Genomic DNA, 144,179 nt, shown 5'->3' with positions numbered 1-144,179 from the left:
AAAAAAAACATGTCACTCATCCATACCGCCTTCCTGATCGCTACTGCACATGTGCAAATTAGAACCACTCACCCTGTGGTTAAACACTCGAGCACCCTATTTTTATCTGCACAGCGACAGCCATGGCCGGAGGTATGTCCGTACCCACCTACATACGCACGTCTGTACCAACGTCCATACCCATGACCGCACCCACATCCATAACCACTCCGGTACTCACGTACGTACCCTGTCCATGGAATGTGTTGTTTATTTGTCCGATTGATAAATTAATCTATTAAATGGCAGAACATTGTAAATATCCCACAGTTCCCAAAGTCCTAGGAGAAGTCAATACATTTTTTGTTTTGTTCGACCAACAGTCCAAAGATGAAACCAAAGGAAAGCATCAAATGTAACATTGGAGAAGCTGGCATTCTGCGTAGGTTTTAATCAGGCTTTTAAAGATGTAAAAGTTAGATTATTTATATAGACCTAAATAACAATACTTTCCCCCTGTCAGATGCATTCTTTTGAACTCTGGTGTAAAGAGTTGTCATACTGTGGCCCTGTGAGGAGCCCAGCTGAGGAGCTGGTGGTCTGTCAGCTGGAATGAAGCCTCTCTCTTTGCTGCTCTTTTAGAGCTGTCAGCTTTAACAGCAGAGCTCTGTTTAGTTTGCTTTGTGTTGTTTTTGGCAGCTAGTGTTTAGCATTTTTAGCACTTCTGTGAGCTGAGCTGCAAATTGTCAGCACAAGGGTGTAATCAATGTCTGACAGATTCAAAAATACTATTCATTTGTTCAAAAACCACATTAGCTTAGCCTGTGGAACAAAGCAATGGAATATAATATTTTTTTTACCACATGTTCATTTAAATCACCTAAAACTAGGGATAGTGAGATAGCGTCGGTGAGCTTAGAAAATATCACAGGTTTGGACTTGCGGGTCAAAAAGTTAAAAGGCAGTGTTCCAAATATGTTAATGATAACTTACAGAAACATTGTGTGGAAAAGCCCCCTTCTCTTCCCATCTTTCTCTCTCTCTCTCTCTCTCTCTCTCTCTCTCTCTCTCTCTCTCTCTCTCTCAGTCCTTGTCTCAGTCCTCTCCTCAGACCTCAGTCCTGATAATTGTTCTTCTAATGCAGAAAGATGTCTGTTTGTCGGTCAGGTCGGGTTCAGGTAGTTATTTATTTTGCGTGTTGGATGGATAAGCCCTCATCCGCCATGTTGCACCACCATGTTTTCTACAGTAGCCCAGATGGACAAACCCAACACTGGCTCTAGAGAGCCTTTTCATGTTTAAAAAATAGCAGCTTGAAATTGGGGCTCCAATTCACCAGAAGGCCACCATAAGTTCTTCTACACGCTTAGAAAAAGGAGAGGTGAGGCGGGGGTGGGGGACGGACCCTCACCGCTACAGTAGACCCCTCTAAATCCTTCACAGTGGTCCTTCAGGTGAAATTAATACCAATCACAAAGTCTCATTGTATAAAAAGCATGTTATGACTGAGGCATCCTAGGACTAATGGTTGTTCGATTCATTAATTTCAGTTCAAACATTAAGGGACATTCTGCAATACAAATGTAGCGTTAGAGTTGGCCTTAAAACACGAGATTAAAACTTCAAAACAAACTAAAATACGTCTGTGGATGTACCACATATACATATATGTATATGGTCTGTAGAAAAGAATACCAACTGACCCATTTAAAACTATAAAGCACTACTTCCAACTAAAGCTGTGCAATCCTCAAAATGCCTTGTGTGTGTTCATAACACTGTTCTGGAATGAGGGCTGACACCTGCATGTGTTGCTCCTTAGGTGACTCTCTGCTGTGTCTCAGAGCCTCTCCACCTCACACCAGGCGTGTCTTGGAACCTCTGATCTCTGTAACAAACACTATTCAGTCCTACTAACAACAGTTCTATTGTCAGAAATGTTAAGTATGAATTTAGGAAAAAAACGAAACCCTTGAGTTTCTGTTTAAACTAAGCTGCACAAGGAAGATAGAGCGCTGTGTACAACATGTCATGCTCTAGGTCAGATTCTGCTCTGTTAGCCTTCATCCCAGCATGTCTTCCTCCTCCATCTCCATCCTCACCTCCAGGAATCTGGAGCAGTGGATCTCCACTGAGAGAGCTGTTATGAAAGCGACTGAAGGGGTGTTGGCTCATTGATATATGATCAGTTATTTTATTATTCCAAATATGGAATATTTCTCAAACATGATGCTGTAAGTGAATTTTTTCGTAGCAATGATGAACTCTGCAATCAATTTGGAAGTGATATTATAATAATAGATTAGGGCCCTGGTTTGTGCCATTGTGAGGCAGTGTGTGTGTGTGTGTGTGTGTGTGTGTGTGTGTGTGTGTGTGTGTGTGTGTGTGTGTGTGTGTGTGTGTGTGTGTGTGTGTGTGTGTGTGTGTGTGTGTGTGTGTGTGTGTGTGTGTGCCATGTAATGTTTCATTTGAAATAAGTGTGTGTGTTTAAACGGAGCGTGAATAATGAATGGTGTGTAGGTTAAACCAGCCCTACTTACATTACTACACTAAATGGTGATCTCAGGTTCAAAGCTTGCTTCAGTGCTTCATACTGCAGAATCACAAATATTATGAAATATGTTCACATGTTTTTACAGATTCCAATTTCCCAAATTCTTCTTTTTTCCCAAAAAAAACAACAAATTTTGCCAGATTAACTTGACTGACGTAGCATTTTACCTGCCCCATGCTAACCTTATTGTTGAGCCCTGATAGTATTATATGAACTGTTTTCATGTATCCATGTAAATGAATCCTGCATGAGCAGATGTAGCACCATCGGTCACATGGAGAGAGTGGACAAACACAACATACACACTATAGGCTTTTATGATGCTCATTGTTCTTTGTGTTTTTAAAGGGCACCTTCACCTGAAGTGAGGTGGTCAGATGATCGGTCACGATTTGGGTGAACGGGTGAGGACAAACAGCGGGATGGTGTGTGTGTGTGTGTGCGCGTATATGTGTGTGTGGGTGTGGGAGTCTTCCAGATGGCTGCCCCATCAGATTAGAGATTTTAAACCTCTCTGCTCCGCCACCCTGAAAACAAAGGGTGGTGTTCTACACAGTGCTGAAGTGGGGCACCAAATGGTTCCAACAGTTCTCCTTCCTTGAGATTAATTGATGAAGAAATGCTGCAAACAGTTGTTGTTAGAGGGTGAGAAAAGCCCCCCCCCCAGTGCTCAAGGCCACTGGCCTACATTACAACAACAGTAGCTCTGCTTGTGTGATGAGAGGGGGATTTAAGGGACAGTTCACCCTAAAATCAGAAATACATATTCTTACTTGTTTTCACCCAAAGACTCACCCATTGGTTTGACTGCGGTTCTAAAGCTGTAACTCCGGCATTTCGACCGTTGCCATCTTTTTTTTTTGCAACCACTGAATGGAACAGACCATATTTGGACTGCGAGGGAGGGACTTAGAGACGCTGTATACAGCTCTGGTAGCCACCTGACAATCACAGTAGCCCCGCCCTAAAGCATACTCTGCTTTATGGTCTATTTGACTTTAAATGGACCATAATTTACTAAATGAACATCATGCTGTATTGAAGAAGACTTGAAACTAGAGATTGAGACCATAAACTCATGTTTACAATGTTTACTGAGGGAATAAATCAAGAGAGAAGTAGGGTCATTTTCTCATAGACTTCTATACAACCAGAGGAGTCGCCCCTTGATGGTCAGTAGAGAATTTACAGGTTTAAGGTGGTTCAGCGTTGGATTCACTTTTCTCTGCTCCACTAAGGGTCAGTTAGTGTTCATATGTTTGGCAGATAAAATCATCATGTGTGGCGTTTCGAATTTTAGCCTCCAGTTTGTGCTCAATAAAATGAATCAGCTGATCATCTACGATCCACATTCGATACAGTACATTTACAGCTATGAGCCAACACCTACCAAGCTCTCACTACTACTCAGCCACTTCTTGTGTGCTTCACAATAAATGCATTTGAATGTGAAGGCATTAGCAGGAGGCGACAGCTTGTAAATAAGCTCTGAGAAGCCGTTTCTCCGTGGACATGTTGGACAGTGAACGCAGCTCTGTGTTTTAGCCTCGATGGATCATCCACACAAGCTGTGACGTCCAGACAGGGATCACTGAGATGTATGAGTTCATCGGAGCGCGTTGGTGCCATTCATGTGGCGGGTTAATGACGTTACATAAGAGCCATTTTTTTTAATTCAGTGACATCTGCTGTACGGTGCGGGTAACATCCGGCTCTTCCAACATCTGCCATCGTCTATTCAAGCAGCTACATTGCTCTATGCTTGTCTCTAGTAGGTTGAATTTCTTCTAATCAACACTGTACTGCTACACTGGCTGATATCTTTCAGGTTAAGGTTTAAGTACACATCTGATCAGTGAGAGAAATATTGGGGCCCCTTGATTGACCATTGAGACCCCCTGAAAGCCTCACCAGCAAAACCTTTGGGGGGGTCTCCAGAAAAGAAACTTTGAAAAATTGTTTGTCATTTTCAATCATCACAGAAATGTCTTTTAAAGCTCACTGTGTCCGGCACTACTCATTATTCAAAATGCCAAACATGAGAGGGGCGAGTGTTCTGTGTGGATCCAGCTGCAGGGCTTCGTTGTGCGGCTGTGTTGTTGTTGTGTGAGTGGCCTTATTATTAACCATATAATCCTTGGTGATATGTAGGTTATAACTTAATGGATTGCCTCTGCTTGCATCCATGAAATCTTGAATATTGCATATTAAGTCTGTATTTCTTAAGCATAACACTGGAGCATTAGGTAGGATGGACCCCCTATTACCACCGAGTATTTTGCACACTGACGAATCTTAATTTACAAAGTTACAAATCCGACTAAATATGCTGGCACAATTCGGACAGACCATACATTCTACCTATAAGGCAAGAAAAGAAAACACATTATTTCTAAAAAATGAAATCAAGCATTTGTTTAAAAAATAATTGAATAAAGCCTTATCTCCTATGATATTAGCTGCCAAGCTATAGTTACAATGACATCAGTGAAATTTCACTTTATTTTATCAGTGTTTTCATGAATGCCAATTATGTATGATAACATGAAAATATCATCAGAATTCATGTCGGATAGGTCTGTGTGATATGACTATATATGGTATGGCAGTGATACAATATCAATGTGTCTAATGTCAGAGATCCTGCCTCATCATTTAGTGTATTTGGTCATTGTGGGATTTTTTACAAATCAAAGAGCAAGACTTCCTTATGAAGTTCAGGTTTATCATTTGCTGCATTATTGTGGTTATGGTCATTTAAAAGTATAGATTACATCCAAATATTGGTTGCAGACAGTGGCTCAGATCGCACAAGAACTGGTGCTGTGATGTTGAATGTTACATAGAATGTGATCCCACTGTTCTGACTGCATCAACAAAGTAAAGCTCAACTCGTCTTATTCGGTTTTTAGGCTTTTTCTCAGGATTATATTCTATATATCGCCTTGCTTACAGTATCACAATATATCGCATTATATTGAATGGTAACCCCTGTATCATGGCGAGTATTGATATCGCCAGATTCTTTCCAATACACAGCCCTGTTTACAAGCAAGGTTTGTGAACGTTTGCTCCAGCAAAGCAGGATGTGTTGTCTGTTTGGTTTGTCTGTTTGACAATAGTCATGATATGAATGTCACATGAAGGAAAATGCAGTTAATCACTTTGATCAAATAAACTACAAACGCAAAGCTTTGCCAGCAGTCTCTCATTTGTATAATCCACCTCTGAAGAGGTTCAGTTAAATGAATAACATTTATTGGACACTTAATTATTGCCACACAGATTCTGTCAATTGAAAATGACAACTATTTGCAAACATGTCAAAATTTTCTGAAATTAAATTTGATTTAATTTTTATACAACCCATTTTGGAAAGGAGCTGAATTTGGTCTACCTTCCATCCACGTTGTTGCAGTGGATATGAGTCACAAAATATTGACCGTACAAGGGGAAGGGAACATGTCCAGTCAATAGGAAGTCCTCACAACTTGGTGACTAGATTGAGGTCACCATATCCACAGGGTTCAGCTGGGCTCACCGTCTATCTGTGGCACTCCAAACCTGGTCTGGATTAACCTCAGTGTCCCCTCTGATCTGGTTAGCAGGATTCTGTCTCAGTGCAGCTTGTACTACCAATGACCCCAAAGCAGACTGAACAGCAAATATGACAACAATGTCTCCAAAACATTAAGAACCAGTTACTGTAAAATATGTATTTGACATACAATCATTGTATTACTCACTTTTGTGTTACCCCAACTTTTAGACAGTAATACTCTCTCTAAGGTCAGGGGAAAAACTTGCCTTTATTAAGCAGGATTCTCGCGAGATTGCAAGATCACGCGAGAATTCTCTTCACTGTGCTAGCCTACAGGGCAGTGAAAGGAACAGCTCCTTCCTATCTCCAGGCCATGGTCAAGCCCTACACCCCCGCCCGACCACTTCAAGCCCTACACCCCCGCCCGACCACTTCGCTCTGTTGCCCCGTCGCTCAGAGGTCCCTGCGGCCGATCGACCCGGTCACAGCTTTTTTCTGTCCTGGCCCCTCAGTGGTGGAATGAACACTGACGTCAGGACAGCTGAGTCGCTACCCATCTTTCGGCGCAGGCTGAAAACTCACCTCTTCAAGAAGTACTACCCTGAGCCTTCCTCGTAGCACTTATTGTATTGGTATTAGTTTGTTGCACTTATTGTATTCCTATTACTTTGTTTCAGTACTGTACTTTTGCTCTGGTTTATGCTTTTAGATGCTTGTTTAAGAAAGGAGATGCACTTATGACTTCTGGTGACTAGTAGTTCTCTTGAATACCTATGTTGAATACACTTATTGTAAGTCGCTTTGGATAAAAGCGTCTGCTAAATGACTGTAATGTAATGTAATGTAATCTTGTCAGGCTTCAGGTAATGCGTTTGGGTCTGGACCAATCAGTCTGTCAGTCTGTCCTGTGAGGAAGCTACTGGTTTGGTGTGTTTGATGCAGCCACACAGAGGCGACTGTTTGTCCTAAACAACAATGGCGGCAGTATTTCTTCACTGAGAGCCTTTTTCCAAACAATTTCCAATGGTAGTTCCTCAGATAGTTCTGCATAACAAACCATCTGAGAAGGTCAATTGAGATTCTCAGAGGCAGTACTCTTTCGTTCAAAAAAATAGATTGTCCTGCAAATTAATTAACACAGAATGGCCTTTATTGGATAGTCTGAATGTGGTTTCATGTGAACAATACATTTTTAATCTTTTACTCACTAGAACATATTATTATTTTCATCATTGTAATAATTCTTTATTTTAATTTGAATTAAATAATTTGTCCATACAATGTCTGAAGATAATGAAAAATTATAACTTAAAAGATGAATTGATTATTAAACAGTTTTTTGGGTGATTCATTTTCAATCGGCTAGCTGACCATTCACTGTTATTACTGTTTATTACTGAAAAGAAGGGCTCTTTGTTAATTTCAATGAGACCACTCTGTTTGAACAGCAGGTGTTATGATGCTGTAGGACCCGGAAAATAAGCGCTACGTCATCCTACCAAACTTATGCTGCAAAGCAATGAAACAATTTTTCATTTTGCAAGCCGGTGATGTGAAGGTCTAACAAAGACATGAAAGGGCACATTCCTGGTAGTAGACTCAAACATAATCTCTCCTGTTCGCTTGCAATCATTGTGTCAGAAGATAAAATGATCCTTGCTTGCTTTTTTTAGGGATTAGTCTCTGCACGGATCTTGGCACTGCTTCCTCTGGCATTCCAGCAAGCATCCTGTTTCCCTGAAGCAAAGCATAAGCCTAAGCTGCTTCTTCAGGCCTACTCTTCTCTCCTCCTCATCCCTTTTTCTAGAGGTGTCGGTCTTTCCTGGTTAAAAGGACAAGCAGTGCCAAAGGCAGATCAGAAACTAATCCTAAACATGGTAGAGACAATCTTGTCAAAATACCTCCAAAATGGTTTCAGAGATGTCTACTGTGCCTTTTTATTTCTAAACAGTCCTCAACTACTATGGTGATTAAGGCAGTAGAGTAAATCTGTTAGATGTGACCTGCAGCTCTGGGGTAAACTCATTAGCTCGGGCAGACGTCAGCTTCCCTTTTAACCAGGGCTTCAGGGATGCTCCTCAGGGAGTTTGCATTACGAACTTTCTCTGACATTCCGATTCTTATGGAATATTCTTGAAATCCAGCTTTTCTACTATCAGTCTCTTGACATCTGTCCTATGAAGCCCTGCTTGGTTAGTGTGCCGATGTAAGACTTGAACAGTGGACCAACTAAGTATCGCGAGGCAAGGCGGACCTACTGTTGCCATGGGCAACAATGTGCACCGTGATTGTGTGCTTCCTCATTCGCCAAGTTATCAAATGCTTGATAACTGGGTGGAATTCCAGGAACTGCTCGTGTGGTAAGTCTGTGTGTTTTAATGTTGTATGTAGTAGAAGAATGAAGATCTCTATTACCTTTCTAGAAAACACAAGTAGGTGACAGCACAAAAACTAAACTATTAGTATTTAATGAAAGTAAACAGGTCTGAGCAGCTTTCATGTTGGAAGATAGACCGGATGACATCTCTTATTGTACCAGACAGTTTAATTAAGAGCCCAGCTCTACTTACTTATCTTCAGCTGCTGGGGACTGAGCAGGTTAAAGGATTTCCCTGGTGTTGATTTTCCAGATGGAACCCTACGACCTTTTGAAAGGGTCCTCCAGAGACCGTTCAATCCCATTCATCCTATGGACGGTCCAGCCTGGTGTGCTGAAAAGAACGTTCCCATACAAAGAAACTGCATTGTCAATTATGATCCGATTATGGATTACTTTTGGACGCTGGAGGTCGGTGTAGATGGATGGGTCAAGGTCAGGACCCTCACCCAGGAGACTGGTGTTCGTGTCCTGTGTTAAAACCAAAAGCAACTTACTTATTTTAGGCCAAAACATGAAGTTGTAAGCTAAACGTAACACACAAGTGCCACGAGAGGTTAAAACAATATAACGTTGATATACATTTGTACATGTTTGTAGAAAATGAATATTTTTGGTTCAGAAAGGTCAAGATTGAACGTATCCATGGTTTGCAGAAAGGTGCAATGTCAACATTTAACTCTTGCGTCTGGGTTGGTTTTGTCAGTAATGAAATTAAATTCAGACCTCAGTCATATCTATGTATCTCTATATTCAAGTCAGTGACACACATTCTCACTATTGAGAAAAATAAGTGTCAGATGCCTAACCTTAGATACTTTATCTCGCCAAATGCCCTGCATTGATACTTTTGAAGTGGAAATGAATAGCCACCTAGTAGAATTATCTCCCTGTGTGATTTCTCACTTTGTATCAGAATTTGGCTGAATATTCTGAAAGCAATCATATGGCAAAGAGTTTTAACTTTGACCCTTTTTTTAATGGTTTTGGGGTAAGCCAGTGTTTTTTCTCTTTTTCAGTATTTCCTATGGATTCCCAAAGACTTTAAGATTGGAATAGAGGAAAATCTTTCTGTGGGCTGTCTTTAGCATCTAATGGCTAGTGGTAAGGTCTCAGAGAAAGTTGAGCCACTTACTTCTCTTGTTGACCAATCCCATAATCTGAGCAGTTGAAGACTACTTACACTAAAGAACAAAGGAGAAAGTGTGTGTGCAGTACTCAATGCTACAGGCACTGTAAGTGTTATTAATAGAGTACTGAAGATCCACACCCAGTCCTATTGCAGGATCTGTTGCCTTGATGGGTAGAAGACCTGTTGCCAGAGGAACTAATTGAGCGGGCATCTGTTTGAGTGTTTTATGTTTAAAAAAATCAGGCTTAAAAGCTTTATTTTTCAAATTTGTTTTTCCATTTTATTGCAATGGTGTTGTTTGATATAATTCAGGCATACAATGATACATTCATTTTAATTATTTGTGAGAGGCCTATTAAGTCCATGGTTTCACCCACTGTGTTCCAGGGGTTCGGTGATGCACTCCGCTGTGTTATCGCTAGCGGCCCCTATTGGTCAGGGGCCGGTTAAGAGTAGTGAGTGAGAAGTCAGCAGGCAGTTGATGTCTGTATAAAACAGGTAATAAAAGGTGGTTTGAGAAAGAGTCAGTCACAGCAACCACTAGAGGTCCTGGAGCATGCAGCCATAACTGGGCACCCAAAATATTATGCAGTTTAGGGCTGATTAGCTGTGGACAGACACAGAGGTGCACACTCACTCGCTAACTCACTCACTCGCTAACTCCCTCACTCGCTAACTCACTCACTCGCTAACTCCCTCACTCCCTCACTCACTCACTCACTCACTCACTCACTCACTCACTCACTCACTCGCTAACTCACTCACACTTGGGATTCAGACTTTGTGAATTTTGTCAATTGCATGATTTTCCTCCCGGAATAAAATATGATTATCAGTAAACCTAAATATTGTTAATTGTAGTTCAGGTATTGAGTTCAATATTTAGTTGTATTTTTTTGTGTCCACCGTTAATGTACTGTCCTATGATTCCCTTCATTCTCTGCCTCTCTCGCCATTTTATTAAAAGACCGACTTGCTCTACTCTGCCCCAGTGGGGATCTCAGTTATATGAAAATGTAATATAATGCTGATACCACACACACAAACACACACACACACACACGCCCACACACACACAAGCTGAAAGCCTGTAATAGGGTTAGAGAACGGTAGAACAAACTGGGAAAGAGAGAGAGGAACAGGGAGGTGAGAGTGGGGTCATCCATTTTCCATTCACAAGTGGAGCATTCAGTAAGACACCACAGCTAATGGTTATGCAGACACACTATTTGAAGCTTTTTCAAAACTGGCAGGTTATAGAGTTCATTAAGGGGTGTATACTTGATGCATATATAGTCAGGCCTACTTGGCTAAATTGACCCTTCACTAAGTCCCGCTCCCCGCTGCTACTCTGTCAAGCTGTTATAGCTACCATGGAGCCCACACTGTCACTAACTGCATTCCTTAAGGAATGTTCTATAATCTTTGAAGAAGAAAAAAAAGCAGTTTCAAAAAGAAGCAGACAGAAGGTTCTACAATATGTGTTTGAAGGATATATCCAGGAAGACAAACTGATTCAGCAGCAAAAAACACGTTAAAAAGAAAACTATAGAAGCTAAAGCTATATATCACAGTGTAAAATAAATCACCACATCACCCTGTGATCATGTCAGAAGACAATAAAATGAAGGAATAACACCGTTCCTCTATATTCACTGTTACACTATTACACAACGTTAAACCATGACGAGCTCCAAATCCACTTTACCAGCCTGAACATGAAGAAACTCTGAAACTACTGCCTGACAGCATATGGAGGAGAGCCGGATGGTTTTTAGGCTCCTGCTATGCTATGATTAGTCAGTCTATGTTTGAGGGGCGGGACTTAACGAATCGTCAATTGATAACAAAAAACAACATTTATTGAACAATTAGTCAAAAAACTATGATACCATTTGATTTGATAAGTTATTATCACTTAACTGGGCTCTATCACATGCCTCACATGAGTGTGTGTGTGTATATGCGGGTGGTGTAAAAATATGTGTTTGTGTGTGACTCACCCCTCTCTTGCTTACACAATCCCAAAGTACCTTGTACTGGGCGATCTGTTGGAATGGCATGGGTGGACGATGATGTGTGCAGAAACTGTTCTGTGGGACAGATCCAGGACTGGTTACATGATTGGTACATGATAACATGATTCAATTAGTCCTCTGTTTTGCATGTTAAATGTCATACCTCAATACCTTAAAACTTAGAAATATATTAAAAATGAAAAGCCTAGCCCCTATTAGACGTTGAGTTATTTGCCGTTTGGACAAATAAACTCAGGTGTCAATTAGACACTGGGTAACAATTGTCAATATGGAGGTGCTATAAATCATTAGATTGGTTAGATTCCCCACAACTCAATCTTTCAGTTCATTTTATGGAAATCATTAGCACCAAACTGTAATTCATTCAGATTTACCGGTACGATACACAAGTGAAATGAAAAGAAAACGTGGAGACCATTGATGTAGTCATAAATTCCCATCATGTGTCCATCCATCTATTAAAAACTAAAAGTTTTTAAATAAATATGAATTTAAGTTGTAATTTTAGTAAGGCCAATCCATCACTCACTGTCTTTTTCTACTTCCTGCATCTTACTGTTGGGTGTGCTTGTTTTCGTTACCTTGCTGGCAACAAAATCAGAGCATCCCGTCTTTCTCCGTTTAGTTTCCATCCCTTTTCCTTTACGATATGTCCGATAGGCTTGTTGGTGGGCGTTAAAGGGATAAAGAGAGGTGTTAACAATGAGTGTTAACTTTCACGGAGCTATATCAAATGAATGATTCCTTATTCATATGTTATTCCAAAGACTAATATTTGGTTAAGCAGTGTACTGGTATAAAGAAACATTTGACAGTATCTCCCATCTTTGCTGAGCACGAGTTTTGTGCAAAAGGAATGAAAGACCCGTCCCAAATATAGACCGGCTGAGTTCAGTGATTGAAACAAATAAAAGCCTGCATTATTAATAGCAGTTATATGGTATGTTATTTCTTATCAGTGTGGCGCAGTCTGTTGAGATGAACTATATTCTTGTTCTCTTTTTCTAATTTATGCTTTTGAGTTGTCCATTTGTCCAAACCATTGCTGTGAGTGTAATATCTCAGTACCACCTTGAGGGAATTTCTTCAAAATTTTGCTCAAAGGTCCATTTGGACTCGAGGATTAACTGATTCGATTTTGGTGGTCAAAGTCCACTGTGACTTCACAAAACTCACGGGTCTTACAAGTGTGAAATAGTACGTAAGTTGATGAAGTGATGACATTTTGTAGGGATATGGATGGAATGTGTAACTTCACAGGTTGGTGGAGGCATACTACCACTAGAACTACCGTCTAGTGGTAGTATGTTTATATTCTATCTATTTCTGCTTCCTTCTCCTCTATACAAACATGCAGGTCACATTGTCTTCAAAGGAAAAGACACAACAGGATCTGCACATGACTGCTAACATTATCTCTGTATTTCTGTTGTCCTCAGTTGACTCACAACGTTTATAATTAGTAGCTCTAACCTTTACTGTGCTACACCAGGTGGCCCTGGCATCACACACACAAACACATACACACACACCCTGTCAGTCCCAGTAATGCTGTGTATATTAGCAATGCAGGGGGAGGGCTGGACCAATGTAATAGTTATCCCAACAGTTTTGGCACTTAATTCACTTCAGCCTTTGTGGCTCATCTTTTATCCAACCTATACTCCTATGATTGAAGAATTGATCAATACAACAGGAGTTGTTCTGGTTGCTTGTTGAATGCCTGTTACATTCTAGTGGCAAAACTATTATACTAATACTGGTGGAAGAGTAAGAAGTAAAAATAACCGAGGGCTTTTATTGTGAAAAAGTGTGAGAGGAGTAAGTGGAAGTGTAACCTCGGCCTTAGTCAGAAACCTCATGATGATACATGCTCCACTCGATCAGAACATCTTGGAGAGATAGGTTGGTGTCCGTCTCCTGGGTTGAACCATGTTGCTGGTGCCTTCTCTTGGCTGTGGGCCCCTTTGCTCCGGAGCAGCCTGTCCACCTCAGTGCCTGCTGAGAATGTGTGGGAGGAGAAGGGGGGGGGGGGGATTAGCAGAGGAACAGCCGAAGGTAAGATGGGAGGTTAAGAAGGGATAGGAAAAAAGGGGGAAGAGGATGGAGAGAGAAGTGGCAACGATGACTTTGCCATGTTGTCATGGAGGTCAGCATTAATAATTCATCAGCTCTTCTACGAGTGCGTGTGTGTGTGTCTGTGTATTAGAGCTGTTAAAGATGAAAAATGAATTGATGGGGAGCAATGAGCAAAGTTCAGGTGTTACCGCAGTACCGTGGTAACTCAGACAGCAGGGAACCTGGGATTGAACCTGGATAACGAACTTCTTCTCAGTGAACACACCGACGGTTCCTTCTTTACACCATCAGGAGGATTCCCTACTCGCTGCTAGTCTAGAAAGCTGCTTCCTGTCTAGTATTCAATACTCATAAGTTTTTCCCAAACAACTGGCTTCTTGTGATATGGCAACATCAGGCAAAAAAATCTTGACCATCCTGTCAGGCTTCAAGTAATTCGAATGAGTCCTGACCAATCAGCGTCCTGTGAGGAGCTACAAGCAGCTAGGGGCGTGGTTTATGTGTGTGTGGGACCATAGACTGTATATAAGAAGTGGACGTAGTCATCGTGACGTCACCCATTGGTTTGTAGATCGCCGTTTTGAAGCCTCAAGTTCTGTGATTTCGTCATCACCATCTTGGAATACGGCTGTCGCCATGTTATCATATCCAAATCATATTTGGAATGTGGAGGAGTGACGTAGACACGTCGTTTACAGCTCTGGTAGCGGCAGCGACCTGTCAATCACAAGGTAGCCTATTTGACTCTAAATGGACCATCTTTTACTAAATGAACATCATGCTGTATTGAAGAAGACTTGAAACTAGAGATTGAGACCATAAACTCATGTTTACAATGTTTACTGAGGGAATAAATCAAGAGAGAAGTAGAGTCATTCTCTCATAGACTTCTATACAACCAGAGGAGTCGCCCCCTGATGGACATTAGAGATAATGCAAATTTTAAGACACTTCTGCATCACTTTACTTGGCAGAATTGGAGGTTGCCGCCTTTTTGGCAGCACAAAGAGGCAGCGTTGTTCATTCACTGCAGGAGGGTCTGACATTCTGTTCCATTCAGTCCTGGTTCTGGTTCTCCCGTGCCTCCTTTCCCTCCAGCTGGTCCAATGCAATAGGGCCTGGTCCTCCAACATTGTGGTGTCGGTATTGGCTCCCAGCGAAACAGCGAGAAGAGGCTCTGCTCCTGGCCGGAAGAGGAGACGCTGCTGACGAAAGCAGCGTCTCCTCTTCCCGCCGGAGCTCCGACTGCTGTTCCAGACCAGAGCTGGATCGTTCGAAGGTGTCCTGCATGCTGCCGGAGGCTCTGCTGGAGCTGGATGAGTTTCTGGTCAACCCAGGGGCAATTAATCATAGATATTAGGGAACTGGACCCGATGATGAGCATTTAGAATTACTATATAGAAATAGCCTCCTTCTCTCTGATGGTCTCATTTACTGATGTAGGTCATATTGAGGCATCAGATTTAAACTGAGACTGATTCTTTGGAAGAGATGAACTTATTTGAATTGACAACATTTAGTTCTTGTTGCTGTGGACAAAAGTGTTTTATACAAACACCGTCATGAATTTCCTCATATTGCCAATAACTCACCTTCCCTGTTGGTAGTGAAAGAGGCAGACTTCATATACAGTTTCCCTGTAATGAGTCTCTTCTTCTCAGGCATTCCACAATTCCTGTCTCCCTTGGTAGATGAGATCTTAACCCCTATAAATATCATCTCACCTTACAGATACACATGTGAAATAACAAAACCAAACAGTGAGAGAGGATAGAAAAAGAGGAGAACCCAGAGAGCTCTGAGTTATGAAGTCCAAAGAGAGAAAGAGGTTGAATAACAGCAGCCACAAGCTAGTCCAGAACACTGTGTTCTCCAAGACCAGCTTCACTCTCGTGATGTGTGTGTGTGTGTGTGTGTGTGTGTGTGTGTGTGTGTGTGTGTGTGTGTGTGTGTGTGTGTGTTTAATACTGCTGAGTCAGGTTGAAGGAGCTAGACTTCCATTATCACTGATCTGGAAAAGCCCCCTTCACACACACATGCACACACAGACAGTTCTTACATCTGTTTTTTCTCCCCATGTTGTGGTGACACAAACTGTTTTAAAATATGAGCTCCCTCAAGATAAAAATGTGACTCAAAGGGAAACCAAGATATAACCAACACTGTTGGACTGAGCGTAGGGCAGATGTGAGGTATTGAAACATGATCTTTTATTTGGGACCGCTGACGGATGTGTGGAACAGTCTCACTTTTATGAGCATTGCAGTGGGCCAAATATGCTAATGTGCAATATGTTTGGCTCAAGTTTTAGTTCAGTAGAAAAGTCAATAATTAGACTCATTGCTCGGAAAGCCCTTTAGTCCCATTTCTTCATTTTCTTTTGTTTTCTTTTGAGACAGTAACTCAGGAAGTTACAGTAACCGAATCTTACCCAACTACCAAGCCAATAAGAGACTAGTTTCATTTTCATTGGTCTGGAGCTGAGTGCAGTGAAGACGCCTAACCAACCTCCTCTCTACATCCAGAGTGGCTCTGCAGCCGACAGAGCTGAGAGCAGCCAGGCAGGAGGGACGCTGAGGAAGATCAGAAAACTCTCGGTTCGGATCGGATCACGGATCAAAGTCCGCAAAAAGGGGAGCAAATATAGTTTCTTGAGATCCCCCATCACATTTTATTGCGTCTACCCATATGGATCATTGATCATATGGGCATATGCAAAAAAATATATAATGTATAATACAGAACTCTTTGTTGTTAGATTATAGCAGATGTTCTACAAGGTTCCAGACTATCAGGAGGCTCCTCTAGTCCATGTCATGTGTCCTTGGTCGAGACACTTAACCCGAAATTGCCCCATTGGCGTGTGAATGATTAGATAGTCCTGATGGGCAGGTGTTACCTTGCATGGTAGCCCCCTGTCATCAGTGTATGAATGGGTGTGAATGAGTGAATGATGACATGTAGTGTTATAGTACTTTGAGTGGTCCATTTACTATTTACCATCATCCGGATAAACTGTTTTGTGTCTGATCAACCGGCTTGTGACTTTGCAGAAGTGATGTCACATTTTACAGAAATCAGCAATTAACTAGACAGATTTTATGTCATCATAGCTGATTGATATGATGGCCAAAGCCACAAAATGAATCTGTAAAACTATATCCAAGATGTTATGAACTGAAATGATCTTTTCTATCTAATAAACACTTTCCCTTTCGTTTTCCCATTTCCTTAAATCCCGACATTATCACATATAGTAGGTAGTCACCAAAAGTAGTCACCATGGTCACTCTCCTCTCTGGGACAAACCATTGAGTATTGACAGGGGGAGAAAAGCTAATTAGGACGCTGGTGTGCAGCCGACTGCAGAATCAACACATTCAGGAACAAAAATCTGCTGATGACCAAAGAATCTTAAGCACAGTGTTGCTGACATTACGGTTGTGTAGTTTATTTTGTTCATACTCACCAACGTGCAGTAGCGGAACCTGTTTGTGTGTTTCTGCTGTGTAGCTGTAGCACAGCTAGCAGGTCATTTGGTGGGACTCCAATTCCCGCTGAGTGACCATCTGGACCGCTGAGCTCCTGCACACACAGGCACTACAGTGAGTCCTTAATGTAGAACCAATCGGTGCAGGGCCAGGTGATGATGTCATCTGGTAGAAGAAATGGATTTGATGAAGGTTAGAACCAGGAAAAGCTACACAATGAATTCCAATTGAAGGGAAACAATACCGTAGGTATAAAGGAAAGAAGAACCAGTGAGAAGTATAACCAGGTGGCAACCTCAATGAGCCAATGAGGAAGTGCCTTTAACCTGCATTCATTCTACTGCCCATCAGGGGGCGACTCCTCAGGTTGTATAGAAGTCTATGAGAAAATGACTCTACTTCTCTCTTGATTTATTCCCTCAGTAAAATTGTAAACATGAGTTTATGATCTCAATCTCTAGTTTCAAGTCTTCTTCAATACAGCATGATGTTCATTTAGTAAATGATGGTCCACTTAGAGTCAAATGGATCATAAAGCAGGGTATGCTTTAGGGCGGGGCTACCTTGTGATTGACAGGTCTCTATCGCTACCAGAGCCGCATACAGAGTCTCTTTGTCCCTCCGCCGCAGTCCAAATATGGTCACTTCCGGGTGCAAAAAAGGCCAAGATGGAGACGGCCAAACCGGCACAAAAAATGTACTAATTATTTTACTAAAAGCAAGTAAACATTGTATCGGTAAATTACTGCACCCTCGTTGAGAACATGTGAAGTTTGGAGGGATGCCCCCATTTTTCTCTTTCTCTCTCCATGGTTCTGTCTACTGTGTTCTTGGCCAAAAAGCAACATTCATACTTCACCAAAAAACGGCAAATGTCACTCAGCTGCCAAACATCTTGGTCGTGTTTGGGCTGTAACGTCATAGGCACAGTATCTTTTGTGATAGGACCTTGAGATTCATGTTGCTACAAGTAGCAACAATCCATTCTTTGTGAATAGGCCCTTGACTGCAGTGGGCACGTTCACAGATAGTTAGTCCTAGTATGTAATTGGGGAAATATGAATGTTTTGTGCAATGACTACTCATCTAGGATTGCTACCTATGGAACCAGGGTCCACCTCCTGTGACCTCAGTATTGTTTGTTTGCAAGAAGTCTTGAGGTCACCAAGGTTTTAGCACCAATGTCAGTAATGAGCAATCTATTTGCTTTCTCCAACTCTGACTGCCTCTCTGCTGTTGTGTTCACTGGTTTGACTTGGGAATACAAATCATTTCATGGATGACACAGCGCTGCTGGCTCTGTGATAGAACACTGTCAATAATTTGACCAATCTTCCGAGACTTTGGATGATTCGCTCTTAATACTCTGTCATTGGTTTCTTTTATTGACAGCTGTGACCCCCACTGTCGACCTGCAGCACATGGAGGAGAGGGGGGAGGCATCCAGCTCCGACAGCCAATAGCAAAAAGCTTGGAGTGTAGAAGTGGCCCTTGGGCTAGCCAATAGGACAGCCGCAAACTGGTAATAACCTTTATTTTTGTTTATGAAAAAACTGGAGATGCGATTCAATGTTAAATCTAGACACAATTAAGGAAGTGAAAGTAAACAAGACATTGTTAATTACTGTTAGTTTTTTTTAAATATATATTTGTCTTTTTCATTCAGCTTTAGCTTCATAACCATGACAAAACCTCAGCAGATGAATTGTAATCTCTATAATAAATAAAGGGTTAGTTAATAGTTTTTATGCAGCCTGTTTTTTACTCTTACTTGAGGAGAATTTTAGAGAAGAATTATTACTTTTACTTCATTACTATTTGATGCATACATCCAGCTTTTTTGTTTCGTTTATTACTTTATGCATCCATGATCCATTAAGAGGCAGCTAGTCAGCTGGTCCCAGGCCAGCTGATGCTCTGTTATCCTACCTCAGCCACGCCTCCTCATGACTGTCTGTTCACAGCATCACGGCTGGATTCACAGCAGGAGTAACATTAATGTTATGGCTTTTAAACAGCAGCTAATATTTACAGATGAATTAACAGTGCTCTGGGCAGGGGGCTGTGGTTGTGAACGCTGGTCTGAAATCAGTACATCAGAGAACCCAGCTGACAGCCAGTGTGTCTGTTATGTTAATGCTAATAATTTTATAATATATACATCCAGTATATCATGATTCATAACAACTACTACTCCCACTGTCTGTCCAAATGTAAATATTTACACGGCCCTTTCCCGGTTCTACTACCTTCCACCAAGTTTTGTGAAAAAAAAAAGTAGTTTTTACATAATCCTTGATGGAGCTAATTAGATAGATAATTTATCTAAAAGCAATGGTTTATTGCATGCGACAACAATACAGAGTCATTTGGTAGTTTATTATAGTAACTGGGATGTTTGAATAAATGTTGCAATAGAACTCGTTTTCACATTAGTTGGGAAGCCTACTAGAAACAAGTGTTTCATTACTGAATATTAATACTGCTGTGCAGTCGCTGTGTTTATGTTCAGTTCACTGGGATGTAGAGCAGTGATGGGGGCAGTACAGATGTGAATGCCAGATGTGTGTGAGTGAAAAAGAGCATTTCCTCATTGGAAATATTTAGTAGAAGGAGCAGCCAAAGCTTACCAATCACACCACGTGGTGTCCGGACTTTAGGGATGTCGAGTTTGCCCAGCATTCACTTTGCATCAAACAGTATTAGCAACCAGGCTCATAAACTGTAACACATTTTGCTCCTTCAGGGTTAGTATGCTTTGGAGATTTCAGTGTAACTTCACCCCCAGGGTTAGCCTTACCCCTACCTATTGCATCATTTTGAAAATGCAAGAAAGTAACTAAGAGATGAACCCATACCCACTTCCATTTGACGGAAGCATGTGCAGTACAGTGTCGAAAAATATGACAGATACAATAGCTTGGAAAAAAGCGATTTTGCATGGGCATGCAATTCTTTTTTTTTTGTCCCTCAAGCAGAGAAACACTATCCCTGGAATATTTGGAAATGAGTGTTTAAAAGGTACAATCAAAAGTCAGTCAAAATGCATTGGGCATATTCCGAGCAACACTAAATGCAACAATGAGAAAAACGAATAAACCTCTGGGTTCCCGAACTCACTGCTTCAGTGTATTATTTGGTGGTATTAATCGTTATTAAGGTCAACCTTAGAATGAGCCGTGGTGTCCGATGTTTCGACCTGTTTCTCAGCCGGCACCTTGACTTGTCAAAGCAGAAAACTAAAAACGTCAATAATGGCTGCATTCCATTGGAGTGAGTCAGCTCCAGGGTCCTGGTATTGTGTAAGCTAACACATTGTAATGACTCACTAGTACACTGTCATCTGATGGAGATTTATTAATGTTACTTGTAACACTTGAACTGTAGGTCTACAAGCAAAATACTGTAAATATTCATAGTAAAGAAACCACATCACTTAGCTGAATAAAGTATATCAGATAGTTGATGTGTACTTTAATCCTCCGTACCTGTCTTTTTGTGGTAGTATGATGTGATAGTACAAGAGTATTTGTGCCAAACCAGGCGATTATAAATGGAAAGCTCGACCTTTGAAGGGGAACACTGAACTATGATGAATACCGGTGGGAATGTGGAGTGAACTGGCTGCTGGTTTCCCAGCAGTACTCTGCAGCCTCTGCTCAACATGCTGCTTACACAGGAAATAGAAAGAGCTAGAGGGTCTGTTTGTGTATGTGTGTTTGCTATTGATTCTTGGCTCTATGCCCAGGGGTGATACATGGGAGAGAGACCTAAAACAAGAGGAAAGGAGGAGGTGGAGGGTGGAGGAGTGAGACACTACAATGGCATCGTGCACAGTTGTAGATGCTAAATCTGAGATAAACCAAGTCACGTCCATATGTGTGTGTGTGTGTGTAAACGACACAAAGCAACACGATGTGGTTGGTTTCAGCGAAGCTGAACGAAGGCTGCTGCTGGACATGAAAAAATCTGATGAATGCACCAGAAGCAACACATGCTCTGACACAGTTCTCAACTGGTTTGTCCTATATTTCTTATTTCTGTCGATAGATAATGCTACATGCTAACAGAAACACATAGAGGAGACATGGGCCCTGTTCACAACTGGCATTATCGTGCGTATTGGGTGATCTGATCACAAGTGGATTGCTCTTAGGACATCAGTTCACACCTGGTATAAGAATGCGTTTTGGTCGATGAGATAGCCAGGTGGACAGGTCTAAGTACATCCGTTCACACCTGGTATTAGAATGCGTCGCCTCACCTCGCCACTCTACATGCAAATAAACACTTTCCTTTGTAAAGACCAAATGTTTTCTTTTTAACCGGCGGGAGGCAGAAATGTACTTCCTGTTCCTAGTCTGCAGGAAAGAAAAACAAATGAGCAAAGATGTTTGACACATTTATAGTATATCTCTATGTACTTTTTAAAATGTTCAATTGTTGTTGATAGCCAGAGTATGCTATTTTGATGAATTGCCTCTTAGCAAAATTCTTAGAGAGAATTTAAGGTTCCATCTGAAAGCAGTGATGCAGTGAGTGTTTCTCGCTGGATTTAGGGCTTTTATTGTAAAAGGTAGGAAGGGAAAGAGTGAAGCTGTAATGCAATGTGGGACCAATAAAGAGTTTGCCGTCTTGGTTCACAACTCACAACATTCAGCCACAATAGCTTAGTGATTTGAGAACCAACAGGATGCAAACATTTTTAACTACAAAAGTTATGTTGTCAAATGCGTCCCAGACCACATCTGCAAGTTCTTGGAGTGATCGGGTCACAATGTGTCGTGGTGGTCGCGGTCCACCTGTGATCCAATCACTCAGGACACAGAGGTTTGAAGGATTAAACCGTACAGTCTAGATTCAGCCAATGTGAGTACCAGCTTTCCTGACAAACACAATAATAAGACGCTACAGTTCATAAATGCCAGAAAAGAAAAGCCAAGTGTTCTCTGGGAAAGAATAGTCCTGCAGCCATCTAAGGCAAAAACTAACTCTCTCTCTCTCTCTCTCTCTCTCTCTCTCTCTCTCTCTCTCTCTCTCTCTCTCTCTCTCTCTCTCTCTCTCTCTCTCTCTCTCTCTCTCTCTCTCTCTCTCTCTCTCTCTCTCTCTCTCTCTCATGTGTTTACAGAGAGAGAGGGAGTGTGTGTGTGTTGGATATTTTCTTTTCTTTGATATTTGGAATCAAGACAAACGTAGACTAATACACCAGTGTTTCTCTTGTCTGCTAGAGCATGATAAGAGTTGAAGTCAGTATGTGTCACAGGTAAAAAAAGAAGAGAGAAGATGTCTGTAGGATACCGCAAGTAGAATAGATTTACTGTCTTTCCTCCTTTTTCACTCCTTCCTCTATCTGATACTGAGTTCTGCAGGAAATGAGCAAGACACATGTTCCTAATCCAAATGAAATCAGTCCTTCAATGTGTGTGTGTGTGTGTGTGTGTGTGTGTGTGTGTGTGTGTGTGTGTGTGTGTGTGTGTGTGTGTGTGTGTGTGTGTGTGTGTGTGTGTGTTTATCTGTGTTTTGTGTCTGTGGTTAACTAGAAACATATGGCCTTGTTCAGTACATGAATCACAGAGTAATCACATAATACATAGCATTCACAGATCCTTAAAAAGGCAACATTTACAACCCTCAAACTGTAGAAAGTTAATTTCTCCATATATACAAATATTCTTCCAAAATTCTGGATTGGTTCACAAATTACATCAATCCATCATCTTCCTCTTATCTGGGGCCGGGTCTTGGGGGCAGCAGGCTTAGCAGGGTGTTCCAGACATCCCTCTCCCCAGCAATACTTTCCAGCTCTTCCTGGGGTACCCTGAGGCCAGACAAGATATGTAATCCCTCCAGCGTGTTCATGGTCCACCTCAGGGACTCTTACCAGTTGGACATTCCTGGAAAACCTCCAGGAGGCATCCTGATCAGATGCCTGAACCACCTCAGCTGGCCCCTTTTGGCTCAATGGATCAGCGGCTCTACTCGGAACTCCCTCCGGATGTCTGAGCTCCTCACCCTATCTCTAAGGCTGAGCCCAGCAAATAGAGGAAGCTCGTTTTGTTTGCTTGTATCTCCGATCTCATTCTTTGGTGAGGGTCGGGACATAGATGGACTGGTTAACTGAGAGCTTTGCCTTCTGGCTCAGCTCTCTCTTCATCACAACGGTCCGGTACAATGCCTGCTGCACTGCTGCCGCCGATTCGATCCGCCTGTCCATCTCACACTCCGTTTTATCTTCACTCGTAAACAAGACCCTGAGATACCTGAACTCCCTCTCTTGGGGCAGCGAACCACTCCCAAACCAGAGGGTGAAATCCGCCATTTTCTGGTACTGACTCTCATCCCAGCCGCTTCACACTTGGCTGCAAACCCCCTGAAGGTCACGTTCTGAAGGAGCCAACAGAACCACATCATCAGCAAAGACCAGTGACGCAATCCTGAGGACCCCAAACCAAACCCCCTCCCCCCTGCAGGATTTTTTCCCCCATAACAACAAATAAGAGTTATCTTGGAGGTCATCTTTCACAAATGTTTGGCCACATTTTGTCTTTGATAAATTAAAAGGACAGTGTGTAGGATTTGGTGACATCCAGTGGTGAGGTTCTAGATTGCAACAAACTGAATACCCTTAGCTCACTCACTGTGTGTGTGTGTGTGTGTGTGTGTGTGTGTGTGTGTGTGTGTGTGTGTGTGTGTGTGTGTGTGTGTGTGTGTGTGTGTGTGTAAACCATCTCTGTAAGGTACAGATTAGAGGATTTTAATCAGTCCGACACATAAAGAAAATAGATAATACACACAGGCAGCCGCTTTCATATTCATAATTAATATTCCATACAGATTTTTCAATCCAATATGAGCAGCTTCATCAGCCCAGATTGAACAAGACATAATCCCCACTGTGTGTTATCAGATTATAGGAGACTGTTATAAAAATGGGAACTACTAATATTTTGAACAATATGTATTCATACTGTTCATTAAACTCTTCTATTTCATGTGAGCAGAAAAGACAGAAAAGGCTTCACAATAGTGACACCCATCAGGGTGTATAGCTTTACACCAGTTTTACGCAGACACGGTCTGCGTAAAACTGGGAACCATTGGGAACATTATGGCCCAGTTCCAGTCCGCCTCCGCCACCCTCACACTGCGTTTGTAGTCACACTCACAGCTGAATGAAGCACCCTTCTTTGAGGTGTGAAGTATAAATACAGCGGCAAGCTTCGAGACAATTTTCCTTAGACACTAGGACTATATCACGTGTGTATATATATATATATATATATATATATATATATATATACATATATATACATATATACATATATATATATATATATATATATATATACATACATATATATACATATATATATATATATATATATATATATATATATATATATATATATATATATATACAGATAGATAGATAGATAGATAGATAGATAGATAGATAGATAGATAGATGGATAGAGTTCACAAAATTCACGTTTCAGTTCAATACGGTACAGTGGTGCCACGGCCAATACGTTTTCAGGTAGTAATGCCAGAGAAATTTACTTGATTTCAAATGTTTGTATTTATTAAAACTAACTAATGTTCTTTTTGACTTTGAACAATGATATATTCATTTGTGTACAGGAAGCTGCAGCAACATGGCTTTTCATCATCCACTCAGCGTTGAGGTAATGTGCCGTTACAGTCAGGTAGCTCTGTGTGGCCCTTTATCTCCAGCCGTCAGGGCAACAGCCGGACCTGCGGGCTTTTTTTTCCTTGTGCATAACAGGAATTACGGTCTGGCTGAAATAGGCTCGTGAAGGAGGAATGTAACGGGACTCAATAACATTAAGCTTTATCCCTGTTAGAATCGTTATGGAATAGCTCACTAAACGCTGCAGGGATAGTTTGTAGTTTGTAGTGTGTGTGCTGCTCTTGGTTTTCTTGGTCAGATAGTTTAGCGTAGCTGCCTCACTGGAGTAGAATGTTTTTCTTCCGTGGTGGGAGTGTCTGACAGCACGTTGCCGGTTACGTTGTGTGGGTTGCCATGTTGAGCGCAGTGGCTCCACCGAGAACATTATATTTCACACAATTGAAGCTGTATTTATTTTACAAATGCAATAGTTTTATTCAAACGTATTGTTCAGTTTGTCACCCGCACAGAACCGAAAGCCTCGTACCGAACAGTTCGATACAAACACGTGTTTTGTTACACCCCTAAAATATATATATATTATTATATACAGTGTCATATGTTTAGTGTAAATATTGATATATCGCATGGTTTTTAAATATTGGGGGGTTTATTCCAAGGTGGAAAATAAATGGATATTTAGCATTGTTCATCAACAAATAGAAAAGTTGTTTTTCCATCCAGTTTTCTACATTGTTCTTCATCGTTTGAGGTTTGACTGGCGCTCCTTTAATCACAGCCTTTTCCCTTTACCCTCTTCTTCTGCATTGGTAAAATGGTTTTCTGACTGGACAATTGGTGCTTCCCATAGTTTATCTCAATGAACCAACTCCTAATGATCACATAACGATGGAAACAAGCATTCATTTGCAACTTCTACAAATGTTTTTTTAAAACAGGCCTGTTTTTGGTCTGAAGGCCTCATTCGTCTAGGGACCTATGAGAGTCTTCATTTTAGCTATCAGCTAACGTTAGCTAACATTTGCTAATCATCACCACATGTAATGTAGAGCCGAGACTGATTGCACCAGCTCTAAATATTTTCAGAAAAATATCAGAGGTGTGACCAGACGGTAGTCCTTTCGTGTCCAGCACGGTGTCCTTGCTCTCTACGAATAGCCCACTAAAGGTGCCCTTGAGCAAAGCACTAAAGTGACCACGAAGTGATTGAGTGTGCGGCTCTAGTGGGCTCTCTGGAGTTTGACGCTCATGTTTATGTCATCCTGTCCACAGACGGCTTTCTTTACACAGTTGGTACCTTGTAGTGTGTGTGTGTGTGTGTGTGTGTGTGTGTGTGTGTGTGTGTGTGTGTGTGTGTGTGTGTGTGTGTGTGTGTGTGTGTGTGTGTCCTAGCTATTTCTGCTATTGTTGCTAGGTGCATGATGTCACAGTCCAATTCGACCCTCATTGGCTGTTTCTCTCTCTTCTTTCTTTCCTATTTCAGATAGTGTGGCGAGCTGACGGGAGAGCTGAAGCGAGCGGTGAGAGGCGGCGGGGCTTTCCTCTTCCACCGTCCTCTGCTTTTCCTTCGGCCCCCATGAAAGCACTCATCCACACCACTGCACTGGAACACACCCATCGCTGTGTGTCCTCCTTTCCATCCCGTCACTGAGCTTGTTCTCTCTCTTTCTATCAATCTATCTGTCCATCTTGCACCGCAGACCAGTAGAGACCTCTCCGTAAAGACCATCGGAGATCAGTTGTTTAGGTGCTAACAGAGATCATCCTACTCTGGCGATGCAGTGGTGTATGTGACTACAGCACTTCACCAGCCCCCCCAGCCCAGAGTCTGGCTCGGTCCCTCAGGGTCCCACAGGCGATGAGGAGGGCCAGGGGGTTCGTCTCATTCTAGACTTTCTTCGCTCCACCTTGTGTCTTCATGTTTTGGGGGTCCTCTGGTGCCCCCGCCCTCTGTCGACCCCCCCGCACCCGCTGCCACCACGGCCGGCCACCCCAGTCGCCTCGTTGCCATGCCGACAGAGACACTGGCTCCAGCCCTGCCAGATAGCAAGGCCGCTGGCCCTGCAACGGCCTTCAGTTCCGCCGTACCCCTCCGCATCCTCAACAAGGGCCCCGACTACTTCAGGAGACAGGTACTGTTACATCTCTCTGTGGAATCAGCTGTGCGTGTGTGTGTGTGTGTCTGTGTGTCTGTGTGTGTGTTTAAGTGAACCTTGTTACTGAAACAACTTAGACCTTACCCAAAACGGAATGCTTTGAACAATCAAGGACTGAATTGTGTAGAAGTGGCGGGCAATATACCATATTCTTTCAATACCGAGTGATAACACTGCCACCATCACCAGTAACCAAACAGATAGTTCCACAATTAAAAGACACTAGACCCAGTGGCCTTTCTGTGTGAAGTGTGGAAAGTCTAACCCTCCCACAGTTCATAGACATGCAGGTGAGGTTAGTTGGCGACTCTTAATTGGCCGTGGGTGAGAATGTCACGGCCCCAACAGGAAAACATTTGGCTCCACCGTGTGAACAGCAACATATGTGAAGGAAGCCGTAACAAAGAGTCAGTTTAAAAAAGGCGATTGGTTTCATTTATAGATAATGCCATGAACAAGACAAAACTAAACAGGAGGCCTGGCCAAAACAAAAAAGGATGGGGGAAGTCTGTGCCCCCTAACCTCAAAACAGTGAATACACTAAACTACAAACAAGCCGTGAAAACTGAACTACCCTCCTTATTAATAAGAAAGGTTAAAAAAAACAGAAAAAAGCAACAAGGAGAAAAATAAAACTTTGTCTGGAAAACAGATCCTTCTCCTCCAGCCTCCCTTAAAAATGGGGGCAGGGCCACCCACTGATCACAGATCAGGAACACCTGAGAGCATTGAGAAATAACACCCCCATCCTTTTGACAGCCTGTGGGAAGAAACTGTTCTGGTGTCTGCTAATTTTTGGTACACAGTGTTCTGTAGCGCCTCCCAGAGGGGAGCAGCTCTCACCCTTCAGGCAGGGAAGTGCATCCCTCTGCCTGTACTGGTGTAAGATGTGCCCACCACTGAAGCTTCATACAAGATGCTGGACTGAGAGGGATCTGTTTTCATAATGTAAAGTTAGCTTTCAAAACAATACTTCTCATCTCTTCTCTGATATGATTTTAAAACTGGATGATTCTCTACCTCTACACTTCATGGTTAAGTATTTGTTCTTAAATAGAAGATGAAATCTTATCTACTACTAGATTTGAATGAATGCCTCTGACTGCACTAGATGCAAAACATTTTTTTTGATTAATCTAAAATCACAGGGAAATGTGTAGCCTACGTATCATGTAAGTAATAATTATTTTAATAATACTTATATGGCCACAGTCCATTGGCACAATAGATAACTAGAAGTATTGTCCATTTCAAAATTCATTGTGTGTTTAACACAATCAGGGCAGGAATTTCACGAAGGCCATTATGGCAATGGTTGTTGTGCCCCATCAGTTCAGCCCCTCAAAAAACCAATTAACCTGCAGCCATAGCAGCTTTTATGCCCGCCCACACTGCCCCAGCTGATTTTGCTGTCTTCTTCTCTGCCTCTTTCATGCCAATAGGATTTTTCAGTGTGTCTTTTGTTGAGTTTCTGATCGGCCAACATCTTAACTAAAACACAACAACATATCTTTGATGCATGTCATTCATAACTGGACTTTTGAAAGTATTAACTATGTCTGCTACAGCACAACAAAGTAGGAAACAATAGACACAGTTAAAGCAAACAAAACCATTTTACTACATAGGTTAGTTATGTAGCCTATGTACTGTATGGTAGAAGCACAAATATCAAGGAACAATGGCCAAATCAGCGGGGAGGTCCTGGGGTTTGCGCCCTACCTGACTGACCGTCCTTGCATGGTCTCCTCATGTCTCAGTGTTGCACCTGTGTCCATTGTCTAAAGCAGTGGTTCTTAACCTTATTGGAGGTACTGAACCCTGCGAGCTTCATCAGTGCATTCACCGAACCCTTCGTAATTGGAAAAATAAAATATGATTTCTTCAAAACATAGGTATATATTTTATTAGTGCACAAAATGAACCATGCATCAGTTGCACACAAAATCACTGTGTGCAAAGAACAAAACCAACAAAACATGAATTTCACACAAAAACATAACTCAATGAATGATTTGCGATCAGGTACGCAACTTCGTACAATGCTGTGAGGATCGGTTTGTCGACAAACAAAACATGAATTTCACACAAAAACATAACTCAGTGAATATTTACTGCAAATCAATGTGACTTTTGCTGTTGCCTTTCAGATACAAGTTCAGAAATGCGCGGCTTCACCTTGGCAAGTGCCACTCTCATATCATTTTCGCAGCAAAGTCTGTTCCTTTTCTTAGTTTTCATGTCCACCATCCTCGAAAAGGATTGCTCACACAGATACGTTGTAACAAACGGTGTGAGTATCTCAAGGGCTTTCTTGGCAATACGAGAGTATGGTACGATTTGGTGACACCAAAACGTTGAGAGCGTTGTTGTTCCGAAGAGTTGCTGTTGAAGCTGGCTCTGCTGAAGTTCAATGATTTCGTCGAGGCATTCATCGTTGACATCTGCTGTCATCTGCTGAACGCAGCATAAGTTTTAGCTTTCTCCGTGCTTTTTGGGCTACCCAAGCCACCGTACCGTTATGCTGCGTTCACACCGAACGGGGCGCTCGGTGTGAACGCACCTTAAGGAATAGACGGTCATTAATTTTTAAAGCGGCGGCTCACTGCCTTCAGTTGATCGAACCCCTGGGGTTCGATCGAACCCCTGGGGTTCGATCGAACCCAGGTTAAGAACCACTGGTCTAAAGACTTGCATGTTTTGTGAGCCTCTAAAGAAGGTTTCAGTAGAGTGTCAATGGTTGGTCTGTCTACAAGTTGTTGCCCTTAAAAGTTTGCAAGCTGTTCTGGGTGGCCCCTGCCTCTCTCCTGAAGTTGGGCCTGCTCCAACCCTTGGTACGCCGTGAGGACCATGTAGGGTAAACGTATATAGAAAATGGGTGATGAGTGTTGTGTCAATTAACATATCATTCTGAATCTGTGTCTCAGGTGGAACCCAACCCAAAGCGCCTCAGTGCTGTTGAGAGACTAGAAGCTGACAAGGCCAAGTATGTCAAGAGCCAGGAAGTTATCAACGCCAAGCAGGAGCCAATCAAGCCACCCGTTCTGGCTAAGCCCCCCGTCGGTCACACCCTCCTGTCCAAGAGAGGCTCTGGGATTGGTGGAGGAGGAAATGGAGGCGGGATACCTTTCAAAGCATCCAATAACAATGCCAAGTCAGACACATGTGCAACAAGCAGCGGCAGCAGCAAACGGGGGAATTTAAACCTGGAGATCCTTAAAAATCTGCTTAACTCATCATCCTCTTCAGGAGCAGGATCTGAAGGACTAGGGGGTGGAGCTAAGAGTGCTGTGTTGATGAGGTCATCAGGGGGAATGGCCAGGAGTTGGACACCATCGGGGTAATTTACTTATTTAATATTTAAACAATGATTATGAGCCATCTGCATATAGATCAACCTTACTGATAGTTCCTAAATTATGGGCTTGTAGGGATCCACCAGACTTTGATCAAAACTGCATTTAATTAGCTTTTTCTCATTGTGTATCAGATGCCTTGTCATGGTAATAGGTTTGTTCGATGTCAAGTGGTGTCCAAGTGGTCAGCAACCATTTTACCTCCAAGTAAAAACATTTTTGCAAGATCAGTGACTTTGTTTGGCCTATTTTCTGTAACCCGTGTAGCATTAAAGCATGGTGGGATAAACAAGTTAGCTAGTAGACAGCTGGAAAGTTAGCTAGCTTACTAATTTCACTATGCTTTAATGCTGCACTGGTTACAGCAAATGAGCCAAACAGCTGGATAGTAGCCATCGGTAGCACTGGGTTTAACTGTCCCTCCACCTCATTAGCGTTATTAAAATCCCGACAAGCTACGTAGCTAACTAGCTAGCCATCCATCTCCGGGGCTGCGTCCGCTCTACGGACCCACTGACGTGTGTTGTCAACATTACAACTACAAACAATAAATAGTTCCATGTGCATTCTTTGCCTTTCCTTGTTCTATGTCCTGTACCAAACTCCAGAAAAAACATCTGTGAAAAATGTCCTGATGTTTCTCAGGGTAAGCCAATCAGGGTTAGAGTAGGGCGGGTCGCCTGGAGCTAGAGCAACGATCCAACAGAGCTGTGGGGGCGGTGGCAGAATCATTGGTCAAGGGGTAACCATGGGCGCAGGATAAGGCATCTGGTTTTAAATGCATTTTTTTAATTTGGACAGGGGCCATGTCCATGTTGTTAAGTTACTCGTCATGTTCACAAGTAAGTCCATATACTTACTTTTTTCCTCCTGTATTTATTTTGTTTTCTTCTCCTAGGATGCCGTTAACCTACCGATCTACAATGACACTTAATGAGCAACCACCAGACTCAGCTCCCAGTCCAAGCACCTCACACTCCCTCCGATCCTTCTCCCATTCCCTGAAGGTCCCTCCGATCAACAGCGGGGGACGTCGCAGTCCACTACAGGGAGGAAACCTCAACCTTAGCAGACGAGGTGAAGGAATTATAGATCGTTCTCGCTCCCCACTACCACCTCTACTCACCTCCCACTCCTCCTCCGACCTCCTGCGACTGTGCAATGGCAAGCCACTTCGCACGGCCCGGTCCAGCAGCTCCTCAGCTCCGCCTCTTCCTCCAAAACCCAACCCTGCCAACCTCCCTCCCCCAGCTCTCTCCTTGTCATTGCCTCCCCCTCGTCCAACTCCATCCCCCTCGCTCTGCGACAACACTCAGTCGCTACCTTGTGATTTTGGAGATACTTTAACGGATGCCAACCCGGAGCTTGAGCTCGGGTCATCCGTGGCTCGTCGCTCCTCACTACACCGATCTAAATCAGACCTGTCAGACCGGTACGCCCGGGCTGGAGCTGACGTGGAACGCTTTTTTAACTACTGCGGCCTCGACCCAGAGGAGCTGGAAGCAGTTGGTCCAGAGAACTTCGCAAGGGCCAACTCAGACATTGTCAGTCTGAACTTCCGATCAGCTTCTATGATCTCCTCAGACTGCGATCGGTCGCGCCGATCTTCAAACGATGGGCTGTCGGACGGGGAAGAGGACGAGGCTGAGGAGGCTGGGGAGCGTGTTCCATACGGCATCTCGGCTGTGGAGCGAAACGCAAGAGTCATTAAGTGGCTGTACAGCATCAAACAGGCAAGAGAGACACAAAAGGTCTCGCATGTTTAGGTCAAGCACTACAGTGGATTGGATGTACTTTAAACTATAGAGAAACTGCCTCATGATTCAGAAGGGATAGATGGACTGGAATCTCTCACAGGTTTAGAGACTGTGAACTTGGTACTGAACTGAAAGTGTAGATGGATGAATGAATGGATGCAAGAGAAAGCTTGGAACAAACCGGGGAAGAAAATGAATTAAGAGATGAGAAAAAGGACTCCAGTCCACTTATGTTTAGAACAACATGAACACTGTGACCAGGAAGGAATAACACTTGGACAGTTATATGAACAAACTGTCCGGTCTGGAGAGACAAACAACCACGGGACAGACTGTCTGAGAACAAACAAGTTAATTAATTGGTTCTCAATGGACACTGTATAATCCTACAGACAAAGTCTTTCAATTTGGTGAAGTAAAAAGATGAGTGAAATGCACTGCGATTGTCCAAGGACACATCAAGTGACTGCCTCACAACAAAGGGTTAATGGCTCTTCTCACAGAGAACATTTTGGCTTGACAAAACAGAGCATTGTTAGTGGGATTATCTTCCTACATAGCTTGCTGGCTTCCTAGCATTCTATCTGTTTAGTCCACAATGTCTCCAACCTTGGTTCTGCCATCTCTGTCAGGAGCTGAGAGGACACCGGCTAGGCCAACTGTCTTCTCCATGCAGACACACAGCAGAATGTGCTGAGCTGTCTCTGAGTCTGTGTGGATTGATAGAATGAGTCAGGCGGGTAGTGGACGTCAAAAACACTTCTAAAACGCATGTTTCTGTGACCAATGTTAGGGCTGTCACTTAGTAAAAATAAATCACCTTTAGACGATTAAGAGCCAACCCGTCATTTGATTTAAGTCATTTGGATTTTTTTGTTGTAGAAGTGACACGAAACTGTTAATTTGCGTTGCCTCCACTGCATCACTGAGAGACATGGACACAGGAGTTTTCAGATTTGTTTTGGGAATCACTGTTGAGGCTAAACCACACTGCCGCCGAACTCCGCATGTCAATTGTTAGCTGTCTATTCTTTTCTATGTAGAACCCCCCCACACCGGCAGCTTGGCTACCCTTCACCCCCTGTCCTATTTCTATCCTCGCCGCCCCTGAAAAGACCACATGGGATTTAAAGCTAATTCAGAGGTGGAAAAAGTAACATTACTCAGATCTTTGCTTTAGTAAAACCACTAATGACACATGATGCGGCACTACAGTGGCAGTGTGTTTTCAGGGTTACTTTTTTACACAGTTTTTAAATCTATGGTTTCAAATCCTTCATCCTTCTTCTTCACACTAATTCTCAAATGGTTGGTGTCATGATTATCTGGTGACCATAGCTCACTGGTTACCTGCATTTTGCATTGGCAAAGAGAGCAACATTAGCCTAGTTTACAGACAGGTCAGAGTGACAATTAAGAGATGCATTCAATAGATCAGATCAATACATTTTAACTGTGATTTAATTTAAAAAGTGACAGCCCTAATGGTTAGATCCTCATAACAACTGGTACCACTGAAACATGATACTGGTTGGTCAGGGCCACCATTAACATTAGTAGTTCCCCCTGTGCTTTTCCTGCCAGTCAAATGTCCACTTTGAGAAAGGCCGATGTCACAGTGTTGACGTCTCTGTTTAAACCGACCTTGAAAAGGGTCCCAGATACTGAACTCCATCTGTCGAAATTCACTTTGGAAACTCAGTGCCGCTGGTACACCGTGTGACCGTGATGACGTTGATATTGTTATTGGTGACTGCTAAAGGAACATTTGAACAGTTTAACTTAAAGGGTCACAAAGAATTGGTTATTAACCAGTCGAATGTTAAGAAACTCATGAAACACAAATGGTACTAAGCTAGCTTTAGCTGTTGTTAAGCTAGATGTTGTAATTGCTGAATGAAGGCCTTGAAGTGTGTGATGATCGTTATGCTGATGATATTTAAACAATTTTGTCATCAGCCTGTTCATGTCAAACAACAAACCATTTCACTGGAGAGTTTCAGTGTCCTGTGATGGGATGCGGTCATTCAGAGGCCGTTCCACACGGTCAATGATCTTAATCAATGAGTACATACATGTCATTTGGGGGATTTTTTGTAGAAAATTATATTTGTTTAAATGGTCACATATACTTAATGTTATTACTAACGGTGCTGAGTACACTAGATTTTGAAATTACCCAACCTAAAAACTCCAGTGTTGCAGTCCCTTAAGGGTCTCCCTCCAAAGCCACTCCCCCAAAATGATCGTTATGAATGTAAACAACAAACATGGCTGTTACTAATACTCACAGCTATCAAGCTAGCAGCTTGTGAAAAACTCTTGTGACAGCAATGAGTGCACGGGCAAAAGGCTTGCATGTATACAGGTAGGTAGCTCGTCCAATCATTTCAATCGGCCCAAATTGGAAAAAAAGATATTTCTTTTATATGTCCCTGTTACGATTTGAGGAGTGTTATTTTCAAATCGTTGAATTGTATTATTCATCTTGATAAATGATCTAACTGCAACTGATGCTGACAGGTTTATTCAGAAGGAAATCATTCTAATTATTAATGCAAGTTTGCCAAACTACTAAATGACACTCACCTGTTGTCTGGTCAGTGTGCTCTCTGCATGCTGGTGTCTGCATTATGTCTGTAAGACAGCATGTAGGGGGATTTCCTTGATGAAGAAGCATACCTCTTCTTCATTGTGTTTGATCCATGTGAGTGTCTTTATTCTCTTCATAAAGACAACACTGTAAGATGTTAAAGATAAATGGCCAAGGTGTAAGTGATCAGCCTCGACTAATGATCCTCATCATCAATTGAATACACCAACCTGGTTTGGTGAAGTGCAGCAGGACCTGCTTCCAATCCGAAGGTTTGTTCGGTTTATTTTCCTCTGTTGCTCCCGGTCACTCTGATGCTACGGGATGACATCACCAAAATGGTCCAATGAACAAGTTACCTATCATACCGCATGGCTCCTGTCAGTAAAATGTTTTACGCACATCCACATGCACATCTGTGGGATGAATCAAAGGTAAAAAAAACAGAAGTACGTCACACGGGTCTCGAGTTGTAGGAGCATAGAAGCGTCCTTCAACAGAGATGGCAATCTGCGATGAAATGAACAACGCCTTAAGCAGGACACCAAAACTCTCCTTTCAAAACAGTGTTGATTACGTAGACCACTACCTACAGTGATAGCAATACTATAAATACGCTGCCTGTTCAGTCTCACGGGACAGTACGGCACAGGAGGGAGGAAGGGTGTGCTTGTTTTTAACGTCACAGAACCCTCCGTGCTGCGTTCACGGTGATCGTTCTTGTCGATGCCCTCGGCTCTGCTTCTTCTCCCTCCGCCTCTCCATCGGTCCAAAACCTATGTCTCCACCTTAGGGTGTGTCCCCACTAACGATGGGGGGGGAATGATATCACTCTGGTCATCTGTCCACATGTCTGCAAGTCGCTGACACGTCTCAAGGCCTGAAGCCATATTGGTGTGAATGCAGCGCCTCGGTCAGCGTCTCCCTAACTGTCAGTGTGTCTGTCTGCCAGCTCCCTTACCTCAGCCTTAAGTGTGTCGACAGCAACAACCCCGCTGGGCTCACTTCACTTCCCTGCATAATAAATGCCTGTTTAGCTGAGAATATGGACAAAAAGGTAAAATGTTTCAGCTTGAAATCATGAAATCTAATTCACCTATCCATGAACTAGCTAAACTTAGCTCAGGGCTTTGAAGGGACAGTGTGTAGGATTTGGTTCCATATAATGGTGTGGTTAACATCCGACTGAATACCCCTCCGCTCACTCCCTTCCTATCTAAGACGAAGTGTAACATGAGAGCGAGTGCAAAACCGAGGCAAACCGAGGCAATACAATAACCACAGTCTCATGGCAGTTCGCGAAATAGTAACAGAATGCAATCTATTGGTTTTGTGTACAAGGACAGGATAGAACAATTTTGTTTTTAGGACCACAATATGTAAAAAATAAAAAAAGTTGAAAGTTAATCAAGTTTTGGAAAAATATCATGGTTGGGCTGAAAATAACTGTACAGTTTGGTTAAGGCAACAAAACCACAACGCGGTGTTGAACACCGGCCTCGTGGTTGGAAGTCCTGTGTTTGTTGGACCCATCCATTTCCCCTCCCGCTCACCAAAAGTGGTCTCTTTGGATATTAAAATACTAGTTCACTTGCTCTGACTGTTGCTTAGTCACGTGAATGCATTTCATTTGTGGGTCCACCATGAAAAAGATGGACGTTTTGTGTCTATGTACATGGAAACCAATAGATTGCATTTCCTGACCATTTCACGACCTAACAGGATTCTGGGCTCTGATAAAAAACACTTTAGGAGAAACAGTAGTCAGACAGCGGTACCACGGTGTCACACTGACTGTATCGCAGGTTCACCAGCGTGACGGAGAACTACGGTGGCCTTCAGGTAACGCAAAAAAGCTGAAGGAACTGTCTAGTGTTTCTTTTGTCTGCTCTCTGTAGATATACTCTAATCTAATGAAAACGATTGCTAGTTCAGGTGATTATACACTGACTAGTTATGAATATTTTATTCCATTTCTGCTAATGGATCCTCTAAATGCTAAACTCTAGCCCTTTAATGCCAAAAATGCTCCTTTTTTGTTGAACAATACTTTATAAGCACAAGTCCGTACATATCCTGGTAGATCCTCACTAAAGTCATAATACACTAATCAATCAAGCCTTAAGACGTCTCACACAGTGATCACAGACTGGCCACCAACAAGCTAGCTAGTTCAAGAAGAGGGAATCTAACCTGTCTGGGTAAAATGGCATTGTGGGAGTTGTATGAAGTTTCACCTTTTGATGCATCCAATCTTTGCTTCATAGACTGAAGTGAACCCAGCTGGGATAGAAACCCCTCCCCCGTCCCAGTCCCCTGCTCTGAGCTCAGGGTTGTTCTAGCATGTTCCTGTCCAGAACCCTGATGAGTCGTTCGTCGTCCCCCCATGTGTCTCCTGCTGCTGCTTCTCACTGTCAGCATTAATAAAGACCATGTCCCGGTCCTTTGGCAGTCTCTCCATGCTTCAGTTTCTCTTTCTACATGGTGTGCCCGTTTATTTTTATTTTTACTTTTGGATCGACAGATAGAGTTCGTCTGTGGTACTTGCTTTGTTTTTATTTCCCTTCTCTGTGTAAATGCTGTAAGAACAAATGTATATATTTGATTTTTAAAAAGCCATGTGTTGGATTTCAGTTTTTTTTTCTCCGTCTGAAGGTTTATGTGTTACAAAAGATTCCGAACAAAAAAACCTGCTGTGTTGCTCTTTGCCCTCGGTACAGAACCGCCTGATCAGAGTGGGCGGAGTGTCTCAGAGACGTAGTGTTGACCGTGTTTTTTCGACGTGGAAACTGTTACATTTTGCTTGATTGAAAAAAAAAAAAAAAAAAAAAAAAAAAAAAGTGTTCATGTTTAGTTTCTTTTGATTATTTCAATAAATGGCTTCTTTTGCCATGTCTCTCACTGATGTCTTTTGTGTCCATCCCATAAAGTAGACTGTAACTTTTTGCTGGACAGCGACTGCTGTGACCATAGGAGGTAACTGAAGGATAACAGTTCATTACACTTCTCTTTATTTACAAAGATTCTCTTAAGCAGGAAGAGAACACTCTAAATAAAGCGAAAACTGAACCGATATTGATTCTTTTAGGTGTCTAAAATACGTCCACAGCAGTACATTGCTCTTATGCTGGTACTCCTGTTTGTTTTTACAAACTCCATCTACTGTAGTAATACACTGATTATGGAGAAGATGCTCATAAAACTAACTAACCACTTCAAAACACCTAAACTTTAGAGAGGCAAAGTTCTGCTGTTATCACCAGGAGACCTGATTTCGGAAAAAAATATGTATGGTTGTCAACGAGGCGACTGACAAATATTTTTTTTTTATCCAGTTTGAATTGTGCCATTCAATTATAAATTAAAAAAACGCGTCAAGAAAGTCTCGGTTTTTTGTTAAAATGCTGAAGTATTAGACTGTAAAAATAGGTAATTATAAAAACTACACACCCAAAAGTCTATGAGACCCTTGCTCATTATTTCTCTTCCCGGCTGACAGCTAAGTAACCTGGCTATTTTTTAGCGATGTATATTGTGCGAGATTGTGCAAGTGGTTTTACATTAAACTACTGTGGTACTGTGGCAAAATGCAACTTTCTTGACAAGCAAAATGATCTTTCAATAGGGTCCCCTGGGTGACATGGAAGGGGCAGATCATTGCACCCCCCAATCACTTTAAGTCATTTGTGGACGCTCTGCACTGGTACCATAACAGCACGAAATCTACTGAAGATAGACAAAAATCGACCTACACCTGTCCAAATGATTCAGCCTGTGGGAATTTCGTGTGTGCATCATCAAACCTCACTACATTTATGAACTTGCTCACAACAGGATCAGTTATCATTACCGGAACATGGACCAGCGCTGGGCTGTGAGGTGAGTTCGACACAGCCCTTCTCCCCATATCAGATCATTAGAAAACACATAGCTCTCCTCAAATTACTCTTTGTATTATCAGAATTTGATCCATCAAGTCCAATAACAGTTGAGAAGTGTCAAAGAGCCATAACAGTAAATTATTTTAATACCTGTTATGTGTGCACGGAGCCTGAGGGAAGTCTGAAGCCCAAAACTGCTGAAGCCTTAGGAGGCCTGGAAACTGCTTTCAGCGTATACCACTCTGGAATGAACAAAGATTTCAGTTTTCAATTTTTGTCAGACTCTGTTGCGGTCCTGAAACATTAAAGCAGTCACATGATTTTATTCTGAGCAGCACTCTACACTTTATTTGTCCTTGAAATCTTGTTTGTCAAAAGTAAAAAAAAAAAGTAGAGTTCCTCTCAATAAAAATACAGTCACATGTCTAAGGACGTTTTTATTGGCTTTTTAGGTTGTCCAACTTCATTGAACTACTTCATATGTCATGAAGTCATAGTCAGGACCACTGTGAGCAGGAAGCAATGAAAAGGTTCAGCGAACCTCTAAAGGAAATGTTTTTATGAGAGTTCAAACAAGGACATTTGTCAATGTGTTACTTACAATTTGAGGTGATTTTCCCTTTAATTTTCACAAAAAAAACTACAGTCCAAATAACTACAAACTGTACATGTTCAAAACTGAAATCTTCATACACAACTTCAACAACAAGAACCCCACCTCGCATACATCCACAACCTGAGGACATAAAAATAAATTAAGAAATATAAGCCCCACTTTTATCCCACTTTTTTTTCATCCTGGAGTGTAAGAGTGCTCAGAGGAGGCTCATGCAGCCCCTGTGGGTCGGACACTCCAGGGGATTTCTTGGAGTGATCTGACAGGAGACAAGAGGAGTCTGGCTGAGAGAGGACCAAGAGTGGAGCAGAGAAAGTCAGGTTTAAGTACAGCTGAGGTTGATGAGGAGAATGAGCCACAGCTGTGCAGCCATCAGTAGTTTTTTTTTCTTTTTTTTTTTAGAAAAAACTTAAATGAACATAACCTGGTCTCTCCAAGCTATACTTTTTTTTCATGTGCTGGTCAATTCAGAGATTTTGGTCTATTTAGCTTCAATAACATGCTGTCTTTCAGACTAGTGGAAATGAAAACATCCAAAATACACATTAAAGTGTTTATTTCACTACTTCCTCACGTCTATTTGAGTCTGTACATTTCTCCTAAATTCACCAAAAGTTAACAGTTGATAATGCCTCATTTGCATATTTAAACATGACATTTCAGAAAACAAAATATAATTCTCTTTATAAAAGTAACCACTTGGGGGAGTTTCGTTGTCATATCTTATAGTTAATATTTTTACCCTATTCACATGGGATGTCTGAGTCCAGGACAGAAATTACTGAAATGATTGTTATACTCTGCAGGGAGTACTAGGAAAACAGAGCCATAATCTCTCATTTTTATCTCTACAGGTTTTGCATCATACTTTCATATGTATGAATGTTAAGCAGTCATTCAATAACATTCTCTGGTGATGTTAAAAGTGTGTTAAAAGCTGCAGCATTAAACCTGGAGAATGTTTGTGATCTCAGTCTCTGGATCCAATCAAAATGCATATAACAACACAGAGCTGGTGTCCTGCAGTGTCTGCTTTCTGACTGAGAATAAATCATCTATTTTACTCTGTTGCTGACTGGTCCCTGTATTCTGGTGATGGAAAATCAACGCAACACACACACACAATCCACTCCTCATCATATTGAATCATATTGTCCTCTCCGTCTCCATCTCATCTCCCCACGCCTTTGATACATTCATCTCTTCATTAAAGGAGCTCCAATAGATTATTCTCCAACTCACAGTATTTTAATTGAGAAAACGCTTGTTCAAATTCCAGAAGAGAAAAAGAAGTGCATTACAAAATAATTAATGCTTTTATCCTTCCAGTGCAATGTTCAGATTAAGTCTTGGATTTAAGAGCAATGAGTGTGTTTTCTGTAAAGGTGATATTTAAACAGCTTTTTTTCCTTCATGAAACTCAACTCTATATTGAATCCTCTCTGAATAGAAAATTATCTGACCCTAACAATCAGTCAACATTTTGTTTTAATTATTATTATTTTGTATGCATCTTTTTTTTAAACTTATGCTATATGTTTTTCAAGATTTATTATGCTCAAATAATCATTTTATTTTGTTATTGTCTGCTTGAATGTGTCAATGTGGTATCTGCTCAGTTTATAGAATGATAACGTCATAACTGAAATGATGCCTCGTTGACATTGCTGTGAGGTGAAAAACATTGTTGCGGTGTCATGTTGCCACAGTCGACCTTCACTCTAATGGGGTATTTGCTGCCATCTAGCGGTTAGAGTGACAAACTACAGGACAAACGCCAGCTCAAAGACTAACGAAGGGCACAAGAGATATTTGAATACAATCTATATTATATAAAGAGGGTTATTAGTATTTGTACAATTTTGACATTTTCAATCCCTTCCTTATGAATTCGTATTTGACAGATGAATATAATCATTTTTTTTAAATGGTGATGGTAGTAGTCACGTGATATCAACACCCGGAAGAGAAACACTGGTCATGCAGCTGTAGTTCCTTCAATACGAGTCTTCCAGCAGTAAGTAAACTTAATGTTCTCTGTGTTTATGTTTTTAAAGAACTTCGTTTGGGTCGGAACCTCCCGTCAGCCTCAGGGTGACGTCACGCTGCGTCGCGTGCTACACATTCTCTTTGTTTAGGTTAACGGTCCACAGCTCGAGCTAAAGCATTGGTAGAAAATAAGGTGCATTTTTCAAGTACTATACTGCATTCTGAGATACTTTATACTTCTACTTCACCACAGTTCAAAGTTAAATATTCTACTTTTTACTACAATTATCTGACAGCTGGAGTTAGTGTTTACTGATCAGATTAAGATTGTACATACAAAACATCAATAGTTTACAGAATATAATTAGTTGTATTCTATAAATACGCAACAGTGTTTTTCCATACACTGTTAATGTATTTAAAAGTATTTAAGTATTTAAAAGTAGCTTCAATATTAAAGTGCTACTTATACTTATGTTTATCAGCAATACGTTGTTATTAAATATAAAAATGGACATTCTGCATTATGACTACTACCAAGTATATTTTGTGGGTAATTCTTACTGTACTGTTTTAATGTTGTACAATTGTGACTGAAGGACTTTCATTTGCAACTGATTATTTTTACAATGTGAAATAATGTTACTTTTACAGGAGCAAAGCACGTGAACACTTCCTCCACTACTGTCGAACAGCAGCAGGTAGTGCAGGATATCGGGAGAACAAAGAACACTTTAGCAGAAATAACAAAACCATTGGTCATAGTATGGGTTCTACCGACCTCTGTATAACCAAGACAGCATCAGGGAGTTTCATCATGGCAGTGAATGCACCAAAAGAAAGAAAACTCCAAGAGTTCTAAACACAGTTGAGAGAATATTTCAATACATCCAAATTCCAATTAAACACTGGCTAAAAAATAAACCGATAGTGCCAGAGTGAAACAAAGTTTAACACAATATAAAGGAAATTATTTAGAACATTGGAAAGAATAAACTCAAACCCACCATAGATCATAATGGTGTGTGGTCCTAAAAAGAGATGATGAATCTTCAGAATGTCTCTCTGCTGTCAGAGGTAGAAAGCAGAGACAATCATCATCATGTATCTTTCCCCTGCAGAGATGAGCTGGTGTGCGCTGGATGAGGAGAACTTCCGGCGCTGCTGTCAGCTCCTCTTGCAGCTGTCGGATCGGCTGAGAGACGGCTGGAGCTGGGAGCCGGTCCAGGTGAGGAGGTCTGGACTCGTCACCTGTCACAGACAGAGCCCCCCCCTGAACGTGGTTTAATGGTGCTTTCTGATCCGGGGCTGCAGGGTTCGGAGGAGGGCTACCTGAGGAAGACCTCTCTCAGGTCGGTTGTCCTCGACCCGAGCCCGATGTGGGACCACGACGGATCCGGTCCAGACTTGGAACCTAGCACTCCCTGTCAGTCCTGTACTGATCAGCGGGGACGGGAGAAGGAAGAGGTGAAATGGGCCAATATTTATTTCGTTTTTTTATCTTGTTTTTCAATATTTGCCATGACTAAATATTACTCAATTATATGTGTCAGTAGTATTAAAATGTACTTTTTATGAAAATATTAAACTAATAACACACACACCTCTGCACCTCTAATAATCTAGCATTATAGTGAACTCTATTCCATTCACCTCTGCATCTCTTCCTCCAGTCTGGTCTTGTTGCCTCAGTGGATACTGACAGCATCAGCGCTGACGAGGATGATGATGATGATGATGATGATGAAGATGACGGGGTCTGTACGGTGTCTGGAGGCAGCAGCCAGCTGATCCAGTACGAGTATCACATCCTGCATTCCTGCAGCTACGCTACTCCTGTGCTCTACTTCAGAGCCTTCACTCAGGGTGAGACAGTCACTTCACACACACACACCCTCACACACACACACAGACACACACACTGCTACTCTGACTGTGTGACATAATGTTTATGGTGCATTGAATATGAATACAGATAATATTGTTTGATGGTTTTGAGGTAGGATTTAAGTTCTTGTATCCTCTGAGGGGTTTGTCTGTGGTGTACTTAGCTGCGCGTATGGATAGACTACTAGAATATCAAAAGCAAGTCAAATTTAGACACAAAGACAAAAGACACAAAGACATAGTGAAGAAAAGATAGATGTTGATGAAAAATAAAATAGAACAAAAGGTAAAAACATGTCAATAAAAGAACTACAACTAGAAAGAAAAACAAAAAAAGACAACGTCACATAAAAGCAAGTTTGTGAAATGGGTTCTAGAGGGACGATTGTAACATTTCGGGGGATATATATTAACAGTAATATAATTTAATATGAATAACTATGTTTTCATTAATCAGAATCAATGTCTTGTTGAGGTTTTCGTTAGCTTAGAATGAGTCCTTCATATCTACATATGGAGCCAGTTCTCTTCAGAGGTTCCACCATGATGCACCGTCATTTTTTCTACAGTAGCCCAGAACAGACAAACCACACACTGGCTCTAGAGAGAGCTTTCTAAGTTGTTATGTTACCTGAAGGCCACCGTAGTTCTCTAACACGCTACTTAAACTGCAGTAAGAGTGTAAAACCGTAGTTGGCCAGCCGCTGTCTGACTTCTGTTGCTCCTATATGGAACGCCTCTGAGTGAGGCAACCCTCGGTTCTTCATTCCTTGGCTCAAATTAACTCTTGGAAAGGCAGGAGTGAGCAGAGGGGCATTCAGTCGGTTTCAATCTGCAATCACACCACTAGGCAGCAGTAATTCCTACACACTGTCCCTTTAACAAGTCATTTAAAAGAAATAACTGATTCCATGTAAGGCCCAAACCATCAATATATTCCTTTTTTTATAGATGACACTTTGCAGCCTGTTGCCTGTAACTTACTATGAATAAAAAACATACAACTGCCTTCCACAATGTACTTTAACTAGAATGAACCAAAACACAATTGAACAGTAATGGCCTAAAGTAAATGAAAAGACCGTGGACATTCATAGCGGATGCAACAGGGTTAAAACGTATTCTTATGGAATGAACAGCAGAATAAAACATCACAGACAACACAGAGATGAATAAACCACAAAATCTCCACAGCGGCTACAACCAAGAATACACTAATGAGAGCACAACAAAGAGCACACACACACACACACACACACACACACACACACACACACACACACACACACACACACACACACACACACACACACACTGCGTTACTTTTTATAAGACTCAAATATCAGACACAATTGATTCCTCCTGAAAAATGTATTGACTACAATATTTTCTGAGGATGCCCTCAGTGATATCTGTGCTTCGTCTTCTTCCTTGCCACATCAGAGGGGAGGAGCCTGTCCTTGGAGGAGGTTTGGAGTTCAGTCCACCCCAACTTCAGGCTTCGGCTTGAGAGCAGTCCTCTGAATACGATCACTCTGCAGGTAAAACCAGGACACCACATGTAGCCATCAGATGTTTCATCGCCCCGCCCCCCTCCTCCTCGGAGCTCCACTGACATCTCCCCTCTGTGTCTGTGTGTCAGGAGCATCCTCTGCTGGGTCAGCCCTTCTTCATGCTCCACCCCTGCAGGACAGAGGAGTTCATGAGGCCCGTTCTGCAGGCGGCTCAGGACCAACACAGGTAGGATTGATTCAAAAACACAGTGGACGTATTATGGAGCTAGATGTAGAACTAGGTCCATGCTCAATCATCAAACCAAGGGATGTAGAGCTCACAGTGTCGTCAGGTATCTGTCTCTGTGTGTCTCTGCAGGCCAGTGAACTACGTGCTGTCATGGCTCAGTGTTGTGGGTCCCGTGGTGGGTCTGGACGTCCCTCTGAAGTACTCCACCTTGCTCTGTCCTGCAGACTCGCCAGACTGAGGCTGTCGTCATCACCGTGGAGTCTCTCTGTAAGGAGGCTGGATTGTGAAACGGGCAACTGCCCCGTCGCCCGACATCCCCTGAAGTCAAAGGGGTGGGGCAAATTGGTGTGTTCATTTAATGGCAATTTAATTAGGCAATATACTAAAACACACACAAAAAGCGTATCATTGAGCTGTGTTTGTAGAAGGCCCTGTGTCAAAAACTGAGTTTTAATACTTTTAGTGTTACTTAAGATATTATGTGTACATGGTGCATATTCCTAAAAGGACATCTATTGCCTCCACATGGCTCTCAACATGGCGATTGCTGAGCTGCTGGTAAGAAGCTAACAGTCATAACAGCGCTAACTTTGCAAACAACCCAAACAGTGCTTGCAGAGCTAAAAGTGTTTACTTGGGGTACACTCACATGCACTGATATGCAATAAAAGACTTTGCGGCAGGCCCGGTAAACAAAGCATGGAAACAAAGGAGAGTGACTTTATTCTCTGATCAGGAGATAACTACACTATATCTTTACTTAGATGGTATATGCTTGCTGCTATATAAATGCTCTGAATATTATAAAGAGAACCTTTAAAAAAAACAAATTAGTTTAAATATGTTTTGTAGGTGTCACCAAGTCTGTGACATATGCAAAACGATGGCGTTCTCGTGTACGTATAGGATGTGAATTTGACTTTTTGACTTGTTTTATTCATAGGATGCAATCTGAAAGCATCTGATAATAAATATTTTTTTCAAACACCTGTAGTGTGTCTTTACTGTCTGTTCAGCCTCCAGTTAGAGGGCAGTAAACTGCCACAGTCGGGTTATTACAGACCAGCTCAGACTGTCAAGTCAAGGTATGAACACTCAACTTGAACTGAGGAAAGGTATCTTTTCTACTTCATGGACTTTGTTGCTTTCCTGTAGCTACTGCTGGAGTTTTAGTTTGTTATGATGGGCACAGATTCTCTTTTCCGTCCGAGGCTGTACGCTCTAGTGCCCTAGATTTATATCTTCTCTCCAAACATGGGATAATGTGATTGATTGTTTAAAAACAAGATTACAATATACAGACACGTTGCTTTTATTTTCATTACATCTGTGACATGGATGTCCTTCCTCTTACCTGAATCCTTTTGACATGGCTTCAGATGTACATTTTAAGTTTACATCCTGAAGTATTAGAGGCTTGATTTATTAGCTAAAGCCAAGCAAGTAATTAGTTTGTTTAAACATTAGTTGAGTATCTTTAGAAAGCCCAAAGGGAGATGATCCTGATTCACAGATCTGTTCTGTTAAGAGTTAAACGAGGTAGGTATCTGATATATGATTGGACCAATTTGTAAATGATCGGAATTTGTGTGATCCTTGGATGAGTTTCAACTCTGATATATAAGAATGTACAGTTACTGTTCCTCTTTTAAATCATACTCACACATAGATTACCTTCTCATTTCCAGCACTATTCTCTTCTCTGTGGTACATCATAATCATAATAATATACTAGTACATCAGAGGCATGATCTCATCTACCAGCTGAAAAGGAAACAAACTCAAACTTGTTCTCCAACATTAGTCAAATATGTGAAAGGTAAGTCGAATAGACATCAGTAGTAGAACAAATAAACAATGAGAAATCTGACTTGCTTGTTGGGGCTCCACAAGGTTCAGTGCTGGGTCCAGAGTTGTTTGTATTGTAGAATAATGATATTTGCATTGTGTCCAAAATGCTGAAATTTGTTTGATTTGCAGATGATCCAAATGTTTAGTTCTGGTCTGATTTTGAGTAGTTAGCACTGGAAACAAAAGAGCTTTAAATCATCATAAAGTTGACTATGTTATTTTATATTTTGTTCAACATAAGCACTAAAGACAAAATGTTTATTCTTTTTTAATCAACATATGAACATTCTATTATATTCAAACCAACTTTATGAATATGAAAACACACACATTACAAAAACAAAAATCAATTAATCTTATAAAAATGAACAGGGAGTGTATCAGTGTGTACATTGTTTGAAACCGTGGTTTTACTTCGCAAAAAAATAATATTTTTAACTTGTTTAATAATTGTGAACAGTGTTCTTCTCATAATATAGCAGATCTGAGTTGTCTCTGTAAATCCATCTCTTTTGGATATTTTGCTTAACCTCTTCTGTCACATCATAAAAAGCAGATTTATCAAGACTGGACTGAAAATTAAGCACTAATCCAGAATCTGACCAAATCCTGTAGACCTTGTGGGTTTGAATCTTGGATATCAGAGAGATGTACATGTTCTTATACAGTATGCTGATTAAATAGCAATGTCACAAGTGAGGAACGTAACAGTGATAGTGTGTGACTGTGTGTGTATTGTGAGGTCTGCAGTATGGCTGGCTGAGCTCCAGCTGCACACTGTTCTGTGTTTTGGTCTCAGGTGACTCGACAGTACAGGACACGCCCACTTCCATCAAAACAGGGTTTCACACTGAAGTTTTTGCTTAAGTCTTCTGAAAATTCATCCAAAACACTCAACACATAAAAAATGTACAATGAGAAGTTCAAAGGAGGCGTTTTTCAAACACACACTGAGAGGTGAATTCATAAAGAACGGATAGTCATTGCAATAAACCATGTGACCAGAAGCCTGATTGAAGATGGTCTAGGACTCATTTCACTTTTCTACTTTCATTGTGCCTATATACGCCTCTCACACATATGCTGGTTGGTGAAATAATACATCATTAATGAGGAAAACGTTCTCATATTTTAAGATTTTTTTGAGACATTTTTATAATTTCAGCAATCCCACCGCATCAAAAACGATAAATGCGTCTTGACCTTTTTTCATTAATTTTCCACGATACTACTACTGTCACTGCATCATGTCACTGCACAATACCACCAACCCTCCGAAGATGCTTATAATGCTCTGTAACTGTGTGTGTCTATCAGCACTGACCTTTGTGAATTAGACTGTTTTTACATTGAGGCTCATTTGCATGGAAAGGGAGGAATATTTTTGCAAATGTGTATATATATATATATATATATATATATATATATATATATATATATTATATATATATTGTAAAAGCCCAATTATGGATCAAAGTTGAAAATTGGCAATAGTTCTAAACTCTCTGAGACGCTATTTGTCAGCACAGTTAGAGGTACATTTTACTTTTTGAGGTGCTTTGATAAGGTGTCTTATTGGTACAGGTTTAGCGGCCAAAAGCCAAACAATCCTTTTGTGAATTCATCCCTAAATCTTATAACAAACATTATTCTTCTAATTTATTCGTTTTCGGTTTTAAAAAATTAAATTTTAAAATGACTTGAGACGGAGAATGGCACAGCATTAAAAACACAGGCAGTAAGTCAGTGCATTGGTGCAGCAGGGTGCAGCTGAAGAGGGCGACAGTACAATAGAACCTCCGGGTCCAGCAGCTGCCTCATTTTAACTTCTGGTTCTGACTCGGTTAAGTTGTTGTAAAGTCTTCCTTACTGATTTAAGTATTGGTTTCATACATCAATCACATTTAGATTTCAGGAGGAGTTGTCCTCCTGTGTCTCAACACGTTTAGTAGTAGTGAACCAGACCAGCCAGCCCGTAGCATACAGGGTCTCCACAGAGGATCAGACCCGTGGTCCTTCTGTAGTCTCTTATCTCTTCGGTGTGGAGACTTTGGCCGGGTGACGTCTGTGCAGGACTGATGGATAAAGACCGACCAGACTGGCTGCTGATGCAGTGGGTAGGGGTACCAGTTATCAACGCGACTGACTGGATTTTCCCAGAATTCTGTGCAGCTCTGGAGACATGAGGAAAGGTTTCTCTGAACTACCATCATGTCTCTCCAAGTCATCACCTGGGTGGGTGTCATACATAGAGGGATTGATCAAATGGCATCATGGGAGATAAGGCAGGTATGGGGGGATGATGGGTAGATGGATCATGATGAATGGGTGGAGGAATGGGTATGACGCAGGTGGAGGAAGTCCAGGATGGAGTTCAAGTTTGAGGGCAAAGGTCAAATGGAGATGTGTGGATAGGAAGTGGAGACAAAAAGACATTGAGAGGTTAGTAAGTGTTGTTAAATAGACACAAGGAAGCAAAAGAGATGAAAATGATGTGATTGAAGACCACAGGATTCACTCCAAACATTGTAGCAATTAGAATAATTTTTTTAGAAATTGAGACCAGTTGAGACAAAGGAGGCTCTCACATCAGGGACGGGGTCTCGACCCGAGTACACAGGGATCAGACATTAGTCTGATCAGTGTGTACCAAACTCGTACACAGTTCCCATGCTTTGTATGTAATTTGTCCATGGTTTGTCCATGGTTTGTCCCTGCTTTGTCCCTGTTTTGTCCCTGGTTTGTCCAATTGTTTTGTCCCTGCTTTGTCCATGGTTTGTCCCTGCTTTGTCCATGGTTCATACACTTGACCTGGACTATTTTATGATGTCTTACAAAACACCAGTCCTAAACACAGTAATGACAGTGTTTACTTACAGAAGCAGAGGAAGAGCGTGTCAACACACATGGCATAGACGCTGAAGAAGCCGTGAGCGATCAGGTAGGCCCCTATCACCACCGTCTGATGAGAGAAACACAGGTTGGACATCTACAGCAGGACTGTGACAGCAGATTTGATTACAGACGTAAAGAAAGACATATGCATTGGGTTAACATACCTCTAAAAACAAAAAATGGAATGTCTTAACGATGCAGTGTATATATTCTATATATGCCATATTTTGTATTTACATTGCTTGTTGGTATAATTTATATTCCTTTGGATTCCTGGCAAGATTGAGGGTCTCTCCTGACTCAAGCAGTACCAAGTATGTTGTCCCCAGTTAATGGATGAATTAAAAAAATAATGTAGAGCAGCTGCTGCTATCACCATAAATTGCTCATCATTTTCTACCACTAACTGCCCCAAGTTATTGCTCTGATGATATTAAAGCCCAAACATGCCAAAATCCCAATTATCTAGTTTAAATGTGTGAATTAAAAGCCGGTAGCACCGTTAGAGGTGCATTTCACCCTTTGAGGTGCTTTGAGAATTACAATTTTTTTTTTTTTGATAATGGCAAAAGATTTCCATTACATGTCCATGTATGTACAGTGTGTGTGTGTGTGTGTGTGTGTGTGTGTGTGTGTGTGTGTGTGTGTGTGTGTGTGTGTGTGTGTGTGTGTGTGTGTGTGTGTGTGTGTGTGTGTGATTCTGACCAGCAGGGGGACCCAGAAGTAGTTTAGATTGGGCACTTCTTCCTGGATAACAGGGATCTTCCTCGTGAAGAAGAGGTATGCAATCGCACCTGGAACACACACACAGTTGAGTATTTCCCTTTTTTGTGTAATTTATTCATCATGCCCCCCAGTGTGTAAAGGCCTTAAGACTTTAGCCTTGTATTGTCACTTACCAACTCCTCCTGCTATCAGCACTTTGCCCAGAAACAACAGGAAGTCCGTCACTCTGTCCAGAACGGCAACCCTGTGGAGACACAGTCAGTACTTATCTAAACAGAGAACCAGTGTGCTGCTCACAGTCACAGACAGAGTGTGTTCACAGCTTTTAATGATCATAAGCAGCCTCTTTTAATAGGGCTATAATAATTTCACAAACATTTATCCAGGCAAAATAAGGCCCAGAGAGATTTAGAGGACCACTGAAGGCGAAAAAAGTCTCACCTGACCATATTCCTCATCAGCAGGAAGAAGGCTTCCCTCGCTGAGGTACAAAAGTTCTTACCATAGATTGCCACCTGGTGGAGAAGAGACAAAACACAGCTCTCATAACAACAAAAGGTTGTTGCTGACAAAATGAACATGTAACATTCATACTCCACTGGCTAAATAGAACCACTTGAAAGTGGCAATGTCTAAGATTTGGCCACATGCTTCAAAAAATACAGGGCTGCATTTTCTCCTCTAGTATAGTCATCAGTTAAAAAACTGTGGACTGCTATCTGGAAGCTATCTGGAAGCCTTAAAATCAGCAATTTGGCTGTCTCCATCTTGGATCATGGCTGTTGCCATCTTGACTTTTTGGAACCTGTGAACCGAAGTTACCATATTTGGGATGCGCAGTAGTCAGGCTGAGACGCTGTATATGTCTCTGGAAGAGACCTGTCAATCACAGTAGCCCTGCCCTAAAGCATACCCTGCTTTATGATCCATTTGACTCTAAATGGACCATCATTTCCTAAATGAACATCATTCTGTATTGAAGAAGACTTGAAACTAGGGATTGAGACCATAAACTCATGTTTACAATGTTTATTGAGGGAATAAATCAAGAGAGAAGTAGAGTAATTTTCTCATAGACTTCTATACAACCAGAGGAGTCGCCCCCTGATGGACATTAGCGAGAATGCAGGTTTTAAGGACCTTTTTACATTGGCTTCACTCTGTAGAACTGGAGGTTGCTGCCTTGTCAGGGGTAGCAGAGATGAGGGAACAACTTATGTTTTCATTTTGATCTTCCCGTTGATGGGGGATTACTTTGCCAAAAGGGGAACACGCAGCTGCAAAGCTGGATGGAGCTTCAGTTAGTGGCTTGGATTTAGCAAAAACCACTTGGGCTCACAGCAGGCCGCTACAGTGACTCACTATTGCCTCCCGTGGTACAAGTGGAATTACAAGACAGGACGGGCCGGGGCTAGCTGGTTAGCATACTCATTTCAGCAGATATCTCTGGCCGGATCTTACACATTGTGCCTTTAATAATCTCACCATGATGTAAGCATTACGGTTCATGTAGCGTATGAATTTCTCCAAACACCAGAAACAGCACTGCAGACAGCGCATTATGAACCTGGACAGGCTGTTGTCAACACCTAAATGAATACACATGTACAAGATCAGAACAGTGATATTGGTAGCAATTATAATAGTAGTAAGTCAAACTGTGTATACGTGTTAGTTTGTGTGTCTAAACCTCTTAGTTTCTGCTCCAGGTATTCCAGTATGATCCGGACCAGTTGGGCCACTGAAAGAATCAGAGCTCCAAATGCCAAAGACCCTGTGTGATACCTGAAGATGGACAGAAAATGAGCTCAATACGTGCTGTCTGTGTTGTTCTGCACACAATGTAACAAATTATGAATCCCGGGCTCGGTGCTGACCTGATGGCCCTGCAGAACGATGAGAAGAGCGGACATGGCGGGATGTCCTGAGGCTTCCTCCTGGCCCAGTAGTAGCTAGCAAACGTCCCGGCCAGGGTGCACTGCTCTAGGGCCAGGCTGAAGTTAACCAGCCAGAGGAAGACCAGTAGATTGGACAGCTGCAGCAGGAAGAGGTAGTGGTGGTAGGACGTCTCCCCGCCGTAGAAGGCGAACAGACACTGAGAGCCCAGACACAGCGCTGATTTGGAGATGTTGGAGCTGTTGAAGGTCTAACAGAGATGTGAGGGGGCAGAACGGAGGAGAGTTTTTATCTCTGCAAGGAGACTATGCATTTGGTTGTGTGTGTGCGTGCAAGAGTGTGTCTGTCTGTCTGTCCACAACTAAACTTGCATACTGCTGGACCCAAGCAGAATAATATTTTTTGTGCTCATTTATGACTTTATGCTGAAGAAACTCTCGTAGTTGCAGTGGTTCACACATTTTGAAACCATCTTTAACTAGACTTTTTTATACCGTCAATGACTGCTGACTCGTCACTACTTTGCACAACTAGACAAGATAACACATGTATCTATGTTTAACTATTGCTTATTAAATGATGAGCTCAACTACAACGAAGCGCATCTTCCTATGTCGGTAGAAGGAGAGCTAGTTATTTGTTAGCAGCCCCATCGGCAGGTGAGCGTGTTTGGTTTACAGAGCTAACATCTGACTGAATAGCACCCAAAATGACCTAAAACCTTATTTAACACACCTCGATACACTAATACACTAGTATGACTGTACCTCTGGGTTGCAGGTGCTGTTGGCATAGGGACAGCTGACATCAGGAGACATGACTTTGTAGACAGCTTCACCTGAGGACGCTAGGTAACTGGTCACAGAGTGCTGGTTAAAGACACAACTAACAAGCTGGTTGATGAAATAATAAACACATTTCCTATCCTCTGGACACTAAAGAGCTCCTCAAATACATATTTTAGCACTCAGCTCTGATCTACAGAGGTGTTGCTCGTCACTGTGAAGGATACACGGCCGTCACCGCCCAGTAGGAGAGGCAAACAGTCAACAGGAGAAAGGTGATGACTGGAAAGAACAGCGTGGACATGATGTGACTGATGGCTCTGCAACGACAGAGAAAACTGTCACCGTACCATTCTTTTTGTTCTTCTCATAATCAGATTTCTGTCTTTAGAGTTCATACTTGCTAGCCTCGCTGAGCATGGCGATGGCCACTCGCACTCTTCTCCTCAAGAAGAGCAAAATCAACAAGATGGAAGCTTCCGTCACCCCCAGACACACCACTGACACAAACAACAGTTTATGCTGTTTACATATTCAGGGCTGGAGTGGTTGAATAGTTTCATTTGTTACATTTTTGCTATCTAATTCCCCCCAAAGATTACCGTTTTAAATGATTTCTGATTCACCTTACTATTGAATATTGATTTACTATTATTCAATTCAAATCAATGTGGCTTTATTGGTATGAAAGTTCAAAAAATAAATAATAAATAATAATAAAAAACAATGTTGCCAAATCTGCCAAATCATTCTGAATGAATGAATATTAACACAACATTAAGCTCCCTTACAAAGTACACCAGTAGGGATTTTTGGCCAATTGGTTAAATTAAACCCACACTACGTATTGGGAACATACAAAATAAGTGAATTATAAATTAAGTAGCCGGAATAAGGGGGTAATATTACAAAAAAGTGACAAAAGTGGTACATTTATGAGAAAAAGAGCAAAATATTAAAAAGTCTGAATCTGTGTTCTAATGACTCCCTGTGGAATATAACAAAGCAGACAGACTTACATAGTATGACCCATGTCTGTGTGAGTTGCAGGTAGACCTGCAGGTCCGTCTGCAGCCCCACCTCTACAATGGCGACATCAGAACCTGGTGTGTGTCTCAGCCGGGACAGCTCCACGGAGCAGAACCACATACCTGGAAACACATACAGACAATTCATGAGATAATGAAATTGTTCTTCTCAAGGCAGCAGTGAAAGAAGAGCTAAGATGTGGATCCTCCAACACAACGTTGAGCCCTGAGTACGCACCGTATGCCAGCAGCAGTATGACGGTGATGATGGTGATCCAAAGCAGCAGCCCAGCTGTGAACCTCAGCAGCAGGATGAAGATCAGACTGACAACCAACGATATCAGCAGACCTCTGTGACACACACCAGAGTCACAACATCATGTTAACACATAAATCACTCTGATTCTGTCAAACTGGTTCTAAAAACTAAATGATTTCAGGTTTTTCACAGTACAGACATCATGTACTGTGAAGCAGCTACTGTGTGTAGTCACAAGTAGTTACTACAGGATGAATGCTAAGACGTAGTGTGATAGATAAACACAACAAGATAAGAGTTGTAAATAGGGCGACTAATCGATCAGTTGATTAAGTCAACAGATTTGTAAAACTGAGATTCGCCATCAAGAATCATGTGAAAGAACCACTTAAATTCTTGCGTTTAAGAAAGATGGGCATGAAAAAAGAACCACTTAGCATTAAAAAGCATTTAAAAATGACTTATCGACTAAGAAATTGTAGTCAACTAACACCAAAGTGACCCATTAGCGGACTAATCGACTAAAAGTCAGTGAACAGACTTAGTTTATTTCTCTGTAGCGTTCTTTCCATAATGTTAGACGCTTATGTTAACAATCTGAGCCTATCAGTGGAAAAAACAAGCACTTTTAGTGAACGTACATTGACAGTGAGAAGTTGCCCAGGGCGACTACATTACAGCCTGTAGCGGCTGCAGCGTTCTTTCTCAATACTGGATTAATTCAAAAACTGTTTACCCCAATAGTCATTTAGACGAAAAGACATGGGAAAATAAGACCCAGGTGGAAAAACACCAAAGTAGCCCTCTAACTTGTGACAGACTTGTGAGGCGCTGCGACAGATTGTTTATTGGAATCACCTTTAAACATTTATAATGGACCATCAAATAATAAATAAATCATGTAAATTGTGCATGTTATTCACAGAGAAAGTGATGTAAGTGATGGTGACTGCTGATCAGAAATGTTTTAAAAACTTTAGAAGTAATGTAGAACTAAGCAGAGCAGGTACTGATACTCGCTCAGGTCTAGTCACACAATGGCTCTGAGGCCAAACGGTAGCTAATTATCTTTGAGACATGTTTAGGTGTTGTGGTTTTCTGTGTGTGCTGTTTTTGTAGTTACATGAGTATCCACATCCATGACTTGGCATAATCCTCCACGATCTTCATGCCCAGCTCCTTGGTGTCCACTAGTCCTGTTATACCTCTGCATGGAGGAGAGGGAGAGGAGGAGTTATTTGAGCAGAAATGAGGCAGAGAAAGAAGACAGAGACAGGTCCTTTTAATGTTCCATCAGAGGCAAAGATACACACAATATACAGAGACATGCCATGTTTTTACGATCCTTGTAAATCAGCATTATATCTATCTTAAATAAATAAATAAAAAATACATTATTTATTTTCCAATTACGTTGGCCGATTAGTGCAATTGTAGAAATAAATAAATAATTCAAAATTAGGTAGCAGGTGAAGGGGGAAATGGTCTGAGAAAAACCCTGAAATTTCCGAGATTGGCTTCATAAAATACCGAGTTTTCTTTTTTTTATTCTCAGAGAATTGATTGATGAATTTACATTAAAAACTCACACATTTTCGAGAGAAAGAAAAACTCAAGGTACCACATGACTTCACTCTGCAAGGTAGGGTGAACCTCATCACACTGCCTTCAAGCCAGCTATCATCTCTGTGGTCACATCACTCAACGCTTACATCGTAGCACGTTCCTGTATACTGACTATAGACTGACATTTATGGTAAATCTATTCAAACGGCACATATTGAGCTGAAGGGGAGCGTTAGCGACGGTAAAGTGAGCAAGAGGATACACGTGGAACTACATACGTTTTTCAAATTAAGGTGTTGACAAAGTGAATTTACAAAGTACATATATCAAAATAAGTTTAGTTTGATATTATTATATTTTAATATATTATATTCTCAAGAAGTATAAAACATGCAATTTATAAATTAAAAGGAAAATACGACTAAATTGTGAGGGAGAGTTTTTTTTCTGAAAAAATAAGTGACAGTGACTACAACATTTGAGTTGAAGACATCTGTGACTATATACAGACACAACATCAAGCATTTTACCACATCAATTCAGAGATATGCAATATCTATTTTTTTTTGGCAAATCTATGACTATAATCTCAAAAAATATCCTATTTTTTCTTCGAAATTTACAACTTTATTCTCGTAAAAAAACATTTGAAGGTAAGTCTCTCTGCAGGGTTTGGGGAGGGAAAAGTGTTGGTTATGCAGTTAGTGCAGTTAGTTATTATGTGCTGGTGAATGATATTTGACAAGTGAACACAGCAGAAGAAAGACAATAAGTAGTAGAAGTTACAGTACTTGGCAGCATGTTGGAGTTCAGTTACACTGCGAGCCATTTCCAGAGCGTCTTTAAAGCTGGTTCTGTTCGCTACAGTCACAGTCCCATTCTGAGTGATGAAGTCTGGAAGACATCTCTGGAGAACTGACACACACACACACACACACACACACACACACACACACACACACACACACACACACACACACACACACACACACACACAAACACACACGCACACACTGTAAGCATTGTGGTTTTCCACTTCCTCATCAGTCCTTTAAAATTACATTTACATCATGGGACTCAAACATTTCAACTGATTATCCATTTCATCTATTATTTTAATAATAAAATAAATAATAGGTTGTGGGGGGTGGGGGGGTATCTCATCCTTACATGGTCTACTGGGTACAATCATGGAGGGACAGTCCTCATCTCGTAGAACCTGAGATACTGGCTGAAAGGAACGGAGGAGAGAGAGGAGGGTTAGAATGACAGCATGTATGAGAGTTCTGGTTCTTGGTGAAGATATTTGGTCCTCACAAACACAAAGTTGGTTTGAACTTTGAAAAGGGGGGGGGGTTATTTGACGCCATCTTGGTCTTTGGCCATGAAAAGGTTTCAAGTTCTTAGACAAAAAACACAGACATCTCCCAGCCCAGACCATGCCACGCAGTGTGGCAACGAACATACAGCTGATTGTAATAGCTTGTCAAGCTATGTAACAGCATTAAGCACTAAAGATGGAGAATGCAACATAAATGAAGGGACTTTCCAGTACGGTGCTGTTAGTGAGTCCAGTGGTGGTCAACACGCTTTATAGCTTACAGCCATAGACACTGGTGTTTCAGTTAAACAAGTAACTGTGTTAACTGGTGACTCTCAGACGAATGTGTCCGTAGTTGTTCATAGTAACTTACATAAATGGTTGGTGTAGATAATAAACTATAGACATTGTCATAGTCATTTGATTAGTACAAAAGAAAAATGACAATTGTTGCTAGTTGTTATGGTGACAACACATGTCAGTGGGGCCATTAAAGTGTGGCAGCACACCAGGGAGAGTATAGTAGTCCTTGTAAGAGTCTTCCATCAATTTAAAATACATTCTCATCTGTGTTTATTATCAATGCAAACCAGTAACGTAAGCTCCTACGGGCCACCATGGAAGCATTTGGCTGAACACAGTCACCCCTGAAACTAAAACATCCTTTAAGAATTCTGTGGAACTTAAGTCCGCTGTTTGAATTTCGATTCTGTCAGCCAAACACTTAAAAACCAGACATTTTAATGCTGGTAACAGTTTTGATTCGATGTTTAAAACTCACTAAGTTTTGATTCAATGTTTAAAGCTCACTAAGATGGCTGGGCAACATGCCACTTTAGTTTCCAACATGAGAACGCATACTTTTGATGACGTCGGTTGTTAAAGGGTCTATGGGAGTTTGAAGAAAACTTGGAACTAGCAATTGATATCATAAACTCATGTTTACAATGTTTACTAAGGTAATAAATCAAGAGAGAAGTAGAGTAATTTTCTCATAGACTTATATACAACCAGAGGAGTCGCCCCCTGATGGACAGTAGAAAGAATGCAGCTTTAAAGCCCTTTTCAGCACCTTGGCAATACCTTAAGATTCTGTTCATTAAAGCTTTAAGCAGGATCCAATTTGACCCTCAAAATACTGGTCTTCAACTTATCAAACCACATAAAGTACTCTAGTAATTAACGTATGTAATGTATCAGTGTTGGTACCTTGTCCGGGTTATTAAAGCCAGGCTTGCAGAACTGTCTGTAATATTCCCAGTAACTCTTGCTGAGTTTGTGTTGCAGCTGCATCTCAGTGTAGGTGGCAAACTTGTCTGGGCACTTTGACACACACATCTGGAAGAAAACGGAAATTGACAGTACAGTTGTGATTTGATAGACTACTGTTTATTGGTATATGCATCTCACCTTTATCAATGCCAACGCAATTTCAGTAACAAGTACTTTTTTTATTATACAACTGCAATCTTGTCTACGTTAATAAGCACTATACAATATGTGGTACTTTTTGTTAGCCTTAGCGTGCGGTGTGACCAACACCTTGTCACTCCCAAGTCGTCAAACACCAATGATTGGTCAGTGACCCGCCTGGTTTGATACCAACAGGACTGTAACCTAATTCTAATGTAAACTTATCTGTTATGAAATGGAGCATTATTAGACGCTGAGAGCAATAATAGTATATTAAGCGAGAGGGTCAGCGTAGGGATGATGGCGGGGCGAATGGATGGGTCAAACAAACACAGGACTTTCACCCAGGAGATCAATGTTGGTGTCCTGTGTAACTTACATACTTAACTAACGTCATATTTTAAGTTACGTAAAAACCCCAACCACAATCTTTACCCAAACCTAACAAAGTACTTTTATTGCCTAAACCTAACAAAGTAGCTTTTTAACTCAGTAAACCTACTGCGGAAGTTTATTTTGAAAAGACACTATGTATGTAACCAGCTGAAACTGACACGCTGTCCCTGACATGTCCAAAACTGATGCCAGCGGGAAGCAAAGAGCGTCCCAGTTTGAAACTTAGGATCTCTGACCAAGCATCTGTGTTTGACAAGTTGGAAGTGAGAATGTAGTGAATTCAATAAATCTCTGTGTTGTTTTAAACTGACATGATAAATAAATAGTTGCAGATGTGACCCAGATAAATTGATGATGTGAAGCAGATATGCATCAGTAAAAGTAAGTACCTGCGTTGTGGGGCACTGCAGGTTGATGAGTATAGCCGGGTTGGCACATTTCAAGATGTTGAAATAGAATAAGATGGGTTTCTTCCTGCAATAAAAAGTGGACCTGTTAAATCACACAAATACAGTTTATATGTACAAGCCATTTCATATTTATTTTGAGTGCTTCTTTCAAGTTAATGATATCCTACATGTCCCAGAATGCCTTGGAGCAGAGAGTAGAGATTATTTGGTAGAAGCACATACTTACTTACTTACTTAAATTCTGAAATTCTGAAATACTATCTAGTGGCTCAACTTCACAAACTTGTATTTGCAGCTGTCTATTGTTCAAATTAACAGAATTTTACTGGAGATCCTAAAGCTTTTAAAAATGATGGATACAGTTCCATTTTCATTTGATGGAATGGCGGCTGAAAAAAAACCTTTGAGTCCTGGGTTTAAATATGTAGTTATACATAGTATATACGTGGTATAATGTTGAGTATAACAAGCAAGACAGTGAACTGAGAGAGGATTGGGATGGTGGTGACTGGTCAAATAAACACAGGACTTTAACAAAGAAAACTGCTGTTTTGAGTCTCCTAGGCACGATGAAATCTTGCAGGTTCACCAGAAACTCGATCAGCTCCAGACCTGTCTTTGCTGCTCTCATGTCTACCCACATGTGCCTTGTTGTCTGGTTTCTTGTGTATTTATAGCCCTGTCTATTCTCTGTTGGTTGGCGCTTTGTCTTTTATATTTGGTGCTGTTTGGAGCCTTCAGTGACCTGTTTTTGCTGCTCCTGCCTCCCATTTGGACTCTCATTGTGTAAGATACTGAATTTGACAGCCCATACCGACTATATTGATCATACTGTGAGTGTAGAAACTTGAATATCTACAAGGCAGAATGGTTTACTGGAGATGCACGTAAAATGAAGATAAATCATGACCTGCTCTCACACTTAGTTCTACCCACACTGCAACTATCTGAGTGTGACGTTGCACCTCCTAAGTTAAGAACTATAGCCACAAAAACTAAGTAAAATAACCACATTAGTGCTCAAATCTCTTTCCAAGCCTTCATTAAATCAGTTGTTATTAAGCAGATTTCTTTCTTCATGCCTGTCACTTTATTTGTTAGAACTGTATTTGGTCTTGTATTTGTGTCAGTATTAGTTGATTGAATACCCTCTATTGTGCATACACAACTTATAGGGGCCTGTAGTGACCTCAGGTGTCCTGTAGAAGCAGTTGGATCTGCAGCAGCAACTCACAGAGGCGATGAAGATACTTTGAAACCCCTAGTATCCGATGACTGTTTGCAGGAGAAAATGTACTCCCTCTGTGAGTCATAACACACAGACATCATGTGTCTTACACTTCCTGAGGATATCATTTCCTCTGATGTCCATCAAAGGCAAATTAACATCCATAAATCTGCTAAGAAATCATAAAAAAGACACTCCTTTAGACTCCAGAACTTGACTAAGAATCTTAATATTTTCTATTCTTCTTCAGTGTCAAATATACAGTAATAGTATTGCAGACATCCATATGTCAGACATATAGATCAATACAAATCCAGGTTTGAAAATTGTCCTTGATCTTCGTCAGTGGGCTCCTCTTTTGTGTCACAGATTGTTTATATAATATGAATTAAAAGACAGAACACTTTAGCATGTAATAACAATGAACAACCAGTAGATGGCAGCTCAGACATACAGTGACATACAGTTGGTCTGCATCTCTCAGTCACACATCCCACTAAGTCCTCTGAGACTGACAGACACACACTCTTATCATTCTCCTGCAGCCTGGTCATCTACATGCTGTCATCCACCTCTATGGTTGCATCCATTATTTTTTTTGGACCAGTCACATACAGAATGAAATGTGACAGTGCTTAGCATGATTTATCAATTCAAAAGAAACAGAGAATTAAGACTGCCAAATGCCTGTACTGCCAACACTTGGGATTCCTCCCAAACAGAGTCAGGAATTATGTACTTTGTCCTAATTCAGGGTCTGGGTTTTCTGAAGTCTGCCTTTTTGGCCCGGATTCGATATGGTCCGTCTCATATCAAAGACTTCTTCAAATGCAGCCAAGCAATGCAGGACAGTTTATTTATAACACCCTTCAGTATCCCATAATCCTTTGTACAGTATTCCTGTAAAATGGACCCTGGACATGTTTTTATTCAGAGAGATACAGATAAATGTAATGTTATATGGACACAGTATATATATTATAAAAAGGCTAGCTCAAATCAAGCAATCTGATTGGTTCATAGCTATAATGTTATATGATGTCTAGTTTCCTTGCAGTTCAGTATCACTCCACGCCTGAGAAAGAAATGGTAGACTAATGTGTTATTATGGTTGCTTAGCAACAGGGGTCATGGGGGGGGGGGGTCATCCCTGCCAACACGGAACAGTTTACAGATACAAAGTAGCAAAGTTAGCTGCTACAAAATAGAAACATTTAAGGTTGACTTCTTAGGAGGAGTGGATTAATCAGTGTTCATTTCCAGAAGAAATCTACCTCATGAAATCTTTGTAACGCCGGTCTCATAAATAAAATATCTATAATTTACAACACAAGCCTTCGTGACATACCACACCTGTTGCAAAAAGTCAAATCAAATACTACATATTAGTGAGAAAATACACTGTATATTTCATATATGCACATGAAGTATATCAAAGCCACATATATCATACATAAAAAGTACAGAAAGGTGCATAAAGATGATGATGCTAAATAAAGGAGCATAACAGTAAGAAATGTATCAACCATAAAAAAGTACTCAATAGAGTCCTCCAGCTGAATAACCATCGTATTAAATGCACTCACACCTGTGATATACCAACCCTGTTGCAAATACATATTAGGAATTAAATAAAGCATATACGCACCTCACTGAAAGACCCAATATTACACTATATATGTATTGGAATACTGGTAAATAGAGGACTTTTCTGTAAGTAAACGTCATGAGCAATAACAGGTTTTGTTGGATTGTTTCTTATCATGGCTGAATAAAATACATTAACAGACGAGAGTGTGTAAGACGACCCCTACTCCACGGCAGAATGCTTTGTCGTTAAGGAGAGGAGACAAGAGTTCCAGAGAGGATGCATGGCTATCAGTAGGCTAGCTTGTCCATCTCAAGAGCTGGCTAGTTAGCTAGCTAGTCTCCGGTGCTCCCTCCTGCTAATTAGACTGACACTGGCCATCAACCTGAAATGTACATAAATGTATCTCAAATGTATGCAATATCAATTCTAGCATCCAACAACACAGCAAAATTGGCTGTAAAGAGGGTCTACATTTAAATCAGGGGGCGACTCCTCTGGTTGTATAGAAGTCTATGAGAAAATGGCTCTACTTCTCTCTTGATTTATTCCCTCAGTAAACATTGTAAACATGAGTTTATGGTCTCAATCTCTAGTTTCAAGTCTTTTTCAACACAGCATGATGTTTATTAATTCATTATGATCCATGTGTTATTTTAGACCCTCTAATTCTCTTTCTAAAGCATCCTAAGAGAACTCCAATTTTCTGTACTCTGATTATTTAAACATTTATTTGCAGGCTTCAACCCCCTCTGGGCTATAAACAAGCCCAAAATGTCCTGTGCGCATGTTCCCACTGCACATTCTAACAGCTCATATTGTTATGCTAAAACTACTAAGCAAAGGCAAAATATTGTAAAAAGAATATTCTCCCGAGCCTCTTCAGTCCACTTTCTACATCGATTATGTGATACTAGCAGCATGAACGACGTGTTGTACAATGTCTCTGTTGTTCCAGTCTCACACAGCTTGTTGTTACTTGTGTTCTCTATAACAGGTGCAATTTAGATTGTAGCAATGTGCAAAATGTTTCAGTTTACCGCGTGTTACAGCGCTAACTGCAACCATTGCACGAACGTAGAGCGTCAAAATAGGCTAAATGCCCACAAAATTCCCTTTCTATCAGCACTAACCCACATTGACATTATCAGATAATGCAGGTTACAAAGTTTACTTTTTTTCTAGTTAGTTAATGTGATAAATAGTTAGTTACAATAACTCTGCAACTTTACAATATTCCATATACAGTATAATACAGTGCTTTCAACATGTTAATAAAATGTAATAAACCAATAACATGTTCATATTCCAATGTTTTCAGGCAAGTATGCAACATAACTATAAACACTGAAGATCGTTTGAGTTACAACATGGGGGAGACTGTAGTGTGTACAGGCATCTGTGTGTAGAGTGTAATAACAGTGATTGTAGTGTGTACAGGCATCTTTGTGTAGAGTGTAATAACAGTGACTGTAGTGTGTACAGGCATCTGTGTGTAGAGTGTAATAACAGTGATTGTAGTGTGTACAGGGATCTGTGTGTAGAGTGTAATAACAGTGACTTACACGTTGGAAGTCCCCTTCTGACCACAGAACTGTCCATAGCTGTCCGTTGCATAGAGCACCTTCCTGGGGTCCCCATGTAACCAGGCTGGACAGACAGACAAGACAGACAGACAGACCATTAAGTGTAGCAGAGAAACAGGAAGACAGTATGGTGACTGGTTAAAGGACCCCGTTGTTACCATAATCTTGGTAACAACGTCAGAAAAAAAGAACTAACTAACTAACTATCTGAAGCTTAACAAAGAAAAATAATTTGTTCTCAGCCTTCAACTATCCAAATCCATCCCCAACACAACAGAGAGGGACTGAGACATCCAGTAACCATGGGAGGAAACTCTGTGTGTGTGTGTGTGTGTGTGTGTGTGTGTGTGTGTGTGTGTGTGTGTGTGTGTGTGTGTGTGTGTGTGTGTGTTGTTGTGTTTGTTTGTTTTCAACCATCCATCATCCCTCTGTGCCAAAACAGTGCCGTGGCATTAAATTAGAAAAATAAATCACATTACTCTGAATACCTGTACCTGGTTTTGTGTTCCTGCACTCAGTTTGTCTACAAAGTCATTAGTTTTACTGTTACCTTCAAGCATGATAGTATCTACCTCATACATACAGTGCACTACAACATACACGGTGTTGTCCTAAAGCATTACATTATTGCTGAAGCTACTAAGACTAGTCTGAAACATAAAATCAATGTAAAATGTAAAATTAATGTGTAATACAAAGTGATTTTAAAGGAGCAATGTGTAATGTCTGGCCACCTAATCCAAACAAATAGGGGGCAGCATTTCACCTTACTGGTATAGTACCATACAATCTAAATCAACAGTCATAATTAAAAACAAACTAGCAGCAAGGCAAGAATCTGTGTATACGCTTTAAAAGTTTGTTCATTGGACTGCATCCAAAGTGTTAGGAACGAGAAAACGACTCCTATTTTCCTTTCATCCTAGCCGTCACCAGGAAACTACTTCACTGGGAGGACAGCTGTGGGGAGGACGGACCAGACATGTTGGACTGAGGACAGACTGGAAGCTACAGTGACTCACTATTGCCTTTCTTGGGACAAGTGGTACTACAAGACATGACGGGCTAGCTGCTAAACATACTCATATCAGTAGATATCTCTGCAACAGACGTCCTTTTTAAATGTTTCAAACAAAAATTCTGGCCACATCTTTCACATTGTACCTTTTATGTATTTATCCATCACATATAAACGGATCTAATGACATTTCATATGCATAAAGATGCCATCAAGAGGTTCTCCAAAGTTAATCTCAAATAAAGGCCTGGGTCTTTCATTCCCTCAGTGGCAGAAGGAACAACAGTAGGCCTTTGTGTGGGACAGGCTTATACTAGTGACCGGCCTTATTATCTAGTTCTACTGTCCATCAGTTAATGCTCTTCATCACAATACATAGACGTCTTTGACATAACATCAACATTGTAACCTCTTCACATTATGTTGATAGTATAATTTTCTGAATGTTTTAAACTGAAGTTCTTGGCAGATTTTACACATTGCACCTTTAAAGAGATACAACCTTTCTCTTTTGTGCAGATACTGGTAGTCATTTCCTCCTGTACCTCAAACTAACAGTTTGAAATCCTTTTTTTTCTCCTTCTTTTGGAATGGAAGATGTTTTCTAAAAATGAACTGATGAAGAGCGTTTGATAGCCTGTGTTTTTCTTCGCTAGTGGTGGATTGGGGATTGGAGAAATTGACTATCCTCTCTAAACAAAGAAATTAGCTTGTGTGGGAAAATTGGCTTCTAATCACCTGCCTTTCCTAACTAGTAAACCATCTCATCATGGTGACATCCATCTATCTACAGTGCAGTGAAATGGTAGGTGTAATTAATGACAATGGAGAGAGTGAAGAGAACGGAGATGGTGTTTATACTGTGTGTGTGTGTACATGTGGGTGTTTGGCTCAGATGAAGGAAGGAGGGATGAGACAAAAAAGACATGGGGGCTAAGTACAAGGTGCAGATGGTGCATGAGAGAGAGAGAGAGAGAGAGAGAGAGAGAGAGAGAGAGGGAGAGAGAGAGTGAGAGACAGGGTGATGTCATCAGGAATGATGTCATCAGTGTTTAGTAGTAGCAGAGCTGGAGTGGAGTGATTCTTTGTGTAAGAGTGTGTGTGTGCACCTGTGAGTGTGTGTGACTATGTATCAACAATCACAGTACACAGGTGAAAGTGTGCGTGTGTAGAAAAGATGGCTAGTATGGTGATTGCATGAATGTCTGTGTGGACTATGGGATTAGTGGATCATGTCCTCCTTTAAGGGTGATTACCAGTAGACCCCAGTAAGACATACACACACGCACGCACGCACGCACGCACGCACGCACGCACGCACGCACGCACGCACGCACGCACGCACGCACACACACACACACACACACACACACACACACACACACACATTATGAGGTACTGGCAATAGGAGCAGTTGTGGTTTATAGTGGGGGCTCTATAGGAGCAGGAATAGGAGAGGTGGTAGGAGTAGCATTAGCAGCTCCAGCAAAATGTAAATGTAAATTTCCCCGCTGCAGGACTAATAAAGGATTATCTTATCTTATCTTAAAAGTCTCAATAGATTGTAGTGGTGCTAGCAGGTATGTATCACCAGGCATTTCTGCCTCTAGCAGCTTTTTTAACCCTTTGACCGTTACCATCACAGACTGTAGATAAGAAGTGGACGTGGTCATTGTAATGACACCTATTGGGCTGTGGACTACAGATTTGAATCCTGAAGTTTGTTATTTTAGCCATTGCCAGCTTGTTTTTTTTTGCAACCAATAGTGACAATAGAGGGTGGACCAAAATGTTACAACTAACCTTTAATGAACTGAAAACAACTGTGAAAGGGTTAAAGTTCCAAGACCAAAACACGGACAACACTGTGGTAGAGACCTGCCAATCACAGTGTAGCCCCGCCCTAATTCATACTCCTCTTTATGGTCTATTTGACTATAAATGGACCATCATTTACTAACATTTATTATCATTTATTAACATCATGCTGTATTGAAGAAGACTTGAAACTAGAGATTGAGACCATAAACTCAATGTTTACTGAGGGAATAAATCAAGAGAGAAGTAGAGTCATTTTCTCATAGACTTCTATACAATCAGAGGAGTCACCCCCTGATGGTCAGTAGAGAGAAAAGTACTTCAGCATTGGCTTCACTATTCAGAGTTTGCTGCCTGGTTATCACACATATGCAAATTATATTAAAAAGAACAATTCCACAGGATTATTGAATAGTTTGGGAATTTTTGCACATCTTAGTAAAAGAAAGTAAGGAAAAAGAAATCTGCATCAGACTGTGAAAGCTCCCAGTGATCTCACCATTGGGTGATATCATACTAGTAAATGGGATTCAAGGACTGCCTGTTGGGACACAGATGATGTCATTTTCCTCCAATGCTGATGCAGCAATTCTGCCTGCTGTTTGACTGCAGCTGCAGCTGGGGCTTTTGAATTGGCTTAACAGTATTGTAGTACAGCTTTAAACAAAGACTGTGGGCAATGAGCAGAGGTTGGATTTTGGGTATTTGCAGCTCGTTTCTGTATTTGGCCGTGTTTTATGTATTTGCAGCGTGTTTCTGTATTTTTTTTATTTGTTTGAATTCCTTTTTTTTTTTTTAAGTTGCAGTACATTGAGCTCTTAGGGCTACCGTAGATTCAATATGAAAACCTTGGATAATGTAAGCTATAGCTTTAAATGTGTCTGAACAGTATCAGAGTTTTAGTGGGTCAGCATTAAGCAAAGACTTGCTTAGGTAGAAATTGGACTCCATTGACGGTTTCACATGGAGCTGTGCTCCAGAACATCAAATGCTTTAATTCAGCTTCCTCCTCGGCTTCCTGCTGTGACTTCTGGGGCCGGTGAACATTTGGCAACAAAGAGATTTCTGTTCTGATTTCTGCTGGCTTATTGTCTTCTCCGCTGCCTCGGATTCTCACACCTCCTCTATCTCTGAGATAAGCCTCCCAGCAGTGCACTGTCTCTCCCCCTTCACTTCATCTCTTTCTTTATCTCCTCTCTTTTCCCAATATGTCTTATTTCATCTCCTCCTCTGAACCACCGTCCAGTTATACAATCATTTGATCAGGTCACAGGAAGACATGAAAAAAACAGGAAAACAAGTTGATCTGGGAGACAGAGATAATGAAAGAAATGGAGAAAAACTACATTAAACAACAGTCGTCTGGTCCATATCTTCAAAGGCATGGTCAATGGTTGCTTTAGGTTATTTAATAGAGAACAGAGTTTGCAAGTCAGAATAACGAAACCGTGGTCCAAAATAAGATAAAAAGCTCTGTGATAAATCTCCATGGGTTCGTCACTACGAGACACCTTTCCCATTAGACACAGATTGTTTTTGATCGATTGTTGATAGAAACCAAAGACTCTATATAAGAAGTGGAAGTAGTCACCTTGACATCACCCATTGGTGTGTGGACTACAGTTTAAAAGACCAGAAGTGAACCAAGAGGGGGTGGAGCTAAGTACAGCAGAATGCTGAAAAATACATTTTTAGGCGCCAAAGATATTAAAGTCAACTAAACACTTTCATGAACTGAGAACACACTGTGATATTGTTAAATATTATCTAAATTAGACACGTTATTAACAACTAAAACACAGTTATTGATCAAATACACCAAGACTGCGCCTGTGAAGACACCTGTATCCAATAAGATTACTTAGAAATCAGAGCTAGGATTCAGGTTTGCTCTTTGTTGTGAACAACAATGGAGGAAGATGTTGGAGAGTTAGACGACTATAATTACAAAATGCTGTGTTTAGTTTACAGTACAATACAGCAATATGTTCAGGTTATCTTCAGTTTAAGTAATTGTATCTGGTACTGTTATGAGTTTATGAGTATTGAGAATAAACACATTGCATTTGTGTTCATAGTCTATATATAATGCATGTTACACATGAGAAAGCCTGACTAGACAGTAGTGTTTTATACTACTAGACATCAGTGTGCACTCGGCATGTGAAAATAGCTTTTTATTTGTTGTTTGTGTGTAAAGTTGTGATGAAAAACACGTCTTTTTTTCAGAAGAGTTTATATAGTTGTGAATAAAGTGTTTGTTCTTGCAAGAGACGTAGATGGATCTAACAAACACAGGCTGCTGTTCGTGTCCTATGTCAAACACAATGTGAAAGTTGCATTTTGTCATGTGAAAAAGTCAGCATTTCCCAAATCTAACTAAGTGGTTTTGTTGTCTAAACCTTACTTCTTATTTTGAAAAGTCACCGTGCATGCAACAAGTGTATCTTGACGTGTCTAAAACTGACACAAGAGGAGAGCATCGTCGGATGAAGCTTTCGGTCACTGACCAAGCTGCTGTATTTGACCCGTTGGGGTGAGAACGTGTTGGGTGTGTAGTGTTTCAACAAAGAAGAGGTCCATAGATACACAAATTGTGTTTAAGCAATTGCAAAAAAAGCTTTAAGGGGTTTTTGTGTTTGTTTTTTTCATCCATCAAACAACCACATTCGCAATCAATGAACTAGTGAACTAGTAGCAGCATGACGTTGAACATAAGAAAGAAGAGAAAAGTAGGCAACTAGTGTTAACATCACAAACACATTACCCACAGACCCCCCTGTGAAATACACCAAACAAACAAATATCTGAATCACCAAATACCTCCCCAACAAAGGAATATCCCAACAGTTGAATAATCAGCCCTCGCATTGTTTGTGAAAGTGAAACACTGTGAGAACATCCCACCTATAGAGGTCAGCACAGCTCTACTTACTGTCCACAGTATTATGGTGTATGTGTAGCTAAGATTTTGAGAGATCAAGAAAAAAAAGATTGTATGTGTGTGTGTATCCACCAGAGAATGCTCTGCAAGAAGAGACTGATCAAAGAGGCTTTTTCCCACACTCAGTGTGTGTGTGTGTGTGTGTGTGTTTGTGTGTGTGTGTCTGTGTGCGTGTGTAGACTCACTCACCCACTATCCCCAGGGCCACATATGAAAGGATGACAATGATGAAGATCAAACAACACAAGATATCAGTGCAGCTTCTGAAAAGACAGAGATGAAACAAGCTGTCAACCACAGCAGTAATCTTCACAAAACAGTTTTTACTACTGTGACTTTTATGAATATTATTCTTTATTGACTATATTCTGATACAGGTTAGTATACAACTGTGAATCTGGTTGAAAATCATCATGAGGCAAACATTGTAGTGTTTAGAGAAGTAACTGTGAAGAGATCACGTGATACATATGCTGCTACTGTAAAGAAAGTATTTTTCTATTCTTTAATTATTGGGGCCTCTGGCTCTGGTGAGGGCAAGATAAAGACAAAGAGAAACCAAATGAGAGGAAAAGTTTCCGAGCAGAGCAAGAGAGCTCAGAGTTTAATGAATAAGAGGTTATTCCTCTTTAGGAAAGGAGTGAGAGAGAAATTATAGATGGCGCGTCAGAGAACAACTGCGGATTTCCTCCCAGTCGCACGGCTGGAAAGATGCAATTATAGATCAAAATTATACGTGTGTGTTGTTGTGAGAATGTGTGTGTGTTCTGTGTGTGTGAAAGCTAATTACTTTGAGGACTGAAGTCAGATTTCTGGTTGATGTGGGGAAAACTCATTCAGCTACAGATTGATTCACCAGAAATGTAGCTTTAATTGAGACCTCCAAACCCGGTGTGTTCCCTCGGTAATGGACATTTTCAAAAGATTCTGGTGGCATCGTCACTGTTATTTCAGTCTGGGTGTGGAGACTAAAACATTATTTCAGAAAGCTTACAAACTGGGTGAGAGGATTTTAAAATACAAGTTGCATTATGGGAAGTGTAGATCCACTGTTTATGGAGCTTTAGCAATACTAGGGATTTAAAGTCAGGGTACCTCCGATGTTCTTTTAAAGAAGACATATCACGCTCATTTTCAGGTTCATACTTGTATACTGGGTTTCTACTAAAACACTTCATTTTGCACATACTGTCTTTCGGAATACACCTGTATTCAACTTTGTCTGAAACGCTCCGTTTTAGCGCCTGTCTCTTTAAGAGCCCTCCTGAAGAAGCCCAGTCTGCTCTGATTAGTCACTGCTTTTTATATCTTTGTTGTTGTTGTCTTCAGATCGTATGAATATTACACTAATATTCCTGGTAAAACGCAGCCATCTATATTCAGGTTAATGTTCGTTTAATTGGTAAACTGTTTGAACACAGCTTCCGTCATTCATTCCCTCAACCACCTTCGTAAAAAGATGTGTTGCGATATTTGCGTTGCGATATTTGCGTTGCGATATTTGCTCAAAACCTGTTGATATCCAAGTCCCTCATAATGTTTAAGAGTAGGTGGAATTCTCCTTCCGACAAGAAATATGGGCTTTCTTTTTGGGAATGAATCTCTGTGGTAAACTACCAAACCAATTGAGAGGCATATAACTAATGCGCTGTATAAATGTAAAAAAAAGCTTCTAAAACCAAAATAATATTGATATATCCCACATGTCCTAATGTAAAATGCTACATTCAGAATAAGGCGAGGTGCCATTGGCTTCCAAGCTGATATTGACATTGAAAGCTCACCAAAGTTGAAATGTGAAGATGGAAATTTGCTTCGACCCTGAAAGCAAATGTTTTCTTGCTGAAAGTGAACAGGAGGGAAATGTTCTTTTCATGCATGTGTGACCATGCCTTTATTCAGAATATCCAAACGGAACACGATGTTAATACCAAATCTAGAATATTATCATATTCGTAATAATAGTGGAATATTAGAATGACTATACCTAGTGTTTGATACATTTCATCAAACACCATCTTTTACTTAAATGTTACATCTCTTCAAACGTTCAAACTTAAGTTCTTCAACACTGAATGTACAGTTATTTTATCCACTCTCACAAATAGTGTTTTATTCTAAATTTGATAAATAATGAATGTGTTGGAGTCTTAACAAGAACAGGTTCGGGTAAGCCCAAGATTCAAACATGTGAACTGATTATGAACTTAGAAGAACTACCTTTATGGAATATGGTTTTCCAAAGGACACATTAAACATTGAGGACGTCACTGGGAGAACAACAAGTCCCTGTCCCAGTTTTTGACAGTTTATGTGTCTGAAAGTCATAATAACACAGAAAATATACTATTTAAATTGAACTAGCAGAGGGGCGACTGTGGCTCAGTTGTATAGCAGGGTCATCCTGACTGAAAAAAGGACCAGGAAGAAGAGATTTAGCTGTTTTCCCATTGCTTAGCTTTGTCCTGGAATATCACTGAAATACTAGTGAAGACACAGTGTTGTAAGAATTGGCTGGCTTAGTGTGGGCATATATTCATATTCGTATTACAGAATATAGTATATATAATAATCATCTCTGCTGTTTTGCAAATATGGAAGTATGGAATTACCTTCTGCGGACTGGACCTCTGAAGGATGGATCAAACTTGTGTGGTTCTCCTGGAAGAAGAAAAGAAGGAGAGCAAAATAGTGAACAGGTGCTGAGGCTTTAGTCAAATCATTTTCAGCTCTGTTGTTCAAACATCTCAAGCCTCCATCCGAATGTTCTTTGTCAGGCAAAAAGCCACCTGCAGTATAACTCGCACACTTCTGTTTCACTGAAAATATCACAACATCAACTGTACCCAACGGGTCCGTCAAAAATCAGTTATTTGAAATCAGGAATAAGTTGCAAACGTTCAGACCCTAACAGGAAGCTGGACCAGCAGTGGGTCTGGGAGCACTATGATGGAACAGTCATCACATGCACTTCACCGGGCATTCTGCCTGCTGCTAAAAGACTGGCTCCTGAATCTGGATTTGCAGTAAAATAGTGCACTATAAAAAGTATAAAAAGAATAGTAGAAATATTATAAGCTTTGCTAAATAATCCGTCTCTGTTCCTGCTGCTCTGTGGGTTGAACTCTATGGATTGAACTCTATGTATGTGAAGCTATATTTTTAATTAATGTGATCATGGAGAATGTAAATATAAAATTAAAACATAATTGGCATACACTTTAGTAAAAAAGCTGATGATACTTGATCAAACCAAAAACCATAACAGCTAAAGCATTCATTCTCTTTACAGCTTTTGCAGGAACATACAATGATGATGATGATGATGATGATGATGATGATGCAACGTAAACAAAATGCCTAAAACGTAAACATGAGCTAAATCTCAAAAACTGAAAAATGTGCACAGTTCAAATAACTGGAGCGTTATGAAATATGTTGTTTAGAAGCTTTTGGTTCAATATATATATTGTGGTTTATTGTTTATTGACGTAACCTTTAAGCTTAGGTTGTACAGATTTTACAGATATGAAGGATTTGGAGATACAAAAAATGACATCACAATAAGCAAAATTATCAATTTAGGCAATGGTGGAGTTTACATGTTTATACGATCCATAAAATGCAACCATTACAGACAGAAATAGAAATGAAATATTAAGTAGAAAATTACTTTTTGGTACTCATAATTTTTTATTTGATAATATAACTTTTTTGTGTAACTAACTTATTGTACAATGTATGGATATGAGCTTTCACAATCGAATTCCAATGTCTGCATATTTTTATAAATTTACTGGAGTTTACTGGAATTAATATATTTATTTATCTATATATATGTATATATATGTATATATATATATATATATATATATATGATGATTATGATTATGTTATAATTATATCCCTGGAATAAATTGGGCTTCACACTTAAATAATATCGGTGATTGCAATTATTTCTGGGACAATATCTTGTCCAACAAAAGTAGTTATTGTGATAGGGCTAATTCAGACAGTTTATGTTTGTCTTTGTATGGGAGACAAAAGTTCTGCCTCTTGTCAGAAGCCTCATGGGTTTCTGTATGTTGACATGAAAACTGTACAGCTGGTTTATGGAACAGGGAACGAGGGCATGCTGTAGGTCTCATGTCTTATTCAATAGGCTGAGACACACTACCAATGCAGTTATCTCACTGAATCACACAATTGGTTTTCTTACTACAGCTTCTGGAATACAGAACATACAGTACCAGTCAAAAGTTTGGACACACCTTCTCATTCAACTACTTTGAAGAATCTAAAATATAAAACATATTCTGGTTTGTTGAGCATTTGTTTGTTTACCACATAATTCCATATGTGTTCCTCATAGTTTGGATGTCTTCAATATTAATCTACAATGTAAAAAAAAATAAAAATAAAGAAAAACCATTGAATGAGAAGGTGTGTCCAAACTTTTGACTGGTACTGTATGTTGCATGTTTTCATTTATATCTCACTGGAAATTTAACCAGGAGTTCTCAAAAGACGCCACAGTTAATTCAAATACAATGAAATGTCAAAACCTACTTCTATCAGCACTTCTTTCTCAAAATGATTCATTATCAACATTATACCTATTCCTTATTAATACCTCATGTGGTGTGCGTGAGAGGGTGTTTGCCTGCATGCATCTCCGTGTCTGTCCACAGCTTATTTCACATTCTGCTGCACCAAACTGTAAAATGTTTTGGGTCTTTATTTATGGCCACATGCACTACTCTTAACCAGGATGGTTGGAGTTGGATGGTTGTCACCGTAGAGACAGACAGGAAATAAGGAAGGAAAGAGGGACATTCAAATCTATGGAGCACCAAAGTGTTTAATATTAAATACTTCATAAATATTGTTTTTTATTTTACAATGTGAGAGTAGAATTAAGAGTAAATCAGAGTTTCCTTCAAAGGGTTGAAGATCAACAAGACAGACAGACTTTCTCTGGGAATGCTCAAGTCAATGGAAGTTAGCTAACACTGTTAACACAGACTCTTCTGTTTGATGCTTGGTAATAACATGGCCTAGCTAACTAGGTAGGATGACCAGGCTTATTAAGCTGAGTCTTTAAAGCTACAGTAGTGTAGTAACTGTCTCTGTGTACTGTGTTCATTCACAGCAGCATCTAGTAGGTTGATTTAGAATAACGCTGGCATTGTAGTTGCTAAATTTGGTAGCAGTTATTGCGCTTGCTAGCTAAAGAAAGGCATGGGGGTACTTGAATGGCTGAAAGGTGAGAGGGCGGTGTCATCACTAATTAAGTGACATTATGAAATAAAACTTATTGTGAAAAATGTCATGATGAAATAAATACAGAAAAAGGGCACTTTTAAAATAAAATGTCTATAATGTCATAAAAATGATGATTGAAATGTAATGTAATTAGTTTAAATAATTTCTTTCATCCTCACAAATTGTTGGTTTATTTATATAGTTTATACAGTTAATTCATACGATTATTTATTTTTGTTTTTTATATTCATTCAATGTTGAACATTTGAGGTTCCTTTTGAACCAGGAACTTTACAGATATGTGGCATGAATCACCTGTTTTATTTACAATATTTTCAAAATATCAATCCGGATTTCGTATGTTTTTTCAACATCCCCAAGAAACTTTAGTCATGTGGTTACTGACTTAAGCTGCGGCTATACTTTGGATGGTCACATTAACAGGAGCTGATAACGTTTGTATATTTATATGCATGCTTTTGTCGTCTGCCGTCTGGATTGAAACTAAATAAAATCAACAACTAAACTCAATCAAAGACTCTAACTTAATCATAAACTGAAGTTATAAACTGTAACTGTATGTCTAATGCAGCATAATTGGTGACACTACCAGCTTTTTGGGACTTGCCAACACCTTACATACATAATGTGATGTGTAGTGCTATGGGACTTTATTTGGACAGCTGAGGTTTACAGCTGAACATGTAAATGAGACTGTAATTTATTCTCTCTCTTCTCTCTTTCAGAATCTTTTTCCTCCCTCCTTTCGCAGAGACGCTGAGTGTTCTTGAAGATGAAGATATAGAAATGAGACGATACTTGTCAAGATTAAAGCATCAGCTGCATCATACTTCATGGCTACACACAAACACACACACAGAGAAATAAAACTCTCTCAAAGAGACAACACAGGCACATACACACATTATGAAAGGAAGAGCGCACACACACTTCCTTTCAAATTTACATCTCAGGGCTAACAGGAAATATTTACAGGGAGAAAAACATTTCATCCTTCTGCTTCCTGTCAGCAATCAAAGTCATGCTTTGTTATCTAACATCCAATCAGATTCCAGCCTGTCTTCAGAGGCATCAACCTCCTCTTTTGAAAAGTGAACCCAATGCTGAAGTATCTTGAACCTGCATTCTCTCTAATGTCCATCAGGTGGTGGCACCTTTGATTGAACCTCAGTAAACATTGTAAACATGAGTTTATGGTCTTAATCTCTAGTTTAAAGTATTCTTCAATACAGCATGATGTTCATTTAGTAAATTATGGTCCATCTAGAATCAAATAGACCATAAAGCAAGGTATGCTTAAGGGCGAGGCTACCTCGTGATTAACAGTTTGTTACCAGGGCGTTGTCAGTTATTTTGTCTTAGAACTTTAACCCTTTAAACAGTGTGTTTTCACTTCATGAAAGTTGATTGTAACATTTTGGTCGACTAAATATGTCTCATTCATCGTTCAGTAGTACTTTGCTACACCCTCTCATGTCACTTATGGTTGCAAAAAAATTGCCAAAAGAGCTTTTTCTTTTTTGAAATTGAGTCTCTGTTAATGTCAGAATAAAAAACATCCCACTGTCTAATGATTCAAAGCTGTATACGGCATCTCTACGTTAATCCTACCCCGCATTCCACATATGGTTAGTTCAAATATGGTTAGTGACCTAACATCTGCTAACGTTAGGTCAATATACAATTACTTACCTCCGCAAAGGAGGTTATGTTTTCAGCTCTGTTTGTCTGTTTGTTTTATGTGTTGCAGTATGTTTCACATTTAACATTGCATGTGTGTTTCATTCATTTAGTTTCAGAATAATCAGAATAATTAGCTCCAAACCGGGAAAATTCCTGTGACACCTCTTCAAATCGGAACGAAGAGTGAGACATAGCTAACGTGTCAAAGCACATGAACACACTGAAGTTAGAAGAATGACTTCCTAACTCTGGAAATGGGACCATCTGAGGAGCACCTGAACGCACCATTGCCTGCCCTCTGTGAGCAGCAAATTCCACTCCAGTTTTGTTAATAACTGAATCTTAATTGTTCCAGTGTTGCTGTGTTTGTGTCCAGCACAGACCTGCAGGTTTTTAATGCGTGTTCGCTGCCTTTTCTGTAAACACTGTTTAGTCTGCTGCTAGCTAATGTTAGCTTCTGCTGCAGCTCACTGTCTGATATTGAGGCCTGTGGGGTTTTGGCAGCAAGTGAATGACACTCTGTAACTCTTCTGACATAATGGTGTGTGTGCACATTTTTACTTCATCAACACACACAGTGCTTGTAAACTGTTCTACTGCTTTTGATGAATTAGGTTGTTAATTCAAAATAAAATAAAATGATAAAATTATTTTGTCAACATTCACAAATTAATCTGTGGCACAGACTAAATAAACTAGTGTAAGAAACAACTATCCGAGCAACATGTTAATTTATTTCTTCAACACATTACTACTTATGTATTTAATGTCATCTGAAGAAAAAAACAAACAGATTATTATCATTTAAGGAAAGTTAGCTGATTTACATGTTGTGTAAAATAAAAACACATGAGGAAATCTGTGTCTGTATCCTTTACAATGACTGCATCCATACTCCCCTGATAGTGTGTTATTCTTTAATTTAGGATCCATGGCAAACATGTATCTATCTGTCATATTTTATCTATTAAAATTGTATAGGCTTCAACAATATGAAGGTTGGGGTAGTAGCAATGACTAACTTCCGTCTACTTTCACCCTGGGTCTAGCAGGTGTGTACTGCTGAAACATATCTGGGGAGTATTCTTGCTCCATTTAATGATTTATAAACCAGCAACAGTGCTTTAAGGTCCATTCTGTGACTGGAAGTCGGTGTGGGGACTTAAGTATTGGAGCAAAGTGGTTGGTTCCTTTAAGCAGCTGCATTTTGTATATAGAGGTTTGATGGTCCTTTTTAGGACGGCCTGTAAAAAGAAAACCAACCTTGCTGGAAATTAAAGTATGAATACGTTTTACAAAATCATGCCTTTTTCCCCATTAAAGGATTTTTGGTGGGAGTTTTTCCTTCTCCGATGCGAGGGTTCAAGGCCAAAGGATGCCATATGCTGTAGAGTTTGTAAAACCCTCCGAGGCAAATTACAGATATTGGGCTATACAAATAGAAAGATTGAAATTTCATTTAATTGACAAGGCCTTTAAGTTTGCTTTAAGAGTATGCTGGAGCACAAAAAGAAGATCGCACTGACACAAGCTCATGGCAGCCACATGACTCTTACACATTTGAGATATTCCATACATACTCCTGGATCAGAAACTCAAAACTGACCTTTCTGGATTCTATTTTATCTTCTTTCAGGTACCTGAAACAACACCACCACAATTACTCAGGCTTTTTTGTATCTGATGACTGGTAATAGATACAAAGATGGAGATACAGAGAGAAATTAGGGACTACTGTTTGACTAAAAGAAGAGTTTAGATGCACTCCTCTTTGACACACACACACACACACACACACACACACACACACACACACACACACACACACACACACACACACACACACACACTTATTTACTAGAGTGAGTACTGGTCTACAAAGGAAGCACAAGAGACGGAAGCTGAAATGTAGCGAGCCCAGGGGGCTGCCTGTCAGACGGTCCTTCTGAGAATCACAGAGGACTTACAAGTGTGTGTGTATGTGTGTGTGTGTGTGTGTGTGTGTGTGTGTGTGTGTGTGTGTGTGTGTGTGTGTGTGTGTGTGTGTGTGTGTGTGTGTGTGTGTGTGTGTGTGGAGGACTTTTCCTGAAGAGACAGAATTGATGAAAAGGCAGAAAGAAACAGAGAGGTGGGGAACAAAGACAGAGATGAGATGTAGATATATTCAGATTGTTCAGCAGTACAAGAGATAGGACATTTGAAGAGCGATGGAGTAAACGGGGTGAGAGAGGACGACGAGTACATGGGATGGAGAGAGAGAGAGCGAAAGAGAGAGGTTGAAGGGCAGTATATCAAATAGCAGTCGAGTGTTGAACAATATAATGTTACTAGAAAATGATGTAAGTAAATATGGCTAGAAGTAGAGATAACTCAAAAATGTATTCTGTGCAGTATAACACAGCTAGCATGTCCTAAATCCTAAAAAAAATAAAACTGTTGAATTATTTTTTTTTTGATCATCATACAGTACCAGTCAAAAGTTTGGACACACCTTCTCATTCAACTACTTTGAAGAATCTTAAATATAAAACATATTCTGGTTTGTTGAGCATTTGTTTGTTTACCACATAATTCCATATGTGTTCCTTCATAGTTTGGATGTCTTCAATATTAATCTACAATGTAAAAAAAATAAAATAAAGAAAGAAAGAAAAAACATTGAATGAGAAGGTGTGTCCAAACTTTTGACTGGTACTGTATTTAAATTTTTTTGAATATAATGGAATCTATATATTCAACATTTTTCCAAGTGTCCATTTGTGTTAACATGTTGGGGGGAAAATGGAGGCTCCACATGCTATATATAATAAATTCTTTCATTTTTACAACCTCTCTTCTCTGTGTTCCGCAGCCTGCAGTTCAGTCGGGGTTTCACAGAGTCATGGCTTCCTAGTGGCGCTGAGGAGCTCAGGATTTAATGTTATTAATTGTTATCCATCCATCAGTCCATCAGGTCCTCCATCCATCAGTCCATCAGGTCATCCATCTATCAGTCTATCCATCCATCAGTCCATCCATCAGTCCATTCATCCATCCATCCATCAGTCCATTCATCTATCCATCCATCCATCCATCCATCCATCCATCCATCCATCAGTCCATCCATCAGTCCATTCATCCATCCATCCATCAGTCCATTCATCTATCCATCCATCCATCCATCCATCCATCAGTCCATTCATCCATCAGTCCATCAGGTCATCCATCCATCAGTCTATCCATCCATCCATCCATCAGTCAATCCATCAATCATCCATCCATCAGTCCATCCATCCCTCAGTCTATCAATCCACCCATCATCCATCCATCAGTCAATCCATCAGTCAATCCATCCATCCATCATCAGTCCTTCCATCATCCATCAGTCCATCCAACCATCCATCAGTCAATCAATCCATCCATCCATCCATCCATCAGTCCATCCATCAGTCCATCCACCAGTCCATCCATCCATCCATCCATCCATCATCAGTCCATCCATCAGTCCATCAGTCCATCCAACCATCCATCCATCCATCAGTCAATCCATCCATCCATCCATCCATCCATCCATCCGTCAATCCATCAATCATCCATCCATCCATCCATCAGTCAATCCATCCATCCATCCATCAGTACATCCATCCATTAATCCAACAGTCCATCCATTCATCCATTCATCCATCCATCATCCATCCATCCATCAGTACATCCATCCATTAATACAACAGTCCATCCATTCATCCATTCATCCATTCAGGAGGTATACAGAAACCAGACTCAACGTAGGTGAGTACTTGACGCTATCTGAACACGTCTTTAAAAAGTTATGTTTCATCCTCAGCTGTGAGCCATGAGAGGTTGTAAAGTAACCTCTGCTCAATGAAACACAGTAAATTAAACTGGAAACTCTCAAGGTGCACTTATACAATTCCATGATTTATCGGCAGTATTTCAGAAAGTGTGAATTGTGTGTAGCTGTCTGCTCTTTTCCCTTTCTATCACCTTTGTCATCACTGACACACACACAAACACTATAGACACAGACACATTGTGCTTACAGCCTTCCGTCTCCAGTGGCAGATCTGTTATGTAACATATACAGAGGGAGAAATCTGGAATTCAGATCGCTCTCATTCACACACACACACACACACACACACACACACACACACACACACACACACACACACACACACACACACACACACACACACACACACACACACACACAGACACCCACACTCAAATCAAGTATTTACTACTAGTGTGTGCTACTGTTTGTGTGTGTGAGTTCAGCTACCTTCAGATCTGTTTTTATAGCAAGAGCCCGCAGACACGGCCAATCTGCTTATGCTTGAAGTCAGTTAAAGTCAGAGAGTAGCTTGAAACTTTGTGAAACACTGTAATATGTTGCTGCCATGGAGCCACACTCACTCCCTGCATAAATAGTATTACGGTTTTTTTTAAACGAAGAAAGCAATTTCAGAGAGAAGCAGACAGAAGAGTTTACAATATGTGTTTGAAGGATATATCGAAAATGTCAAACTGATTAGGCAATTAAAGAGGTTAAAGAAGATAAAAATAGAAGCTACAGATCACAGAGTAAAAGAGAACCACATCACCTTGTGATGGAGACACAAGATAATGAAATGAAGGAACAACACTGTCCCTCTGTATTCACTGCTAAAATCATTAAAGAGCTAAAGCAACATGTGTTTAACCACATTTAACCATGACGAGCTCCAAATCCACTAAATCAGCCTTAAGATGACGAATATCTGTAACCGTTGATGGGAGTCTGAAAGTTGTCGGGCCCTGGTCAGTTTGCTACGCTATGATTGGCCAGACTGCGTTTGAGGGGCGGGACTTAGTGAAGGGTTAATTCTCAAATAAAAGCCAGAATTCGAATAATAGCCGTGTAAAATGGGGCATGTAATGACCTGTGGTTAACATGGTGTATACAGTATAATGTGTAATGGCAGGCAACAATATGCTTCCACTTTTATCAATGAAACTGGCCCCACCAGGCAGGAGAGCGGGGAGGAAGTGTGGTTGATGTTCATCAGGGAGATCTGATCTAAGAGCGACAGGGAAATGAATCGTCCATCGCTCGCTTTAGCATTTCACTTCTTTCGTTCTCTCCACGTTCTTTCCCTCCTGACACAAAATTATATTCTTCATACGCACATCCTTGCTAGAACGCCACTACATCCCGCGTGGATCATGCCGTACCGCCAGTAGCTTCAATGTATCGCCCTCCCCTATGTCATCGCTCTTGTGGCGTCGTTTTCTGCCTCAGCAGGCAGCTGTTTTCAGAGACGAAGCTCCAGAAGGTCACTGTTCACTACTAACTCAGCAGCACACAGAAGACGGACTCAGTTAGAGACTAGCTGTGGAGCATTTAGCTGGTAAAGAGACAGATAGTTTTACTCTCATGAGTTGGTGGAGACCAAAACGGAGCTAAAAGGGAATAAATATTGAATTTACAGTTGGACACAAACATGACACTAAATAAATTATGATTTTGTGAGGGAAAGCAAAACAAGTACCAATAAAAATAACCACCATAACACTCATTATATTTCTCCTTGTTTCATTGTAAATGTTATGATTATTTGCTTTCATATAACGGACTTTGTGTTGAATTGTTGTGCATGAACGAGTTAATCTGTATTATTAACAATCCAAAATACCTTTTGCTCCAAAACGAGAATAACTCCATTCATACTAAAATCAAAGTTGTCCAGAAAGGGGAAAACGATCCCTTTCTACTCTTTTTTAATCTATGTTCTACTGTTTCTCTTTTTTAAAGGCCCAAAAGCACTCTTAAAGTCCATGGAACTCTGTTGGAGTTCCATGGACTACAAAACCACTGGGACAAGATTGTTCACATTCTAATGGTAACTGACATTCTTTACTTTCAAAGCAAAACATTTTAAAGGGATATCTTTTGGAATAAAGCAGCAGCTCATCAAATCTGTCAGAACACACATACACACACAACATACTGAGAGAGTTAGTTAAGCCAGGTCTTATCATAAAGGACTTATCTTACTTATCTACCCTCTGACAGATCCTCCCACCAACACACACACACACACACACACACACACACACACACACACACACACACACACACACACACACACACACACACACACACACACACACACACACACACACACACACAAAGGCCCAAAAGCACTCTTAAAGCGATATATCTCATTTGATGCTCCTATGACGCACTGCAGGGTCAGATCTGAAATGCCAACACCAGCAGTATTTTAGGAAAAGGTAATTTTTGTATATTACAGATACCCCTTAAACATCTCAGCTTTTGATTGATATTATATGAATAAAAGTTTAACAAGATAATGTGAAAGTGGTGTAATGCGATCCACTAGGTGGAGGACGTATCACTCTGTTGGAGTTCCATGGACTACAAAACCACTGGGTCCACTCACTGTTGGTCAGTGAGTCCAGTGGACAACAGTTCTCTAATGAGTATCCTCCATTATACACAGCACTGCTTTTTACTTGTACATCATCTCTTACCTCTGCACTGACTTCTCTACTTCTCATCTCCTCTCTTCTATATTTAATTTGCTGCTCCAAGATAGTTTAGAGTTTAGAATCCAAACATCAAGGGAACCAGAATACAAAGACCCTGTGATGTTCATATATTCTAAGTGCTGGTCCCATTGGCAGTGTGATGTGTTGTTTATTTTCCCTCCGACTCGGTGTGAGAAGAAATGTTTAAATATTAAATATATATAGATGTCTCTGCAGTCTCTGACATGACTCTGTGTGAGCAGCTCGTTCCCAGTTTTTTAAACTCACTTCAAACTTCACAGCATCACAGAAGCCCTGAGAGAAAAACATTCTGGTGATCCATTTTCTGAGTCTGATCTAAATAGTTTTCTCCCCTGTGTGTATGACTTAAGAACAGGTGAAAAAAGTTTTACCAGAATAATCTTTGTAAAACGATACGCTAAAAGTTTTTTCCTGGTGATTTTTATTGTGTTGGGATTGTTTTGTCGAAGTGTTTAACACTCATTTTGCCCACAAGAGGTTGAAGTGCACCACAATCCCATGTTCTAAATAGGACAAAAAGTATTGATGTTTTCTTCCAGGTGAGCTTTAATTTACACAACACACAATATAATATGTACCTTGTGTATAAATTGCATGAAGAAATTAGTATCAAGACAAAATCTTAAAAAATGATCCTGGCAAACTTTTTTCTGACCTGTTTCACTGATTTCAAAAAACAATGAATGAACTAAGAAATCTTATCCTGGGAACAGAGCTCTCCTCCTCCTGTGGTTCCTCTGACTGCAGGTCAGTTTCTGCTGAACTTCTATGATTCCATCTGCTTTGGTGAGGATCTGACCCAGGTTTCACCGATGAGGAGCATTAAGAATAACTGTATCGAAACAGACAATCTTCTCTCTGATGGTCTGGTTTACTGATGGAGGTCTTATAAAGGATCAGGACTAAACTGAGACTGTTTCAGAACCAGTTAAAAGTCCCTTATTATAAATTAAAGTCATAAACCCAGGAGAGAAAATAATTTAGATCAGACTAAGAAAATGGATTTATCATACTTGCTTCTGAGGGCTTCCGTACATCATGCTGTATGTATCTTTTTAACACACACTCATTCTGTCTAAACACAATGAATATCCCTGAATTTGCCTGTCAATTTGTTTAAAGTCCAGCTTTAAAAATATAATCCTGCTTAACCGTAAATTGTGCTGTTCACTACATCAGTTAATCATAATTATCAATTATTCCACCATAACACTCATTATATTTCTCCTTGTTTCATTGTAAATGTTATGATTATTTGCTTTCATATAACGGACTTTGTGTTGAATTGTTGTGCATGAACGAGTTAATCTGTATTATTAACAATCCAAAATACCTTTTGCTCCAAAACGAGAATAACTCCATTCATACTAAAATCAAAGTTGTCCAGAAAGGGGAAAACGATCCCTTTCTACTCTTTTTTAATCTATGTTCTACTGTTTCTCTTTTTTAAAGGCCCAAAAGCACTCTTAAAGTCCATGGAACTCTGTTGGAGTTCCATGGACTACAAAACCACTGGGACAAGATTGTTCACATTCTAATGGTAACTGACATTCTTTACTTTCAAAGCAAAACATTTTAAAGGGATATCTTTTGGAATAAAGCAGCAGCTCATCAAATCTGTCAGAACACACATACACACACAACATACTGAGAGAGTTTGTTAAGCCAGGTCTTGTCATAAAGGACTTATCTTACTTATTTACCCTCTGACAGATCCTCCCACCAACACATACACACACACGCACGCACGCACGCACGCACGCACGCACGCACGCACACACACACACACACACACGCACACACACACACACACACACACACACACACACACACACACACACACACACACACACACACATACAGTTTTGTTTTCATGGCTTTTGGGAACATTACATTGATTTACATTCATTTCCTGGAGACTTAACCAAACTAATCTTAACCCTTACCATGACCTTAAACCAAGGCTTCAACCTAAAATGTAATGAATTATATAATAAGTTGTTTGTCCTCAAAAGGACGGCAAGTCACCACAATGTGACTATGACAGATTTATGTCCTCACAATATAGGTAAAACAAACACACACACACACACACACACACACACACACACACACACACACACACAATATATTCTATCACTCAACATCTTTTAAAAAAATATTTTTGATAAACCAGTGTACAGTAGGCAGTTCATGTACAACAAGAAGGGATGAGTAATGAACCTTCTTGTTGAAATAAACAGACCTGAGGTCAGCTGATGGCATTAGTGCGCAGTAATACTCAGCTAATCTTTATCCTGCTGCTCACCAAAATAACCACAGTCTGCTCAGAACAAAGCACCAACACCACGGCTTTGATGAGTCTTCTTTTGTTCTGGTTGAGTTTGAATGAAATGTGTTTTACAATCAGCCAGGTAAAAATACTGTTTGTATCAATGGAGTCTGGGAGATTTAACAAGAGCTTGTTAATTGTATATTTTGAACCTTAATGAATAATAATAATAATTGTCCAAAAATATTGTATTTATAATCTAATAGACCTACCTGTTATGAATCTGTCTATACTGTTTTAAGGAATGCAAAATCAATATTCCTTCTAGAAATTCCATCTAGAAAATAAAAATGAAAGAAAACTTGACATAGTGGCCACGCGGTGGAATGACACTTTCTGGATCCTTCACCTGATGCCATTGGTCTGTTTTGGAGGAGACTTTGTCCCTGACACTCACATCTGAACAGAGACATCTGTAACTCAGTGGATTATTTCTATAATAATGGCCAGCAGGGTGTGACCCCTCTAGTAGCAAAAAGAAGTGTGATTGTATAGAAGTCTATGAGAAAATAACCTCACTTAACCCTACCATACCCACTTGATATATAACCTCATCCTTCAACGTTCGGTTGTACTGATCTTCACCCTCTCATGTCACTCCTGGTTGCAAAAGAAAAAAACAAGATGGCGACAGCCATAAAGCCAAACTCGAGGCTTTTAAGCTGCAGTCCACAAACCAACGGATGACGTCACTGTGACTACTACCATCCTACAGAGGACGGGTGGTTTAGTTATGCATTAATAATGCAATGCTTTGTTTGACTCTTTTATAGGTTCAGATTGGGCTTTTTTGTCTCGAAAAGCTAGAAATTAAACTAATGAAAATGCTAATGCTGGGCAATAACTGAAATGTGATAATCGATCGTCTTTTAATGGAATCATATCAAGATATTGTGATACACAATTATGATGTCATATTTGATGAGAAAAATAATGTTCTAACTCAAATTTCTCAGAAAATCGTATAATTTTGCACTACAGTTAAATAAAGTATAGCTTTGAGGAGAGCATATTGATTACATGTTTTCAACCATAATGAATTATAATAAGTGTTCAAACAGATTGTATTTATTTTCTAATAGACCTACCTGTTATGAATCTGTCTATATTGTTTTTAGGAATAGCAATTAAACTTAACTTTGAAAAAAATAGTAAAGGAGAAAGTAACGTTACTGCATCCAGTAAGAGAAAAGGATGCACACACACACACACACACACACACACACACACACACACACACACACACACACACACACACACTGAAGCTGCTTTAACAGGATATGGTTCTTTTAATATTTCTATAAGCATATGACCCATCAGAGCATGGTTGCAATATGCACACACTGTAACGATGTCACTAGAGACAACACATTGTAGCCGTGGTTTTTTTAAATGTTATAATCTATTTAGTCAAAGAGATTTTGGTTCATCAACAAGAAACTACATTCCCATAAGTTTGTGGTCACTATTTTGTTTTTAATTAGTCAGCTAATGCAGGTAATAATGTCTTAATTAAACTACTAATTATAATCCGGGTACTCACCGTAGTAGTGACCCGGAGGCGCGGCTCCACCGTCCGTCTCGCTCTGAACCGCGGCCGAACCGCTCGGCGCGTACCGGCGGGGCGCCATGTCTGCGGACAAAGGGACAGAGGAATGAAGAAGCAAACCGGCTAATGGAGTAGTTTATAGTGCTCCTCAGCTCCTCTACTCCTTAGCTCCTCAGCTCCACACCTCCTCTCCTCTCCTCCCTCCCTCTCTACTCCTGGAGACCTACTCCGATACGCTCTCGCTCTCCTTTGCAGAGACGTCAGGCCAAAGTGTGGCTGTCCGGGCTACACCTGTTCGCCCTGTAGAGTTACACTGACCGCTATTTAGATTCAGATTAGATTTTAAAAAATATATATCTCAGTTGTTTTAGTTCACAAAACAACTGAGATATATATTAATAATATAATATAAATAAATCTGACCAAAAGTCTAATAACTAGAAACCAGTCACGAGCCAAAATTCTAATTTAAATAGTATTTTTTAATAAAGAAAAAAAACTATATTAAACTATATTAATTCAGCACTTTATTTTTGCAAACAGTTTGTTGAGTAGGTCAGCTGTTTAGAGGGATGGAGGTGTATGAACATGGAGCTAGATGGATGGATGGGTCATCATCATGTCTTATTATGATTATGATGATACAGCTACATTAAAGTCACTGACTCCCTCATTAGGCTTCACTGAGCTCTCTCCATCAGCTCAGCCTTGACTATCAGTGCTCTACTGCCCCCTGTAGGCAGAACATCAGTAACACACTCAGCATGATCTTCCTTCTGCATTCATCCAAAGCTGAGACCAGGAGGTCAGACTGCATGATGTATTGATCAGTCACTTCCACGTTTATCAGGAAATGATTTACTTAGAAATAGTAAAGTCTGTGGATGTAGAGCAGTTTTTAATTCAATCTCATCAAGAGGCAGGTATTTTCAATATGATCCCACAAATAATTAGTTGTACATACATTTGACATTTAATGACAATTATACATTATATTGATAAATGCCTCACATGTAGACTGAAAAAAGTTGAAATACAAAGCATTACTCTCTCTCCTCCTGCTGACACTTCACTATAGAGATCCACTCCACAAAAGGAGCCTGTGACGGGGTCCTTCAGAGAATATTTTGATCAAAAGATGTCATGCCAAGAGTTTCCACAAGGTGGCATTAACAGTACAGGCAATATAATATCTATTTTTCAAGATGATGTGTGGAATGTTTCACACACATTTCCAATTTGTGGGTGTTCATTTGTAAGAGTCATCTGTTAAGGTACTCTTGGTGATGATTATCTTAATGTCTATCGTCTAAATCATTACATACTGCATTTGAAGCCACGTATCACACTTTGCCAAATTTAACCTAAAACCCTTGACCTATCAGTTGAGGTGTATCTATCTCTTTGGTAACTTCAGTTCCTGAATAGAGAAAACAGAGAGACATGAGACCTAGGAATAAAAGATGGAAGCTGTGTAAGTATAATAATTAAACGACACCTGTGAGGATATAGTCCTGATCCTCTATATGACCTCCATCAGCAAACGAGATCATCAGAGAGAAGATTGTCTGTTTCTATATAGTTATTCTTAAAGCTTGTCATCGGTGCCACAGGGTCGGATTCTGGTGAACTCCTTCAGCTCAGACTCCAGCAGAGACCAGTCCACCATTGATAGACCCAGATCCAGCAGAGACCAGTCCACCATGGACAGACCCAGATCCAGCAGAGACCAGTCCAACGTGGACAAACCAAGATCCAGCAGAGACCAGTCCACCGTGGACAGACCCAGATCCAGCAGAGACCAGTCCAATGTGGACAAACCAAGATCCAGCAGAGACCAGTCCACCGTGGACAGACCCAGATCCAGCAGAGACCAGTCCAATGTGGACAAACCAAGATCCAGCAGAGACCAGTCCATCGTGGACAGACCCAAATCCAGCAGAGATCAGTCCACCATTAATTTTTCATTCAAGATATTTCTCTCTGGGTGTAATGTGTCATTTAGTTCTTTGAGTTTAGACATTGTATTTTATTTATTTATTTATAGATGTAGCAGGATGTAGCAAGTCAGTATAATTTACAAAATATGTGTGCTATGTTGTGTTTTGAATTTAGTTTTTTTAACAATGGTTACAGTTATTATTATTAGTCACATTACTATTACTATTCCCTATATCATTATTTTAATTCTGCTATGTTCATTGCTGCTGTTATTATAAGTTGTCTTATTTTTTTCCTTCGTTACTCTGCTTACTACTCTGATTATATGAATAGTTTATGTCATATACATTGAATGTGTTGTAACTCTGTTATGTTGTTCATTCTGTACACATGACATCTATTGCATTCTGTCCATCCTGGGAGAAGGATCCCTCCTCTGTCGCTCTCCCATAAGTTTCTTCCTATTTTTTTAGGGGAGTTTTTCCTGTTCCGATGTGAGGGTTCCGGGACAGATGATGTCACATGTGAAAATTTGATTATATTATATTCATGCATATTTTATGTTCCTTAAATTTAAAACGCATGTTTCCTTGTTTTGGACAATTTGTGGACTGTGAAACCAAGAAAACTAAAAGGGCTCTGTACTCCGTGAATCCCAGAAACTACCAACCAAAAAACAGGAAGCTGATGATGGCTCTGTTTTTTGCACAAAATAAACAAATGAATCGCCACCTTATCGTGGTGGAGGGGTTTGTGTGCCCCAGTGATCGTGAGAGCTGTGTTGTCGGGGGCAATAGCTCCTGGTAGGGTCTCCCAAGGCAAAGTGGTCTCGGGGGAGGGGTCAGACTAAGAGCGATTCACCAAACCCCAATGAATCGGACGATGCAAGGTTGTGGCACCTCGCCCGGAATAGGGAAACCGGGGCCCCCTCCTGGAGCCAGACCTGGTAGGGGAGCTCGCCGGCGAGCGTCTGGTGGCCGGGCCTTGGCACATGGGGCCCGGCCGGGCCCAGCCCGAAAAAGCTACATCGTGCCGCCAATAGGCATTGGGGTCGGGTGCAATGTGAGCTGGGCGGCAGGCTGGGGCGGAAACCTGGGCGTGCTGACCCCCGGCATCACAGACTAGCTCTAGGGACGTGGAATGTCACCTCTCTGGTGGGGAAGGAACCGGAGCTGGTGCGGGAGGTGGAACGCTACCAGCTAGATATAGTTGGGCTCACCTCCACGCATAGCACCGGTTCTGGAACCAAACTCCTGGAGAGGGCTGGACTTTTTCCTTTTCCGGAGTTGCCCAGGGTGAGAGGCGCCGGGCGGGTGTGGGGATACTCACAAGCCCCCGGCTGAGCGCCGCTGTTCTGGAGTTCTCCCCGGAGAACGAGAGGGTCGCCTCTCTGCGACTGGGAATCGCAGGGGGAAAGTCTCTGACTGTCGTTTGTGCCTATGCACCAAACGGCAGTTCGGAGTACGCGGCCTTCTTGGAGTCCTTGGGTGGTGTTCTGGAAAGGGCGCCGACTGGGGACTCCATAGTTCTTCTGGGAGACTTCAACGCTCACGTGGGTAACGATGGAGAAACCTGGAGGGGTGTGATTGGGAGGAACGGCCTGCCCGATCTGAACCCGAGTGGTGCTTTGTTGTTGGACTTCTGTGCTAGTCATGGACTGTCCATAACAAACACCATGTTTGAGCATAGGGAGGTTCATAAGTGTACTTGGTACCAGAACACCCTAGGCCAAAGGTCTATGATCGACTTTGTAGTTGTGTCATCAGACCTGCGGCCGTATGTCTTGGACACTCGGGTGAAGAGAGGAGCAGAGCTGTCAACTGATCACCACCTGGTGGTGAGTTGGATCAGGTGGCGGGGGAGGCTGCCGGACAGACCCGGTAAACCCAAACGTGTAGTGAGGGTGAACTGGGAACGTCTGGCTGAGGATCCTGTCCGCAAGGTCTTCAACTCCCACCTCCGGAACAATTTCTTGTGCATCCCGGGGAGGCTGGGGACATGGAATCCGAGTGGGCCATGTTCAAATCCTCCATTGTGGAAGCTGCTGCTAGGAGTTGTGGTCGGAAGGCGATTGGTGCCTGTCGTGGCGGCAATCCAAGAACCCGCTGGTGGACACCAGCGGTGAAGGAGGCCGTCAAGCTGAAGAAGGAGGCCTTTCGGGCTTGGTTGGCCGAGGGTCTCCTGAATCAGCAGGCAGGTACCGGTTGGCCAGAAGGGCTGAAGCTGCGGCGGTTGCTGAGGCAAAAACCCGGGTGTGGGAGGAGTTTGGCGAGGCCATGGAGAAGGACTTTCGAATGGCCTCAAGGAAGTTCTGGCAAACCGTGAGACAACTGTTAAAGGGTTTTTTAGGGGAGTTTTTCCTGTGCCGATGTGAGGGAAGGACAGAGGATGTCGCATGTGCACAGATTGTAAAGCCCTCTGAGGCAAATTTGTAATTTGTGATTCTGGGCTATACAAAATAAACTGAATTGAATTGAATTGAACTCAGAAAGGGGAAACAGGGCTTTTCTCAGGCTGTGCTCAGCAGGGGGGGAGAACTGCAGACCCGGACTGGGGATATTGTCGAGCGGTGGAAAGAACACTTTGAGGAACTCCTGAACCCGACCAACACGTCCTCTGTGGAAGAGGCAGAGTCTGAAGACTCAGGGGAAGTCTCGTCCATATGCCTGGCGGAGGTCGTTGGGGTAGTTAAAAAGCTCTTCAGCGGCAAAGCGCCAGGAGTGGATGAGATTCGACCAGAGATGCTAAAGGCTCTGGACATTGTTGGGCTGTCTTGGTTGACACGTCTCTTCACTGTCGCGTGGAAGTCGGGTACAGTGCCTGTGGAGTGGCAGACCGGGGTGGTGGTTCCCATTTTCAAAAAGGGGGACCGGAGAGTGTGCTCCAATTATAGGGGTATCACACTGCTCAGCCTCCCCGGGAAAGTTTACTCCAGGGTGCTGGAAAGGAGGCTCCGTCCGATTGTCGAACCTCAGATCCAGGAGGAGCAATGCGGATTCCGTCCTGGACGTGGAACAGCGGACCAACTCTTTACCCTTGCAGGTCTGTTGGAGGGTGCATGGGAGTTTGCTCATCCAGTCTACATGTGTTTTGTGGACTTGGAGAAGGCCTTCGACCGTGTCCCTCGGGGAGTCCTGTGGGGGGTACTGCGGGAATATGGGGTACCTGGTTCGTTACTACGAGCCATTCGGTCCTTGTATGACCAAAGTGAGAGCTGTGTCCGGATACTCGGCACAAAGTCGAGCTTGTTCCCAGTGCGTGTTGGCCTCCGCCAGGGCTGCCCATTGTCACCAATCCTGTTTGTGATTTTCATGGACAGGATTTCAAGGCGCAGCCGGGGGAGGAGAGTTTCCGGTTTGGGGACCTCAGAATCGCATCCCTGCTTTTGCAGATGATGTGGTTCTGTTGGCTTCTTCAGAACGTGACCTTCAGCACGCACTGGGGCGGTTCACAGCCGAGTGTGAAGCGGTCGGGATGAGAGTCAGTAGTCTGAGGCCATGGTTCTCTTCCGGAAAACGGTGGATTGCACCCTCTGGGTTGGGAGTGAGTCACTGCCCCAAGCGAGGGAGTTCAAGTATCTCGGGATCTTATTCACGAGTGAGGGTAAAATGGAGCGGGAGATGGACAGGCAGTTCGGTGCAGCGTCAGCAGTGATGCGGGCGTTGTACCGGACCGTTTTGGTGAAGAAGGAGCTGAGCCGAAAGGCAAAGCTCTCGATTTACCAGTCCATCTACGTTCCAACCCTCACCTATGGTCATGAGCTTTGGGTAGTGACCGAAAGAATGAGATCGTGAATACAAGTGGCCGAAATGAGCTTCCTTCGTAGGGTGGCTGGGCTCAGCCTTAGAGATAGGGTGAGGAGCTCAGACATCCGGAGGGAGCTCGGAGTAGAGCCGCTGCTCCTTCGCGTCGAAAGGGGCCAGCTGAGGTGGCTCGGGCATCTGATCAGGATGCCTCCTGGACGCCTCCCTTTAGAGGTTTTCCAGGCACGTCCAACTGGTAAGAGGCCCCGGGGTAGACCCAGAACACGCTGGAGAGATTATATATCTCGTCTGGCCTGGGAACGCCTCGGGGTTCCCCAGGAGGAGCTGGAAAGTGTTGCTGGGGAGAAGGACGTCTGGAGGACCCTCCTTAGCTTGCTGCCCCCGCGACCCGGCCCCGGATAAGCGGAAGGAAATGGATGGATGGATGGATAAACAAAAGGAACGCTTGTGAGTGTCGGTGCTGTTACTTCTGTCCTTTCCACTATAGCGTGCACCCCATACTGTCAAGATTTGCAGCCATGCGCGCTGCCTCTTTCTATTATTCCTAACGAAATAAGGACCGTAGATACATACAAAAATGTGAGGGGAGTTGAGCTCAGATTACTTCCTTCAGGAGGCCCTAATGAGCCCCCAGTCAGCTGATTAAGTTGGAAGAGAGGGAAATAGAGAATAATTGAGAAGCATAAAAGTATTTCTGAATAAACTTCCGCTAAGCTTCATTTGAAGAGTTCAAAAAAGTGATCTCAGATATAAATGTGTGTTAGCAATTGTAAAAAAATGATTTGTGTCAAAGCAATGCAATTATAAAATAAAAAGTAATTTTTTAAAATTCTGACAAAACAAACTGTATTTAATTCAAAACCACCAAATGAGGTCCATGCTATATGAGCGTATTTGAAGCAAAAACAGAGTGAGGTAATGAGATTATTATTTAAGTAGACATACAACAAACAAGGTTGTTGTTCAGAATGGTTCCACAGGATGCCAGTAGCAGTCCAGCTAAGAGAGACCGCCCCCGCCTCTTCATCTACTCTCAGTCAGCATGGACATCAGTTTGGTTTAAATAGCTCACGATGAAGAACAGCTCAGCTCTGAAACAAAGCTCGATTTTTTATTAATGCTATTAGTGATGTGACTCTGTAGTGGGTCGCTTCTATGTAATAGCTTCCCATTATCCACACATGGTGCCACTCATGAGCCGGTTGATAACGTGGAAAAGGAGACACTGCGCTGACATGAAGTAATATCTGCTCCACAGATTCTCATCAGTAGTTTCAGATGTTCTTCATGTTCAGGCTGGTTTAATGGATTTAGAGCTCGTCATAGTTAAACGTTATGCGATAGTGATACTCGTTACCCAGAGAGGTTGGAAGGAGATATAGGTTTCTAAAATGTTATGTTTCTACGTAAAGACCTGTGGAGCTAACATTAGCAGAGTACGTTAGTACATAATTAATGAGCGTTAGCACTTCTATGCTACTCTAGCTACTGAAGGTATACTGAATGTATACACATGTTGCTTTAGCTCTTTAATGATTGTAACAGTGAATACAGAGAAACAGTGTTGTTCCCTCATTTCATTGTCTTCTGTATTGATCACCAGGTGATGTGGTGGTTCTCTTTTACACTGTGATCTGTAGCTTTAGCTTCTATCTTCATCTCTTTAACTTGTTTAACTGCTATATCAGTTTGACATCCTGGATATATCGTTCAAACACATATTTTAGAACCTTCTGTCTGCTTCTTTTTGAAACTGCTTTTTTGTTTTTCCATAAATAAGATATTTCTTCAGGGATTGCAATTAGTGACAGTATGGGCTCCATGGTAGCTCTAACAGCTTGACAGAGTAGCAGCGGAGGGTCAAGCTCTGCATGATTGGTGAGGTTCTCCCAATGAACACTTTTAAGTGACGATCATAAGCCTGTTATATAAATTAACCCTTTCTAAGTTGTGCAGATAATTATTTAATACATTCTAGTGTTCAAATTATAAATGACCTATGTCAGATTAAATACCACATTTTCCGGCTCCATTGTTGTTGTTTTTTAAATTAGAATAATTAGTTGAGTGTATTTCTTTTCAGTCAGTTGAGAGAGAGAGCATGGCACAACCTTTACAGGTCTTATAGTATAATTATATATAATCAAAGGATATATGATGGTTTGACAGTTTAGTTGTATGGATAAGACTTAAATAATTGTTTAAAGTTTTAAAAAAGTTTACTACACAGTTTTGAAGTAAAAGGTATGGCAGAAAATGGCATTGTGATGAGATTAGCATCACATAGAAACAGTGAGAACATTACATACTAACATAGAGCTTAGCGGATCAATCTTCATTGAAACAACTCAGTCTTTTTGTACTCTTTCCTTTAAACGTAGCGCTGGCGTGCAGGCGGGATGCCTCAACACAATGGCTGTCAAAATGATGTTGTGTAACGTTTCAATCACAGAAAGCCTGTAAGGCCTGCCTCTCTGACTGAGAGAGCCTTTCACTGTGAAAGGCACCCTCACACTGTTCAGACCCTCCTGCAAATTCACTTTATGTTCAAATATTACTCGGCCAAATTATCTTCATCAGCTGGCCATCTCCTACTAATTACATTACACCAACTGCAGAGAAAAGATTTGAACTAGTGTCCCTCTGGAAGCTTTTGAGACATTGCGGAATGGCTACTAAGCTGTTGAACCTCAACAAGAATGGCTATACTGGAAAGACTCGAAGAGCAATCAATGAAGGAAGCGTTCAGGTTTCCGTTTGCAGTCCAGTAGTATTGACTAATCAATTCAGTTCGAGCAGGCTTTGGTCGAATTCAGGTAAACAGTCTGTGTGGAGAGCAATAAGGCTGAACTCACTGGCTGAAATATAATCTGGAAACACATTGGCTACTGCTGACGACAATTTAGCTTTTCATTGGTTTAAAATCAGATTGTAAACTGGCAAATTGCGAAATAATCTGGTCGTACATGTCGTTTCAACTCGAACTCCAAACTGCTGATTGGACTGTAAACAATGAACAGAGCTCGGAAAAAGAGTCTTGACCCAGATATCTGCTGGCCACACTGGAACCCCAGAAATATAGCAGCTTGCCCCGAAGAGGCTCATCTGTCGTCAGACCGCTAATCGATGGGCTCCGTGATAGCATATAGCCCAAATGTGAAAGAGAAAGTTCAGAGATACAGTAGTTTTGGGGAACTTTACTAAGTAAGAGTAAGATACTAATGAAAGCCTTAGGACAGACCTTCTTTAACACTATCTTGGCTGAATTGTTGAGTGTCTAATCATGATCCCATAGACATCCAAGAATTGAGCAGGCTAAGCCAATAAACTAAGAGGGGCTGAGGGGTTGCCTTATCCTGAGCTTTGTCTGAGGGAAGGCCGAAAGTCTCAGACTTTGAAAACCTGCATTCTAGACTTTGCAGACAACTGGGCTGTACTGTCACCTAAGACCACAAAACTTGCAGCTACATCCTCTCAAGTAGGACCTAACGTCCATAAGGTAAAGACAAAGATCATGAGGATGAATGCAACCAGCGTTGAACCAATCACACTGGAAGGTAGCAGGCTTGGAGTGGGAGAGTCCTTTACCTACTTTGGGAGAATCACTGACAAACAGGGAAGTAGAGTCACAGCTGAAGAACATTTGGAGCTCTAGAGGGATACAGCAACATAGGAAATTAAGAATCTTTAAGTCAAATGAAGATTCTGTGCTGCTTTATGGCCTGGGGAATAACAAAGACGTATCCAGCAGAGTGCAAAACTTTATCGACAACTACCTAAGCAGAATTCTTAATATCCACTGGCTTGACAAGATCAGCCATAATGATCTGTGGACGAAGACACAACTACCAGCAGCAGACGGAATTTGAAGATGATGAACAATGAAAACGAGTGTGTCAAACACCACCAGACAAGCTTGGACTTGGAACCTACAGAGGAAGAGGAACAGAGAGGCCGGCCAAGAAGCACCTGGCGACGTGATCATCAGGCAGACATCAAGAGACTGGGCCACACCTGGAATCAGATAAGAAAGAAGGACCAGGAACTCTGGAGGTCCAATCAATCTTTGAAGAAGTTATCTTGAATTATTTTGAAATAAAGGCAACAAAAACTGCATAAGCACTCATTTCATTGGCTGAGTGCTGATCATGTGATTTTTCTTCAGCTTGTGTTAACCACGGGCCCTATTTCAGGCACCTAACCAAAAACCCATTCAAAAAACCCATTGACTTCCAGACGAGACAATCAAACTAATTTCTAGATATACTGAATTACTATATGCTTATACGTGAGCAGGTTGCAGTATTTTTTTACTTTTTTATTCCTTCAGATTTTTATTTAAAAAACAAAGCATAAAAAAAACAGATTTAAACCATCTTCTTAGAAAAACAGTGGTGTGTGGTTGGGGCTGCGGTTTTTAAAGAAAAAAAAAAAAAGCAGTCGATTAAAGCGAATATCAAAGGAAAACAGAAATAGAATGACAATCATTTATCATTGAAGACTTAGGACTTCAAACTCATTTTTGTAAAATTACAACGTAAACAACATGAAATAAATTGTCATTTTTTGTTGACAGTGAAAAAACAGACTGGAAACAGGGAAGAGAGAGAGGAGGGTATGACATGCAACAACAGATTTGAGCAGTTGGGCGTGCGCTTTTACCATTGAGCTACCAAGGTGCTCCTTCAATTCTTATCATTTCAACAAGACTTGAAAGATTGTAGGCATAAGGTAATTCACTTCAGTCATAGTGTGAACCAGAGACTCAAAACACAGGAGTAGAACATTTGAAATGGGAATTTATTGATCAAAATTATCAAGCAGTTCCAGGAAGTTTACACTCAAACTGTTAGACAGCTCTGAGATGCAGCCCAATGTACCTTTAGATACATATATCTCCACGTGTTTCTTTCTTCATTCATTTCTTGATTAAGGCAAAATATGCTACTCTTAATTAAAACCTATTCCATATAGATAGATGAGTATTTAAGTTGTGTTCAATATAAAAAACATCAACTACAAATGATATACATTCATATGATGGCAATCAGTTACATATTACATATTAATTAATGGAACATCGTTAATTAATGCAAAGTTTATGTACTCATATATATTATAACCTTTATAATATCACCGTTACAGACTGAAAGTGGTGGTAAATGACAGGTCCACTAATGTGGAAATGAAAATATTTTGAGTGCAAAATAAATGCATAGTACTTCAAAAACTTAAGACTTCAGGTTTGGAAAGTTTTTTTTTCATCCAAAGGAAACCGACACAAATCCTGCTGAACATACCAGTGAGACAATACTGTCTTCATAAACCAGAAGTGCTGCTAGTAAACCAAAGAGCTTTGAAGCTTCTTAAATTAGCATTAGCTAGATGACCCCTGAGGTAAAAAAAGAGGAATGAAGAGGGAGCGGATGTAGGTAAAGGTCAACTAGCATTTTTTTGTGCTAATCTCAAAGCTTTTTAACTCTGCAACAGGAATATGGGGAAAATATAAGAAAAACAAAAGCAGCCCAACTCCACTCTAGCTAGCTGTGTCATGCTAGTATGTGGCTAGCTATTACAATGCTAGCTAATAACAGCTAACATGTTAACAATGAGAACATTTAAGTGGTCCAAACTGTATAAGGTGAGGTATCAGATATCTAAAATATTTTAGTTCACGGTTCCTGAGTACAAGAGCCTGTTTTTTTTACATTTGATATGATGTGGACTGAAAAACACTTAGCAACAACAAAACTAAAACCCCACAGACATTATTATTATGGCTACATTCACAGCAGTGCTAATATGACACTTTAACAGAATATTACTTAATGTCAGCGCAGTGTCTTCTTTTCTACGTTATCAAAAAATATCCAGTTTTTGTAAGAAGTGTATATTGATATATCAGACAGAGCGTGTTTTTGTCTTCGTCTAAAATAAGACTGAAGCGTTTTGTGAGCTGCTTTATGCAGTTGCTGAGCGCCTGGAGTTTTTCTGCTCTTCGCGCTTTGTGTATTTGCAGGTGCGTCCTGAACGCCTCCATTTGATTTCATTTGACTCAGCAGAAAGGCGATGCCAATGTGGTGACTTTTACTGAATACCGACTATAGCTACTCTTATCTGAACAGAAAACAGAAGGATGTTCGGGTGAATGGTTTTCATTAACTCAAACTTTTAACTATTAGGTGTCGTACAGTTCATGGTTTGTGTTGAGCTTAATGTTAGCACTCATTTGGCAGTTGCCTGGCAACAATACACATTTTTTTTTAAATACAGAAAACTGCAAAAAAGCGCTCTGTCTGATCAGGGTTCTGATGGGCATCATGCACAGTAAACCGGATTCTGTTGTGGTAAAGACAGAAGCTGTTTCTAATGATAAAAAAGCATTCAATAATGCTGGATCTTTGTATTTTTTGATATCTAAAAGACAATGAGTCCTTTCTACAGTTAGACAACATTGGAAGACTGTCACTGTTATTCTACCAGTCATGAACAGAAGAGAACAATGGGACCTATCCTCCTACAAGCAGAGATTCCTTTAAAACCCCACTCTGTATTGTTTCCATCTGTCACCGTTTATGAAGCAGCTGTACTTGAGGCTCCGGTTTCAGTTTCAATGGTTTGGCACTTCCTATGGAAGGCCACACCACAAAAAACAGACACATAATAAAGATGTAGAGAAGGGACGTTCACTTTGACTTGATGTTTCCACCTCGCTGTCAGTGAGTTTGATTGACTTTTTTGTGGATGCCATCATCAGGATTGATTCTCAATGAGCACGAAAAAACTAGGAACGCCGGCTGGCTGAATTTAAGAGGACATTATTTATAATTGAAATAATATTTCTATTCAATTACAAATTATAATATAATTATAAATAAAATAACATAAAATCAACGAATGACAATGCCAGTTAAAAACAAGTACATAAAGGATATTAAAGATGGATTATACACTGTGAGATATAGAGAGACTGAACCATTGAAATGAAAGAGGAGGTAAAGTCTACAATTCCAATCCAATTTTTGGCCACTGCTGTTCTGCCCTAATCTGTATTATTATGGGAACATTAAGATTAAAATGTGCCTCCTTCCATGTCAGTCACCCTTGACTTCTTCTCCTTCTCCTCCTCCACCTCTTCTCTCCTTCGCTCACTCCTGTTTCTTTGAGCGTCCCTTGAATGTGTCCATGAGGTTGAAGGCTCCCAGGTACTGGCCCAGCAGAATGCCCTGCTTCATGGGGAGGACGCTGTGGAGAGGAAACACAACAGAGAATTCAGATCAGTGCGTGTCTGCTAGTTCAGGTCAGGAGTTGGGTTTGGATTTAGAAACAACTTCAAGTGCATGGGAGAGAGGACTCCATAGACTTTAAAAGTACCTTACTTAGACGTCATCCACAGAGCATTTGCATGTCTGCATTTTAATCTGTTTCCATCTTTTTAATTTCTATATCACATACCGTTATCACTTTATTCTATGCTGCATTTCTTATTGATTTTATTTGATGAATAACCTTTAAAAGCTTTTATATGTCATTAGAAGTTTAATGATGCTCTGAGTCCTATCATTAGCAATATTTTTTAGAAAGGTACACTCGGCTGCACCACAATAAACAGATATTGCTGTAATTATGCTAAGTTATATTCCTGCAGAGTGACACATAATGACTGTTTACAACATGTACTTGAGTGGTGATAATACTTTTACCTTTCACATTGTCGTGACGTCATTGCATATTGGATTTAGTTCATTGTACAAACACATTTTCATCTGGTTTTGTGTCCTCTCCTTTAGTGTGCTATATACATTTTTGTACATGTAAAAGGTCCGTAGAGTGTAAAACCTGAAGTCCACGCCTAAAAGGAGTTACCCTCCCCCTCAGAAGCTCCTGAGCTGCCTGAAACAGCTCCATTGAATTCTCTCCTTCACTTCTGTAACTCTATGAGGTCACAATGTTACGGAAGTGACGTAAAACTCCTTCCGGCTAGTTTGGCCCTCAAACAACAAAAGAGAAAGACGGAGCTGAAGCTCCGGAGGAAGACTTTTTTGAAATGTGAAACGTTGACCAATCGCAACAGAGTGGGCTAACTGATCAATCAGAGCAGACTTTGCTTTCTGGAGGGAGGAGCAAGCGCTACAATGGAGCATTTCAGAGAGAGGGGTGAGAAGAGGTGCTGCTGGACAGCCAGGATGAGAAAAACAAGGACGATTATGAGCATTAACGCATGTAAACATGTTGTAACTGTAACGAGATAAAAACATGCAGCCGGAAAATAGCATAATAGGGCCTGTTTAAAACTCAACTGAAAGGTGTGTTTAAAGTGGTTATTATTAAAAACAACTTGTTAACTAGCAACTCCTCCCCCTTCACATCTCTGTAGAAAAACACCTTTTAGTGGGAAATGTTTGATTCTGGGTAACTTCTGCATCATCTGACTGTGGAAATTCCCATTTTGAAACACCCACTTTGACCGTCTGAATCCCAAAACCCACAGGCTGGATGGAAAAGCATGTTTTTTTAACAATCCCAAAAACGACACCGTTTATTTTAGCCAGAAGCTGTAATAACTGACATAGACATCAGATTTACATCTTTCTGACAGTCCTTAAACACATCATGTGTGACGAACGGTCATCAGAAAAAGCAACCAAACCAAAGCTTAACACTGTGATATTTCATCAGAAACACTTTATTCTACATGTCTCATATCAAATTTCGCTAAAAAATAAGCCTTAACCAGATATAAGAAATGTTTTATTCTGCGCTTCTCAGTGAAACTATGAAGCCATGATTGACTTGGCTGAGACCAACACTCGTGACAAAAATTCAGTGAAACTCAGTGACCCCTTAAAGAGGGGACAGGTAAGGTTGTGAGTAGAGATGGTAAAAATGTAAATCGTTCAACATATATAGCATGTGGGACTTGTGTTTTTGCTATTTTATGCTTTATTGCATTATAACTGTGTGATACTGCACAAAAGATATGTTTTAGATCTCTCTTGTTTTTGCCATGATTGTGCTGTTTCCATGGAGGTGCTTGATGTAAATAGGCCAAGGAGATTCAAACGTGACAGGAGCAATAAGAATGAAGTTCCTAATGGAGCAACATATTTGTGCTAATGTTAAATCATTTGTTAGAGTCAGAAAACTGCCTCCCTGCATCTCTTCCTCAATGAGCCGCAGTTAGCAGCTTCTGGATGAATAACGACAACTCTTTTGTCTTCAAAGAGCAAGCAGAGACAAGGCTGGATAATACAACAACACATTATTAAAAGCTTGAGCACAATGGCTTTTTATGTAAAATGAACAGAGGTGACAGGCAAGGCACTAAGCCCCGTTTGTGCAAGCTGTGTTCCAGAGAGGAGAAGCTTTCTAATGGAGAATAATGGCGTCTGTCTGTAGACAAATGGACCAGACAAAAAAAAGAACACGGATAGAAGACGTCTCTTATCAAACGTATTCAAAGGGCAAAACAACTCCGATGAAGCACAGAGGGGATCAAAGATATTAAACCCTTTGAGTCAGTTTGGGGTAAGTGATGGGAGCAAATTGCATTGCCTTCCTCCTACTGGAGCAAATGCAGAGTCCCATTTGTTGCTTTGCAGGAAATGAAGTCAACGCGACTTTGCCCACATGACTCTTAAGAAGGCTGTCTCAGTTTATACTGAACTTCAGTCAATGATGTGTTTGCTGGTATCAAAACTACAATATGTTTACACAAAACTGTGTCCTTAAAGATGCAACGTGTAATACATCCAAACAAATAGGGGGCAGCATTTCACCTCTACTACTGGGTCCATCCAATCAAAATAAAAAAAATGTCAATGCTCTGCTAGCAAGAGCAAGAGCTAGCAGAGCATAGCTAGCAAGAGCTCATATCTCCATAAACATTTAAGCAAACTATAAAGTGAGCAATATCTTTGACAAAATATACGAAATCTGAGAATCTTCACAGCAAAAAAAGGTGAAGAGAGAAATGAGGAATACTGTGAATGTGAAAGGAATGATGAGGAGAGAGGAGGAATGATGCTGATCTGAGAAAGTGGTGAGGAGTACAGATGAGTGAGTGAAAGATGATGGAAGGACATGAAAAGAATAAAGACAGGAGGGCAGGGTAGAGTTTTAGAAATACAGAGGTCCAAAAACTGTGCTTCGTCCTCCACTCTTTCTTGCCTCACACCCTCTGCATTCACTGTCTGTACCTTTCTATGGACTCTTCCTCTCTCATCCCTTCACCTTCTCTCTTTCTTTTTTGCATCTCTTCCCTTACCAAAGCTGTTTGACAAGTCTTTTCATTTCGTCAGTCCCAGTGATGAAGGTAAACACAGGGTCGGTTGATATTTATACGTTAACCTTACCGTCATCCACGAGACGGTAAGGTGCATCATGATGGATGGCCAATGTTCAACTGTTTCTCTATTAATCTGTACTCACACACAATCACAATGCCAGTCATTAGATGAGCGAGCAGGTGATCTTGGCGTTGTAAATATATGTGCAGCACCAAACAAAGTCAATTTTTTTTTTTTCAATTATTTCAATACTTTTATTTCATACATACCATATTCAGAGGTCTGGACTTTGGTAACCTCAGTGTTGGGTACGGCCCTTAGAGTAGCAGACAATCCCTGATCAATCAGCGTCATTGGGATGTCGAACAGAAATGTGGCCACTTGTCAAGTAATCACAGGTCTTTGTTCACAGTGGGGGTCAGGGGACTGGTACTGCCTGATGTCTGGACCATGTCTGGACCTCACACACACACACCTACAAGTCTAAAAGCTGAAAGGTATCCAGCTCAGTCTAATGCCTGCACTTTGCAGCAGGATGGGGGATGGGATGGACTTGATTGTGGAGTAGGAGTGGCTGGCTTCTTTACAACAAGGAGACCCTGATACTGTTGTTTGAATCTGCTCTTTGTTACTGAAGACTGAGCAATTTGGAAACAAATTATGACATTTAAAGTCCCTGCCCCATACTGCTGAGGGGTTTGGTCTTTGGGGTAAGGGTTAAGAGGGACTCTGGATATTTCATTCTAGGTCTTCCCCCAAAGTAGGTGACTCTAACCCACAGTTCTACGGGGTAATGGGAGCTCCTTCACCGTGGTCTCGTTTGCTTGACTACTTCCCTGGGGAGTTGACTCGAATAGTGCTTAGAGTGCAATTCTCCTTGCAATGACGCACCCACCCAGGAGGAACTCATAAGTGTCTTCTCTTCCTTCACTGCTATGTTTGAGTGTTTTCATTTTTCACTTTGGGCGGTCAGCTGGGAGATTTCACTGTTGAGAATGGATGGATGGCACCATTTTACCATTAATATTTTAGCTTTCTCTTTTCTATTTGACGCTTTTTATATGGTGAAGTGTGTAACACTTAATAAAAACAATCTGCAGTTATCTGTAAAAGCTCAGTCCATCTAAAAACCCTTTTACATTGTCACAAAACTAATCAATAAACCTTAAAAGCTATCAGGTTAGCTTCATGTGGACCTGCAGCTCATGACAACAGCGTAGCTTAGGGATAGCCTGCAGCTCAAAGCTTCTCTTTAAATAATAATAAAGAAAGTAAACAGCAATTGTCAGGGCAAAAAATGAATGACCTGTTGATCTTAACGAATTAAGACTTAATAGTCTTTTAACACTTTTAAGCGCTGTCACAAAATCAAGTGTAATGATTCATCAGGCTGTTTGAGTGTGATTTATAATTCCACCACAAGCACGATGATACAAACAGCCGTGTAACAAAAATACCCCGTTATTGTGAACAACCACAAAATGAGCTTCGGCATGTGATGTGTACTGTAAAAATATTTGCTTTATCGTCCAAATAGCACAGGAGCCAGAGTCCACATTCACATTCAATTTTACACCAAAAGAGGTGGACCTGAACTACAATTAGAAACAAAAGCCAAACCATAACATCCTAAACATGTATTGCATGTAGGGATTTGTAAATTTCCTTTTCTTATTTTCAAATACTCTACTGTCCTTTCACCAAACTCCAAATCCAGTAAATAATAATGACCACATTGTCATTACCTTCAGGGAAGAAATGGCGATGTACAACATCAGGGAGAAAATGACTTTAACTCTGCTGTAAAGGTCAGTCATATTAGAGGGAATACCAATTAGCAACCCTATCAGCTGGGACACAGACACACTGATCAGATGAAAGGAACAGCAGTCACAGTTTGAAACTAATTGACAGGAAACTGACTGATACCCTGTGGGTTGACACAATGCTAAAGACAGGAAACCTTACATGAGCCTCACTCAGAAGTTCTAACATATGTCCACCCCATGTGCTAATGGAAGGTTGTAATCAATGGTCACATAAACACAATAAATACACAAATACATAATTTTAGGTCCCTAAAGATATGAGATCTTTTATCAATAATCTTGAACAAGGCTGTGCACTTAAAGGGGTGCTCCACTGATCACACTCCCATAAATGTAGGGGACTCACAAGCGACAAAAAGAAGGTCAGTATTGATGTGGCATGTATTGTCAGTCAAAGAGTAAACCTTTAACTGACAATACACACTCCGACTGATCAGCACCCCACAGTTGCATTGCCGTGTTGTGGGTTCATTTAAAACCATGAGTATGGTCAGAAGGCTCATTTAACAGGGATGAATTGAAAAGATGACCAGAATTATCAGTTTCAGCTCCATATCATGCTGTTTTAAACACCTGTTTTATGCATACACCTGCAAATAAAACGGCAATTGAAATCACTATTGTTGGTGGGGTGTACTTGTAACTGACGTGTTCAGCTATGAAAAACAGCTCCAGATCTGAATATTATCACGCCTCATAAGTCGCATCCAGCCAGATACTTGTGCCCACTGCCATAAAGTCACCCGGTGCCTCCATAAAACAGTCAGTCCTTGATGGCTGTAGAAAAGGCAGCTTAAGGCCTGTGTTTTGTTTGACTGAAGGCTTTCTACTGGAAAACTCAGTAGGTTGATTTACTATGTCTCTGTTCCTTCTGCTTGGTGTTTCTCCAGTTTGTACTCAGCCAAGCTCTGCATTTGGAGACATTTGTAAATGTATCACCTTAAATTTGCTCTGAGTGTGCAGCAATTTTCTTCCCACATCCACGAATCCATCCATGTATTTTAATCCATCCTTTGTTTTATTGATCCATTCATTAAGTATTGTGTCAATGAAGGGGGAAATGCAGGTAGATTGTTTATAGTTTTCAGAAACAAATGGTTCTGGGAAGAACATAAGCACTTCAAGAAGAACCCTTTTGGAGCCCTTACTTCTAAGAGCGTTGGGAAATTATACTACATAATACTTTATGACCACAGCCAGTTGGTTGGAACTCTGGACTTTTTAAAGTCCTGCAGTGTGCGCTGGTTGGTCGGCTCTTTTGCTAGGACTTGAGTTCAGTGCTCCACTGCAAAGTAAACACTCATAGGTTGTAGTATTCTTAAAATATCACCATATTGAGTCCACATAATGAAGACAAGCTATAATGTTATTAAAGGGGAAGTGCACCAATTTTTACAGATCAAACTCTGTCTCCAGTTGGGGAGTTCTACTGCATATTTTTTTTAAAGTAGTAAGAAACATTTAGTGTTTCCAGTAATGTCGCTCGAGTCTGAAAACTACAAGTTAGAAAAGTAAAGAATCTGGACGTGTGGAGTTAAAAAAAGGGAGTTTACCAGACCTCTGGAATCCCCTGCTCAGCTCTGCTGGAGGCTCCAGGCTACATTAGTAACTACCAGCACAACACACACAAATCCCCAACTGAACTGTTGGCAGTCAGGTTTAATTTAGGGCAATGTAGGCGCAAGGTTCATACAAGGAATTAAAATGCATGAAATGGAAAGGTTGTTACCTGTGGTTCTTCAAGTGCCAGTCAATGTAATAATATATTGATGCTTAAGCCATGGAACATTTTTTAATGATGTGAAAGAACCAATTTTGTGAATCACTTCAGAGCAGAAGAAGATAAGAGCCTTGATGCTTTTGCCCCACCACTTAAAGATTATGTTTTATATATATATATATATATATATATATTCTTAATGGCATGTGATGTACTTTGAAGATGGAGAATGAAGGTGAGGGGAGGCTGATGCATCGTTGGGAGAACATTGGAGTGCCACGACAAAATCATGGAGTGAAGGGATTTTTTTTCTTGACACCCAAGGCTGGATTACCAATGTGTGCCAAAGGCCCCAAATCCTCTGGGACTAGGGACTACTTTCTGTTTTGTCAACATTCCAAGGATAAATCAATAATGTAATCAATAATGTAATCAATAATGTAATCAATAATGTGAATTAGTTCGCACAGATACTGATCGTCGTGTTCACACCAGTTGTGGATGCTTCCATTACCTTTCCAGCCACTGGCACCAGCCCATGTTCCACATCAATTCCAGTTTTCAGTCTCATATGCTTTCACTGATTGCCACTATCCACATTACATAAACTCTAATGTTCTGCACAGCACTCACTGCTTGTCTCCCAGCCTCTGTCTTTCACTTGAACCATCCATGCTTCCTACCATTTGTTCCCTTGTAATGGGTTTTTATTTTATACTTGCTGATATTGGTCTGTTATTCAAATTTGTTCTTTGGTTTTGTGATTCATTGGATCTGGGTCTCCTTTCTCTGTTTATGTCCCCCTCTACTTGTGATGAAAGATTGTATAACTAAATTAACCTAAACTCTAAATGTGAATAGAGATGATGAGGGAAACAAATGGACGGCATTTAGAAAAGACAAATAGACTAAAGTGAAATGCCTTTGAAAGTGAAGTGATGATTGAAAAAGGTCCACAACACCACCCTGACACCGCCCAGTGAATCACTGCACACTGATGAAGTCAAAGAAAAGGTCCAGCTGAGATGGGCCTCAGGTTATGCTTTGATAAATGAGGACGTTTATCAAAACTGCCTACGCACAGTTGTGCCATAACTGCGCTCGTGGCTGTTTTGAAAGCAGGATGTGGGATCTATCAGTTTGTAGTGATGCTTGAGAATGTGAGTCAATTTCAGCATGCGCAGTGTCAACCAGATTTATTCACTGCACTGAGAGGAGTGAAAAGCAAAGACCATATAGACAGAATGGAACTGGAGAAACGCTGTTTTTCTGAACACAACTTTTCCATAACATCAATCTGCAGGAGAAAGGCTTGGTAATATGATGACATGCTAGGCTACAAGAAATGTATTATTTATCACTTAATGGAGGCAAGTATCTTTGCCGCAGTCCTGATCGATGTTAGGCTACCTTCAGAGAAACTCCCGGATGCTTTGTTCACATTAAAAAGCCTATAAAGGCTGCTAGGAGAGGGGGAACGTCTAACGTGACTCTGTACTGATGGAATTAGTTCCGAATTTATCAAGACAGCATGTAAACATGGAAGAAGATATGTTTGCATTGACTGAAGAACAGGGGAACTAGATAATAAGGTGGGTCACTAGTATAAGCCTGTCGCAAAAAAAAGACCTACTGTAGTTTTCTCTGCCACTGAGGGAATCAAAGACCCAGGCCTTTATTTGAGATTAACTATGCAAATCAAATGCCATGAAGATTTTGGCCATTTTTTCCCAACCCTACTTCATATTATCCATAGTGATAGTAGTGCTACAAACTAATTCATCATAAATACACATTGTTCAGATTTATGAAAAAATAAACAATCTTTATGAAACAATTAATACCACTCAATAAGTGCTTTTGCAAGGTGCAATAATATGGCACACTTTAGTTTAGCATTTAAGTTACTCAATTATACCTAATATGACAAATGACATACCTTTATTTAATTGACACTCATATTCCATCAACACCTGTGCAAGCCTTTGTCAAACTATAGAACTTGTCTGCCGAGTCATGCTGACAAATGACCTGGAGAGCTTTTCTTTTTATCTATTGATGGCATTTCAAACAGGTTTAGTTTTAGTGAGAGTTTCTTTTATGTTAAATGCAGACCAAACTGTGTGAGGTCAAAGATATGCTCGCTGTCAGCTTTGCTCTACAGTGCATTGTCCATGTAAATCAATAGAAAACAACGATCCTCCTGAAAAGCTTTCCTCCGGCTGTGAGAGTGCTGCGTGCTGAAGCCACAACCACCATAATAACAGCGTTCTCCAAGGCTGACGCCAAGTAGTGCTAGCGGATGAGTCCTTGATCAGTGTGATTGCAGTGCCCATACAGTATTTTGCTCTACCTCTTCAAGTTGTATTGTGTTTATTTCTTTTCATTTTAAATCTTGAGTTTCTCCATCTGAAATGGACTGTATTAAACAAAGTAAGGAGACCGCAAACACACAGCCCTTTAAACACTTAATGAAAAATAGCAATTTGTAGATAACAACATCTGCTTTTTGATTAGTTTTCCAAGCCACAATATCCATCATGTAATTTTGACTGGATGCAAATTCTAAATTTATGATATCTACTATGCATTACTCACTGGTCAATATGTTCTTGATACCAACAATTAATTTCTTAAAGTCAGTTTTGACATGTTGTTATTCCAAGCCAATTGTCCATAATGTTATTTTGACTAGTTGCAATTCGGATTAATGATATGTTCAACTCACTTTTCACCTGTCACAATGTTATTGTTAATTTCAACGGTTCAATTCTTATTTGCGGCAATGAGGATATCTTAAATTGCTCTAGTCAAAGTCAATTATTGATATATCAGCTTGGAATTCTAACTCATGTCTTGTAGAAATGGATTTCATATATCTGAAATATATAACAAGTGGAAATGATGATACTTAATAGTAATATTTGCTTATATTTGAGATATCTACAATTCCTTTTATAACTAGTCAACAGACAAAAAAGTAATTTCCACAAGACATTGTAGACATCTTCATTGACATAAGTAAATGTCTGAAATGAATATGGATATGTGGGCTACATACCCAAAAGGGGAAATTACATTTACACTACTCACAAACCTATTTCAACATGTGGTAAATCAATCAAACCCATGGTAGCCAGTGAGGTGGCTGTAATAACCACTGATAAATGTTGACACTGGTGCTAGTTTTTCTCAAAATGAATTTAAAAACCTCTCTGTCCCACATATCTTTTCAGTTCATGATTAACAATAACAAACACCCCCCCCCAACTTCTGGTATTGTTGGACATTCTAATCCTGAGGCTGATTTTGCACTGAACCAGAGCTTGTCTATACACTAAAGTTAATAATAACTAACATTAGTGGCATACAAGACCAAAGCCGTGTACAGGATTTGAGGCGTATGTAGGGAATGGATGGATAAATGAATCATGGACTACATGTATGATGCGTTTTAATGGTCTTTTCCTTTGGTCTTGATGGAAACATGAAAAACAACCACATAGTGGATTGCCATGTTACACAAACATAATTATCTGATTTGTCAAGAGGACCAATCTCAATCATCCTGACAGGATACACCAAATATGGGCTAAAAGAAAGCTGCTAACCAACAGAAGCTTGTTGTTGTAGATGATTAGTGCCACAGAGGTAAAAGCTGGACTCAGCACCTCTGTGATCCCCTCGCAAAAATAATCTGTAGGCCATGCACATAACCGAACGTAACCAAGGCCATCGCACAAAAGCACATTGCACGGTGTCACAGACCCCTGGCCAGTGGAAAAGGTCTGGATGAGTCACCCTCCACCCTGGGACATAGGCTACTGCCCCATGGGATTTTCAATGCAGAAAGTTTTCACAATGAATTCTTCTATTAGCCGCAGACAACAGAGTTTATATTAATACTCATGTGTGAAAGTGTCTGCCAAGAGTGGCTGCTGTATGTATTCACTTCAACAAAGAAGTTCAGGGTCATTTAGTCCCAGGACTACTTTTCAATGTACTACCAGGTTCCTTCAGCCGGTGTGTTTTTCCAAAGAACTGCAAAGATTATGCAAATGCAGCTGACGTATGAAAGAGCGACATGACATGTGACATGGCTGCTGGTAGTTGTAGAGGTAAACGCACTCTGCAGCCTGCACTTCAGTGTGTCCGCCCACTTCATCTACAAAACATGTTAAAAAAGCACAGAAAAGTACTGCTGCATGGTATTTACTGATGTGCATTGCAGTGAATAAAATGCAGAGGAGCAAAAGGGGGCGAAAAATTAGCATTAGCATAGTGAAAGTTTTGACAGCAAACATGGCGTGTGCAGTGCTTGGGTGGAAACCGAGCCTGGAGCTTCCTTCCACTAGCTACCAAAAAACTCACTAGATATTATATACAACCACTGAGGCTGTGTCACAGCCATGGACTGTATTAAAGAAGTGGACGTAGCTATCGTGACGTCACACATTGGTTTGTGGACTGTCCTGATGAAGCCCATCTTGGCTACCACTGAACAGAAGTGAACATATTTGGAATGTGTAGGAGTGACGTTCTGACGCTGTATACGGCTCTGGTAGCAAAAGCAACCTCTCATCACAATAAGCCAGCCTAAAAGCATACTCTCCTTTATGGTCTATTTGACTCTAAATGGACTATAATTTACTAAATGAACATCATGCTGTATTGAAGACAACTTGAAACTAGAGATTGAGACCATAAACTCATGTGTACAATGTTTACTGAGGGAATAAATCAAGAGAGAAGTAGAGTCATTTTTCATAGACTTCTATACAATCTGACTTCTTTTTACAACCAGAAGAGTCGCCGCCTGATGGTCTTTAGAGAGAACGCAAGTTTTAAGACACTTCCGCATTGGCTTCACTAGAGCAGAACCGGAGGTAGCCGCCTGGTCACTGCTAACTAACAACATAACCAAATAAAAAGATTCTAAGTCAAACATGATGTTTTTCCTCTAATAGAGAAAATGGACCAGACAATCGCTACAGACTCTGAGCTGGTGGAGGAGCTTTGGGTGGAAATCTTCAGTTCACTGGTCCCCCGAGCGCGGGTTTGGCAAGGCCAGATCCAGAATTTCTCAATAAGGTAGAAAGAGTAGATGTGCTTCCAGCCCATTTTCAAAGTTGTCTTCTTTTTTTTAATTATATGTGAAAAACAGTATTTTTTATATACTTTAAAGTGTCTGGAGGGAAGTCTTACCAATCTTTTCCATTTGTTTCCAGACAAATGTATCAAAGCTATAATGCTTATTTATAACCTGCACTAATGGCTTAACAGACCTCCTCTTTACATTGCTACTATCAAACAATAGCAAGAGACCCTGATGTTAGGCTAAAACCCATGTGAGCAGCAGAGTCAACCTCACACATTCTACCATAGACTCTGTATAAGACGTGGATGTAGTCACCATAACCATGCAGTACATACACCAATAATGGACATACTTATGTTCTATGCACTATTGAGTCAGTAGATATAAACTACTGTGTGACAAATACAGATGTGTGCGACGTCGGTGCAGCCATGAGGAAGAGGACGTAAAAGGTAATATGACACTCACTTCTTGAGAGCAGTGATGAGGTACATGCTCCTGGGCATCAGCAGGAAGACCTGGTCTGTGAGCACAGCATTAATTATCTTCTTAGCCACGTACTCTGGATTCAGGATTGGCAGCAGTGTTGGAAACCTGATGAACACAAGAAAAAGGATTAAGAGGAAAGAAAATACAACTGTTAACAGCGCTGTTTATATTACATTTACCCTCTCCTTGAAATATTATTTCATGGCAAAGACATTTGAATCCATCTGAAGCAGCTAAGAGTGATTCATTGTTCTGTGTTGTTTAAAAGGGTAAGAAGTAGAAAGTGACAGGGTGAGAAGTAGAAAGTGACAGGGCAGGTGTTTGGTGCTGGCATAAAGCATGTGTCCTGGTGGCTTCAGGGGGGCTGTTGGACGGAAGAGGGTAGGGAGACAGAAATAAAGACGGACACAAGTCTCCAGACACCTTTTAAACCTGACCCCAGGACATCCTGGACTGTGTGTGTGTGTGTGTGTGTGTGTGTGTGTGTGTGTGTGTGTGTGTGTGTGTGTGTGTGTGTGTGTGTGTGTGTGCAGGTAAAAAAAAAAGAAAGACACTCTCAGTCCTATGTCTACCAGTCTCAGTGTCACCACACAGACCTCGGGCTAGTTGTTCCTCTCTTGTTAGAGTGAGGTAGAGTTTGTGTTTTGTGAAACTCAGAAGTAAGACATTAGAAAAAGAATTGGTTTGTACTGAAGATATAAAACAGAATAAAGGAGAAACTTGAATATAGGAGAGTGAAATAATAAAGCTATCTTTGCGACATATATGTCATAACATCATCATAGCTCTTCGACTCTTACTTGATTTACGTCACTTCAACTCTGGACAGAAGGTCTTATTTTTAAGTAAATATTTTGGAGCCAAATCAAATAGTTTACAGGATATTCAACCTTGGTTTCTTAATAATGCATGTAATACTTTATTTCTTTCTTTACAGGGTTTGTACAAAGGTAATGAAGTAGTCCATGAATATGAGATATGAGTTTACAGATAATTACAATCCCTTTTCGACATAGTGGAGGTTGGTTTGTGGCGTTACACCCGTTGTCCTTTTGATTCCTCACATTTTGTTTTTACGCCCTCTTTAAAAATGAATTGGCCTTCTTTGTTTAATCCCTAGACATTTAAATAGTGCTTTTATCAGTTAACTATTTGTGACAGTCACGTGATTGCATGTAAAGAATTCAGAGATGTTGAAGAATGAAACGAAGCAGCTAACGTTGGTAGCGAGAGCAACAACTTAGTGGAGAGCAAAGTGTCTGTCACTAATAGCACAGAATCCTGTCTGCAGTTTAGTTCATGCAGAATTATACAGTAACACTGGGCTTCATGAGGGAGAAAGAAAGGTTTTGCACCACGTCAAAACGTCCGCCCCCCCCTTCTCTGTTTTGCATTAATATTAATTCAAGTCTCGTCTGTCTGTGTATTGTAATCCTACTGCTCTATTTCATGCTCCATAAAAAATCTATCTCTCAGTCCCTCTCCTTTTATACGGTCAGTTTAATTTCCCGGATTCATTTTGGTTCCAGTTTCTTGGAGGGTCCCTGGTCTTTCAGGTCTGTGATATAAATAAAGCCGTGCTCCTAATTGACATAAATAAACACATACACCTCCTCTGTCAGTTAATCTCACGACGGTATTCTGAGCTCTGGTCATCACAGTCGGCCGATCAAAAGCCCACAGCCATTACTGCTTAATGGCTCTCTGTACGGGCTGCTACGCCCAGACAAATACACACACACCTCAATGAACTCTGAAAATCTATAGGGAGCTATTATTGCTTAGGCCGGGGACTGAACATGATCACAGAGAAAAGGAAAGAGTTGAAGAAAAACATACATTTGAACCATTTGCATGATTCTTTAATAGTGACTTGGCAATTTAGAAAAGCAGGAAACAACAAAGAGGTGGAGGACAGTGTGTACAGAGCGGAGAAAACAAATGTGAGGGGAGACGGAGAGAACTTGTGATTGGTTCATTTGAGGCAATCTGAGGTGATAATAGCCAATCATCTGAAGCCATCAGAGCGATGCTAACAAATAACGTTAGAGGTCACGTCCACTGGTGACCACGTTCATTACATCTCACCAAAATGCTTAACCGCAACTGTATTAATACAGTGTTAATACTGCAAGAATTAGTGATGTCACAAGAGCCGCTACTTTGATACAATGGCGCTGACAAAATCCTGAAAACAGGACGGTACTTGTTTTTTTCCGTAGCTAAGAACGGTCAGGGCTCCAGACTAAAAGCGCCCCGCCGTGGATAAAAAATGTGTTTGCAAAGCTAAATTATTACGTTATCATGACGTATTCGAATGTAGCCTTGTAAAGTGTAGTTTTTTGTGATAAACTCGAAATATTCCAGTTTTCAGAGTTTAAGGAGACGTTTTCACAGCAATATGAAATTGATATTAGTGAGGGAATTAAAAAATGTTTAACTTCCTAAAACAAAACTGTAATCTCACTGTAATACAGGAGTTGTTGAGCATGGGATTTATTGTTTAACTTAGTTGTTTAATCATGGTATCGAAATGGTATCAATAACCTTAGAATTTCACTGGTCTTGGTATCCGCTACTAAAATTCTGGTACTGTGACATCCCTATTAACAATAACACTGTAACAATACTTTCCTCAAATATACAGTCCTGTATTTCCTCACATCCTCCGATGGTATTTCTCCAGATACAGTTTATGGTTTTATTTGTCCAGTTTCACATTAAAATAATAGAACTGGCCTCATCAAGCAGACATGTTGTAGTTCAAACCATGTCTGTGTCCAAAATGTCTTCACTTCATCGTTTTATCCTATTGGACATTTGTGTGAAATGTTTTAATTAACAGATTCTTGAGATATGGCAATTAATATGTTTTGCGAGGTCTCAGTGATCTTTGACCAGCAACTTCTAATCAGTTCATTGTTGAGTCCAGGTGGACTTTTGTGCCAATGTGAAAAAATTGAAAGGTTGAAAGGTTGTCTCCAGCGTGGAAGCATAAAAACAGTCAAACGTCATGTGAAGAGACCTACTTGGTTAGACATCCGTCGAACATTCCAGTGTTGATGAAGTACGGGCACACAATGGTGGTCTTGATGCCATCCTTCCCAGTAGCCAGCAGCTCCAGTCCCACAGACTCTGCAAAACCTACTGCTGCAAACTTACTGGCGCAGTAGTCTGCAGGGAGAGGAGGAAAATGTGTGAGTAATTTACAAGTTAACAACTTAAAATGACTAAATGCACTTGTGAGAGAAACGCCTTTGAGACCACATGTGAAAACACAAGGACTGCTCGATTATGGCAAAATAGCTCATAATCATTTTGATTAATAATGAGATAACAATCATACACACGATTACTGTTTGACTTTGTTAGCTTATAATCAACATAAATTTGGTGCCCTTTGAGCACACAAAAAACAGGTTGACACTCTGAAGAACTTTGCCCTCTTGTAATGAATTTATCATAATCATATTGGTTGTATAGATATAAATGGTAAAGACACAACAAAAAAGTCACACCCATATAGCATGGTCCCTCCCTCGTAGAGATAGAAAGAGAGAGTACAGGGTCAGGGTGAAGCGTGGTGTAAAGCTCACAAACTGAGCCGCAGGGCACTTTCACCACGAAGCCAAATAATCGTTTAGTATCTATCTTGGTTTAATAATCGTTGGAGGCTTGAATTGTAATTGAAAATAAAATGAAGTGAATCGCTGGGCCCTAGAAAACATCTTGCTAGTGTTTTCATAAAGAACTCTGTCCATCATGAAACATCAGACCAATAGGAACATGGCTGATCAAAATGATGCAAATTTCCCCGCTGCGGGACTAATAAAGGATTATCTTATCTTATCCCCATTTTATGAGTGCAAACTCTGACAAAATAAACAAATAAAAAGTTAATGACAAAAGCTGTGCTATAAAGAATGATTTCAGAGGAAGGTAAGGTGACTTTACAACTTCACTCCATGACTTAAATAGCCATATTACCATATTATTAAGTATGCCAGAAAAATATTTAGTATTGCCTTAAACATAGTATGTCAAATGCAGAAAATGCCAAAAATATGCCAAAAATACCAGGATGACCTTCCACCTGCTGTCACTTTTTGCTGTATGCCATCCAGCATGCTTTATGATTATTCTGACCCATTATCTTCTGCACATATATATGAGCAAGAGGGTCAAAGTTCAAGGTGCCATGTTATCAGTGAGTTTTATGTCCAAATTGAATGCATACTGCATGTAACAGTACCCTGTGGGTGCAGCTGCAGTATGTACTAAAAGGAAAAGGTGAAGTCATTTTGGAACACAGCGTGTTTGTCTGAGCAGGTTGCATCACCGTTCCACAAAAGCTCTGTTTTCCACATCCACACTGACACACGCAACATGAGGCCAGCCTGTTTGGATTAAAGCAGAAGTGTTCAGTCTGTACTGAAACGCCCCAGAGAGTCAGCATGACGTCAGTTTAGTCTGGTTCTGCACATTCACATGCAGCCCGACATCACTGCACAAGAGTGAGCCAGCACACAATGTCATGTGCTCATCTAGTGCCAACATGTGACATGTTGTGTTCTTATCAAAAAACAGCATTCAGATGATAGGAATTATCTTGTGCCATGGCTACATTCAATTACACAATCACTGATAAGGCACTCACATCCGACAAATATGGGTGAGAGGGCGACTCAGTCAGAGTGACCTATTAATAGTAATATTCTCTACTAAGGAAAATCATATCTAATAGAGTCAGCTGATGACTTTCCACTGATGAATTTACTCTAGATAGAAGTCCCATTACCTACCCATTTAAGTCATAAAGAGAAAATTAGGACATAAAACTAGGACTGGTCTGTATTGAGAAGGTCCCAGAATGAAGATGATCAGATGTTCAAGTTGAAATGTGTTCACATTTACTAAACATACCTTAGTGAACTGACCTTACTTACCTAGGACCAGGTTAAGTAACCTGACGGGATTTCACTATTTTTTATTTCTACATTAAAAAGGGACCGTTCACCCCAAAATCAAAAATACATATTTCTTCTCTCACCTATCCCTACATGAAACAAGGTCTGGATTTTCTTCAGTAACCGGGTCACACTTTTATTGTAAAGAGACGGTGCTGTTAAGTTTTCATAATGTATTTTTTAGTGCCATTTAGTCCCATTACATTGGAGAGACAGCACACGTATCTCCAACACTGGGCAACTCGCACTAAAACTATCTAGATTGATAAATAGAACTACAGGTAACAGGAAACGGTTTTACATTTTGGGGTGAAATGTCCCTTTAAATCATTTGGAAACGGGTGAATACCTTTCTGTCCATCATTAAAGCCTTCAAACTGACGGCATAACACAGACCTGGAGTTAGAACATACACATATCTATCTGTAGTGCAGCACAGTTAGAACATGTCTATCTGTACAGGGAGGATTGAAACACAGTTCAGACTGTATTTAAACTATACTAAGTTAAGATATATAGTTTAGATCCTCCTTTACACAGAAAAACAAGCTAAATAGTTGGAGAGACTTAAGATACAGATGCTACAGTTCCACTCCAGTGTACGCATCGCAAATGGTGCAACTGCTTTAAATACGCTCCTAGGCAAAGTGTGTCAGGGGAAACGGCTGATGAGTCTGTAGAGCGGGGATGTGTGCACAACCAGGCAATCACTAGTTAAAAACCTGAGGTCTGTGTTATCTATGGAAGTTTATTCATGATGGACATCAAAGACGATGACTTCATCTGGATGATTTTTTGCTATGGCAACAGTGGCTCATGTGCATACTGCGGCTGGTAGTCTCATGAATGTCGCTACATTTTTGTCTTGGTTTGTTTTTGTTTTTTGGTGTTTATCATTAATGGAATATGACAGAATACATTCATCCACATTTGAAAAGGAAGCGAGGGCATTGGATTAAGTGCAGCGGACTTTGAGAGGATCAACGTCCACGGCAGACTAACCAGCCAGACCTGCCGGACAAAACGCCACCACACTGCCCAAGGGCCAATGCCACTTCAAAAGACAGTTCATCCTGTCCCTCTCTCTGATTACATGATGCAGCACCAGTGATCAACCAATAGTTATAGGAATCTTTCCGCTGTGTCTGTCTCTTTTATATTGTTGTTGTGTTATGATTTTTCCTTCTTCATTTTGTTTTGTATTCCAATTACCAAAGTAACATCATGCATTTCATACAGTGTATTGTAGATGTTTACTACCATCCAGTTTTCATATTGCAATGAGCAATGACTCCGACCATTTTCAATTATTCTATGGTGGTGTTTGTGCAGAACATAAAACGTTTTTTTTAAATCAGAATAATCGGCTCATTGGCATTTCAATCAACCTGCTTCCTCTAAAACATGTTCCCTATAATTAAAGTAATTTCATATTGAGTATCAACAAATTAAAGTCTAATGTAATATTCATATTCATATATATTTATATAACATGTCACTGTATATAATACAGCTGCACTGCACATTCAGTGGTGAATAGACGTATGAATTATAGCCAGTATTATATAAATGTGTTTACAGAAGTTTTGTTGTTTGTTTCACAGTTTCCTTAATTGTGTTTCTGTCCTAAAACAGATTGTTCACTCAGGTGGTCTTAAACTAAAGTCAAAAGTAAAGCGCCATCAAATACAGTATGACATCCGTTAAACAACTTTATACCCATTCAGGACCAAAAAGTTTAACATTTAATTTATCTGTAATTATTATTTCTGTTGAGACCAGAGGAGAACTTTTGAATGGATGGTCAAATAAAGTGCATTTATATCAAGGGTTTCTACTTTACCAGTCATCATTCACACACGCCACTATAATGAATGCTAGTAGTGAGGTTGTTGCTTTCAAATTATAACAAATATCTGTTGTGTCTATCATGTAAGTTTATTAGCAAAGAACATTTTTACGTTATTGACCTGAAACACAACAGATGTATAAACTTTGAATAAATCACGTTAGGGAAGACACGATACTAAAAACATAATGTTCAATGCCAATTCTAGTGAAATCCTATGATTCTCGATACCCAATTTGTTACCACGCTAAAAAGATAAACAATTAACACTTGTGTTGGCCGGTAAAGTCGCCATAATCCCCTCTCTACTATCTTTTTCATATTGCTGTGAAGACATCCTCCAATAACTGTATTCAACTTGCTCCAAGGCAGGACAAGCCACCTAGCTAACGAGCCAACCTTCCGCTCTTTTCCAGGCGAGCTGGGCACTTAAACTTAAAAATGTTACTCTTATTTCAATCGTCATAAACATAAAGGCATAAACCAGGCGGCAACTCTGGTTCTACCGAGTGAACTTCCGTTCATTGGTTGCAAAAAACAACAACATGGCGAAGGACAAATCGCCAAACTCGAGGCTTCATCACGGCAGTCCACCAACCAATTGTTGACGCCACGATGACTACGTCCTCTTCTCATATACAGTCTATTGTTTACACGTGAAATTTGAAATCATTTTTAGGCAAAGTGAGCTGCTGTAAAGCACCTGGGGTTAAAGGACAATCCCACTAAGGTGAGTTGTTCCCATAACAACTAACAACGATCCTTATTTTCTTTTCTTCTCGTCAAATGACAACAGAAAACAGTTCAGTGTCCATTCTGCTCAAACTCTATCTCTATGCTCTTAACCCATCAGCAGCACGTCATGGTTCCACTGACCTCAGTTTCAGTTGACACCAAGACTGTAGCTGGTTGGAGTTAATTGGACCAGTTGATTCAGCTGATTATGCTACTTACCAATTACATTTCTGTGTGAAAATCCTGTGATCTTTAAGGGTGGACCCCGAGTTAAGCCCTCTCTGATCATGAACGTAAATAAACTTGTCTTCTACATATAAATTAATCATATTTCTTCAGAATGTTTAGAATGCTCTGTAGCCCATTGCACATCCCTGGAGGAAATTAGGGCCCAGTGTTTGTTTCGAGGTTCCGTCAGAGAAGCTTCAGCTCTACATGTAAAAATTGTCCCCTGGTCAGTGGATGCTAATCATAGCTCAATACGCTCCGAGTACACAAGCTGTAGACTCATAGTGGGTTTTTTTTTGGTTTTTTTAAATCAGCAGAGGTGTTTTCTGACTCAGTGTTGTGAATGACTCAACCTCTGGGCAGCACAAGGTAAACAAACCAGCAGGCAGCAGCCCAATGAAATATTCCCACCGACGAGAGCGTCAGAGGGGGATTCAAGCAAAAACATCCAGAATAATACAACGTTTTTGTCTATTTATTAGCGACATGAAGCATGTCTCTAAAGTCCTCCTGTTCAAAACAGCTTTGAAACTTTAGCATTTTGATCATGTTGGGTTTGAGGAGAGGCTGCCTCTCTTCTCCACAGATTAACTACATAATGCTGTGGGACACTATAGAGCATCTGAACATGTGAATAAAAGCCATTTTCGCTTGAGGGACAAATCAGTACAAAGCTGATGCCAGAATTCAAAAAATATGACAGTGCTCATTTCTCTAGAGTACAACAGGTACCAGGAGGGCTTGAGACTAACAGCATCTAAAATCTGATGGGAAGCAGTAAACTCACTATTGACATTTCCAGGTAAAGTACCTGTAAATCGACGGGAGGAGAGCTAGTTAACGTTAGCTGTTAGCAGCCTGTGGGCAGTAAAGTCCTGCTTGGCTATATTACAAATAACAAAGCAAACAGCTAACGTTAACGGAGTGCATTGAGATACATTATGCTCTTTTCAATAAAAGTGAGTGTTGCAAAGGTAAATTATAATGTTACCATTATGTGTTAAAATGTGACCTTAAAAAAAAAAAATGTAAATATGAAATGTAAAATATAGTTTTCGATATTGTTGGGGTTATATTATGGAATAATGCTAACATAAATGTAAGAATGTGCAACTCATTGTTGGATTGTTTTTAAAGTGTGAGTGAAATATATTTTTATTTTCTTGAGGGTAGCTTATATGATAAGAGAGATTGATAAGGTTTTGATATTGATAAGGATTATGCTTCTGCCTATGCCTTTTCAGTCATGTTGTATACTTGATTGTATATAGGCTATATTTATTGTATTGTGTGTTGTGGCTGAATAAAAAACCCTACTACAATGAGGGTGACACTAAAAATGGCGGTCCTACTGTTAGACTACCAATTTTCATCTAATTTTCCAAATTTTTACGAACCAGAATTTTTTATTTGAAAGGTGCTGTAACATAAGTGAAATGATGTGTTTAGAAGGAGAAAACACACACCTGCCAATCCATTGACTCCTATGAGTCCAGCAGAGCTGGAAATGCTGACAAGATGGCCGTGATTGTTGGCGATCATGGCAGGAAGGAAGGCCTTGTAGGTCTGAGCAGAGAGACACAGAAAACACATTAGCCATCCGGCTAAATAGAGAAACCTAAACAGGGATTTCATTTAATTTCATTTCATTTTCCTTCATTATCTGGATTGTTTTTGACCAAAAAAAAGCTGCCTCACACTGTCTTTAAGAGCAGATGAAGTTTGCTTCAGTTATCATCATATGAATTAAGTATACAAGAGTACAATATTGATTGATCTGCCTCTTAATTCATATGTTCAATCAAGATGAGGTCTCTGTGAGAGATCACGTGGATCCCAAGCTAATCTGTGTAGTGACGTTCTAGCCGTCTGCAGAGTCAGACTAACCCAGAAGTGAGCCATGGTGTTGACCTCCACCGTCTTCTCAATCAGGGAATCGGGGGCGTCCATGAACTTCTTTCCCGTCACAATGCCAGCGTTGTTCACCAGAATGGTGACGTCACCCACCTCTCGCTTCACCTGAAGCAAAGAAAAGAAACATAGACATTGTTTTTCTTGACATGTTACCAAGCAGAAGCCTGTTGAGACCCTGAATGTCACCACTCCAGGATATAGTTTGTTAACGTTGTACATGAAATGTCTTGAGCTGGACTCAAGATAGGATTTCCTCCCTGGATTAAGCAGACTGATTGATCTGCTCATCCTAGTTTGGACTAAATAATGTATAAAAGAAATAAGGGTCATTACATCAGTATAGCATTCTCATTTTTCATTGGTACCAGACTTTGGCTCCACTTTTATGGAAAGTTGACATTGCCCAGTCCCTCTACAATCCACTAATAATATATGTATTGTTTTACCTCTGACTGAAAAATAAAAACAAATTATGTGATGTGACTAATCTTTTATCTAAATGTGTTAATATGATTTCCTTGTTATTGGTTCGCAAACAGATCCCGGCTCTGTCCTGCAACTTCATAACAGACTTGTTTTAATGTACCTTTAATTTGTTTGTTAATCATATTTAAATGTAAATTTTCATATATTTTTATTTTGAATTATGTGCAATGCTATTGCACTGTGCTTACTGTCACGCACCAATCACCAAGCCAAAATCCTTGTATGTGCAAACTTACTGGGGCAGGTCCAACATATCATCATTGGCCACATTGCATTTAGAACCAAATATATTAAAATAACGGCCGGGATCATACCATGTTGGACTCAATAAAATGGCTTCTCATTAGAAGGTAAATATTTGACTTGAGCGTATACTACAATGCCTGCAGTTTGCCTCAGTGCTAAAGTCTATACTAGACATCTAGCCTTTATTGATAGCTAGCATACACATCATGACACCGATTAAGCTAAAAAGGCTGTAACATTTGCTGACTGCAGCTCCCTGTCTGTTTCTTTTACACCTTCAGTATTATATAAACATACAGTGGGTACGGAAAGTATTCAGACCCCTTTAAATTTTTCACTCTTTGTTTCATTGCAGCCATTTGCTAAAATCGAAAAAGTTCATTTTTTTTTCGCATTAATGTACACTCAGCAACCCATCTTGACAGAAAAAACCAGAAATGTAGAAATTTTTGCAAATTTATTAAAAAAGAAAAACTGAAATATCACATGGTCATAAGTATTCAGACCCTTTGCTGTGACACTCATATTTAACTCACATGCTGTCCATTTCTTCTGATCCTGGACTCCTTCATTGGAGTCCAGCTGTGTTTAATTAAACTGATTGGACTTGATTAGGAAAGGCACACACCTGTCTATATAAGACCTTACAGCTCACAGTGCATGTCAGAACAAATGAGAATCATGAGGTCGAAGGAACTGCCCAAGGAGCTCAGAGACAGAATTGTGGCAAGGCACAGATCTGGCCAAGGTTACAAAAGAATTTCTGCAGCACTCAAGGTTCCTAAGAGCACAGTGGCCTCCATAATCCTTAAATGGAAGAAGTATGGGATGACCAGAACTCTTCCTAGACCTGGCCGTCCAGCCAAACTGAGCAATCGTGGGAGAAGAGCCTTGGTGAGAGAGGTAAAGAAGAACCCAAAGATCACTGTGGCTGAGCTCCAGAGATGCAGTAGGGAGATGGGAGAAAGTTCCACAAAGTCAACTATCACTGCAGCCCTCCACCAGTCGGGGCTTTATGGCAGAGTGGCCCGACGGAAGCCTCTCCTCAGTGCAAGACATATGAAAGCCCGCATAGAGTTTGCCAAAAAACACATGGAGGACTCCCAAACTATGAGAAATAAGATTCTCTGGTCTGATGAGACCAAGATTGAACTTTTGGCGTTAATTCTAAGCGGTATGTGTGAGAAAACCAGGCACTGCTCATCACCTGCCCAATACAATCCCAACAGTGAAACATGGTGGTGGCAGCATCATGCTATGGGGGTGTTTTTCAGCTGCAGGGACAGGACGACTGGTTGCAATTGAAGGAAAGATGAATGCGGCCAAGTACAGAGATATCCTGGAAGAAAACCTCCTCCAGAGTGCTCAGGACCTCAGACTGGGCCGAAGGTTCACCTTCCAACAAGACAATGACCCGAAGCACACAGCTAAAATAACAAAGGAGTCATGAGTCTTGACTGGCCCAGCCAGAGCCCTGACCTAAACCCAATTGAGCATCTCTGGAGAGACCTGAAAATGGCTGTCCACCAACGTTCACCATCCAACCTGACAGAACTGGAGAGGATCTGCAAGGAAGAATGGCAGAGGATCCCCAAATCCAGGTGTGAGAAACTTGTTCCATCATTCCCAAGAAGACTCATGGCTGTACTAGCTCAAAAGGGTGCTTCTACTCAATACTGAGCAAAGGGTCTGAATACTTATGACCATGTGATATTTCAGTTTTTCTTTTTTAATAAATTTGCAAAAATTTCTACATTTCTGTTTTTTTCTGTCAAGATGGGTTGCTGAGTGTACATTAATGCGAAAAAAAAATGAACTTTTTCGATTTTAGCAAATGGCTGCAATGAAACAAAGGGTGAAAAATTTAAAGGGGTCTGAATACTTTCCGTACCCACTTTATGAAAAGTAGTGCTGTTTGGTTTTTAAGTCTGACTTAAGACCAGAGGTTTGATCTGATGGTAACTGAACAGCATTTAAATCTTGCTTTTCTACCTTACCAGACATAATTTACACAGGAAACTGTCTCGATAACCGATTCATTACCACGGTAAAAAACAAAACAATGAACACTTCAACATGCGGACAGGAGGAGCAGGGAGCCCAAACTGCCCCAGGCCCCGCTGACGAGTGTTGTCACCATGACAACTGACAACGATCTCCATTTTCATTTTTATTCGTCAAATCACAACAGAAAACAATTCACAGTTCAATGGATTAACAAGGATTTTTTCTTTCCTCAATAGAGATATTGCTGGCTAACGTTAGCTAAACAGAGTGCAAATGCTAGCTTAGCTGATTGACGAACAAAGTCACAAGAACCGGTAACTGATAAAGGTCCAGATTTATAGAGGCATTTCTGAATTTGTCAATTAACACCACCTCCTGACAATAAAAGGAAACATAATGGAGAGAACTGGCTAACGTTGCCAACAGTTTGATGGTTGGTTGGTTGGTTGGTTGGTTAGTTATTGATAACAAAGATGCTCTATGACAATCTAATGCATGTAAAATACTTCATGTGTAAGTCCTGTGTAGGTGGATGAGGGTTAGCCTTGACGATGGGTTAAGGTAAGACATTGACCTAGTTATGTTAGGTTAGATAGCCAATAGGTCAGGGTATAGGACCTGAACCAATCGGGGTACTGATAACTCGGCGAGGATGTAGGCATAGACAATCATAGCGGGGAAAAAAACAAGATTCATAATAACACAATATTGCCGGCTTGGTACCAATGTGAGATAAGTGACTAATGATCATCCCTTCTTTTAGAGGTTCCTTGGTTTGGACCAATCAATAACATGTCTGCTGCGTGGTCACAGTGCAACCCCACTTAAAAGCTGAAAGGCAACAGAATGTGTCTCCAGGGAATCATACCCTGTCCATACCCATCCCACAGTTCCAGGCAGAGGGATCAAAGCATCAGGAACCCAGGCAGGGTTGTGACCCGAGTCAAGCTGAACCAGATGTTTTGGTGTGGATGTGTGAGTTCCCCATGAACAACAGCCCTTGTGTTGTCAGCCAGGGGAGGGTGATCCGCATTTAAAAACACGTGTCCTGTGTTTTAGTCAGAGCAAGGACAGTTGATCTGAACAAGGGCGTCGTCATTAACCTGTATTCATGTGTCAGTTGTCAGATTTTCTCATCTTTTGACCCAAGCATTAGTGCAGCAGCACAGGATGTACTGCTCTACTGGCTAACAGGTAGCTTCTCTGAACTGCTATACAATCACTGTGTTATGCTCCTTTCATGTCTTTCATCAAATAACTAAAAAACAGTGTAAATAAGAATTAAAGCATGAATCAGGTATGTAATCACAGAGAGAACAGACTGTGTGCCTGGCTGCTAAACACATGTTGGCTGTGAACAACAAGATAAGGAAGAAGTGATTCAGCCTTTTCCTTGTTATTTAGGCATTTCAGTGTGGAGGGAGGTCTTTGTAGACCCAACCTAAAAACAACACATATTTCCATATGTAAACCGAGTTTTCTAAGTTGCCAGTTTACTATGCTGGTCCTGCCCCGGGAGTCCGGCCCGGGGTCTTTGTGGTGGTGGAGAGGAATTTGACCCCTGCACTCTTGTATTAAAGTGTGACTGCTGATAAATGGGAACAATAAAACTACAAACAGTGTAGATTATCAGCTGTCTTTAAAATTGAGATATCCAGAATAAGACATCCATCGATAACAAGACAAATCCCATACTTCTATTAACCTACATGTTGACTTACCACCTTTAGTGGTACTTGTATTTAGTTTGTTCTATTTAATTGTCTGTTTTGTATTTTAATTGAAAAATGTCTATGTGTACAGTGCATCCGGAAAGTATTCACAGCGCTTCACCTTTTCCACATTTTGTTACAGCCTTATTCCAAACTGGATTTAATTCATTTGTTCCTCAACATTCTACACACAATACCCCATAATGACTATGTGAAAAAAGTTTTTTTGAATTTTTTGCAAATCTATTAAAAATAAAAAACGAAAGAAATCACATGTACATAAGTGATCACAGCATTTGCGATGACACTCGTGCATCCTGTTTCCACTGATCATCCTTGAGATGTTTCTACAACTTGATTGGAGTCCACCTGTGGTAAATTCAGTTGATTGGACATGATTTGGAAAGGCACACACCTGTCTATATAAGGTCCCACAGTTGACAGTGCATGTCAGAGCACAAACCAAGCCATGAAGTCCAAGGAATTGTCTGTAGACCTCCGAGACAGGATGGTATCGAGGCACAGATCTGGGGAAGGGTACAGAAACATTCTGCAGCATTGAAGGTCCCAATGAACACAGTGGCCTCCATCATCCGTAAATGGAAGAAGTTTGGAACCACCAGGACTCTTCCTAGAGTTGGCCGCCCGGCCAAACTGAGCGACCGGGGGAGAAGGGCCTTAGTCAGGGAGGTGACCAAGGATGGTCACTCTGACAGAGCTCCAGCGTTGCTCTGTGAAGAGAGGAGAACCTTCCCAAAGGACAACCATCTCTGCAGCACTACACCAATCAGGCCTGTATGGTAGAGTGGCCAGACGGAAGCCACTCCTCAGTAAAAGGCACATGACAGCCCGCCTGGAGTTTGCCAAAAGGCACCTAAAGGACTCTCAGACCATGAGAAACAAAATTCTCTGGTCTGATGAAACAAAGATTGAACTCTTTGGCCTGAATGCCAAGCGTCATTTCTGGAAGAAACAAGGCACCGCTCATCACCTGGCCAATACCATCCCTACAATGAAGCATGGTGGTGGCAGCATCATGCTGTGGGGATGTTTTTCAGCGGCAGGAACTGGGAGACTAGTCAGGATCGAGGGAAAGATGAAGGGAAAGATGAAAACCTGCTCCAGAGCGCTCTGGACCTCAGACTGGGGCAAAGGTTCATCTTCCAACAAGACAACGACCCTAAGCACACAGCCAAGATAACAAAGGAGTGGCTTCAGGACAACTCTGTCAATGTCCTTGAGTGGCCCAGACTTGAACCTGATTGAACATCTCTGGAGAGATCTGAAAATGGCTGTGCACCGACACTTCCCATCCAACCTGATGGAGCTTGAGAGGTCCTGCAAAGGAGAATGGGAGAAACTGCCCAAAAATAGGTGTGCCAAGCTTGTAGCATCATACTCAAAAAGACTTTAGGCTGTAATTGCTGCCAAAGGTGCTTCAACAAAGTATTGAGCAAAGGCTGTGAATACTTATGTATTTTTGTTCTTTATTTTTAATAGATTTGCAAAAATTTTAAACAAACTTCTTTCACTTTGTCATTATGTGTAGAATTTTGAGGGAAAAAATGAACTTAATCCATTTTGGAATAAGGCTGTAACATAACAAAATGTGGAAAAAGTGAAGCGCTGTGAATACTTTCCGGATGCACTGTATCTAGGAGGGGGCTACAACTACATTTCGTTGCACGACCCTGTCTTGTATAATCAAAACGATAACTCCAGGGGCATATCACCCTGAAATTTAATTTAATTTATCCATTTGTTTTTTTTAGTTTTCATTTTCTTTCATTCCACATCTTGTCACTTATTCATGAAAAGTAAAGCATAACACATATTACCTTCAAAAATGTTTAAGGCAACCAGAATCTATATCTGCGAGTAAAAGATAAAATATGAAATTCTTGTCACTTTCATATTAACGTGTGACTGCACACTGCCTGTATGCATTTTTCCCCTCTGGCAACGTTAAACTATTGTCATTTTGAAAATAAGGAACATTTCACACACCTGTGTATTACACTGTAACACCAAAAGGCAACAGGTTACAACAGGCTAGAAAACTAAAAAGCTATGAATCTGAAAATACTGAACAAATAGAACAACAAAATAAAAGATGTGCATTACGAGGGGTGCTTCGATTAGTTCCACCTTGGCTATATGCCAATGTCAATGCCAGCAATGAAATTGTAAAGAAGCAAAAGTAAGGGTTAGGCTCTGGATTGTTTTCTCCTTGTCCCGGACATTAAAGGGCGGATCAGCACATCTGGGCGATGCCGTCGATCGTACGTTAGCATGTTGGATGTTAGCATGTTGGATGTGTTTCCATTCACCACACAGTCCTCGTCTCATACTCCACTCTCTCTCTGCTGCTGGGTTAGAGGCAGGATGAAGAGAGCCTTTCAGCCAGAAGATGGACCAGAAACTATTTGGTCTTTCATCAAGAGACTCACAGAGTTATTATTGTTCAGCTACAAAGAAGAAGCTGCTACCTGGATGTTCTGTACACTGCTCTTTGCTTATGAAGAGAGGACAGATGGAGTGTTTGTGTACTTTGTGTATTAGTGTTGTACAGTTTGCACTACAGCTTTTTACTGATGACTCCTTTGTCTTTGACTTGTACATTTGACCTGAGGGCGTTATAACCATACAGTTAGTTGTCTGTTATGTACTAAACAGGTGGGAGACGAGGTGTCTGTTTGAGGCTGACGACGTATTTCACACTGATGGCTGGAAGGCATCTGTCTGCTGAGCAGTAAGCTTCTGATACTAAAAGTCTGTTTAATATTTCATACCTTTTTTTCCAGTTTCCAGCTGCTGAATCAGCGGGGGTCAATGTTAGTTTTCCCTCTTTTCATTTAGAAAAACATTATCTGTTCTTATCAACAGCACAAAGTCTAGAGCAGATTACAAAGCACACAGGTTGTGACACACCGTGCCGTTTCATGTTCCTGTCTCTTGTGGACTAAATGATTTCTCTTTTTAGTAAAGACTTTGTATTTGGTGATAATTGAGATGCTGCTGTTTTAAGCAAACAGTGTTGGTGGCTGCTCAGATCCTGCTCTCCGTGTTCTCACTACAGTCCCTGCCCACATACAGTCAATGGAGTGTCTGTTTACACAACAACAGTCACCCCTCCCCTGCCTTGAGGGTGCACAAAAACACACACAAATACAAACACACACACACACACACACACACACACACACACACACACACACATATACACACACTTTTGTAGACTTTGGCAACAAATCACTCCTGTGATCCGGAAGACAGAACCTGTTCACTGTACAGGGATGGGTGGAGCAGATAAAGCATGCATGATTTACATACTACTTATCAGGAACACACAGTTCTCTGTTCCCTAGGTTTGACCACAGCTGTAGGGAAATGTGGAAACAACACGTGTTGTGGGGTAACCAAGAGTTCTGACACTATATTTTTATGACGTTAGCTGATGAATCCTTACATACTGCGCTAGCTACCTTAACCAGATGTTTACCTCAAGGTAATTTAACTTAATGGTTGGTTAGCATACAAAGTGTATCCTCCTTTATATGGATTTACCAACATGAATCCTTCAGCAGTGATTACAAGTGTGCTTTAATCTACACAAATAAGGTTTTTACACAGCAGCTCTATGACAGGAGACTGTCATCCTATGGTGTTTTACACTGGATGAATTAGCCTAGCATCTAGCAGACTTTTCCTCATTTATAGCTCTTCTACTCTGACTTGGTGTACAAGGTAGCTCCACACACACACTCTGTGCCTCTGTGGCATCGTCTTGGTATGTAGCATCCAAAATGTAATATCAGGCTAACGCTCCCTAAAGTATTTGAAGATGTTTGAAGGTACAGTAAGGTTCATGTGTATTTGAACGCTGACACTATTTATTTCTGATAACATAACCCCTGTAAGATATGTGGCATAGCATTTTAATATTTCTGTAGGAACAATTGAGAGGCTGGTGGAGAGATCACAGGCTGCTAAGTCTTTAAAAATAAAAATATATAATACAATCTGTTGAATCTGGTTGCCCTTTTATATTTTACACTATTGATCAAAAATAATTTCTTCTGGCATTTACAGATATTCACTTGTATTTATGTGAATCTTAACAGAAGATAATATAATTCTATAATTCTCCCAACAAATCTAAGGGCTCTGTATCAAGATTGTTGTTGTTGTTGTTGTTGTTTTAAAAGAGTATAGTGAGGCTGACGCCAATGCGTCCAAACTTCGACCGTTGTCATGTTAATTGACATCCAAATCAGTCCTTGAATGCAGCGTTATTTCTCTCTCTATATATATATATACATATATATATATATATATTATCCGAAATATTTGAAATAGCCCATAAAAAAAATGATATTCATGGTCCAGCAACATTAAGTATGAGTTATTCTCAGACGAATAGTGCAATTTGTTCTGTGTAGAGGGTGTGTGTGTGTGTGTGTGTGTGTGTGTGTGTGTGTCTGTCTGCAGTGCTGAAACAAAGCTTAAGAGATCAACAGACAGACGTCTCAACAAAGCCAAGTCTATTATTTCAAAATTTTGCCATTGGCAACAGTCTGTTTATGTGTTAATTTGCTTATACTCCCACATATGAGCTTGTCTGTTTTCATGGGCTTTCACTCTAATTTATTTCATGTGATTATTGAACATTTTGCGGTATTTTAGTTTCAATAAATGTTTTCATTCAGTCCGATTTTTGTATTCATCCCTCATTAACAATCAAGACTAAGTAAACTGCAAGCGTGAGGAAAGTCTGACAGTTTGTGTCGTTGTAAACAAATGAAAATGAATTCACAGGGTACCCTCTCGACTTCAAGAGGTACTCCAGTCTGAATTGGTTGCAGTAAACTAAGGAGGCCAACAGGGAGCAGCTAGTCCAATACATCAAGCCCAGCATGGTACATGGTCAGAACACAGGTGTTAATGGTGTAGAGGAAGCCCTTACCTGGTCAGCCACTCTGTAGACCTCGTTCTTGTCGCTGCAGTCACATAGGTAGTGGTAAACTCTGCTGGCTCCGCTCTCCATGGCCAGCCTGGCGGTCTCCTTCATCCCATCCTGGTTGATGTCCCACAAAACCAGCACTGTGCCGAGAGCCGCAAACTCCTGAGCCATGAGGCGGCCGATCCCGCTACCGGACCCCGTTATCAGCACCACCTCCCCGGTTATGCTCTTCCTCCTTTTGGGCACGAAGAGGTGGATGAAAGATTCCACATTGTACCAGATGGACAGCAGGAGGACTTGGATGGTCTCCAGGAAGAAATTCATGATGGATCTAGGACGGAAAGAAGGGAAAGACCGAGAACACGTTAGAGAGAAACACAATGCAGTGCTGCAGCATTACACTCGTTCCCTCGACAAAAATAGTTTTGAATTACTGCAGAAAATGAACTCTGTGGCAACTTCACATTTATGATACCCACACGTTTTGCAAATTTCCCCGCTGCGGGACTAATAAAGGATTATCTTATCTTATCTTTTGTTCAGCACAGTAATCTTCACAAATGAAAAAAGCTAATGGTAGGCTATCAACTGAAGGTCACATGACTTCATGTAACCTTCACTAAGCTGAAGGAGAACTAGTGTTCTAGTGATGACGTTTTATACTTTCAATAAGCTGCTTGTTAGCAACCGCATTTTAAGACATGTTAAGGCTTCTAAATTCACAAGAGGAGTATTTACTGACCTATTTTATGTCTAAGAACAAAACTCTCTTTAAGTTTGTGTTATCCCCAGAACTTATTTCAGGCATCTAACCAAAGACAAATAAAAAAAAAAAGAACATTGCTTTTGAGACGACGGGACCGGAAGTGGACTCATTTTAGGGTTTTAGGGCTCATTACCACAGCGCTCTATGGGACAGCATTACCAACTGATTACAATTTGCATAATAATAATGTTTAGTTTTTTCTATTATCAATCAATAATTGTTTGACTTTGGGGATATTTTTGTTAGCCATCAATTGCTTCCTCCACTGACATCACAAAACACAGAGAATATCAGCGTTAGTTTGTTCTGTTCTATTATGAACAGGAAATAAGAGGAATTCATGAATGGCTGGAGGATGCAGACAGGGAGGTTTGTCCGTCCCACAGTGAAGTTCACTGTTATATTGCAGCAGTTTCAAGACCACTGTTATAAAACAACAAGTAAAACACTACTTTATTAATACTATAACTAACTCACTACAGCACGCCTACACAGTACTGATGAAGCAGAGTTTTTCACTGTTGAACTTAGATAAACCAAAAAGTAAAACATAAATATAAAATGTCTTTAAACTTTAAAACATAGCATTAACACTCCGACACATATATAATGAGTACAGCAATAATTTAAAATGGTATCTATAAACTAAATTAGAGATGCAGGTTTTGAGTTTTTTCTGTTTATTGTTAATCTATTTATTAACTAGTCAAATTTCAGCACTATTTTCTACACATGTCTTGAATGTTAAATTAAGACTAACTTCATATTAGTCTTAATTTAACATTTTAAGACTATGTTAAATTAATACATTCACTTATTAGTGGGTTATTACAGGTCTAAAAAACGAACTCAGCTCAGCACAGAGCTCAGCTAAAACAATGTTGGAGTCATATTTAAACCATTAACTGTACATAGTATTAAGTTTCTGTGAATAGCGGAAACAAACCCCGTGTGAAACACACGCACTGAGTGTGTGCTCTCAGCGGTTAACCTGCGAGAGAAACTTTCCTTTAAAAGCCGCTGATACCTTTAACAGCTATCACCTCGCGATAATCAAAAACAAATAACCACTTTTTACAAGAAAGCGGGAAATAGTTGACAGATAGGACTCAGCATGATAATGCGTCCGTTAAATCGATATAGAGATGCTAACTTACCAAGTCAGAGGTCCTGAGAAATACTGACGGTGTCCCGCGAGCACTCGGAGTAACGTTATCAGCTTTAACCGAGACCTTTGCTCACCACACAGTCTAACGTTACGACACACTCTGCTCTAACCAGACATGTGTTATCGCGTGGAAGTTGATAAGAAAAGAGCAACATTAAAGCTTCAGGAGCGGGTTAACGTACCGTGATGTTTAGCTGAGTTCCCCGGATGAGGCTCGGACGTTGCTGTAGCCGCGGGAGATAAAAAACAGGTCACCGCATCAACACAAGCAGAACGCTACTCAGTAGGGGAGAAGCCGGATGTGTCACGTGACGGGCAATCAACCATTCCCAGCTCCGCGCGTCTCCTCTGCCACGCGAGGTGTTGTGGGATTTGGAGTGTGTAGCTAAATAAAATACACAAAGCGCATGGCAGTTAAAAGTTCAGTTCGAGGATGAGCAAATAAGAGTAAAATATAAATAAGACTTACAAGAGTGAGGAAGAGAAGGAATAAAGAAATGTATAAACAAGTTTGGGGATTTTCTTTAATAAATAAAAAATAAATTCAAATATAAATTATTATGTTTAATAAATAAATACAATGCTAAATGACTGCCTACATGTATATTTTTTTATAATTGTTTTATAAGTTTAATGGCATATCAAGTAAGTAATTAGTAATTTGGCCACTTCCGTCCTCCAAACATATCTGTTGGGTTGGACCTTATTTCATTATTGTATTATTATTGATTTTGCAACCAGAAGTGACACAAGAGCTCCCTCTTGCAAAAGTGATCCTGATCATAATGAGAGTGCCTGTTTAAATAAAAAACTAAATAAATAATAAAGTACACTTTGATTTATTTACTGCTGCCCCCACATCATTTCACAATGTTCTTTTTTGTGAGACAATGATCTTCTTAAAGACCTGTAAGTTAAACTGCGACTCATGTCTCATTTAGCAAATGGTTTGGCAAACAGTGTGCCGGGGTAAGGGTCTGAAAATAACACTCTCTTTCTACTTATTAAGTCTTAAAGAAACAAAACAGAAAATTAACACCCCTTTAGGTGCGAGGGCAAACAAAAGCAGAACCTTCCAGCACACACATACGTGTGACCAACATGTCGGGTGCTCAGGGGTGTTGGCTTCTTAACGCTGATTAGGCAACAACTTCCCATTTTGTTATTTTTGATTGTCTTGTATCATGAGACCACAAAAAGACTAAAAATAGAACAAAACATTAAAGAGATGAAAAACAACTGCACAGAGACCCAAAGATACTCACAACGACTATGTAAAGGGAAAACACAATCACAAAGACACACAAAATTAATACAAAGTGCCACCAAACAACTACAATGACACTTAAAAGGACAACAAAGAGACACAAAATGTCCACAAAGAGACAGAAAAGGACCGCAGAGAGAAACACAACGACAGAAAAAAATGTAACAACCGTAAATATACACCAAACAGGAATAAAAATACGCTAAACAACTATATGTCTTGCTCCTAAGTAGGAGAAGTGATGGGACCCTTTGCATGTCTGTGCCCAGGGGCCCATTGTGTAATAATCCACTGATGGGGCCACAGCTACAAAGATTGCATGGATGTTGCTATCTAGAAACCCATTACAAATCAAAGATGAAAGTTACGTGTACATCCCCGATGATACAAAATGTGTTAAATTTAGTGTCAGTGATTAAGTCACATTACTGATTTCCATACCGCAATCTTCCTCCATCAACCCTCTGCCGCCGTTACATTACATTACAGTCATTTAGCAGACGCTTTTATCCAAAGCGGCTTACAATCAGTAGTATATTACATATCATTCACCCATTCGCACACTGATGACAGGGCTACCATGCAAGGTGCCACCATCAGACTCTAACTGACATTCATCATCCAGTCCACCGATGGCAAGCCTTCGGGAGCAACTTGGGGTTAAGTATCTTGCCCAAGGACACATCGACTGCCGAAGCCGGGTATCGAACCACCAATCCTCTGATTGGAGAACTACCTTGCTCTCCACTACGCCACAGCCGCAGCAGTAACAGCCTTACTTTGCAAAATGAAATACATATTTGTATCACTGAGCATTTGATAAGAGCGAGTTGATACGATTCATAAGCTGTTTGGTTAAGAAAAGTCTCTATGCCTGAGTAATGAGACAGGGCCCTGCTGGACCCATATTGAGCTAGGACAGTGAATGAAAACGGGGTTTAAAAACTGTGATCTCCGTCCACACATGCGTTTCAGCATTGTTTTTGAAATGATTTGCATCCAAACTTGCTCCCCTGAAAACGAATATCACGTGACTATTCACGTACATTTGGCATGTGCTTGCCGGTGTAAACAGGAAGTACATTGGTTGCTTGGTTACAGATAATATGATTACACTACTCTTGATACTTGTCGTGCTTGATACTTAAGAACTTCCTCTAAAATCTTCCTCCATAAACTCAAACAGACACATTTAGTGCGGGCGGCTACGCGGCTGTGGCGTAGTGGAGAGCAAGGTAGTTCTCCAATCAGAGGGTCGGTGGTTCGAGACCCGGCTTTGGCAGTCGATGTGTCCTTGGGCAAGACACTTAACCCCAAGTTGCTCCCGAAGACTTGCCATCGGTGTGGACTGGATGTTGCATGAATGTTAGTTAGAGTCTGATGGTGGCACCTTGCATGGTAGCCTGTCATCAGTGTGTGAATGGGTGAATGATATGTAATATACTACTGATTGTAAGTCGCTTTGGATAAAAGCGTCTGCTAAATGACTGTAATGTAGTGGAAGTTTTTGAAGTTTTATTTTTCAAGCTCAGTTACAATACAACATAGTGCAAACAAAGTAAAAATAATACAAGATCAAAAAAAGTATTATAGATAAGTAAATAAGTTATCACACAGTAAAGAATAATAAATAAGTAAAAGAACTTTAAAAATGCACAATAAATAAAATAAAATATTATATAAACAGACAGAATAATGTTATTATTGCACAGTGGATTGCACAGATTTTTGATACTGCACAGATTTATATATATGTGTGGTCAACTGGGAGCAGAGATGGTTCTGCATCCTGACAGCAGCTGGAAGGAAGGACCTGCGGTACCTCTCCTTAGCACATGAGGGGTGAAGCAGCTGGTGGCTGAAGGAGCTGCACAGAGCTGCCATAGTGTCCTGCATGGGGGGGAGGTGTTGTCCATCAGGGATGACAGCTTAACCATCATCCTCTTGTCTCCCACCACCTCCACCGTATCTAGTGGACACCCCAGCACACAGCTGGCCTTCTTAACCAGTTTGTTCAGTCTCTTCCTGTCGGCTGTCAAGATGCTGCTGCCCCAGCAGACCACTCCATAGAAGATGACTGATGCCACCACAGTCAAAATAGGTCTTCAGGAGGGCTGGTGGTGGTAGATGTCCACCACCAGCTCTTTGGTTTTCTCAGAGTTGATCTGGAGATAAAGTCCTGGTTCAGTTCCCTGTATTCCCTATCATCACCGGCGGAGATGAGGCAGACGATTGCAAAGTCGTAAGATAACTTTTGCAGGTGGCAGTTGGCAGAGTTGTATTTGAAGTCTGAGGTGTATATGGTGAAGAGGAAGGGAGCCAGAACAGTTCCTGTGGGGCCCCTGTGTCTGACTCACACTCCTGTATCCGCACATACTTTGGACGATTGGTGAGGTTTTCCAGGATCCATGCAGTGAGGTGGTGGTCCACCCCCGTCTGCTCCAGCTTGTCCCTCAGAAGCAAAGGCTCACCAGGGGGCGGAGATGTACAAGGACAAGCCTCTCCAGCGTCTTCATCAGGTGGGATGTTAGCACCACCGGCCTGAAGCTTTTTCACTAGCAGTGGATTTTACAGGCAGTGACTTTGGGTTCTGAAAAGTGAATCCATAAACCTGCATTTTCTCTAATGCCCATCAGGGGGCGACTCCTCTGGTTGTATAGAAGTCTATGAGAAAATGACTACTTCTCTCTTGATTTATTCCCTCAGTAAACATTGTAAACATGACTTTATGGTCTCAATCTCTAGTTTCAAGTTTTCTTCAATACAGCATGATGTTCATTTAATAAATTATGGTCCATTTAGAGTCTAATAGACCATAAAGCAGAGTATGCTTTAGGGTGGGGCTACACAGTGATTTACAGGTCGCTAACATGGTGTTGTACGGTCTGGGAGTTGTGTTTTCTACTTATCCTCTTTCAGTGTATTTTCAGTTCATGAAAGTTAATGGTAACATTTTGGCCGCCTAAAAATGGGTTGTTCAATGTTACTTAGCTCCACCCTCTCGGGTCACATCTGATTGCAAAAAACAACAAGAAGCAATCGCCAAAAACCAAGATGGCGACAGACAAAATGCCAAACTCAAGGCTTCAAAACTGTAGGTGACATCACAGTGACTATATCCACATTTTCTATCTACAGTCCATGGGTTTCTAGCTTCTTTCTATCACAGTTTTGGCGTGGATTGGAGTGGTTTGAGGGGAGATGACAAGGACAGCTAACATTAGTCTATGTCTTACACAAGTTCCACCTCAACTCCCAAACAGCAAGTATGTTCGATCTGTTATTTCTGCTGGGTTTTTTTTTACATAGAACAGGGCTGGTCAAAGTTCAATTTTAACTTTCTAATTATGCAGAGGTCTGCTGGAACAAGTGCTAAGGTTAGGAAAAACGTGACAGCTGGCTTACAAAAGGATTAATGCTATGTCTATGGACCATTTTAGTATGAAGAGAAAGTTTGGATCACTAGGACTTCAAGGACTTCTTGTACGGTTATATATCATTAAATCAATTTAGTTTATCCTTAATAATGTTTTGATTGAACAGTTAATATAAAGTTATATTGGTGGTGGTGGCTGATATCATCTAACCTAATACAGACTTGATGGCAAGATTCATTTTTAATGAAGATAATTAATCTCTTGCGCAAGCTCCAGATGTTATGAAAAGAGAGCTGGCTGATTGATTTATAAGATACGTTCAGATCTTATCAACCGATAAGTCAGTGTACAAGGTGTGTGTGTGTGTGTGTGTGTGTGTGTGTGTGTGTGTGTGTGTGTGTGTGTGTGTGTGTGTGTGTGTGTGTGTGTGTGTGTGTGTGTGTTTGTGTGTGAATGTGTGTGTTTGTTGCGCAGTGAGAAAGGAAAAGTGTGAGTTATTTAGTCTGTTTCTCAATACTTTATGACTTCCCTAAATGTGGCACATAGACCCAAGCCCTTTGGTGAAGACTCCTAGTGAAGACTAGAACTTGTTCAAACTAGAACTACCGGTTCACAGTTGTATGACTCCGCCAACCAGTCAAGATGCAGTTTACATTCATGTCTGTCCAAAATGTCATCACTTCATCATTTTATTTTATTACACATTTGTATGTAATCGTCATAATTGGCATGTGAATTATGGAGTTATGGCCAAAAACGTGTTTTATGAAAAGTGACCTTTGACCACCACAATCTAATCGTTCATCCATGACTCCAGGTGGACATTTATGCCAAATTTGAAGAAAACCCTTCCAGTTCCTGGGATATCGTAATGCTACAACTCGTTTAAACCGAAGCCAAGCTTTTTTGTCACGATTATTTAAATGAATCCTTTCTGCCATATTTAACTCTATTTGTGTCTTTAGATTTCTCCTAAATTCACCAAACGTTGGATAATGCCTCATTTCCATATTCAAACACAACATTTCAGAACACTTGCAATTAAAAAAAACAATTGTCTTAATGTAAGCAATCAACTGGGGAAGTTTCATAGAAATATAAATTGTTTAAAATGATCCAGTCTCACTTCAAGTTGGGCTGTTTTGAGTTTTTATAAATAAAAAGGAGTGAGCGTGCTTCAAAAACTCCCCCACCAAGTTATAAAGATAAGGGATCTAATTTTGCTAGAACAGGGCCGGGGAACGAGTGAGGACTGACAGTTTCTAATAATGCAACACGATGAAACAAAACCAAAGGTGTGCATGTGAGAGCAAAAATGAAAAGGATATGTGCTGAAGTATGATATGGTAACGTTTGACAGACGCCTCAGTGTGGCATACTATAACAAAATATATGCACATAAATTGGAATTTGAGTAAAAACAACATGAGGATAAATGATAACATATATTATGTTTCCTTATCTTTTCCCTTTAAAATAATACTTTTATTGTTATAGGGGGAGAAAAGGAAGGGGAGGAGAGACAGGCAGGGAGTTGTTTTTTCAAAGTGATAAAATAAAGTGCCACGTGGGATTTTAAGAAAGTTTTCTGGTGTGATAGATCAGGAAGTAGACGTGACATTAATTCAATTACATTAAAACAAATGCACACTTTAAAGGCTCTGTCACACTTGCATCAGTCTCAGCTCTGTTGGTGGGATTTCACAGTCAAACAATAGAAACAAAGATGCATCCTCATGCGTGTTTGAAAATGGCAACACATTCTCACACCAGTACATAAAATACTCAAGACTCAACACCTGAGTGCCCTCAAATAATCTCAGGCGACTTCAAACAGGTCACCATTAAAAAAACCTGAGTTATCCGTCCAACTGTAAAGGAGGAGACCCTGGACTTGCTGAATGCAAACGTCAAGGAGGCGTACAGCTCTTCTGTAGAGAGGGCTTTGATTGGTTTACAAAGTGCATAACAGACTTTATCAACTTCTGCGTGGACTGCAATGTCCCAAGAAAGACTGTCCATTGTTATTCAATTACAAACCATGGGCAATGACTCCCACTCTCTCTCATTATTACATTTACAGGCTCCTCCTCCCAACATATGTTCACATACATTCCCAATAGAGTGGAAAGAGGAAGAGTCCTGTTTTGAGTTGGAAATCCCTTTTCATTTTGCCAAACCATGATAAAATACCATCAACACTATAAAAATACCGTGAGATAAATGTTCGGGCATATTGCCCACACTTAACTTGACTAATGACTCAAGTGGCTGGTGAGAGAAAAGGAGACACTAACGACTTATGTATCAACTGACTTGACAATATGTCAACTTTACTTTTAGTTTTGCATGGCACAGCGGCCTTCTACACGAAAGTCCTGTTTGTATCGAAGTTTTCTTGCCATGATACTAAACAGCACATCAGCTCTGCCATCAGTGTATGAATGTGTGCATGTGAATGGGTGAATGTTGTTACATAGTGTGAACTATTTTGGGTATTAAGAACTATGAACTTACAAAGTAATTTAGTTGTATGGTTTAACTGTATGAGCAGCAAAGTGCAAGTTGAGGTGCTTTATTTTGATGCTGGTGGGACAGAACCAAAAAATCAATAACTGATTTGATTAATGAAGGAGTGATAGAAGAAGACATTTTCTGCGTACTGATTCCTCTTCCAATTTTTATGACAAACTGTCTGTGTAGTCTTTTGACCAGGATAGTGAGCTATCAATAGTTATGCCCAGAAGTTTGGTTTGGTTTACTTCATTACATGCAGTCTAATAATATTATTAATGCTTATAATCAGTTATAAATCAAAGAATATAGTGCTGCATAAAGTTATGTAAGTCACCGGAATTTGATTGCCCCTCGTGGGTCCTGAACGTTGCCCAACAGGTTACCTGTCTGTTTACTTCTTGTTTACTCCTCTTGGCCAATTTGTAAAAAGGCTGTGTGAACCGGAACCGGTCCACAACTAAAATGCAACAATGTGTCCTTTTTTCCCTGGTCCATACCAAGTGAACCCAACTACAGGTGTGACACAAACCTTTAGAGTCTTAGTCTTAGTGATGGTTGGGTGGCTTTTTTTCTCCTCTGAGAGAGCAGTGTTTGTGAAACTCTCATGGTTACAAGAGCACTAAATAACAACAATATGCACTGATGTCTAAGCTTCATAGTCAGATCATACTTACAGTACCTACTATTATTATTTGTCTATAAAGAAATCGGAATGGTCACAACATAGCCAATCTTGACAAGAACAAGATCAAGAGAAGCAAGTAGCAGAAATATAACCTGCCTCATGCCCAGCTCAATGTGTATGAATAAAGTAAAATCAAATTTAAACCAGAGAGTATTTTACACTTAGGAAAGAGTATATTACATTTATTATTACCAATAACAAATACATTTCAAAAGTTAGAAAATCTAACAGACTCCAACTGGGCCCTTACCGTCTGTGTCGATGTTTGGTTGCACCACAGAGATGAAATGTTCATACTTACTCTGGAGTTAATTTGGCCCACACTAACCAAAAAGTTGTTGCAGAAAACTACGATTTCACTTCCTGTGGCCAATCAGTGAAAAGGATTTTTCATCATCCAGTTTAGTTACGAGGTAAACGGAAGATAGCTAACATTAGTCCCCGAACAACAACAAAGGGTACATAAGCCACGACATCAAGTGGTAAAACTATCATCTACAACATATGGTTATACATGATAACAGTACAGTTACCCTATTAATGGGCTTATTTAAGTGTTAAACTGAGTACTAAAGTCATAATAGCTTACACAGGAAAACTGCTAGTAGTAGTTGTTAAGGAGAATGAGCTGTATTTCTAAAGGAAACTTTAGAAGGCAAAATTCCTTTGCCAAGTTCTTGTTAACTTTTACAGAAGATTAATGGAAACCATCCTGACTACAAACATTACAAACTGCCATGGAATGTGCACGGCAAAGGACACGAGGGCTCTACAGCGGGTGATTAAAACCAACCTACTAAGCATCTACTGAGCATCTACTGAGCATCATGATATTGGTGACAAGAGGTGCCTGCAAAGAGCCCAAAAGTTATAAAAAGTCAATATCCCCCCAGCAATAACCTGTTCATCCTGACTTCAGTAAAGCTTCTTTCCTCAGCCTGTGATACTCCTTAACTCAATCTCCAGCCTCCACAAATATAATAAAACGTTTTCTTATTGTGTTTTTTCTTTTGTAGCATTATAAGGCTTCAAACTGCACAACGTGGCCAAGCCAGACTGCTCACACGACAAATCACATGACTTTAAATACCAGCTTGTGGATTTGTTCAGGTCTGTGTCCAGATCTCAAGGTGGACAAGCTCTTTGTAAAGAAGAAGACATCCATCAACCCTTTAGCATTTTCATGTTAGCGGAAGGCAACTCTAGTTCTCTGACAAGCTTGTTAAACTGCGGTAACATGCGCGGCACAGTGTTACACCGTGATACCGCCAACTGATGTCTAACTTCTGTTGCTCCTTTAATATTGTGATTATGGCCAGGATGGCCTCTGAGTAAGGGGTATGGCGTTGCAATCTGCAACGTCCCTACTAGATGGCACCAAAACCTAAACACTGTCTCTTTAAGCTGTTTGTCTGGGAAATGGTGATACGTATGGTGCGTTGTATTTGTTTAATGTGAGAACTGGCAGTAAAATCGCACACTGTGTAAAATAAAAGATAATTGATTCATTTAGTGGTTTGTTGTATTGGGGGAGGGGCTTAATGCTTAGAAGCCTCTGGACACCAATGCTTTGCAAGTCAGTCAGCGAGTGGCTGTGAACCAGACAGGTGATTTGAAAAACACTGTCTATAGTGATTTTCATTTTGGTCCTACCATTTTTTGCTGGGGACGTCGTCGTTTTATTTGTTTCACTCTTTTTCTTAATTAAAACTCAAGCCATCTTGTTAGTATTTTGTTGTCAGTTGAGCCTTGTTTCTTTTTAACAGTCACAGAGGGGCTAGTTGATGTGAAACAGGTATTAAACTTGGCCAAACTGACAAAACAAACACATTAATTCAATAATTCTTCATATACATATATTCATATCCTCAAAGGCCACTTTTCTTGCCCTTATCACAGGAGACAGACATTGTTACACTGTGGGAGGAGTAAACATTACGTATACGTCTTCAAATCTTCCCAGCATATGGATAGATGTGCCCCAGATGTCCTGCAAAGGTGGTTTGAACGTGACGTTAAACATTGGACATGCTACACTCCTCCATTTCCAGGCCTTTTCTTAGCCTTCACATATGGGGCTCTCAAGTTTTTCCATCACAATTCTTCTTATTTTCCTAAAGTATGTGAAATATCACCCCAGAAACTTTTGGGCATCTGGCTGTCTCTGTGATTTTTTATTGAGGAGTCCTTCCGGTACTTCCTCACTTTTGCCAAAATCAGCTCATCCAAGGTCTCCATTTTCTCCGCCAATCTGCGTTGGGTGTTCACGGACAGGTGAATAAATAAAACCCGATAATAACAATCATACAAAACTAACCTAATCAACAACACTGCCATGTGACACACACAGACACCTAGCTTGTTGGGCTCTATCTAGAGGATTGATTGTTGTTGTGCAGTCTAAATGAAGTAAAATGCTTTTATGTTCCATCCAAACAGACCTGAATGATCCCCCATTTCACAGCTGAAAGCTAAATTAAAGCGAGATGGAGAGAGAAATGGAGTGAGAGAGAGATAATTATGATCTATAATTGAAAAACCTCTGTCTCTCTCTGATGTTTGGAGTTGTATCAAAACAAAATCGAAGCTTTATTTTGTTACTGCCAGCAAACATTGTCTTTAGAGCCTCTACATATCAAACCCTCAGTTTCAAATAGCTGTTAGCATGGAAGTTTTGAATAACTTCTTTATTTAAGACACTGTGAATTTGTTTGGCTGCACTGGAAACGGACACACCAGCTGCTTGTCTGTTGTATTTGCTGATAAAGTAGCTGCTCAACAGGGATAATTTTGACAATATAATATTAATTGTCAGGACAGAAATTAGATTAAAAATAAAACAATAACATGAAAGATAGAGATATGCATAAATAAAAAGTCTTATTCAACGACCTGCATGCATCTGCAGAATCACATAATGTAGCTCCTGAGTAGTAAGCGTCTTCCATTCAGTAACATAAATTACTGGTTTTCTGAAGAAACAGATTTATGGAATAAATGTTTCTACAATCCACTGAGAATTAGACGAGACAAATAAAAAAAAACATGCAGTCTGACCTAGGCTAACATAACTAGATCATTAACGTCAGCAGTCAATCATCTAAAATCTCCAGATTTATCTAAAGAAAATGTTGCTGACTTTTCCAGCATTTTAAGTCAGTGAATCCAGATTCTGAGTGATACGCTA

General features: G+C 40.5%; 4 protein-coding genes across 7 annotated transcripts; 2 read left to right on the top strand and 2 right to left on the bottom strand.

Annotated features, from left to right (window-relative positions):
• Window positions 1–26,852: 26,852 nt before the first annotated feature.
• Window positions 26,853–32,433, top strand: fam110b (family with sequence similarity 110 member B). The gene is made up of 3 exons (XM_054596589.1): window positions 26,853–26,975; window positions 29,927–30,339; window positions 31,254–32,433. Exons 1-3 carry the CDS (start codon window positions 26,853–26,855, stop codon window positions 32,119–32,121), a joined length of 1,404 nt encoding a protein of 467 aa, XP_054452564.1. The 3' UTR covers window positions 32,122–32,433.
• Window positions 32,434–41,155: 8,722 nt separating this feature from the next.
• Window positions 41,156–45,804, top strand: atg10 (ATG10 autophagy related 10 homolog (S. cerevisiae)). Of its 3 annotated transcripts, none has more exons than XM_054596451.1 (7): window positions 41,156–41,219; window positions 42,313–42,419; window positions 42,506–42,658; window positions 42,865–43,057; window positions 44,522–44,619; window positions 44,721–44,818; window positions 44,951–45,804. In XM_054596451.1, exons 2-7 carry the CDS (start codon window positions 42,315–42,317, stop codon window positions 45,057–45,059), a joined length of 756 nt encoding a protein of 251 aa, XP_054452426.1. In that variant the 5' UTR covers window positions 41,156–41,219; window positions 42,313–42,314; the 3' UTR covers window positions 45,060–45,804. The 3 variants fall into 3 exon arrangements, with proteins under 3 accessions (XP_054452426.1, XP_054452427.1, XP_054452428.1); XM_054596452.1 differs by lacking the exon at window positions 41,156–41,219 and adding an exon at window positions 41,282–41,384; XM_054596453.1 differs by lacking the exon at window positions 41,156–41,219 and adding an exon at window positions 41,852–41,892.
• Window positions 45,805–48,805: 3,001 nt separating this feature from the next.
• Window positions 48,806–87,057, bottom strand: LOC129088845 (choline transporter-like protein 5-A). The gene is made up of 22 exons (XM_054596086.1): window positions 86,970–87,057; window positions 72,162–72,210; window positions 69,739–69,812; window positions 63,749–63,833; window positions 59,347–59,431; window positions 58,358–58,486; window positions 56,998–57,058; window positions 56,619–56,742; window positions 55,385–55,468; window positions 54,241–54,353; window positions 53,994–54,125; window positions 53,375–53,474; window positions 53,202–53,294; window positions 52,957–53,044; window positions 52,171–52,439; window positions 51,984–52,078; window positions 51,779–51,882; window positions 50,735–50,808; window positions 50,467–50,537; window positions 50,273–50,361; window positions 49,550–49,634; window positions 48,806–48,903 (listed from the first exon to the last, which is right to left on the bottom strand). Exons 1-22 carry the CDS (start codon window positions 87,055–87,057, stop codon window positions 48,806–48,808), a joined length of 2,190 nt encoding a protein of 729 aa, XP_054452061.1.
• Window positions 87,058–97,462: 10,405 nt separating this feature from the next.
• LOC129113653 (epidermal retinol dehydrogenase 2-like) lies at window positions 97,463–133,424 on the bottom strand. 2 transcript variants are annotated; one of them, XM_054626068.1, is made up of 7 exons: window positions 133,329–133,424; window positions 131,216–131,543; window positions 121,772–121,903; window positions 121,351–121,450; window positions 115,135–115,279; window positions 112,085–112,210; window positions 97,463–99,925 (listed from the first exon to the last, which is right to left on the bottom strand). In XM_054626068.1, the coding sequence occupies exons 2-7, from the start codon at window positions 131,534–131,536 to the stop codon at window positions 99,829–99,831; spliced, it is 921 nt and encodes a 306-aa protein (XP_054482043.1). In that variant the 5' UTR covers window positions 131,537–131,543; window positions 133,329–133,424; the 3' UTR covers window positions 97,463–99,828. The 2 variants fall into 2 exon arrangements, with proteins under 2 accessions (XP_054482043.1, XP_054482052.1); XM_054626077.1 differs by lacking the exon at window positions 133,329–133,424 and adding an exon at window positions 133,136–133,258.
• Window positions 133,425–144,179: the final 10,755 nt, after the last annotated feature.

Source organism: Anoplopoma fimbria, chromosome 3 (assembly GCF_027596085.1).
Source record: "Anoplopoma fimbria isolate UVic2021 breed Golden Eagle Sablefish chromosome 3, Afim_UVic_2022, whole genome shotgun sequence".
Taxonomy (NCBI): Eukaryota; Metazoa; Chordata; class Actinopteri; order Perciformes; family Anoplopomatidae; genus Anoplopoma; species Anoplopoma fimbria.
Note: the sequence above shows the minus strand (reverse complement) of the source record. Positions and strands in the feature narration are given on the sequence as shown.

Bases quoted from the DNA above. Each gene is read 5' to 3' on its own strand.
- fam110b (XM_054596589.1), top strand. From the start codon at position 26,853: ATGCCGACAGAGACACTGGCTCCAGCCCTGCCAGATAGCAAGGCCGCT. The intron at 26,976-29,926 runs GTACTGTTACAT...TCTGTGTCTCAG, and splicing joins CCGACTACTTCAGGAGACAG to GTGGAACCCAACCCAAAGCG. The intron at 30,340-31,253 runs GTAATTTACTTA...TTCTTCTCCTAG, and splicing joins AGGAGTTGGACACCATCGGG to GATGCCGTTAACCTACCGAT.
- atg10 (XM_054596451.1), top strand. From the start codon at position 42,315: ATGAGCTGGTGTGCGCTGGATGAGGAGAACTTCCGGCGCTGCTGTCAG. The intron at 43,058-44,521 runs GTGAGACAGTCA...TTGCCACATCAG, and splicing joins CTTCAGAGCCTTCACTCAGG to AGGGGAGGAGCCTGTCCTTG. The intron at 44,620-44,720 runs GTAAAACCAGGA...TCTGTGTGTCAG, and splicing joins TGAATACGATCACTCTGCAG to GAGCATCCTCTGCTGGGTCA.
- LOC129088845 (XM_054596086.1), bottom strand. From the start codon at position 87,057: ATGGCGCCCCGCCGGTACGCGCCGAGCGGTTCGGCCGCGGTTCAGAGC. The intron at 69,813-72,161 runs GTAATTCCATAC...CTGTCTTTTCAG, and splicing joins AGAGGTCCAGTCCGCAGAAG to AAGCTGCACTGATATCTTGT. The intron at 56,743-56,997 runs GTAAGGATGAGA...TGTGTGTGTCAG, and splicing joins GATTGTACCCAGTAGACCAT to TTCTCCAGAGATGTCTTCCA.
- LOC129113653 (XM_054626068.1), bottom strand. From the start codon at position 131,536: ATGAATTTCTTCCTGGAGACCATCCAAGTCCTCCTGCTGTCCATCTGG. The intron at 115,280-121,350 runs GTGTGTGTTTTC...CTCTCCCTGCAG, and splicing joins AGGAGTCAATGGATTGGCAG to ACTACTGCGCCAGTAAGTTT. The intron at 112,211-115,134 runs GTAGGTCTCTTC...TGTGTTCATCAG, and splicing joins TTCGACGGATGTCTAACCAA to GTTTCCAACACTGCTGCCAA.